At 37.3% G+C, this 144,179-nt stretch overlaps 1 pseudogene; it reads left to right on the plus strand.

Moving 5' to 3' along the window:
• The first annotated feature begins 25,540 nt into the window (after positions 1–25,540).
• On the plus strand, positions 25,541–108,540 carry LOC149259989 (cell division cycle 20.2, cofactor of APC complex-like; annotated as a pseudogene).
• Positions 108,541–144,179: the final 35,639 nt, after the last annotated feature.

Raw genomic sequence — 144,179 nt, forward strand, 5'->3', positions numbered from 1 at the left:
TGTGAAGAACCTCTATAAGCTAGATGTGGAAGACTATGCTGCATTAAGCACTAAGGCGAAGAAAGTGTAGGTCGTGATGTCGACGAACTTTGGCATAAAATACTTGGTCATTTGCATCATGGTACCTTGAATATTATACAACAAATAACCACTGGCCTCCCTAAAGGAGCACTTAAGAAGTAGGATGTATCCAAAGGATGTATGTTGCGGAAGTACATAAAATCCACATTCCATGATTGGGACAAAAAAGCACATGCAGTCCTAGAAAGGGTCCACTATGATGTTTACGGACCTTTCTCAACAACCTACACTATCAAACACAAATATTTTGTCATTTTTATTGATGACTTCTCATGGAAGTGTTAGATCTTCTTCATGTAGAAGAAAGATGAGACATTCTCCAAGTTCATAGAATTCAAGACACTAGTTGAAAAAGAAGCTAGCAAGAAGGTGAATGCTCTGTTGTGGCGGTTGCAACACCCTCCAAAATTTTGGCCCACACTTAAATTTTAGAGCCTACTATGGATATTTTGATCGATCGTTCCTTAGTCACTTATTGGTAAGTTGATGATCTCAAGCTCCCCTTTTCGATCTTAAGAGTTGTTCATGCTTTTATTTTTACATAGAATGTGTCATATTTGGGCATGTGGGTTATCGTTTGTCATGCAAAGGGAGGTTTGTTTTGATTCAAGGGAAATCTTTACGAGAATGGGTTTTCCTCAACACATAAACATGTTTCACACTCATTTCACGCACTCTTACACAAGTGTTTCCTTTATCCTCCCAAAGTTTATCATCGGAGCCGCACTTGCCATAAGATGCCACAAAGGTTGTTGCATTAAGTGAAGTATGTGTTATATGTTCTAGATGGTTTGTGTTTTATCGCTAAGTTTTCAAGTCTGTGATCGTAGTCAAGTCTTATCATTGTTCACATTAGTTCCACCAATCCCACACTTAGCCAAATTTTAGATTTTCCTTATCAACCTAGCCTCATCCAACTTTCCTGAACAACACACTTCACATATGTAACCCTAGAGTTTTTCCCTTACCTATTGGAACTGTGCAATGTGCAGAAATCCCAACCTCCATTAGCATTCAAAACTATGCAGTGGTTTCCTCCAATGTCCATCCCTCAGCCATAACCCAATGTCTCTAGAAACTATGTAGTTTTGTCCCTTGACTACCCAGTCTGCCTTGCATCCTTGAATTGCATAGATGTGTCCTCCCAGGTCCTCATCCCAAGAAGTGCCTTTCATCCAGTGAAAAATGTGTAAATATGTCCTCCCAAGGCCTCATCCCACAACAGTCACTGCTCGTTGAAACTACACAAATATGTCTCTCCGGGACCACGAAGAAAGATGACATGATAGATGAATCTCAAGGAGTTGAGGAGAAAAATAAGCAGACCAAGGAACCCAAAGTATAATAGAATATCAGGACTGCATAGCCCTTTGGAGGCCAGGTATGGAAAGCAAAGCGCATCTTTTGAAATACACCTCTTACTATAGCTTAAAAGTTTTCTTATCATTGTCATATCATTTTGTCTTCAATGACATGCATGGTTGCAATAACTGAAAATCATTCCATTTGTTTCCTCTACGTGTCTTGGTCCCTTTCACTTGTTTAGTACATAACTTAGAAGATGAAGAGGAATACCTCTTATTTATTTAAGCTATAGAGGTTGTGACCAACATGACCTTATGACTAACCAGACATGATGCAAGTCATCCTAAGTGGGTTGAAAGATGTTTGATGATATGTATATAGTTATTACACTCCTTTGCATTAATCCTTGCTTTTTATCTTGCTTGTACCCTCACTGCTTGTCATATTTGGCTACCTGCTACTAGTAGTCTCTTAGCTTTTTCTTGACAAAGCAGGGAAATGAATTTCATTCAACTTGATTTCTTCAAAGGCTCTTCATAGAAAGTATAGAGCTAAGAGAAGGAGATGTGGAATATCACTATAAAACTCTTGAAAATACATTTCATGTTCGAATCTATCCAAACGATTAATCTGCCACTCAACAACATTGTCAATCTTGGAAGACTCAAGAAATATCACATATCTAGATATTATAAACTTCTTATTCACTTCATCATAGAGATGGTATGATTTGGGGGTATGAGTACCCAAAAAAGATACATTTGTGACTCCTTGCAGTGAGTTTTTTATCTGTTCCTTAGGTATGAAGGCATAACAAGAGGAACCAAAAACCCTGAGATGCCTCACCAAAGGAATGTGGCTATACCACATTTCATAGGGAGCCTTGTTTCTAATAGCAAGAGATGGACACCTATTCTTTATATACACAACACATAGAGCCACATCAACCCATAACCTTATGAACTTAACATGTGAACTATGCCAAGTTCATAGTGAAAGTAATACATTCCAGTGAACTATGTGTTGAAAAATGTAGCAATAAATTCTCAATTTGATTTTTCCTTGATGAAATTGAAAAAATTCGAATTTCCACATCAACAAACAAATTGGACGATGGTATCTTGTGTGACATGGCTTGTGTCACCTATTTTCCTCAATAAATTCAAGTTGGAGGAGTTATATTTTAGTTCTGCATATGCGATTGCTAATTTGTAGCAATAAAGGTCAATTATCTCAGGTTGTTGTCAGTTAAACTAATTCTAACTTTTAGAGGAACTAGTGGAAGGTCATTTAAGCAGTGGGACTTCAGTCAAACTTAGCGATCATCCAGTTAATTGATCAATCAACCCAAAGTAGTTGGGGCATGCAGATAAGTCAAGCTCCCCAAGATTGGTGGAGATTCCAAGGCAGTTTTAATTTCTTATAGTTCACACAGTTGAAAGAACTTACTCTAACCATAGTGGAGGAGGTAGCTTGAGTAGGAGCTTCTTGTGAAATTTACTTTCAAGGAGTTAGCCACTAAAGTGACATCGAGACAAGTGCTTGGAAGAGGGCCAATTTTGAAACCAAGATACTGAGTGAGGTGACTCTCCACACAATGGTGAGTTTTGAAAAATAAAATATCAGATTTGTCGCCATTGATCAATGTCTGAGATGCTTGTTGGAAGTCCTCTAGAATAGATCCAATTTTTCTTGCTTCCCTTAGGGTTATCTTTCCAAACATCATGTTGTTGTCAACAAATTGCTGGTGAGTGATTGGAGGTGCTTCCGGAGAGATTTTTAGCCCTTCAAGGGATCGAGACTCCACCGCTTCCTTTATAATCTTGCTTAAGTCTTCTATTACGATGATGAAAAGGAAAGGGGAGATAGGGACCCCGTATCTCAGACCACGAGATCCTCTAAATGGGCATGAAGGAGCCCTGTTCATGATAATGGAGTAGAAAGGGGTTTCAATCATGGACTTAACCTAGTTAATATATGAGGAGGAGAATCCAAAAGCTTCCAGGATTGACAAAAGATAACTCCAATTCAGGAGATCATAAGTTTCTAATATATCTAATTTAATCAACATACTTGGGGATTTTGAAATGGATAAGGAGTGAACGGATTTGTGTGCAACCAGGATGTCAGCCATTATCTAATGACCCTCCAAAAAACCTAATTTCTCTAGCCCAATGATCTATTTCAGGAGAGGCTTTAGTCGCCAGACCTAAATACCTCAAATATTTGTTTATATCATGTTGCATAGGGCGATAGGATGGAACCTGCTAGGATCTAGGGCCATGCCTTTATTTGGGACCAATGTGAGAAATGTAGCATTAAGCCCCGACCAAAGATTTTGAGAGCGACATGAGTCATCTACCAACGCATGGATTTCCAGACTAAGGAAGTGCCAACCTGCTTTGAAGAACTCAGAAGTGAACCCATCTAGGCCTGGAGCCTTGTTCGAGGGGAGAGCTCGAACTACTTCCTCCACTTCAACATAGGAAACCTCTCACATGAGGGTGTCATTTTGATCCTCCGAGATTAATTTTGGGATGTATTGCTTGATGCAATCAATGGAATTTCTTCTATCTACAACCGACTCCGTAACCAAGTTTTGAAAATACCCAATCAATTCATATGACATCTCTTCGTGTTACACAAGTCTGCTTCCATCAGATCCATTTAGAGAAAAGATCTTGTTGAAATGTCTATGTTTTATCATATTTCTAAGAATGTAAACCATGTTAATAGTTATAAGATCTCGTTGAAATGTCTATGTTTTATCATAGTTCTAAGAATTCAACTTTGGAATGTAAACCATGTTAATAAAAAAAAATGATGATTGATGAAATGAGTATATGTATGCACTAATATGCTAAATGGATATTATGGGATATGTGATGTCTATTTATAATGTGAATAATAGATTTGGATGCAATGGTTTTATAATATTCATATGCATTTTAATCAATCTTTAAAGTGCATTTATGATGTTATTTTCATGACTATGAATAGGTATGTAATGGTTCACTTAAGCATGTGATTAATGGATTACTAGTCACAATTATTAATAGTGTTCATAGTCAATTCGTAGACGGGCAAAAAATTCTCTAAGTTTATTGAAGTGATCAAAGAGTCTTGTGGATGATATGGAATTTGAGACAAAAATATAAGCCTTGATCTCAGAAAATGATACTTAAGGGAAAGAGTATTCTTAGAACATTTGGCGGAAAGTATTAAAGATTTCACTAAAGAACTCTCGAGTTGGTAAAGTATACTAAAGAAACTAAAGGAAAGGCCTACAATATGGTAGTGAGATGGAGTGTGGATACATTCAAGGATAAAAGGGAAATTTGTAGTTTTAGAAGTCATTTTGGTAGACCCATGCCCTCTAAAAATATCTTCCATCTTTGGAGACAAATTGAGGAAATCCATTCTATATGGCTATTTACCTTGGAGAAATTTAGAGTTTGGTTCCCCTTTAGATTTTTGGACTATTTGGAAATTTGGTGTTTGGGGGTCCTAGCCTCAATGCTTGGTAATATGTCCAATAAGGGGGCTATGACCAAGAGCTATCCAAAACAGGTATTAAGAACCAAAGGACATAATATCATTTGTTAGGTATTGGGCTAATGACATAATGAATACCTCTATTACAAGCAAACTCCAACATAGTGTATCAATTGGCCGACATATAGTTTACCAAAGTATTTGGTATCAGAGATTAGGACATGGTATAACAAATACCAATGAGAATAACCTGATACTAATAGATCCCAATGATAACCATCGAATGTTAGGGACATTTCCATTATCTTTCTACGACATCATATCTCGACAACAAGTCATCATACTGATCCATCTCTTGTGAACCATGGCATTTATCACAATGGCATTTGGAACCATGGAGAGGTTTCCCATAGCTAATGCTATAATTTTTCCTAGTCTATTAAACTAAGGATTACAGCATCAGTGCTAGAGGAGTATCAAAATTTATGTGTGGAAGGAGGGCCTTGTTTTCCCCATTGCAATGGAGGGTTTGTCAAGAAAATGGAGAGACCAACACCAATGTTTGAGAGCCATGAGACGAGGGTTTGAGAGCTGCTTAGGGTTTGAGAGCCACGAGACGAGGGTTTCTCTAATGAGCATTCAGGGCAGCAGGCCCAATGGTTATACCCCTTACGAGCATTCAGGGCAGCAGAGCACATAATCCTTTATTGGTGGGTGGTGGGAGATAGATATTAAGAGACCCTAATTCATAGGAAAAGTGGGAGACAGGGGCACTGGTTGAGTGGGAAACAACAGGAAACAATGGGGTAGGCTAGCTAAAAATGGAAATAGGATGGCTTAAAATGGAAACAAGCCAGCTGAAACCACTGATTTTTTTTTGGTGTAGAGGCCGAAAACCATTTTGGTGCCAAATTGTTTTAGTTTTTATATGCTGGGGTTTTCATTGTGATTTTGCAAAGGCACTGGAAGCTGAGCTAGACATTTCAAGGAACACAACAAAGGGTTTATTTTCCAGAGGTATTTTCCTTTCAATTTGATGTATTTTCCTTGTATTTTCCAGAGGTATTTTCCTTGCATAGTTGAAGGCATTGGTATTGAGGTTTCCTATGAAGTGTTTGGCATTGGTATTGGTTTGGCTGGACAAGTGAATGCAGTCTTGTGTTTGTCTTCTAGTTTAATTTGAATTTGATAATAGCCTGATTTCATATCAAACTTTGAGAATATTTGACTATTATGAATCTTTTTCATAATGACTTCTTGCCTGGGTAATGGATAATTAAAATCTTTTGTGATAGCATTTAATGGCTTGTAATTTATCACCATTCTTACTTTTCCCCTTACCATTTCTACATGATTTCTAACCACAAATGTAGAACAACAATAATGAGATTTGGATTCAGATATCAAGTTTAGATCTATTAATTCTTTCACCTGATTTTTAATCTCCTATTCATATTGAGGTGTATAAGGTATGAGTTTTCCTTTAACTCCATTATCATGTAAAGTCTCGATTTCTTGTTGTGGGCTTGTCGTATCCCAAAATTCTTGAGGATTGTTTGAACATAATTTGTTTAATTCATTATATACTTCTTTTTATTCAACAGACCAGGATTCATCTTTTAAAGCTTTATTTCTATGACTGACTCTTTCTTCATATTTTTGTAAAACTTCTTTCCAATCTATGGAATCATTTTCAGTCTTTCTTGATGAACTCCTTTTGTTTTGATTTATTATTTTTCCCTTAATTTCAAAATATGCTAATGTTAGTATTTTTACACTAACAACTTTTTTCTTGATGTTGAAAATAATTCTATCTTCTGAAATTGTTGCTGGTAGTACATAAGAGATAAAAGGCATACCCAATAATAGACTGTTAGTTGAATCATAATGTTGAATTGCACTAATATTTATGATTTGTCTCCCCAACTTCATCTTGATATCATCAACATAATTTGTAAGAGTAATCTTTCCTCCAATAGTCTCAAAGGTGAGAATATTCCTTAATGGTTTCCATTGTTTTTTGAATAAGATGGGACGAGCCAAATTATTAGAACCACCTGTATCAATAAATTCATCCAACTGCAACCATTCTTTTCCAACTTAAATTTCAGTAGGTATCTATAGAATATTATTTGTTCTGACACTTTCCTTTAAGAAATTTGACTTTTCAACTTCATCAATTTAATTGGGAACAATAGTAGATGAAGATTCAATTTGTTTTGGCCTTGGACACAAACCAGGAGCTAGAGAAAAAATATCAGCTTTCTTTTCTATTGTTTTTCTTCTTCTGAGCTTTCTGTTGATTGAGATGCTATTTCAGTTTCTTTAGAACTTTCTTCTATTTCCTATGTAATTTCATATTCATTCTTCACATTCAGAAAAATTTGAATCATATTTGTTCATTTTTAAACTGTTATGCACTACAATTTCCTTTTCTTCTTCTTCCTTAATTTCTATTAACACACACACACACACACACACACACACATATATATATATATATATATATATCAAAAACTTCATATTTTGTCTCAACAACTGGCCAATTATCTACAAATTCATCTATTTTTGTACATTTTTCCGCAAAATGACCTTTTTATTTACATATGAAGTAACAACCTTCTTTTATAGCATTCTGGCTTCTATTTAATGTACATATATTTTTCAAATGGTATTCTAAGATTAGATATCTTCTTGATCTTATATTTGCCATATCTTTTCTTATGGTTTTTCTTCTTCATTGGCATCCATGGAAGCACTTTTCTACAAAATTCTTGAGAAGGATTTATAGCATTATCTTGAGCATTCTTTTGCCAAAAAATATATTTTAACTTTTCTTTGCATAAGTGGATTAAATCAACCCAATAAATTGAACTCAAGTTTTTGCCTTCTTTTTCTAGATCTTTCATAACCAGTTCACATATATTATGAGGTAGTTTATAACAAAATGTAACTCTGGTCATGAAATCATCTTGAATATTTTCTTTCATTACCACTCTAAAATATTCTTGGGAAAATCTTTCTAGTTTTCTAGAATCGCTGATTTCCATTCTGGACAAATCAGACATGGCTTGTTTCTTTGTATCATGTGGTTCAACACAAAATTGTGTATTGAGCAGTTTTTCTAATATATCTAACCCTATTGAGATGATTGCATCTCTTTGTTCTTGAGATGGAGACATCCACCAATCATATACTATTCCAGTCATTCTTTTTTCAGCTATCCAAAATATGGCATTGTTATCTAATTTAGTTGTATATTGCATTTTCCATAATGGACCGATCCATACCCTTATTGCATCTGTTGGATTATCTGTTTCATCTAAGTCTAAAATATAGCCATTATTGTTGGCTTCCATCAGACTTTCTTCAACTTTTGGGTATTTAGGAACATATTGAAAAATGTGGGCTTTGTTGAGACTGGGTCTTATAAAATCAAGACACAACTTTGCAGCTTTAGTCATACTCAACTGACTCTTTTTTAATTCTGGTTTAATTTCAAACTTAGTTCCTTTTTCTTTCTTTCTACTACTTTCCCCCTCTGAAAGTGAAAGGTATTTTTCTGGTTCTTTCTTTAAGAAACAAGTTGATTCACTATCATCTTCAGAGTCATATGTCATTCTTGTGAAAGATCTTAAGTTATCAAACTTTGATCTTTCTTGTTTATTCTTTTTCTTTTCTTCTTTGATTCTTCTTCGTTCTTCTTTTTCTATTTTGGCTTGAGTTTGTTCATCATGAATTAGCTTTAAATTCTACAATATTAAGTCTCCTTGTGATCCCAAATCATCTATTGCACTTTCGGCATGATGACACTAGTTGGCTATGTTATTGTTGATTTGATAAAGTTCATTAAGATCCTTTGGATCACTGCCATATTTTCTATCATTGGAGCACAATATACTCTTGTAGTTGTCTTTTTATAGTTTGTTGAACTTGTAGTACTATATTTTGTTTTGGGAGCCCAGTTTCCACGACGAGAAAATTTATGATTATTATAATTCCATTCTTATGATGTAGCTTTAGATGAATTTGGAATTCGGAAGGATTTTAATGGACAACTATCTTCTTTTAATGAACCAAGTAAAGATTTATAACGTTTTGGAACATTTGGTTCATCTGCAATTCGTATTGAGCTGATCCTGAAAGCCTTAGCCAAAAATGGTTTTTCATCTGGAACATATAGTCGCTTGTCTTCTGGAGTGGCATGATATCTATAAAGTTATTTACCATGCAAAATTTGTCTGTGATTTCTGTATATATTCACAACATTAAAGTCCTAGATCTCATCTTTTATATTTATAAAAATGCCTTGGTCTACATGGTGTACAACGAAATACCAAATCTCCTTCTTACTCCTCAAGATTGTCATTATATTCAACAACATTGGCCTTTCAATATGATTATTTAAGAAATAAATGCACCAACTTTATAGAAATGACATTTGACTTGTTTTAATATTATGATCCTAGTAAATTTCTGATGCTTCCAACCCAAAGTTTTTATGCTTCCAACTATGTTATATTAATCTTAATTTAAGTTACTAAAAACATTTAGCAACACCCATAATGTACTCTAGGATGTAATTATGTATTTTTCATATATTTTCATCCTAGCCTATTAATTCTTCTTGAAATCAAAGGTGCCTTGAAGAAGTATCTGCAGGGGACTCTGATTTTGATATCCAGATCTTATGTAGAATAGTGTTATAAACACTTGAATGCTACTCATTAAGATAGTATTATCTACACAGATTATCCTCCTCAGTATCTGGCATAATAAAGTACTTTAAATCCACACACAGTGGTACTCGTGATATATCATAAATGCTAAGGGATAGGTGTTACTCTGTCTTCAGGGCCTTTAGTATGCCCTCTTCTTTTGTAAATCTAGGGAGCATCTAGCCCTTGCCATCAAAGGAATATTCCCATTCATTGTTTAGGTGGATGCTAGAATATAGAACATGGAAACGGCTTTAACACCACCTTCATTGATCATTTGATAACTGAACTTCTTGTGCATCAAAGGGGTGTAGTGTACCTCTGCTAACACTTGCTAGATTTTTTAGGTTGTCTTTCTCATCAAATTCATGAAATAAATTGACAAAGGTCGAATTGTGACATACGAACTGCAATGCCTATCAAGAATCTTGATCACAACAAACTCCTTCAATTTTAGATAGTTGTTTGGGTAACATTAGGATTAGCATTTCCATGATCCTAGAGAACATGTCTTAGTTTGTATCTCTCCCATGATAGTACAAGTATCCTTCATACCTATCACAACTTTAGTTAGGGATGTGATTAAACTTCATCCCCAATAGTCTTCATTATTTTTTTCAATTTTGAAGCCCCTTTCCAAATCTGCAACATGTTCTTGTTCTCTGCCTACATCATAAAATGGGTGCTCATGAGAAAACACATAGCGGATTGTAGGTTTTAAACCCGTACAGAAATTACCTGCATACAAATTCTAAAACACAGAAAATAAAAAATGTAAGAGCATAACACATAAAACACATATACACAGAGATTTTCCTTTGGATCCCAAAACCGAGACTACCAACTTGATTTTTCATTATGTTCCTTTCAATGTTACAATACATATTTATACATGCCGAAGCATCCAATACCATGGACTGAAAACCATCGCATCCAAAACCATGGACCGAAAACCATAGGTAGGTCCGCCCAACCTAATATAGGGTCCAAAAAAAAATTCCCTGGGGCACTGCCTCGGACCCTGTAGAGGGGGGCTACCTGCCCCCCTCAAACCCCCCAGACAAGTGGGGCTACTGCCCACCGTATGACCCCCCCCGTTGCACAATCGCCACAACAAAGGGGCAGCTCCACCCCCCCTCTAACCCCCCAGTTCACTACGTGGGCTAGTCATGGAAAGAATATAACACAACCCAACATTCTCCCACTTGTTGTTTTCTTTCCACAGGGGGCCACAGGAGAGCTTAGTCATTTATCCAGCCCTGCAATGCCCATTGTTTCTCTACACCAAAAGAACTTCTCAGAGCTCACAGATTTTGTCAATGCATCTGTAGTATTCTTCAAAGTGTCCACCTTTACTAGCAACACCTTTTTGTCCTCTATCATATCCCTCACAAAGTGATATTGAACATCAATGTGCTTTGTCTTTGAATGATAAGTAGGGTTCTTTGCCAAGAAAATTGCACTTTGTCTATCACAGTCTATTCTTATAGCTCCCTGTACTAACCCCATACTTGAGCACAATCTCTGCAACCAAACTGCTTCCTTGCTTGCATGAGTGGCTATCATGTATTCCACCTCTATAGTTGATAGTGCCACTATAGATTGTTTTTACTCATCCAACTGACTACACCTCCAAATAGGTTAAAAAATATGCACTTGTAGATCTTGTTTGATCTAGATCTCCAGCCCAGTCTGCATCAACAAAGCCACAAATATCCAACACTCTGTCCAATCCTGGTCTTCCTTGGTAGCACAAACCATAATCACTAGTGCCACACAAATACCTGAAAACACACTTCACTGTTGTCCAGTGCTCCTTCCCTGGTTTTGACATAAACCTGCTCAATACTCCCACTGCATGTGCAATGTATCATCTAGTACAAACCATCGCATACATCAAGCTACTGACTGCACTTGCATATGGAACATGGGACATGTCGTCTTCCACTTCTTGTGTCTTGGGACACTATTCAGCAGATAACTTTACACCTACGGGAATAGGAACCTTCACTGGTTTACTATCCTGCATATTAAACCTCTACAATATTGTCTCAACATACTTCCTTTGGTTTAACTAGAGCTTCCTCTTTTCCCGATCTCTTTTAATTTCCATGCCCAAAATATAGTTTGCAGCACCAAGATCTTTCATGTCGAATTTGGAGGACAATTGGGTCTTCAAATCTTGGATAATTTCTTTCTCATTTCCAACCAGAAACATATCATCCACATATAAGACCAGATAAATAACATGGTCACCAACCAATTTGAAATACACGTAGTGATCTGCTTTGCTTCTGGTGAAGCCAAGTCCCCATATAAATGTATCAAATTTCTAATACCACATCCTTGGTTACTATTTTAACCCATACAAAGACTTCTTTAACTTTCATACCAATTCTTTCTTACCCTTCACCGCAAAGCCTTTAGGTTGCTTCATGTAGATCTCCTCTTCCAGATCCCCGTGAAGAAATGTTGTCTTCACATCCATCTGTTCTACCTCAAAATCAAAAGCAATCTAATAGAAGCTACATTGGCAACAGGAGAAAAAATATCACCAAAATCAATTCTTGGCACCTGGGAATAACCTTTTTCTACCAACCAAGCTTTTTACTTCTCCACCTTTCATTCTGCATTTGTCTTCTTCTTGAACACCCATTTGCTACCAATGGGTTTCCTTCCAGCCCGCAACTCCACCAGATCCCAAGCCTCATTTTTGTGCAAAGATTCCATTTCATCAACCATGGCCTCTTTCCAAAGTTTTCCATCTCTGCATCTACTGCTTCCTTCATAGTTCTGAGATCATCATCAGTAATAAATAAAGCAAAATTTGAATAGAAAGCAAATTGACTATCCCTTTCTGGCTTCCTTCTTTCTCGAACTGATCTTCTTACACTCAGAGTTTATGGATCTTCATCTTCTGATTCCTCCTCTGCTGTAGAGTCTGATTCTTCCTCCTTTAGCTCAAACTCTATCTTCTCAGGTTCCTTTGGTTGGACTTCATGTTTAATAACATCTTTCACCTCTCTGAACACCACATCTCAGCTGTACACAACCTTCCTTGTTGTTGGGTTCCAAAGCTTATAACCCTTTAAACCATCCTTATACCCAATAAAGATGCACTTTTCAGATTTACTATCCAACTTGGTTCGTTTCTCCTTTGGAACATGTACATATGCATCACATCCAAATACCCTCAGATGTGAAAGAGAGGGTTTCTTACCAATCCATACATCTTGTGGAGTCTTATCCTCCAACGCTAATGAATGTGATCTGTTGACCAGGTAACATGCTGTCTCCACTACCTCTGCCCAGAATTCATGTCCTAACCCGGCACCACTGAACATGCTTCTTGCCCTTTCCATCAATGTCTTGTTCATTCTTTCTACAACTCCATTTTGCTGAGGTGTATATGGAATAGTATTCTGCCATGCTATACCACACTTCTTACAGAATTCTTCAAATTCCTTACTGCAAAACTCTCCACTGTTATCTGTCCTCAGCACCTTTATCTTCTTCTCTGTCTGGTTTCCACTAGAGCCTTAAATTCTTTAAGCCTGTCAAAGACTTCAGATTTCTTCTTAAGGAAATATATCCATGTTTCCTTGAGAAGTCATCTATAAATGATACATAGTACACAAACTTACCCAGTGATGGAACCTTCATATGTCCAAACACATCATTGTGCACAAGCTCTAATATTTATTTCGCCCTCTTACCACCAGAGGGGAAACTCACCTGCTTTTGCTTCCCATATACACAATTTTCACAGAAATCAAAATCTAGAGAGCTATTATTCATACCTTCTACCATACCTTTACCATGAAGTATTCGAAGGTCGTTCTCTCCAATATGTCCAAGCCTTTGATGCCACAGCATGGTCTTCTCTCCATAGACCACTATATTTTCTGCTCCACTTTCAGGAACCACATAATTGTTGCACCCATCAACAACAGTGCTACCTTGCATCTTGTACAGAGTTCTAGTCTAAATTCCCCGCATCAATACCAGTGCTCCCCAAACCATCTTGCAAGTATCCTTCTCGGACACTGCTTTTACACATGCATCATCCGGCTTGCTTACAAAAATCAAATTTCTAGTTAATGCAGGAATGTGCAGAACACCTGGAAGTGTTCTAACCCTTCCACCTTGCAACTTCAACTTTACTTTTCCATGACTAATGATTCTAGCCTTCCTGTCATCCCCCAAGAAGACATCACCACGATTATGTTTCTCATACTCACAGAACCACTCTCTATGGGGAGTAAAGTGAAAGGATGCACCTGAGTCAATCAACCATGCCTCATGATCTACATGTGTACTTGAAGAAGCCAAGTACACATCCCCACCTTCATCTGAGGTGGTTTTTGCCTCTGCAGAAGGAGCATCATCAGATCCATTTCCTTTATCAAGAGCTTTAGATTTATAGTCCCTTTTGTAGTGCCCTTCCTTTCTACATTTCCAGCACACCACCTTTACAGGTTTTCTGGGAGATTTAGATCTCCCACTCGATGACTTATTTTTGTTTCTGTTCTGGGACTGTCCTCATACAGACAAGGCATCACCATTCTGGTTCTCCACATTTTTCCGTCTCATCTCCTCCGTCAGCAAGGAAGAGACTATTTCATCAAACTGCAAGGAAGTTGCATTGCTACCTATTGCAATAACCAAACTATCCCACGAATATGGTAGAGAACACAACAAACTAATGTACTTATCCTCATCTAAAATTTTGATATCAACAGATGATAATTGACTTACCATAGTATTAAACGCATTTAGATGCTCTGTCACTGAGTCTCCATCTTTCATCCTCAGGTTATATAGTTTTTTCATAGGAACAGTGTATTCACCAGAGACTTAGATTGGTACAAAGTCCCTAACTTGTCCCACAAAGCCTTCATCATAGTTTCCCATGATACATTCAGCAATATTGAATCTGAGACACATAACCGTATTATGCTCTTTGCCTTCTGATCCATCTTCTTCCATTCTTCATCGGTCACTCCCGTTGGTTTAGTACCCGGATCTACCATGATCCACTGATATTTATCCACCAACAGATCCTCCATCTTGATTTTCCACAACTCAAAAATCTGACCATTAAATTTCTCGATCTCTATCTTTCCACTACTCACCATCTTCTTTTACCACTAGAATCAATCTCACAAATCTCCCACTGAACAGGGTATACCTTAGGCCCGAGCGAAACCCCTTAGCGACAAAGGTCTCCCCTTGAAGCCAAAACAACTATGATACCAAATGTAGGTTTTAACCTCATATAGAAATTACCTGCATACGAATTCTAAAACACAGAAAATAAACAAGGCGAGAGCATAACACATAAAACACATATACAAAGAGATTTCCCCTGGATCCCAAAACCGAGACTACCAACTTGATTTTTCATTATGTTTCTTTCAATGTTACAATACATATTTATACATGCCGAAGCATCCAATACCATGGACCGAAAACCATCGCATCCAAAAGCATGGACCAAAAACCATCACGTCCAAAACCATGGACCTAAAACCATAGGTAGGTCTGCCCAAGCTAATATAGGGTCCAATTTTTTTTTCCTGAGGCACTACCCCTGACCCTGTAGAAGGGGGATACCTGCCCCCCTTAAACCCCCTAGATAGGGGGGGCTGCCACCCCCCTTGTGACTCCCCTGTTGCGTAATCAGCGCAACGAAGGGGGGGCTCCACCCCCCCTCTAACCCCCCAGTTCACTACGTGGGCTAGTTGTGGAAAGAATATAACACAACCCAACATGGACTTTCTATAAGTTGAATGGAATGAAGTCATCAATATTTCATTATCAAAGATCAATTGTCTGTAAAAATAAAAAATATGAGATGGTTCAGAATTTGATTTTTCACAATCATATTTTTCAAAGATCAATTGTTAGTAACAGTAAGTAGCCTGTGGGTACTTTTTCACTAAGATATATGAATATTAGGATATAAGAGTCTAGTCATTAAATATATTTAAATTTAATTAAAGGAATAGCTAAAGTCTAGTATTAGTCATATATTAGTTCATATTATTATAGAAACAAGACCTACTCCAGGTATAGATGAATACTTCAATGAAATGATATATTGCAGTTGCAAAATGTGCCAAAATAGGAAACTAAAGAGGCGAAGGCTTGTTGGTATCCATAGATTGGAGCATGGAGTTTATATAGAAGAGGTACATTATAATAAACAAATTGTTATTCTTATAATAAATAAATATGCACATTAGTTAATACATTATTATTGATCATTTCATTTGATTTTTTTATTTATGAAAAGCTGCTTCCGGTTCCCAATATTCTTGAAGAACCAATAGATTATATTGATAATAGCGACTCTCAAGATGAAGGACAAGACACATTTATGGATGAAGCCACTTCGCAGATAAATGAGGTTGGTGTCAATGAATTTATCGAAGACTTTTACACATCTTTTGAAGAAGTTGTTGATTCACCCCTAGCTCATTTGGCTAGGATACCTCTTTATGAAAATGTTGAATCTTCTATATTGGCGACACTTATGTTGTTGTTGAACTTGAAGGTTACACATGGATTGAAAAACACATGGTTTACTGATATATTCAAGTTGGATTGATATTCCTATAAATTAATTCTCTAGATGTATTAAAAGTTTTGAATATTGTGTATACTTATAAAAATAATTTGTTGCACTATGCAGACATTTGGCAGAAAAAATACTTCCAAAGGACAATAAGGTACTTCATTCTCATAGAGAAGTATCTTCAATAATGAAATACATTGGAATGGAGTACAAGACATATAATTCATGTCAAAATGACCATATATTGTACTATGGAAATAATGAAAATTTACAACAATGCCCAATGTGTCACACAAATAGGTATCATCAAGATCAAGTATCTAAGAAGGTTCCTTATAAAGTATTACGACACATTCCACTAAAGCCAAGGTTTGAGAGAATATTCAAATACAAGGAGTTGGAAAATTATATGGATCATCATGCACAAGGGAGGAGCCAAGATGGTGTCATGCGTATGGTTGCGGATAGTACATATTGGAAAGAGATTGAGCTAAAATGGCCACATTTAAGAAATGAGCCAAGGAATGCAAGAATTTCTCTAGCAATGGATGGCGTCAATCCTTTTGGAGATCTTAGAACAATATATTTTTTTTGGCGAGTGTTAATTATAAACAACAATCTTCGCCCTTGGATGGAAATGAAAAAGGAACATGAAATGTTAACTCTTATCATACCAGGTACTAGAACATATGAATGCAATTCTTTCTTGAAGATTATATAAAAATATTTCAATTCAGTTAATCTTAATAAAGAAATCTTTGTTCACTTAGGGAAATATCAGGTAAAGGATATGGATGTATACATGGAGCCCCTCATTGATGCGCTTCGTGAATTATGGGATGGTGTAAATATGTTTGATGTATCAAGACCTGTCAATGATAGAAACTTCATATTTCATGTGATTCTTATCTGCACAATTCATGATGCCTAGGGACTCTCTATTTGTTGTGGTAATATAATATAAATTACATTTATAATCATTGTGTTCATTTTAGAATTTACTAAATATGGTTTCCAATATTATTTTAGGACTACAACAAATGGGAAACATGGTTGTCCATCATGTGGGCCAAAATTGTTGCATAAGCAGTCAGGGGATCTCAATAAAATTGTCTATGATGAGTATAGATAATTCTTACCACAAAATAATCGCTATTGAGTGCGTGATAAACATAAGTTCAATGGAAAGGAAGTGGAAATGAGGAAGCCAATAAAGACGAACCCTGCTAGGTGGAAAGAGATGCATGACAAAAAAGAAGGGCCAGGTTTTCCCCTAGGAATGAAAAGACTCTCTATTTTCTACAAATTATAATATTATGAGAGCTTTCCAATAGCCCACCTATTTGATACTATGCACATCGGGAAAAATGTGGCAAAGTGCTTGTGGAAACATCTAAGTGGAAATAACATTGAAGCACAAATAAAGTTAAGAAAGGACCTTTGAGTTGCCAATATCATGCCGAACATGTGGTTGCACGAAGACAACTCATATGTTCATACTCCATGGACATTTACACCAAATGAGAAAGAAAACATCATTTCTACTATGAAAAGCATACAATTTCCTTCTGGATTTGGTGTGACATTAAAAAACTTATTCACAAGAGATGGATCAGAGTTCTCAGGTCTAAAAACAAATGATTGGCACAGTTAGATAAAGGTAACATTGTCACATGTTATATTTGTTGGAAACTTAATTAGAAAATTGAATATCCTAGTGCTAATATCAGTTTATGCATATTTGAACATGGTTATTTGTTAATAGTCATGTAGTATGTGTTTCCTGCAACAATACCAAGTACTTTTGACCATAATGTCACTCTGACTATTCACAAATTATGTAAATATCTGAGGTATTTTTCAATCCATCATGCATACTATTCCATTACTCTTATCATTTGAGGTACATCATTGGTTATGCCTTTATATGAGTTTCCACTTTTACTTTACAAGAAATAACAAGTATTTATTGTAATACTTGTAGGTGGGTCTCATCTAAAGAGATACATCAGGATGACTTGAAGTATTGGAAGAGGAATGTTTCACTTTTGACGTGTGATATTCAAATGTGCTCCCCTCCAAGCTTCTTTAATTCTCAAGAGCACTACCTTGTACACCTAGTAGAAGAGATTGAACAATGCGGTCCTATTCATATTCGCACAATGTGGCTCGTTGAGAGATATATGAAGGTCTTAAAACAATTTGTGAGGCAAAAGGCTCAACCAGAAGGGTTCATAGTTAAGGGGTACATGGTTTTCCAAGCCATGGTTCATTTGAGTGGGTACTTACCTCAATTTCATCTTGAAGCTCTGCGATTATGGAATTATAACCAATCTCAATCATTTGAAGGAGAAAAAATAGAGGGAGAAGGGACTTCAAATAAGATAAAGGGTATAAAAAAATGTTAGGAGATATTTTTATCTTAATTTTTATATTACATGGCTTTAAATAATTATTAATTCATTGAACACATACATTTTTCATTGTAGATGCTAAGGAGTGAGAGGCATTACATTTGTATGTTGCATACAATTCTGGCTTTATGTTGGAATGGATGGAGAAGTACGCTGAAAAAAAGAAATGAGAAGATGAAAATGCATGGGCTGATACATATAATAGACATGGTGAAAACACTACTCAAGGATTGCCTGCAAACCATAAAAGAAAGTGGCCAGAGAGATGCTTGTGGAATTGGCTAAAGACCAATATTGAACACGGCGCAAAAAAAGGGAATGATAGAGTAGCACAACAACAATTGAATTTCATTAAAGGATCTATAAATGGGGAGGTGATATATATATTAATATATTGCATATATTTAATAAAGTTTTTGTTATATTTCATATACTTGAATCTAATTAGTTGATATTTATACGAATTTAGGTAAGACATTCCAAATGAATGAGAAATTTTGGTCATCGTTTTCGCATTAGAAAAGTTGATGAAAAGAGGAAAACTTATGATTGTGGAGTTTCAACATCATTTGAGGTGGAATGTCGTTCACATGCAAATGATAGACAACCAATCACAAGAACACTTTGCTACTATGGAGTGTTGGAGGACATTATAGAGCTTGATTTTATGTCTTTCAAGAAAGTTATTTTTCGTGTTGAATGGTACAAGCTTATCGAAGTGGGAGAAGAAAAAACTATCTTGCTCCATAATAATGGATTCCATATGATCAATACATCTAGGTTTGAAGCCACTTCTGAACCTTATGTGTTTCCAAGTCAATGTGACCAAAATTTTCTCATTCCAAATTTAGAACAACCTGGTTGGTCATTTGTGATTGATTATGATCTAAGAGGACGAAGAGTAACATTTTTTCAAGATGTAGAGGACCATGATTTACTTGAAGATGCAGAAGTTCCCCCTGAAGACATAGATGGCCAAGATGGAGATGATGAAGAATTTATTGTCAATGATGCATATGACCAAGACGAAGACTAGGATGAGTTTACTGAAGTGTCTAAAGGATGTGAGCAACCACATGGGCATCAAATCCATGAAGATGATGAGTTCATTGATTTTAATTTACCTGTAGTTGAAGGTGATGAAGGCTATGAAAAGGATGGTATTAATTTATTTGTGGATTTAGGGTCTATTAATTATGGGGTATATATGCCATCAGATGAGTATATTTCATGCGAGGATGACATTTTTTTATCACTATGTTTACTTTAAGATAGTTTTAAGGATTCATTACAATATAATTTTTCTTTACAAGTTAAGCGTTGAGTTTTTAATTGTAATGAACATTATGTAATTTGAATGTTTAATGTTTTCCTTGTGAGGATGACATTTTTCGATTGCTATGTTTACTTTAAGATAGTTGTAAGGATTCACTACAATATAATTTTTCTTTACAAGTTAAGTAATGAGTTTTTACTGTAATGAACATCAAGTAATTTGAATGTTTAAGGTTTTACTTGAAAGACATATATATTTGGTGTTATGAATTCTATTTTCTTATCGGTTTTTTATCAAGGTTTTCTTATTTTTATGTTACTATGTGTTTTTTTAAGAAATTTCCCATGGGTGTTACCAATGCTAGTATGGGGGGTTCAATGATCTTAACTACTTTTATGGAAATGTTAAAAAATGCATGAGGGAAAGACGCTGTTATGATGATGCATGAGGTAAGCTTGAATATTGTCTTTTATAGTTTCAACTATCTTATGTTCCTTATTATATTATGCTAATTTATGTTTGTGGAATGAAGGCAATCTCTAATGTCGTTCCAACCCGTATAACACCTTTTAATACATCTAAGGCAATGCTAGTGGTAAAACTTGATCAATATTTTTGTGCATTTAATTAACTTATTTTACTATATCTATTTATTAATATTTGTTTTTTTTATAAGAGTGCATTTTGTTGGGATGCAAGATTCATTTATGCCCCTCAATACACCCAATGTTCGCATGTAGGGATCATTAATGCCCCCATATACATCCAATGTTATGAAAAATGTAAGATTCAACCATCTATTTGCTTGAGTTTGATTATGTTATTTTTTGAGAAATCAAGGGCATATATTTAATAAAGTTTTTTCACAATGACTCCATGATTTATGAGGTTACCAAGAGCTACATTGTCCTATGATGACTGCTACCAGTACATAGAATTTTACTTCAGCTATGAGCTCTTTCTCCAATTTGTATTCTTACCATGATGCCTTCTTACTTAGATGCATTCAATCATGGAAAATGTATTTCATCTTTTACTTTTTCCTTGCTATTCATCTATATTATGAATAGTGTCTAAGGGTTTGTATAGTTCCCTTCTTTCATCATGCCTTCCAATGGATCACCCCATCCATTTTTTACTTCTTGTACCTGCAATACTATTTTAGCAAGTAACCCTAGCAAGATTTGATGTTAAGATTATTGAGTGGAAAAATTACATCAGAAATATTCATATTCCCTGACTTGGTGAAATATCTTAAAGGGGTGAATATGTATCAGTGGATCACAATGGTTGCAATGGCCATGAAACATCAATTTTCACTATTTCTGGGAGAGTGATGGGGTCCATTGGAGAAGAAAGTTGTCTAGATATAAATGGAGGTCATGCTAATGTGAACGTTGAACTCATTTCCACCAGGAATGATCTCATTAATGATGTGTTTACATCGCAGGGAGGCAGTTACACATTTACAAATATTACTTCAAGGAAATATAGGTTGGTTTCTTCCCATCATGAATACATAAACTTCATCAATCCTCAAGCAGTATACAAATATCAGGTCATATCAAATCCCACAACATTTTTTCAAAAAGGAAAGGCCATGATATTTTTCTCTCTTTGCCTTTGTTTGATACGCAAAATTAGTTTAGAGATTCCTTAAGGATAAGAGTCCAGAGGACACAGTAGCCCTCCATGAAATCAAACATGAAGAAGTGGAAAGAGCAGGCTCTGTGAGCCAATTGTTAAATAGAGGAAGAAGATACAAGGTCATACCTAATGTCGATCCTAGCTAGGATGGCGCTACACATGAGGTACAATTATTGAGGTTTATAGAGTATATTTTATATAATATTCTCTTTCGAATACATGATTCTCATGTTCTCTTAACAATTGTCCAAAGAGGCTCTCCAGAGATGGAGTTGGGCTTTGGAAATCTGGTAGTAGATGACATCTTTTATGTCCCAAGTTATGATATGGATGGCTTAGTTGTTTCTCAGGGTAACCCTATTTTAGGTGTTCATGTATACCTTTATTCAGATGATGTCCATGAGGTGAAGTGCCCTCAAAGAAGCTCCTTGGCCAAATCAAGCGCTTTGTCATGCAATATCTGATGCATATGGGAATTTTTTTTTGAATTTTATTCCATGTGGAAAATAAAGGTTGTTGCCATTATACATGGGTGAGAATATAATATTTGATGCTTCAATTCCATGTATAGAGGTTCTTGTTGAGCACAGTAATGTTAATATATCTCATCCATTTCAGGTCATAGGTTTCTCAGCTAGAGGACTTGTGGTGACTTCTGAAGGAGTCTGTTTTGAAGGTGTAAAGATATTATTTGATAGACGAGAAAGAGCTACAACAAATGTCCAGGGATATTACAAACTTGATCATGCAACATCAACACGCTACACAATCAAGGCTGAGACAGATCACTTCGAGTTTAGAAATTTGGAGAATTTCATGGTTGTGCCAAACATGGATTCAATCCCAAAGATAGAAGCAACACATTATAATATTTTTGGTTCCCTAAAATTAATGACAAATGGCTATTATGGCAAGCATCAAGTTGGATTGACACATGGGCCAAACAATTTTAAGCCTCAACTAAAGAGGATTGATGATATGGGAAACTTCTAATTCGAGGTTCAACCATGTTAATATCGAATATCCACACAGACCACAACAGTAGAACGTGATTTTGGTGTTCAATTTTCACCATCACATATTGGTGTGACAGTAACTAGACCAATGTTTGGCATTGAATTTATAAAGGCCCTTGTTGATATCCATGGATCGGTGATATCCAAGGAAGGATGTGACTCTGCAATTTCTATATCACTTACTACTTTGGCTATTGAACTCTAGGTTCAGAGAAGCTTAACTCTTTAAGTTTAACAAATTAGAGCAGTGACTTCGTATTTGAGAAAGTCCTCCCTGGTGCATTGCGTCTTAAGGTAAAACATGGACCTTCATCTGATTTATTACATTGGGATGATGACTGGTGTTGGGAGAGAAAGATTATTGATGTCAATGTTGGTGTTTCTGATCATTCAGAGATAGTGTTTATCCAAAAAGCCTATTGGTTGCGTATTATGTCTAATCATCCTGTGGCTTCTTACATCGTACAACCAAACTAAGAACTAATGAATTTGTTGATTGAGAAAGGATGGTAGCAAATCTGCTTAGAAGGTTCTCGTGTGCACATGCTTCATTTCTTGAACTCGTGCATTTTCTTTGGAATGTCTTAATTAGAATTAAATGTATTGAACGATAAGCCTATATATTTGACTGGTGAAAAATATCTACTGAATGGTGAAATACATGTTGATTCAAGTTCTTAACCCAAAGCAGATGAGTTTTCTCGAAGCATTATTGTAGACATATGGAAAAAGGAGGGTGCATTTATAGATATGATCAATAATGTTAAACTTGTTTCAAGTGATAATGGACCAAGCAACATTGTTGTAAATTAGTACGCTGACTAGGTGTAAGGTCCCACCTTACCAACCATCAATATTATACTGAGGCTGACTCAAAATGCAATTTAAGTTTAAGTTTATAAGACGTAAAAGTTAATGCAAGATCATATATCTATATCTTTTTATTTTTATTTTTATTGGTATTATTTACACTACATATTAATTTCTACTAACTAACTAACCCATGGTAATATTAAACTTATCATTAAGCTACAGGGTCATTGTTCCTCAAGATCCAAAACTTACAACCATAAGTCTTAAAATCACATTTGAATGATAGAGTCTTTAGTGGGATAAATAATATCAATCTTTACAAACCACAATTTCCAATAAGCTAATTGTTCATTCTATTGCAATTAAGAGTGTTTAAGAGTGACTAATTTGATTTTTTTCTAGATAATATGCCTATGAATTCTTTGGTAAAACAAAGTGAAGAAAAACAAGATCAACTTCTAAAGGAGTGGTTTCCAATTATTATGAATTCATATGTGAGCTAACAATTACAACATTTCACCTAACCAATTTTCCTTCCATGGATTTTTAATTCAATGGAATCATCATGCTTATTCTTTGAGATATTTCCAGAAACACCTTGGTTGTAAATCCTAAATTTACTTAGTCATTTTTATAGACAATTCATAGATGTAATTAGTTACAACCATTGAAGCATTATGTCAAACAATTTGCAAGCATGAAATGTACAGCCATTGAGGAATTTTGTCAAACACTTAAAACCATAACCCTTAAGGCGATTTCACCAAAATTAACTAACATGAATCTAAGATTACATAATTTCTTTTTCTTTGTCAGTAATGCAAACAAGTGAACCTAATACATAAGTAGAACTGTCATCCATCTTGATTGCTGCATATACAAAAATTTAGGCACATAATGATTATAAATATATAAGAATTTTTACAAATAGCTCGCAGCGATGTAGGTACAACCAATAGGAATTTTGAAAAACAGTTAGCAGTCACAAAACAAGCTTCTAGCTATTAATAAGCAGTCACAAGTTTATTAAACTATCAATGTATTAACCATTCATACTTTAAAATAATATTTCCAAGTTTATATCACATATTGATTTCATAAAAAGAGATTACCAGGTAAATCACAACTACAAAAAAAACAGCAAGACAAACCACCAAGCAGCAGCAACAAATCTGTAAAATATAGAAGATTACAGAACTGGATTCTGAAACTCTATTTTTTGAAATCAAAGTTGGGGTGACATGGCCCTAAAGTACAAATGCCCCCTAAAGTTAAAATAAATCGAAATAGAAACACCCAGAAATGTGATTATTTAAAACCACAACCAAAAACAAATTCATACTATCTCATTTAGCCCTTTCGTCAAACATATACTGTGCAAACTTATCTACAGTTGTAAAAAGAGAAGGAAAAACCAAATTTATGCTATTAACATGTTTTCATAAGTCTCATGGCAGCTTGAATGCTTCAGCCATTAAGAAATGATGTAAATCAACTTGCAATGAAACTACACAAAAAAAGGTCAAAATCTGATATAACAATTCTGGGGTCTGACGGAAAAAAAAATGGCTCTGAGGAAGAACCCTAGCTCTGCCGCCTTCACGACCTCAGCTGCCATCGGATCTCTGTCTGTCCCTGCTGCGGACGGTCTCAAGAAATGCATGCACAAGTCCAGGGTTCTTTCCCTCTCTGCAAACAAGCAAGATGCTCATACCATGATGGCCGGAGCAGCAAACACGATTGCTCACGCTGTCCTCTCTGCAGAAAGATATGGGGTAGCACGGCCTCAGCCACCTGCTTCCTCAACGCGTTTATGGAGCCATCCCCAGATTGTAGGCGCAGCAGCCAAGGACGTTCACGCAAAACCCTTCACAGCTTCTCCTCGGATCTTTGCTGGCGGGATGGAAAAGCCTGCACCGTTTGAATGTAAGCCTCTTCAGCCGGGGAAGCCATTTCAGGAAACGATTCTCAACCATCGTGCAAGCAGCCTCTCTTCACAGATCTACAGGGGAAAGGGGAATACGGAAAGGCCTGCACCGTTTGATGGTAAGCCTCATCCGCACATGAGGCAAACCCAGGATACGGAAATCAATCTTGGCGCATGCTGCCTATCTTCACAGATTTGCAGGGGAAAGAGGCATACAGACATTTCTTCTTCATTTTAGATACAAAACAAGCTTATTACTGGCAAAACGATGCTTCAATGGGTAAGCCAGACGGATCTAGTGCAGAATCTCAAGCACACTCTGAGCATCAAACTTGGGATCCCCTCTGCTGCTCAATGGCTTCTTTATGAAGGTAAACAACTTGAGGATCCCTTTCCTATTAGTTTTTACGGCATTAAGACAGATGCATCCATTATTTTAACCCTTCGTTTGAGGGGAGGAGCTACTGGAGAGACATCCTCAGCTAAAGCATTCTCATATAAAGATGCAGTCCATGCTAAGAAGCCTGCAAAGTCAGATCCACAAGTACAGGCTCCACCCAAGCCTTTTCTGGTGGACAAATTGGAAGAGGTTCCCTCTGTTGAGATCTCTTACCCTGACCTGGCAGACGACTCCCAAAAATTCGCTGAAAGGGCCATCATCTGCAGATTCAATGGGCTCTGGCCACGCTCAAAGGATCTTCAGGACTGGATCAAAGACAACTGGACTCACCGCTGCAAGACTTATTTTTGTGCAAAGGGATATTTTATAGTTCTGTTCGACAATCTCGAGGACTACGAAGCGGCCTTAGAAGAAGGACCTTGGTTCATGGGTTCGGCAGGCCTCTTCTTAACTCCATGGTTCCCAGACTTTGATCTAGCTTCTGAAGTTATCACTAAAGCCCCTGTCTGGATCAGACTTCCAAATCTCCCAATTTACCTGTGGCGTACAGGAGTATACAGGCAAATAGGCAACGCTTTGGGTTGCTTCTTAATGGGAGATTACGAGAGGGAACAGCAGGGTCTCTACACATACGCGAGAATTTGTGTGGAGCTAGATTTAAGCAAAGGATTGCCAGAGCAAATCAATCTCAAGATCAAAGACACTGTTTGGACTCAGTTTCTAGACTATGAAAACACTGCCTTCCGGTGTCGCCATTGTCACCTAACAGGGCACCTTCAGAACTCCTGTCCATCACTGACAGCAAGATCGAAGAAAGGATCCTTCGCAAAAGCCAAGCCCAAGCGTTGGGCTCCCTGCCCTCCACCGCCTTCTGGGAGCTCCAGCACCCTAGATCCGGAGAAGGGGATAAGCGATTCAGAACCGAACCAGGTGCCTCAGCCGATGGATCCTCCCATGGATAATATGGGACGCACCCAGGACATTGCAATCTCCCAGAAACGCGCCCATGAGACCTCCTCTGAATCAGAAAAGGAATTCCCGTTGACAGAGAATTCCAATCTTCAAGTTGTCTTAGCTCATCCTCCCCATAATGGCTGGACAAAAGTTAACAAAAAGAAAGGGAAAAAACATTGTGTTGTAGTTTCTACCCCTATGGGGTAAAAGTCAGATAGTCAGTCTGGGATTTCTAGTCATCGGCTGTAGTTATGAGTCAATCTGTGATTTCATGTCATCAGCTGTAGCTATGAATCCTTTCTCCAGGACCGAGGTTGATGCTTCCATCATTTCCAGTCTGCCGGTCTCTTGCTTCTCCTGATTGTACCATATTTTTCTACTTAATAGATTTAGTCTTTATCCAGAAAAAAAAAAGAAACTACACAAAAAAAAACTTACATAAAATAAACTACAGTTATTGCAAAATTCCTTCAACATTTAGTGTGTAGCATTTGATATACATCTAAGTTTCAGTCAAAAACCAAATAAGAAAAACCATGTAATGAACTACAAAAAGAAACACAATATCATGTTGTCCACATACCTGGAAGTGAATTTATACAACTCTATAAATGGGAGTATCCTCCAGCTCCAATATCCTTACGAACTCATTGTGAACCACCTGGTTTTTCTCCCAACCATATCTAAGAAGAACTTCTCCCCCTGGAACCCTTGAGCTACGAAAGCTCACAAGCACTACCAAAAGACAACAATAGAGAGATTTGGAAGGCAAAGTAAGGAAGCAAATTTTTACTTCCTCTCAATACCACTCGTGGCCAACCTCAATAGCTAGAGATCTTAGGATTTTAACAATAATTTCAGATTTATTATGGAAGCAATTGACTCCTCTCCATATCTCTCCCTCTCACTATTTTGCTCAAGTCTCTTCCACTCTTCACCTCCTAATCCCCAAGTGAGAATACATGAGACTCATATATAGGAGGACCAACTAATTATTGTCATAAAAGAGGAGTAATGTGCATGCATTGGATTCCATTTAGAGGAGTGTAACTTATGCCATTAAGGAGAGTTATGCATGACTTAGTTAAGGAGAGTGCAAAATATGCATTAAAGAGAGCGTAAGAGGAATATTTTATGACATATTTTTAATGAGTGAAAAGGAATATGCCATTCTTTGATGAGTGCATAGAACAGAGTATAATGAATTATTTAAAAGAGAGAGAGAGAGAGAGAGAGAGAGAGAGAGAGAGAGCCATGAGAGTCGTGAAGGAGATGTGTGAATGATCGAGGTGGATGTTGGTGTTATAGACATTTTTGTGCCTTACAGCATTAGAGCATGAAATGTCCATAATCAAGGGATCCAAAGTCCCTAAACATGTTGTTCCTACCCCTAGAGGAACAAGGGTAGCAAACCATAGCAATTCACAGAAGTTCTCCACCTGAAACTGCTAAAAAACAAGCCAATTTTGGATCATGTCAACTGCTCCACTGAGCATCTGCGCTGAATGTCAACTACTCCACTGTCTACCTGCGTTGAATGTCAACTCCAACAAAGGCTACCTGCGCTGAGCGAGTTTGGACAAGTGGCAGGCTCATTCCTCAATGTGTCAATGCCCAGGAAGCTTCCAAAATGACACTTGTATCAGGGAATTCGACTGGTGATGAGTAAGAGGTTCCAAATCTCCAAGTGGAAGCAAGAACCTCCAAGTGGACTCAAGAACTGAGAGAGGGAGAGGACACTGGTCAGATCTCAAGCTGACTCATCCTCTCTCCAAAATAACTATATATAGATCTCTCCTCCATGAGATCTAGAGGCTGGAATTTTGTTATTGCAAAGAATTGTTGTTGGTTTGAGACTGGAATCATTGGGTGCTTAATGCTTTGAAGGGAGGTGAAGATAGGAATTCCATTCTGCTGGGAAGGAGATGCTGGATTGGAGCCCTCTGTGTTGTATCTCTTCCTGAACCTTGTTATTTATCAATAAAGCTATCTTGGTTTTCTCCTATATACTGATGTATCTTTGATGTATGATTGCATTAGTGTATTTGATTTATTTCTAATCCTGAATCATTTATGAATATGAATATCTGCCTTTGTGTTGTGTTCTTCTCTTGTCTCAAGTAGCTGTTCTCTTGTCGCAAGTAGCTGTTCTCTTGTGATCTTGCAGGAAGGCAAGTAGTTGTTCTCTTGTGGTTTTGCGAGGAGGCAAGTAGCTGTGAACATCCAAAGGAGAAGAGGATCTAGATCGAGGGACAAACGGAAGACACCGGTAAGTCCATTGATCTCTCTTCTTTCCCATTTCATAAAGGAAGAAACCAGAATAGCTATCTCTGTTTGTTGCTAAGGCATTGTCACACCTTAGGTGGATAGGATCGTCCTGCATAGGCATTTTTCCCCACAACAAATTGGCGACTCCACTGGGGAGATTTGTTTTAGTCATTTTATTTGTGTTTCTATCATTGTTCACCTCATAGACTCAACAGCAACAATTGAACTGCTCCTGCTATTCTCAGTTGCAAAGTAGACAGTTGTTGCCTTGATCCTTCACTGGATTTTGTCTATGATATGAACAATGGACTCACAAATGATTTGATGATCCTTTGTGATAGATCTTAGTACCCTCTCAAAGCATCCCTTTGATTATACCTTGCTTGTGTTTCTGATTTGGCCTGAAACTGTTGATTATTGAGCAATCTGTGACCCAGAACCTGTGGGAAACGAGAGTTTCTCCTTCAGCGCAACTGCTGTGAAGGCATTCTGCATTTCAACGCAGTTCCCGTGAAGGCTACCTGCGTTGAATGTCAAAACCACAGTGTTGAGGTTGCGCTGAACCAGTCTTGCCTTGTGTAGCTGGGGTTCTCTGCTCTCTGTTGCCCTGTTTTGATCTCTGTTTTTGCAGCCTGTAACCAGCATAGGTACCAGTCTGACAACTCCTTTTCTCTGCTTAAATTCCGCCTCCTTTTGTACAAAAAGATTGTGAGTGTTTTTATGTGTTTGTGGCATCATTTACAGTTTTCCTTTGCATGAGTGAAATAATCATCTTGTAGCCCTTGATTCAGATCTGTTGATTGTGATCTTAGGAGAGAGTTCATTGGCTGTTTACAGTTGATTATACATTTACTTTTGCTTATTGGTTTGAGTTTGTCTCTTTTAAGTGTCGAAACAAGCTGTTCATTTCGAAAATCGCAAAGTGTTGTAATCTCTTCTACCCTTGTTGATTTCGAAAAAGTAAACTTGTTTGTATTTGTCATTTAAAAGCAAATTCAAAGTTGTACAAAAAGCTTTCTTTGTAGGCATCAATACTAAGAAAGCGGAAAACAAACACCTGCATTGTGCATTTGCATTTTGATAAGTTTGCATGCTTGATTTAGGAACAGTGCATTAGAGTGTGCTGATTGCTCTTTGAGAAAAGATGGTGTCTTTCTTTTCCCTTAGTAGCTAGGATTTTCAAAGTTGAAAAGATATAAAGCTTGCTTATCATATTTAGACTGCATTTAGGAATTTGTATCATACATCTCGTGGTGAACCTTGAAAGGAAAACTTCTAAAAAGATCAACTTAAAATAAACTGAATGAACCTAACAACGCTTTGCAACATAACGCACAACATAGAGGTCTAGGCTAGAGACGTGTTCCGGCGTCGTTAAGCCTAGTGACTGTCGATCTCGTGGAAGGTGGGTGATTCCTCCTGAGGGACGATAGCGCTAGTACGGATTGTGCTCCCACGTACCGTCACGTATATATTGGGAGACCCCTATAGGCATATATCCTTTATCCTTAGGAAGCCGTGTCGGCCGCCCTACTGATCGCAATGCAGTGAACACAGCATTCACGAAGATCGACCGCCCGTACCCTAAAAAGTATTCTGCGGTTTTGCGAAAAGTTTGGCACACCCTCTACCTAGAACTCCAGAGTAGTTTCTTTTGGCTTTTTTTAGACTCTATAACAGAAAAAGTCCATCCGAGCATTTGTCACTTCGGGCTCGTCAAAACATCGAAGGAGACTAGAGTCATCTTTAGCTTTTTCTCGACTCTTTAAAAGTGAAAAAGCAAGTTGTGTCTAAAGCGTCGTTAACAATTTATTTTAAACGGAACAATCACCCATTATTCCCGCGTTGATCTTTAGGTTGAAAAGATGGAGCACACCAACCAAGGAATTCCCCTTGGTGGAAATCCTAGTCCCTTCTCCTCTTGGGGAGATGTTGGTGCACCCCACATGGCCACATTGTCGCTTCCAAGACTGACAATTGGCCTACCAGTCTGGCTCTTTTCAACCAATGTCGTTCAAAATACCACAATTCCTGAACAGTCGAGTCAACAGTTAGATCAGAAAAGAGTTGCCCACCAACCTTCCACTTCATCTTCCTCTCCTCCTTCCTCTTCGCTTGACGGAACTGGTCGAACAAAAAACCGGGTTCCTAAGGAGAAGAAGGAGAAGAAGAAGAAGGAGCCAAAGGTGACTGGGGGAAAACAAGTGTCATCTGACAAAAATCCACACACAGCACTCGCAAGGCCTAAATCGCCATGCGTCATATGCAAGGGAGACCACTTCCACTGAGATTGTCCCTGTATCCCCCGGATACTAAGAGACTGGTCCCCCCGTTTGCACAATTCGGTAGCATCGACCTCTGATAGCCATGTTGACTGCTCACCGTCAACTAGTGGGAGTGAAGCCCTAGGACAGAGCGGGAAAGCTAAATTTCCCTGCAGACTGTGTGAAGGCGATCACGCCATCCACCGTTGTCCCTTCTTAGACGAGGCAAAAAGAGTTCTGGAAGATCGCCCGATTTTACGAGCGCAACTTCCTCCTGGATATCAAAAACTCTTGCCAAGTCCCTCGCTAGTTGAGAACCCGGCTGACCCGCCCAGGTGGTCAGCCGAAGCACCTGTCATTGAAGACGAACCGTCTAAATCCATACCTGATGAAAGTCTAAAGGTTGAAACGGTAGTTGACCCGGTTTTGCCTTCAGAGGTTCTATCTTCGAATGACACCATCACAGAGGAGAATAAAGATGACACCGTCCAAATTCTCTTCATCAGCACTGACTCTGATGAACAAGGGGGCAATGCCACCATTCCTTTATCACAGGAAGGAAGTTCGTCAGGGCGATATCCAGCCGTATACTCGGTCCCACCACCAAGCAACCTGGTTGTGTCCTTTGACTGGAACCAACTAGGCAGACCCCGCTTGCCAGCTAGCATACCATTCAGAATTATCGTCCAAATATACAGAATGGTACTGGCTAGTACAGTTATTGATGAAGGGGCATCTGTGAGTATCCTTTCCTCTATTGCTTGGAAAGCACTTGGTTCGCCTGCGCTTTTGCCAATAATGAGAAATCTATCAGGCTTTGATAAGGGAACCAGTCGCCCTTTAGGGATCCTCCCCAATGTGCCCATAACATTGAAAGGGAAGACCATTCAAATGAACGTGATGGTCGTTCAAGGACCCTTGGATTATAACCTACTCCTTGGACGAGACTACATATATTGCATGGGAGCCATCGTCTCATCACTCTTTAGAGTAATGTGTTTTCCGCATGAAGGAAGAATGGTCAAGCTCGTGGACCAACTTTCATTCCCTGGATCACGCATCACAAGTAGTCATGAACCATCCCTAAATGGTCTATTCACGCAAGAAGTGTCTCAACCCACGGTCCGTCGTCCTGATGAGCGCGAGTAATCCGGGAGGATATGACTGGAACCCAGGGGGCATGCGTCCTGGTCTGCTTCGGCAGAGAACTTTGGGTATAGGGTAGGTTTCCGCGGGAGAATATGACTAGTCTGTACCCCGTCCGTAGAGGAAGAGGGGTTGTTCTAGAATAAGATTCTTTTGTCAAAGTTATGTGAGTGAAATAAACTATTTTTCACTCACCTTTGTCTATTTCGGTAGATATTGCCGAGGAAGTGTTTTGTTTAAACTACTAACGAGACAATCTTTGGGTAACCTGAAAGAGGTAAGCCTCTCTCGTTAAAACAAATGTTTTGACGGAAAAGAAGTAGAGGTAACTTTGAAATCGTACTTTATGCCTGGGGGCATGCAAACCTTTTGGAATGCAAGCAAGGGGTGGCTATTTATTTTTTAAATTTTTAGGTCCTCCCTTTAAACCTGTAGGTCTAACCCTTTAAACTCGTAGGATTAGTCGTTTCCGAACTTGCATAACGAAAGGATCCGGGGCAAAGCTTACGTGAGATGAAGCTCCATAAAAAATAGAATCTCAATGAGACGCTCTTATCATATGACTGGCATAAACAAGCAGTTTTAGCATAAAGTTCATGCTCGTTAAAAAATAAATGCAAGGTACGAGCAGTTTTAGCATAAAGTTCATGCTCGTTAAAAAATAAACGCAAGATCCGAGCAGTTTTAGCGCATAGTTCATGCTCGTTAAAAATAAACATAAGTTTGAGCAGTGTTTTGGCGCATTCAAGCTCGTTAAAAAATGAACCCATCCCGGTAAATAACCATTGTGTATGTAACCTTATCTGCCATAAAAGCCTTGGTCGTGTTTGCACCATCACCTCCACTTTTCATTTGGCCGATCGTTCACCTCCATCTGATTGTTTACCCATTTTGAGGAACAGCTGCGAAGAGTGATTTCACCTAGCCATCCTTGTGACACTGCCGTGATTGGAGAATTCCAACCTGTACTTGGAATCAGCTGCTAACCCTGTTTATCACCCGTTCCTCAAAAGACGAGTCTTCTTTAAGCTCTTTTCAACTGACTCGTAAAATATGAAAAGATTGCCGAGTTTTGGCCTTCCAGCTCGTTAAAGCGATCGGAAGAGCTATCCCTCCTCTAGATTTTAATCTTTTTGGACCTGAGGGATTATTGCACAAAAAGATCGAGCGCTTGTTTTGTTTGGCTCGTTAAAACTATCGAAAACTCATCCCTTCTGTATTGTTTTATAATTTTTCGGACTTAAGGGATTAGATGACGAAAAAGGAATTTTGGAGTTAACTTTACGTACCTTTTCAGACTCTCTAAAAATGAAAAGGGACCGAGTTGTCTTTGTCGTTAGACTCGTTAAAATCACTAAATAGCGACAAACTTGTCTTTAGACGAGAACGAGTTTCACTATCGCTAGGCTCGTTAAAACATAGCGATGGGCTTGCCCGAAGGGCAGGTTATAGAACAAGCATATGTTATCCTCCTCAAGCTTGACAAAAATAAAGAGGTACTGGTCAGCAATGACTGGGGAAAATTGGGAGAAAACTAAAGAGAACTTTGATGGTAGCAGGTCGCTCTTGAACATGACACTTTTCCTCCGTACCACAATCGGGTTGGGTTGTTTCATTCACCGGTCACATCACCATGGTCTCGCCATACCATCCATATTTGGGGTAATGCTACCGATCCATCGCATCAGTGTCGCCATATGTTCAAGAGAAGTCGTTCAGAAAGAGTCAATCGGGTCCCATCCACTGCCATACATTATCCTTCATCCATTCATGACCGCCACCCTGAATCATATGTCACAGATCGTTGTCACCTCCATTAAAATCATTAGCTCCGTTCCATGTCACTGATGTGGGATTCATTAAGGCCCTCCTTTGACAGATCGCTTCTTGTCGACATCAGCTCATTATCCAAGAAGTTGATCTAGGAACAACCCCTTCAGTACTTTGAAGCTTGCATGCCTTAATGGCAAGTTTCTCACTTCCGGCGACAGGTATACATCAATGACCTTCGACCAGAAGATTCTGCGTGGTGTTCGACGCCAAGTCCTTTATTCACACCACGTGAATTGTACTGCAGTACCTTGAGGGTCATTATCATTATCGGTGATTCCTCTCGCGCTTGTTAACGGTTTACATCATTGACCAGTAATCAAGCGATGTCTTTCCATGTTCGACTTCAGCGCAATTCTCACATGGATCGACTTGTACTTAGAGTAAAGATCGAACGAGTTTGAAGACCCTGGATCTAGTTTCATCCATCCGGGCTGCGATATATATTTAGGAAAAATAAAGACATTTGTCATGTACATGATTGCAGCAGATGATCATCCTACTCAAAGGATGATAATTTCACCAAAATTATCAGTCTACCATCAGACGATTGTCTGTGCTATGTACAAAAAATGAATTTATAAAGCTGAGCATGGGAATGCCCGCCTCAGCTAGATCATGAAAGCAGTATGAAAAATAATGTATTATATTGTATCTTATTACAGGTCTCCTCCCAGCAATTGGATGAACTTCGGACCCTCCTGGATAAAGCATTTCACCCGATAAACGGCCTCATACTTTAGGGGGCAACTGTTATAGACATTTTTATGCCTTACAGCATTAGAGCATGAAATGTCCATAATCAAGGGATCCAAAGTCCCTAAACATGTTGTTCCTACCCCTAGAGGAACAAGGGTAGCAAACCACAGCAATTCACAGAAGTTCTCCACCTGAAACTGCTAAAAAACAAGCCAATTTTGGATCATGTCAACTGCTCCACTGAGCATCTGCGCTGAATGTCAACTACTCCACTATCTACCTGCGTTGAATGTCAACTCCAACAAAGGCTACCTGCGCTGAGCGAGTTTGGACAAGTGGCAGGCTCATTCCTCAATGTGTCAATGCCCAGGAAGCTTCCAAAATGACACTTGTGTCAGGGAATTCGACTGGTGATGAGTAAGAGGTTCCAAATCTCCAAGTGGAAGCAAGAACCTCCAAGTGGACTCAAGAACTGAGAGAGGGAGAGAACACTAGTCAGATCTCAAGCTGACTCATCCTCTCTCCAAAATAACTATATATAGATCTCTCCTCCATGAGATCTAGAGGCTGGAATTTTGTTATTGCAAAGAATTGTTGTTGGTTTGAGACTGGAATCATTGGGTGCTTAATGCTTTGAAGGGAGGTGAAGATAGGAATTCCATTCTGCTGGGAAGGAGATGTTGGATTGGAGCCCTCTGTGTTGTATCTCTTCCTGAACCTTGTTATTTATCAATAAAGCTATCTTGGTTTTCTCCTATATACTGATGTATCTTTGATGTATGATTGCATTAGTGTGTTTGATTTATTTCTAATCCTGAATCATTTATGAATATGAATATCTGCCTTTGTGTTGTGTTCTTCTCTTGTCTCAAGTAGTTGTTCTCTTGTCGCAAGTAGCTTTTCTCTTGTGATCTTGCAGGAAGGCAAGTAGCTGTTCTCTTGTGGTTTTGCGAGGAGGCAAGTAGCTGTGAACATCCAAAGGAGAAGAGGATCTAGATCGAGGGACAAACAGAAGACACCGGTAAGTCCATTGATCTCTCTTCTTTCCCATTTCATAAAGGAAGAAACCAGAATAGCTGTCTCTGTTTGTTGCTAAGGCACTGTCACACCTTAGGTGGATAGGATCGTCCTGCATAGGCATTTTTCCCCACAATAGTTGGTGGCCACCCACCTATCTCATATAGACCCCCAAAACTGTCTCTTTTAGTTTTTCAGTTTCTTTAATTGTAGCATAATTTACTATTTTTAGCAGTTTTCGGGTCCTGAACTTCTGGAGCAACTTTTGAGGCCCTAAATGATGTTTTTTGGGAAATCTGGGAGAAACATGGGTCCATGGAGTGATGTTTCTCTTCTAAAAATTATAGTTCTCAGATAGATCTTTCTAATGAGCTATTGTACGTGTCAAAGGGAGATCGGGTGCCAAAGTTACAACCCCGGGAAATTGATGTACCAATTTACCCAAACGAGGCCCACAATTTGGTGTTTCATCTTCTAGGGTTAGGTTTTTGGATGTGAAGGGTTTTCCATTGTTTCTCAACAATAAATAGGCCTTCAAGCCTCATTGTAACACGGTTTAGAGGCATGTAGCCGCCACATATCTTCTTAGAGATAAGCTACCATCGCCCTAGCTAGTTTATTTCCATTACTGTTTGTAATCATATTTCAGTATTTTACATTAATGAAATGAAGTATTATTTCTGCTGCATATCTGTGTTTATGGTTATCTCTGTAACTTTTTGCGTTCCTGTTTAAATCCATATCAGTGGTATCTAAGCAGCTTGCTTTTTTCTTTGTTTTTATTTGCATGTCCCCAACGAGGTCAGGATATAAGGAGTTAGGGCTTGAACTTATTGAACCTTTGCAAAACTAGCCTTGCAAATCTCGACAACCTCCCATAGCAGATGAAAAGAAAGATGAGGAGGCAAGAGATCCTATCAAAATCTTACTCTAAGAAGCCCTCGAGTGGCAAAGCAATGCGATGATGGATAGCTTTGCGCAGATCCTTCAACGACTACCCAGAGGTAACGCATCGGCTTCCAACAACTACTCTAGAAACACCACACCATTTAAGGTACAAGTTAATTTTGAAATCCCCATCTTCAAGGGTCAAATAGACGCGGGTGTTGTAGATAAATGGTTAAATATGCTAGATGGGTATTTTTTTGTTCATGAATTTTCGAGTTGAGAAAAGATTGTTTTCACTCTTCTCAAAGCAGCCCCCCACGTCAAGGACTGGTGGGAAACCTACTGTGAGAAGAAGGATGAAAGCACATGCTCACTATTTTCAGCTGCACCCACTTGGGATTCATTTCGGGATGATATCAAGGAGGAGTAATACCCTATCAAAAGCTATGAGGAAAAATACATCAAATGGACCACACTGCGGCTGGGAAGGGACCAAGATGTGCTAGAGTTCACAAACATTTTTCATACCCTTCACACACAGTTGGGTATCAAGGACTCTGAGCTGCATTTGGTACTGAAATTCTGTGGCTGCCTACATAGATACATCCAGGAAGAGATGGAGTTCCTGAACATCTCCTCGCTCAGCACGGCGTATCGATAGGCTATCAAAATCGAGCAAAAGTTAAAACAGAAGAAGTGAGACTTTGGATCTGCAAATCTGAAGACCAAAGGACAATGCTAAGGCAGGGTGACCCAAGACAACCCGTCGAAGCTGCAAGAAAAGAACAACACCACAAAGTTGAACAAGGAGACAGAAAAGTGGTGTGAGTTCCACAAGAGCCCCACTCACAACACAAGTGAGTATCAGACCAAGCAGTCACTGGTGGCTAAGTTGAAGGCTTCAGAATCAGATGCATGTTCCAACCCTGAGTCAGAACATGACAACGATAATGGAAAAGGGAAGAAGATCATTGATGTGGAGCCTAGTGCCACTGTTGCCATCGCCAAGATCTAGAAGAATGAGCCTGAACATCTAGAGGAGGGGGAACGTCTTTTCCACTCACAGGTGTGGGTGAAGGGTTTGCCGCTGCAATTCATTGTTGATAGTGACAGCCAAAAGAACCTCGTTTCAGCAGAGGTCATGAAGCGGATGGGCCTACCAACTACATCACACCCGCAGCTGTATAGTATTAGGTGGCTTCATGAAGGACGAGATCTCAAATTTCACCAGCAGTGCCGCCTTCCCTACAACATCAAGCCCTTCACAGACGAGGTATTGTGTGATGTTACACCTCTGGATGTTTGTGATGTATTATTAGGCCAGCCATAGTTGTGGAGGCGACATGCTGTGTATGAGTCAAGGCCTCACGTTGTCATTATTTCTTTGAATAATTCATTATACAGGATACCAAAGGTAGCCCCACCTACCACCACTTCTTTGATCGCTGCTAAGAAAGGCAGCAAGCTCATCTAACAGACTAGGAAATTTATTTTCTATCTGGTTCGCTCCCAAAGTTATGGGAAGGTTGTCACCACATCCATGACCCCCATGAAGGGTCCCTCCACGCAGCAGAAGCAATAAAGGGATACAATCATGACATAACACATGAACAACTTCTCCTCACCCACAGCGGTACCACACAAGTTTAAGGTGGGCAACAAAGTCTGGTTACATCTGCAGAAAGAACGCCTTACAAGAGCCCATCAGAAGCTTTGACCACGTCGACATGGTCCCTACACTAGTACCAACGCTATGGGAAACAATGCTTTGGAGAAAATCTTTCCTCCATTCCTTTTCTTGCACCGAGTGTTCAATGTGGACCATCATTGACCATGCTTCCCACCATTACTGGACACATCAGAGATTGTAGAACAACTCACCAGAGACCCAGCTCAGCAAAAGCTTCCTCAACTCAAGGAGGAACTCAACGCAATGGGGACCATTGCTTCCCAAGGGGGGATGAATGATCCAGGTGGATGTTGGTGGCCACCCACCTATCCCATTTTGACCCCCACAACTATCTCTTTCAGTTTTTCAGTTTCCTTAATTGTAGCACAATTTACTATTTTTAGCAGTTTTTCGAGTCCTAAACTTCTGGAGCCATTTTGAGGCCATAAACGATGATTTTTGGGAAATCTGGGAGCAACATGGGTCCATGGATCGATGTTGCTCTTCCCAAAATTATAGTTCTCGGATAGATCTTTCTAACGAGCTATTGTATGTGTCAAATGGAGATCGGGTGCCAAAGTTACGACCCTGGGAAATTGATGTACCAATTTACCCAAACGGAGCCCACAATTTGGCGTTTCATCTTCTAGGGTTAGGTTTTGGGATGTGAAGGGTTTTCCATTGTTTCTAAACAATAAATAGGCCTTCGAGCCTCCTTGTAACACAGTTCAAAGGCATGTAGCCGCCACATCTCTTCTCAGAGATAAGCTACCATCGCCCTAGCTAGTTTATTTCCATTACTGTTTGTAAGCATATTTCAGTATTTTACATTAATGAAATAAAGTATTATTTCTACTGGATATATGTGTTTATGGTTATCTCTATAATTTGTTGCGTTCCTTTTTAAATCCGGATCAGTGAATTGATTGAGGAGATAAAATTGACTTGTAATTCCATTTTAATAATAATATCATAGTCTCATAAAAGATAATAATAATATTAATAATATTAAGGATTCAATCAAGATTGAACTATTAGGATTGATTAATGATAAGTTAATTCTTTTCTCTTCAACTCTGCTTGATTACCAATTTATGTAAAGTGATTTACTATTTTTGGAAAGTCGTGCTTGAGATGCCGGACATGACTTTCTTTTTTTAGAAATTCATTCCAAAATTGTGAGAATGAATTTTTATTTAAGGACATTCATCCGTGAGTGGTATTTTTATTCTAGAGAATAGGGATTCCACACCCCTATTTCATGCATCTCTGTGCCTTAGTAGATTACGGACTCCACGACCTGATCTACTCCAAAGATCCAAGATTCCACAACTTGATCTTTTTAAATATTTAGGAATCTGCACCGTAAATATACAAGACTCCACGTCTTTATCTTTCTTGGGTTTAGGACTGAACGCCCTAATTTCCATGCCCTCTCATCTACTGTGCTTTGAAACTTTGCATTTCTCCTTATGGTACTGATTGTGAGCTTTTACCCATCTGATGGTTCACTGGTAAGGCCTTTTTCAAAGACCTACACACATTAAAATCTCATAGATGAAAGGAATCAAATTAATTTCATAATGAGATTAACTTAATCACATTTTACACGGAATGGTGCATGGCTTCCACAGTCATTTTGGTTTTGAAGAAATGACTTCCACAGTCATTCATAATTAAACATCCTTGTTGGAAAATGACCAGGTACCATACCACATCCTGCTTAGTACAATATTAGACATATATAATCACACAAATCATGTATCATCCATAAATCATAATTAACCATCTATTCCACATAACCATGAGAATCCATGGGTATATGTGTCTCACTCCTGGATCACCATCCATGTCATACACTTGCTTCATAAATCAGATACAAACAAAAAAGCATATGTATAACATTTTACTTAACCAAAACCATCTAATACAGATAATCAATTATGCCACATATAAGAGGAAATATAACTATATAAAACATTGTTCCCCAATCCAGTGATCAATCTATCATACATAAACATAAAAGGAAATATAACTATGTATGTAAAACATTATTCCTCAATCAAGTGATCAACTTATCATATATATATATATATATATATATATATATATATATATATAAAACCCTTGATAGGAGTGACAAAACTATAATAGAAAAATAGGACACTACATACTCCCCCTCTTGGAGTAAACTTGGCCCGAATTTTAACTAAACAAAAAAGGAAACTCAAGATGCATAGAAGATGCATCTTCCCAAGTGGTAGAACTTGGACTGTACGGGTCCATTGGACCTTTACTTGGTCTAAAATGCGACACTTGAGCTATCGAGTGCAATCGTCCAAAATGCAAACTGTCTCTGCCTTAAGAGTTCCTTCGTCTATTACCTATAATTGATGCCAATCTAAAATGTGAGAAGGATCATGAACATACTTACGTAGTACCGAAATATCAAATATATCATGCATATGATGAAAAACGGCTAGTAAAGCAAGACGATATGCCACAGGTCCAACCCTTTCAATGATCTCAAAAGGTCCAACAAATAGAGGAGAGAGCTTAGATCCTTTCCAAAACCTAATAGAGATTTTCTGAGGTTTTACTCAACGAAAAACAAATCGCCCTTCTTTAGAACTACGATCCACTCTATTCATATCAACATAGCTCTTCTATCTATCCTGTGCCTTCTTTAATCTTTACCTTATACGAAACACTCATTCTTCCATTTCTTGAAGAATTTCAGGACCTACTGAGATTTTGTCCTCTAATCTATCCCAACTTAAAGGTGTTCTATATGGTCTTCCATACAATAAATCATAAGGTGCCATACCAAGGGAGCGGTGATAACTATTATTGTAAGAAAACTCCACTAGAGGAAGATAATCTTCCCACTTAGATTGTTCATCCATTACATACATTCTAAGCATGTCCTCTAACACTTGATTTACTCTTTCAGTTTAGCCATCAGTCTCCAAATGATAAGCCGTACTGAAATTTAATTGTGTTTGAAGGGCTCCTTGGAAACTAGTCCAAAAGCTTCCTGTAAATATAGATGCCCTATTTGATATGATTTTCTTAGGAAAGCCATGAAGTCTAACCACCTCCTTGATAAATACTTTAGTTATTTCAGATGCTTTGTAAGTATCTCTTACGGGTATAAAATGGGCACTCTTAGTAATTTTATCTACCACCACCAAAATGTTGTTATGCCTTTTGGTTGCTTAAGGTAATTCAACAATAAAGTCCATAGATATTTCTTCCCGTTTGGACTCAGGAATGTTATGTAGCTACAACAATCCTGCTGGATGACCATGTTTTGCTTTAAATAGCTGACATTCCAAACATTTTGCCACAAAATTTTCTACATCCTTCTTCATTCCTGCCCAAAAGAAAATTTGCTTTAAATAAGCATACATCTTCTAGACTCCTGAGTGAGCCATATATGTTGCATGGTGAGCTTCTTTCAAAATGAACTCACAAAGCCCATCTTGATTTGAAACTACAATCTTTTGCATGAATCTCACCATATCGTCGTCATCACAAGAATACCCTTCTACCTTGTTTTTCTTAGCCCCCTCCCCGGACAGAAGAAATTTAACTTCCTTGCACCATTCATCTACATCTTGTGCCCTCAATATGTGCTGTTGTAAATCAATCTTCAATGGAATTACTAAAAATATTTGTGATCTTCAAATGGGTGCATTGGCTACTTTGTTCAATGTACCCTTGATGTAAGTTATGTCAAAATCATATTCACTTAGGAGTTCTGACCACCTTCTTTGCCTAGCATTTAGATCAATTTCAGTAAATATATGTTGCAAACCTCTGTGATCTATTTTCAATTCAAATTTCTTTCGCACCAGATAATGTCATCAAAGTCGTAAGGCATTAACTATAGCTTCTAGTTCTAGATCATGGGTTGCATAGTTTTCCTCATGTGTCCTTAACTTCCTAGAGGCATATGAAATCACCCAACCATCTTGTGATAATACCATACCCAATCCATCTTTTGATGCATCAGTACATACTATGAATGGTCTATCCATATCTAGAACCTTAAGTATCAGAGTTGTAGTCAAACATTGTTTGAGCTTGGAAAATGCTTGCTCACACTCATTTGTCCAATTGAATCATACTCCATTCCTAAGCAATGAAGTGATAGGGATGGCTATTTTTGAAAACTCCTACACAATTCTCCGATAGCATCTTTCCATACCCATGAAGCTATGCACTTCATCCACATTAGAGGGTGTTGGCCATTCTAAAATTGCATCAACCTTTGTTGAGTCAACAACAATGCCTTCACTGGAGATAATGTGTCCAAGATAATGGATTTTTGATTGGAAAAAAGAAAACTTGGACATTTTTGCATAAACTTTATTTTCACTTAAGCATTGTAACACCAATCTCAGGTGTTGCTCATGCTCTTCTAGGGACTTTGAATAGATTAGGATGTCATCGAGGAACACTTGTACAAATTTGTCCAAGTAATTCCTAAATACACCATTCATCACACTCATAAACACTCCTGGGGAATTAGATAAGCCAAAAGGAGCAACCACGAACTCATAATGACCAAAACGAGTTCGAAAAGTAGTTTTGGAAATATCCTCTTCTTTAACTCTGAGCTGATGATATCCAGATCGAAGATTGATCTTAGAGAATATGGTGGTTCCCTTCATTTGATCAAATAGATAATCAATTTGAGGCAAAGGATATTGATTTCTAATAGTTGCTCGATTCAATTGCATGTAGTCAACACAAAGTCGAAGGGATCCATCCTTCTACTTTACAAATATCACAGGAGCTCCCCAAGGTGAAACAGTAGGTCTAATCATACCGCTGTCCAATAACTCTTGAAGTTGCACTTGCAACTCATGAAGTTCAACAATAGACATTTAGTAGGGAGCTTTGGATATACGTTTGGCCCCAGGCTTTAGCTCTATGGAGAAGTCAATCTCTCGCTTTGGAGGTAAACTAGGCAACTCATCTAGAAAGACATCGGAGGATTATAAAAGGAAATGATATTGTTCAAAGGATGACATCTCTCCCTCATTTAAAGTCATTACAGCATACATTTGACATCTTTTCCTAAGACTTCTCTTCATCTACAAGAATGAGATAAGTCTTAAAGAACCAGGTCTCCTTTCCCCATGGATAACCATAGATTGGCCCTCATCACTCAAAAAATGAAGGGTTTTTCTTTGACAAGTAAGCATAGCCCAGTGGGCTTCAAGTCAGTCCATCCCAATTACCACATCATATTGACCAAGTGGCGTCACATAAAGATTCACATTTGTGATACACACTCCCAAGTCTAAAGGGCACTCTTGCACTAAGCATTCAACCTTTTCAGATCGCCCTAAGGCCATCTGAACCTGATCAAAATCATTTTGCTCTCTCCCCACCAATTTACATTTCAATAAAGCATTAGGAGAAATAAAACTTTCCGTTGCACTAAGATCAATCAAAATAGTAACAACCATACCATTTAGCTTACCTAATGCTTAAAGCACTATAGACTAATGCTCGACCTGGTGATTTTGCACAACTGAATGAATCCTATGGGCTCTACCCATATCTCTAATAGTGGCTTGCTCCTGCTCTGATTGTGCTTTAGTATTCTTTTCAGGGCAATCTCGCTCATAATGAGGTCCTCCATAAGTCCAACATCCATTAGTGGAGCAGTTTTCATAAATTTGACCCTTTTATTAGGTGATTCTTGAGTGTGGGCATTACATTGTTGAAGATGTTTCCTTGGGTTATTTATTTGGTTCTTAAAAGTATGATTCTTTTGAAATCCCTGATGATGTGAACGACCTGACTTATGTCTTACATATTGGCCTCCCCTTCAAGGAGGTTTCCCATGGAATAGTAGATTTGGGGTTTTATCTCCACCTTTGTTCCTCAATAATTCTTCTTCAGCTATAATTGTTTGTTTCACTACCTCATGCAACGTAGTAGGTCTCAAAAATGTGCACCTTTTCCTTTATAATAGGATTCAATCCATACAAAATCTTGTTTACCTTGAGGGCTTCAGTATTTATATGGGTAGCATATCTAAGTAACTTCATGTGTCATGCTTCATATTCAAGGATTGTCTTAGTTCCTAGCTTAAGATCATGGATCTCATTCAATTTCTTCTCCAAGTATTCAGCAGGAAGGTACTTTGCTTGAAATTCCTCTTCAAATCGTTCCCATGTCAAGGTAGACATGGAGTATCCCAATTGGGATTCTAAGTTCCTCATCATAATAGTGCACTTTCCTTAAGTTGGTATATAGCCAATTTTTCCTTTTGGTTGCTAGAATAATTCTGCAACTCAAAACATAGGTGCATGTCTTCCAACCAAGCTTCTTCTACCTCCACTTTTGGGCTACCCTTAAAGATAGGAAGCTTAACTTTTTCCAACTCTCTATGTACATGTCCATTAGATGGTATTTCTTGCCTCTCTAATTGAGATGAAGAACCAGGCAGTGAAGGATTTCCCCCAACCCTACTAATCAAGACTTCAGTCATCTTTTGTAAAGATAACATCATATCCCTTACTTCCCTGATGGATATTTTCTTAGATTATTTATCTTGAGGAGATGGAGATGAGACTTCCTTCCTCCTCCTTGATGTTCTCTCCATGATTACTTAACCTAGCCAAGTAAAAATTTAGGTAAGTAAATAAATATTAGCAGGCAAGCCCTAGGTCCTAGAGTTTTAACTTGGCTTTGATACCATATGTAAGATCCCACCTTACCAACCATCAGTATTATACTAAGGCTAACTCAAAATGTGATTTATGTTTAATTTTTTAAGACGTAAAAGTTAATGCAAGGTCATATATCTATATTTTTTTATTTTTATTTTTATTGGTATTCTTTACACTACATATTAATTTCTACTAACTAACTAACCCATGTTAATATTAAACTTCTCATTAAGGCTACAAGGTCATGGTTCCTCAAGATCCAAAATTTACAACCATAAGTCTTAAAATCACATTTAAATGATAGAGTCTTTAGTGGGATAAATAATATCAATCTTTACAAACCACAATTTCCAATAAGCTAAATGTTCATTCTATTGCAATTAAGAGTGTTTAAGAGTGACTAATTTGATTTTGTTCTAGATAATATGCCTATGAATTCTTTGGTAAAACAAACGGAAGAAAAACAAGATAATTCAATTTCTAAAGGAGTGGTTTCCAATTATTATGAATTCATATGTGAGCTAACAATTACATCATTTCACCTAACCAATTTTCCTTCCATGGATTTTTAATTCAATGGAATCATCATGCTTATTCTTTCAGATATTTCCAGAAACACCTTGGTTGCAAATCCTAAATTTACTTAGTCATTTTTATAGACAATTCATAAATGTAATTAGCTACAACCATTGAAGCATTATGTCAAACACTTACAACCATAACCCTTAAGGCGATTTCACCAAAATTAACTAACATGAATCTAAGATTACATAATTTCTTTTTCTCTGACAGTAATGCCAGAAGTGAACCTAATACATAAGTAGAACTATCATCCATATTGATTGCTGCATATACAAAAATTTAGGCACATAATTCTTATAAATATTTAAGAATTTTTACAAATAGCTTGCAGCAATGTAGCTATAGCCAATGGGAATTTTGAACAATGGTTAGCAATCACAAAACAAGCTGCTAGCTATTAAACTATCAAACAAGGAGTCACAAGTTTATTAAAGTATCAATGTATTAATCATTGGTACTTTAAAATAAAAATTCCAAGTTTATATAATAGACTGATTTCCTAAAAAGAGATTACCAGGTAAATCACAACTACAAAAAAAATAGCAAGACAAACCACTAGGTAGTAGCAACAAACCTTTAAAATATAGAAGATTACAGAACCAGATTCTAAAACTCTATTTTTTGAAATCAATGTTGGGGCGACATGGCCTAAAGGTACAGATACCCCCTAAAATTAAAATAAATCGAAACATAAATGCCCAAAAATGCGATTATTTAAAACCACAACCAAAAACAAATTCATACTATCTCATTTATCCCTTTTGTCAAACATATACTATGCAAACTTATCTACAACTGTAGAAAGAGAAGGAAAAACCAAATTTATGCTATTAACATGTTTTCATAAGACTCATGCCATCCTGAATGCTTTAGCCATTAAGACATGATGTAAATCAACTTGCAATGAAACTACACAAAAAAAAAAATTACATAAAATAAACTACAATTATTTCAAAATTCCTTCAACAGTTAGTGTGTAGCATTTGATATATATCTAAGTTTCATTCAACAACCAAATAAGAAAAACCATGTAATGAACTACAAAATGAAACACAATATAATGTTGTCAACATACTTGGTAGTGAATCTATAAAACTAAAAAAATGGCAGTATGCTCCAGCTCCAATATCCTTATCAAATCATTGTGAACCACCCAGTTTTCCTCCCAACCATATCCAGGAAGAACTTCTCCCCCTAGAACCCTCGAGCTGCAAAATCTCACAAGCAGTACTAGAGGACAACAATAGAGAGATTTTCCAAGTAAGCTAAGGAAGCATATTTTCACTTCCTCTCAATATCACTCATGGCCAACCTCAATAGCTAGAGATCTTAGGATTTTAACAATAATTTCAGATTTGTTATGGAAGGAATTTGCTACTCTCCATATCTCTCCCTCTCACTATTTTCCTGAAGTCTATTCCACTCTTGGCCTCCTAATCCCTAAGTGAGAATACATGAGACTCATATGTAGGAGGGGAAACTAATTCTTGTCATAAAAGAGGAGTAATGTGCATGCATTGGATTCCATTTAGAGGAGTGTAACTTATGCCATTAAGGAGAGGTATGCATGCCTTAGTTAAGGAGAGTGTAACATATGCATTAAAGAGAGCGTAAGAGGAATATTTTATGACATATTTTTAATGAGTGAAAAGGAATATGCCATTCTTTGATGAGTGCATAAAATAGAGTGTAATGAATTATTTAAGAGAGAGATAGAGAGAGAGAGAGAGTTACATAGAGCCATGAGAGTCATGAAGGAGATGTGTGAATTGATTGAGGAGATAAAATTGACTTGTAATTCCTTTTTAATAATAATATCATAGTCTCGTAAAAGATAATAATAATATTAATAATATTGAGGATTCAATCAAGATTTAACTATTAGGATTGATTAATGATAAGTTACTTCATTTTTCTTCAACTCCTCTTGATTACCAATTTATGTAAAGTGATTTACTATTTTTGGAAAGTCATGCTTGAGATGCTAGACATGACTTTCTATTTTTAGAAAGTCATTTCAGAATTGTGAGAATGAAACTTAATTGAAGGAAATTCATCCATGAGTGGTATTTTTATTCCGGAGAGTAGGGATTCCACACCCCTATTTCATGCATCTCCGTGCCTTAGTAGATTGAGGACTTCGTGCCCTGATCTACTCCAAAGATCTAAGATTCCACAACTTGATCTTTTTAAATATTCAGGACTCCATGCCCTAAATATACAAGACTCCACGTCTTTATCTTTCTTGGATTTAGGACTCCACTCCCTAATTTCCATGCCCTCTCATCTACTATGCTTTGAAACTTTGTGTTTCTCCTTATGGTACTGATTGTGAGCTTTTACCCATCTGATGGTTCACTGGTAAGGCCTTGTTCAAAGACCTGCACACATTACAATCTCATAGATCAAAGGAATCAAATGAATTTCATAATGAAATTAACTTAATCACATTTTACCTAGAACGGTGCGTGGCTTGCATAGTTATTTTGGTTTTGAAGAAATAACTTCCATAGTCATTCATAATTGAACATCCTTGTTGGAAAATGACTAGGTACCCTACCACATCCTGCTTAGTACATTATTATACATATATAATCACGCAAATCATGTATCATCCATAAATCATAATTAACCATGTATTCCACATAACCATGAGAATCCATGTGTATATGTGTCTCAATCTTGGATCACCATCCATGTCATACCCCTGCTTCATAAAACAGATACAAATAGAAAAACATATGTATAACATTTTACTTAACCAAAACCATCTAATACAGATAATAAATGATGCCACCTATAAGAGGAAATATAACTATGTAAACATTGTTCCCCAATCCAGTGATCAATCTGTCATACACAAACATAAAAGGAAATATAACTATATATGTAAAACATTATTCCTCAATCAAGTGATCAACCTATCATAAATATACAACCCCTGATAGGAGTGACAAAACTATACTAGAAGAATAGGATACTAGATACTCCCCCTCTTGGATTAAACTTGGCCCGAAGTTTAACTAAACAAAAAAGGAAACTCAAGACGCATAGAAGATGCATCTTCCCAAGTGGTGGAACTAGGACTGTACGGGTCCCATTTGACCTTTACTTGGTCCACCATGCGACATCTGAGCTGTCAAGTGTGATGGTCCAAATTGAAAACTCGCTCTGCCTTAAGAGTTCCTTCGTCTGTTACCTGTAATGGATGCCAATCTAAAATGTGAGAAGGATCATGAACATACTTACATAGTACCGAAATATGAAATACATCATGCATACGATGAAAAACTGGTGGTAAAGCAAGACGATATGCCGCATTTCCAACCCTTTCTATGATCTCAAAAGTCCCAACAAATCAAGGAGAGAGCTTAGATCCTTTCCCAAACCTAATAGAGATTTTCTAAGGTTTTACTCAAAGAAAAAAAAATCCCCCTTCTTTAGAACTACGATCCACTCTATTCATATCAACATAGCTCTTTTGTCTATCCTGTGCCTGCTTTAATCTTTACCTTATAAGAAACACTCGTTCTTCCATTTCTTGAAGAATTTCAGGACCTACTGAGATTCTGTCCTCTAATCTATCCCAACTTAAAGGTGTTCTATATGGTCTTCCATACAATAAATCATAAGGTGCCATACTAAGGGAGCGGTGATAACTATTATTGTAAGAAAACTCCACTAGAGGAAGATAATCTTCCCACTTAGATTGTTCATCCATTACATACATTCTAAGAATTTCCTCTAACACTTGATTTACTCTTTCATTTTAGCCATTAGTCTCCAAATGATAAGCTGTACTGAAATTTAATTGTGTTTGAAGGGCTCCTTGGAAACTAGTCCAAAAGCTTCCTGTAAATATAGAGGCCCTATTTGATATGATTTTCTTAGGAAATCCATGAAGTTTAACCACCTCCTTGATAAATACTTTAGCTATTTCAGATGCTTTGTAAGTATCTCTTACGGGTATAAAATGGGCACTCTTAGTAATTTTATCTACCACCACCAAAATGGTGTTATGCCTTTTGGTTGCTTAAGTTAATTCAACAATAAATTCCATAGATATTTCTTCCCATTTGAACTCAGGAATGTTATGTGGCTGCAAAAATCCTACTAGATGACCATGTTCTACTTTAACTAGCTGACATTAAAAACATTTTACCACAAAATTTACTACATCCTTCTTCATGCCTACCCAAAAGTAAATTTGCTTTAAATCAACATACATATTTTGGACTCCCGGGTGAGCCATATATGTTGCATGGTGAGCTTCTTTCAAAATTAACTCACGAAGCCCATCTTGATCTGGAACTACAATCTTTTGCATGAATCTCACCATACCGTCGTCATCAGAAGAATACCCTTCTACCTTGTTTTTCTTAGCCCCCTCCCCAGAAAGAGAAACTTTAACTTCCTTGCACCATTCATCTACATCTTGTGCCCTTAAGATGCGCTCCAAAAAATCAATCTTCAATGGAATTACTGAAAATTTCGTGGTCTTCAATTGAGTGCATCGGCTACTTTGTTCAATGTACCCTTGATGTATGTTATGTCAAAATCATATTCACTTAAGAGTTCTGACCAACTTTTTTCCCTAGCATTTAGATCACTTTGAGTAAATATATGTTTCAAACCTCTGTGGTCTGTTTTCAATTCAAATTTCTTTCCCATCAGATAATGTTGCCAAGTCGTAAAGCATTAACTATAGCTTCTAGTTCTAGATCATGGGTTGCATAGCTTTCCTCATGCGTCCATAACTTCCTAGAGGCATATGCAATCACCCTACCATCTTTTGATAATACCGCAGCCAATCCATCTTTTGACTCATCGATACATACTATGAATGGTCTATACATATCTGGAACCTTAAGTATCGGAGTTGTAGAAACATTATTTGAGCTTGGAAAATGCTTTCTCACACTCATTTGTCCAATTGAATCACACTCCGTTCCTAAGCAATGAAGTGATAGGGCTAGCTATTTTTTGAAACCCCTCCACAAATCTTTGATAGTATCCTGCCATACCCATGAAGCTACGCACTTCATGCACATTAGAGGGTGTTGGCCATTCTGAAATTGCATCGATCTTTGCTGAGTCAACAACAATGCCTTCACTGGAGATAATGTGTCCAAGATGATGGATTTTTGATTGGAAAAAAGAACATTTGCAAATTTTTACAAAAAGTTTATTTTCTCTTAAGCATTGTAATACCAATTTCAGGTGTTTCTCATGCTCTTCTAGGGACTTTGAATAGATTAGGACATCATTGAGGAACACTTGTACAAATTTATCCAAGTAAAACCTAAATACACCATTCATCAAACTCATAAACACTCTTGGGGCATTAGATAACCCAAAAGGAACAACCACGAACTCATAATGACAAAAACATCGAAAAGCAGTTTTGGAAACATCTTCTTCTTTAACTCTGAGCTAATGATATCCAGATCTAAGATCGATCTTGGAGAATACGATGGCTCCCTTCATTTGATCAAATAGATCATCAATGCAAGGCAAAAGGATATTGATTTCTAATAGTTACTCAATTCAATTGTCAACACAAAGCCGAAGGGATCCATCCTTCTTCTTTACAAATATATTAGGAGCTCCCCAATGTGAAACACTAGGTCTAATCATACCCCTATCCAATAACTCTTGAATTTCCACCTACAACTCATGAAATTCAACAATAGACATTTAGTAGGGAGCTTTGGATATAGATTCCGTACCAAGCTTTAGCTCTATGGAGAAGTCAATCTCCCACTTTGGAGGTAAACCAGGCAACTCCTTAGGAAAGATATCAGAGAATTATGAAAGGAAAGGATATTGTTCAAAGGATGAAATCTCTCCCTCATTTAAAGTCAATACAGCATACATTTGACATCTTTTCCTAAGACTTCTCTTCATCTGTAAGAATAAGATAAGTCTTAAAGAAACAGGTCTCCTTTCCCCATGGATAACCATAGATAGGCCCTCATCACTAAAAAAATAAAGGGTTTTGCTTCGACAACTAAGCACAGCCCAGTGGGCTTCAAGCCAGTCCATTCCAATTGTCACATCATAGTGACCAAGTGGTGTCACATAAAGATTCACATTTGTCACACAGACTCCCAAGTCTAAAGGGCACTCTTGCACTAAGCATTCAACCTTTTCAGATTGCCCTGAGGCCATCTGAACCTGATCAAAATCATTTTTCTATATTGCCACAAATTTAGATTTCAATAAAGCATTAGGAGGAATAAAACTTTCAGATGCACCAGGATCAATCAAAATAGTAACAAGCATACCATTTAGCTTACCTAATGCTTCAAGCACTATAGACTGATGCTCAACCAGGCGATTTTGCACAACTGCATGAATCTTATGGGCTCTGCCCATATCTCTAACAGTGGCTTGCTCCTGCTCTGATTGTGCTCTAGTCCTCTTTTCAGGGTAATCTTGTTCATAATGAGGTCCTCCACGAGTCCAACATCCATTAGTCGGTGCAGTTTTCATAAATTTGACCCATTTATTAGGTGAGTCTTGAGTGTGAGCATTACTTTGTTGAAGATGTTGCCTTGGGTGATTTCTTTGGTTCTTAAAAGTATGATTCTTTTGAAATCCCTGATGATGTGAACCACTTGACTTATGTCTTACATATTGGCCTCCCCTTTGAGGAGGTTTCCCATGGAATGATAGATTTGGGGTTTTATCCCCCCCTTTGTTCCCCAATAATTCTTCCTCGGCTATAATTTCTTGTTGCACTACCTCATGCAACGTAGTAGGCCTCAAAATGCACACCTTTTACTTTATAATATGATTCAATACTTAAAAAACCTTGTTTACCTTGAGGGATTGAATATCTAGATGGGTAGCATATCTAAGTAACTCCATGAATTGTGCTTCATATTCAAGGATTGTCTTAGTTACTTGCTTAATATCATGGACCTCATTCAATTTCCTCTCCAAGTATTCAACATAAATGTGCTTTGCTTGAAATTCCTCATCAAATTGTCCCCATGTCAAGGTAGACATGGAGTATCCCAATTGGGATTCTAAGTTCCTCCATCATAATAGTGCACTCTCCTTAAGTTGGTAGATAGCCAACTTTTCCTTTTGGTTACTAGAATAATTCCGCAACTCAAAACATAGGTGCATGTTTTCCAACCAAGCTTCTTCTACCTCCCTTTTGTGGTACCCTTAAAGATAGGAAGCTTAAATTTTTCCAACTCTCTTTGTACATCTCCATCAGATGGTATTTCTTGCCTCTCTAATTGAGATGAATAACCAGGCAGTGAAGGTTTCCCCCAACCCTACTAATCAAGACTTCAGTCATCTTTTGGAAAGACAACATCATATCCCTTACTTCCCTGATGGATATTTTCTCAGATTCTTTATCTTGGGGAGGTGGAGATGAGACTTCCTTCCTCCTCCTTGATGTTCTCTCCATGATTGCTTAACCTGGCCAAGGAAAAATTTAGGTAGGTAAATAAATATTAGAAGACAAGCCCTAGGTCCTAGAGTTTTAACTTGGCTTTGATACCATATGTAAGGTACCACCTTACCAACCATCAGTATTATACCAAGGTTGACTCAAAATGCATTTTAAGTTTAAGTTTTTAAGATGTAAAAGTTAATGCAAGGTCATATATCTATATTTTTTTATTTATTTTTATTGGTATTCTTTACACTACATATTAATTTCTACTAACTAACTAACCCATGGTAATATTAAACTTCTTATTAAGGCTACAGGGTAATGGCTCCTCAAGATCCAAAACTTACAACCATAAGTCTTAAAATCACATTTAAATGATAAAGTCTTTAGTGGGATAAATATTATCAATCTTTAAATTACAAACCATAATTTCCAATAAGCTAATTGTTCATTCTATTGCAATTAAGAGTGACTAATTTGATTTTGTTCTAGATAATATGCCTATGAATTATTTGGCAAAACAAAGGGAAGAAAAACAAGATAATTCAAATTCTAAAGGAGTGTTTTCCAATTATTATGAATTCATATGTGAGCTAGCAATTACAACATTTCACATAACCAATTTTCCTTCCATGGATTTTTAATTCAATGGAATCATCATGTTTAATCTTTGAGATATTTCCAGAAACAACTTGGTTACAAATCCAAAATTTACTTAGTCATTTTTATAGACAATTCATAGATGTAATTAGCTACAACCATTGAAGCATTATGTCAAACAATTTGCAAGCATGAAATGTATAGCCATTGAGGCATTTTGTCAAACACTTACAACCATAACCCTTCATGCGATTTCACCAAAATTAACTAACATGAATCTAAGATTACATAATTTATTTTTCTTTGTCAGGAATGCCAAGAAGTGAACCTAATACATAAGTAGAATTTTCATCCATCTTGATTGCTTCATATACAAAAATTTAGCCACATAATGACTACAATTATTTAAGAATTTTTGCAAATAGATTGCAGCAATGTAGCTATAGCCAATGGGAATTTTGAAAAATGGTTAGCAATCACAAAATAAGATGCTAGCTATTAAACTATCAAATAAGCAGTCACAAGTTTATTAAACTTTCAATGTATTAACCATTGATAATTTAAAATAATAATTCCAAGTTGATATGATAGATTGATTTCATAGAAAGAGATTACCAGGTAAATCAAAGCTACAAAAAAAAAACAGCAAGACAAACCACTAGGCAGCAAGAGCAAATCTGCAAAATATAGAAGATTACAGAACCAGATTTTGACACTATTTTTTTAAATAAAGTTGCGGCAACATGTCCAATAGGTACAGATACCCCCTGAAGTTAAAATAAATCGAAACAGAAATGTCCAAAAATGCGATTATTTAAAACCACAACCAAAAACAAATTCATACTATCTCATTTATCCCTTTTGTCAAACATATACTATGCAAACTTATCTACAACTATAGAAAGAGAAGGAAAAACCTAATTTATTCTATTAACATGTTTTCATAAGACTCATGCCATCCTGAATGCTTCAGCCATTAAGACATGATGTAAATCAACTTGCAATGAAACTGTACAAAAAATAAACTTACATAAAATAAACTACAGTTATTGCAAAATTCCTTCAACATTTAGTGTGCAGCATTTGATATCCATATAAGTTTCATTCAACAACCAAATAAGAAAAACCATATAATGAACTACAAAAAGAAACACAATATAATGTTTTCAACATACCTGGCAGTGAATTTATACAACAAAAAAATGGGAGTATGCTCCAACTCCAATATCCTTACCAACTTATTCTGAACCACCCGATTTTCCTCCCAACCATATCCAGGAAGAACTTCTCCCCCTGGAACACCCAAGCTGCAAAAGCTCACAAATAGTACCAAAATACAATAGTAGAGAGATTTGCAAGGCAAACTAAGGAAGCAAATTTTCACTTCCTCTCAATACCACTCATGGCCAACCTAAATAGCTAGAGATCTTAGGATTTTAACAATAATTTCAGATTTATTATGGAAGCAATTGACTACTCTCCATATCCCTCCCTCTTTCTATTTTCCTCAAGTCTCTTCCACTTTTGGCCTCCAAATACCTAAGTCAGAATACATGAGACTCATATATAGGAGGAGCAACCAATTCTTGTCATAAAGGTGGAGTAATCTGCATGCATTGGATTCCATTTTGAGGAGTGTAACTTATGCCATTAAGGAGAGGTATGCATGCCTTAGTTAAGGAGAGTGTAACATATGCATTAAAGAGAGTGTAAGAGGAATATTTTATGACATATTTTTAATGAGTGAAAAGGAATATGCCATTATTTTATGAGTGCATAAAATAGAGTACAATGAATTATTTAAGAGAGAGAGAGAGAGAGAGAGAGAGAGAGAGAGAGAGAGAGAGAGAGAGAGAGAGAGACGTTACATAGAGCCATGAGAGTCATGAAGGAGATCTGTGAATTGATTGAGGAGATAAAATTGAATTGTAATTCCTTTTTTATAATAATATCATAGTCTCGTAAAAGATAATAATAATATTAAATATAGATGATTCAATCAATATTGAACTATTAGGATTGATTAATGATAAATTAATTCTTTTTTCTTCAACTCCACTTGATTATCAATTTATGTAAAGTGATTTATGATTTTTGGAAATTTGTGCTTGAGATGAAGGATATGACTTTCTATTTTTAGAAAGTCATTTTAGAATTGTGAGAATGAAATTTTATTTAACGAAATTCATCCATGAGTGGTATTTTTATTCTGGAGAATAGGGATTCCGCACCCTTATATCACACATCTCCGTGTCTTAGTAGATTGAGGACATTGCGCCCTCATCTACTCCACAGATCCAAGATTCCACAACTTGATTTTTTTAAATATTCAGGACTCTACGCCCTAAATATACAAGACTCCATGTCTTTATCTTTCATGTATTTAGGACTCCACGCCCTAATTTCCATGCTCTCTCATCTACTGTGCTTTGAAACTTTGTGTTTCTCCTTATGGTATTGATTGTGAGCTTTTACCCATCTGATGGTTTGTTGGTAAGGCCTTGTTCAAAGACCTGCACACATTACAAACTCATAGATCAAAGGAATCAAATGAATTTCATAATGAAATTAAATTAATCACATTTCACCCAGAATGGTGCATGGCTTCCACAATCATTTTGGTTGTGAAGAAATGATTTCCACAGTCATTCATAATTGAACATCCTTGTTGGAAAATGACTAGGTACCCTACCACATCTTGCTTCGTACAAAATTATACATATATAATCACACAAATCATGTATCATCCATAAATCATAATTAACCATCTATTCCACATAACCATGAGAATCCATGGGTATATGTGTCTTAATCTTGGATCACCATCCATGTCATACACCTGCTTCATAAATCAGATACAAACAGAAAAACATATGTATAAAATTTTACTTAACCAAAACCATCTAATACAGATAATTAATGATGCCACATATAAGAGGAAATATAATTGTATAAAACATTGTTGCCCAATCCAATGATCAATCTGCCATACATAAACATAAAAGGAAATATAACTATGTATGTAAAACATTATTGCTCAATCAAGTGATCAACCTATCATATATATAAAACCCTTCATAGGAGTGTGTTGTGACCACTAACAACCCCCCTCCTTCTTTAGTATTAGCAATAACACTAAAGAAGTGGGGACCCTTAGTAAAAAATTCAAAAAAATTTATAAAAATTTTTGTATTATACTCCTCAAAAAATACATCGCACGGAGAAGAGTGAAACATTTCTTTATGAGCACAATAAAAAAACTGCGAAGAAGCGATGCGAAATTCATCGCATCGCATACATTAAGAAGCGCCCATAAATGAAAATCTTAAGAAATCTCCGATGGCCGATATGCGACATCGCATATCGCAACATCGCATAAACAGCACACAATAACTTAACAAATTGCAACAAAATGCAATCTTGCGATAAATGCAATCTGCGATAAATGTGATCTGCGATCTTGCGATGCTGCAATCCTGCGATCTATGCAATTCTGCGCTAAAATGATCAGGAAACTCTGCGATGACACATCTTGATAATGCAATCCGCGATGATGCGATGCGAGTCGTAGAAATCACCCATCTCAAATTTTCCTCGGCTCAGCATTCAAGAAAAACTGTCCCTAAACCAAAAATTGGGTGCGCGCCTTAAAGGAAATTAATGAATGTACGCCGAAGTATTCATGAAGGATAGTTTTGTGTTTTTCGAAGAATCAGTTCACTGTGGGTGTCATGATTTTATACTTTCGTAGAGCTTAAAGCTTTCGTGTCAAAATTTATTATCACTACTCTTTTCCTTTGAGTGAACTGCAGGAATAAAAAATGGGAAACAACATGAAGCAATGTGCAGGAAACATCTAAGGAAAAAGGGAAAGCATCAATGCTCGGAGAACAGAGAAGAGATGCCCTCATAAACGGATACCGCATGCAACAGAAACGCAGATTTCAGAGTATTTTTGAACAGATGCTGATATCAATAGGCGATTCGACAGTCAAGGTCAAAATCTCACAAAAGCAGCATGTTTACAAAATTCTGAAGCTTATGTCCGGTAAAGAAAAAAGCGCTAAAGGCGGAAAACGCACCAGAAAGGCCCGGATCAAAGAACGGAGGTAGTTTTTGATGCGCGATTAGCGCCTATCGCTAATCGCGCATCGCTAAGAAAATTGTTCAGAAAGCAAAGTCCCTAACTTGCTTAGTCATCCACGAGTCCGGAAACCGAGATAGCAAAAGCAAGGGCAATTTAAGAGGAATTTGGGTTGTTACCAAGTATATACGTAGTAAATTCACCCAGCCAGAAGATGATTCCCAAAAATATCTTCTAGTTTACTAAAAAGTGGTGCCAGTGCTTGCCATTCCTATTTTCGTAGCCCAAGCAAAAGCAGAAGACAATCAGCCGACTCTTCCCAGGCAAATGTTGCATGCTCGCAACACTAAGGAGCAAATGCAGAAATAGTTAGAAATTAGATTCAGTTTTTAGAAATAAGTTTGCTTAGATAAAGGGCAGTCATTTAAACCGTATCCTAAATTTATGTAATTAAGTTATTTAGTTAGCAGTATTTAAACCCTTCTCAGGCATTTAGAGAAGGGTCCAGAAATTTGTCAAAAACTTGTCCTCAGAACATGCACTTTTGCACCCTCAGAGGAGGTTTTGATGAATGAATGGATCAAGGTTTATTAATGTTTGCATTTGATATCTGCTACTGATGTTGAACTTCTGTACTCTTGGTAGATATTAGAACAAGTAGAGATAAATCATTGTTGCTTGAAGCTTATGAGTAGGACCAGTCATAAATGGTACTTTTATCTCTTGGCCATTTCTGCTTATATTCTTAAAGTGATATACAGTTTTTAGTTGTTTATATGTTATTGCATGAATGTTTGAGTTACCATTTGGCACTTTTGTACGGTGGAGTCATTTATTTATGTTTGATATATGAATAACTTATTATGCGATATGTTGTTCACAACTGTTTTGCCTAACTTTTTATGCAAAGTGGTTCATCTTAATTGATTTCCATTCTTATGATAGCTGAATGATCTTTATTACCAGTTATTATTTGAAATCTCTTTAGATCGCATAATAGAAGAAATACATCCTGGGTTAGCATAGATTAGATGTGCTGTTTTCATTAGATTACAATAGCATAGAATTAGATTAAAGTAGCTTAGATTAGAACCCTTAGATCAGCATCATCCAACTCTGCACACACACACACCCTTAGATTGGGAAACTGGTCCCATTATCCCCAGTCAGACCCGCTACACCAAACGGATAAGGAGCTGCCAACCAAGGTCCAGACCGGGTGGGTATCCCCCTTGTTGTCGACCCGATTTTCGGGGCTTCAACATATTTGGTGCTAGAAGGAGGGCCTGAACTATGAATGGCACTTAAATCAAAATCTAAATACCATTCTGAGAGTAAATCGCCCTCATCATCTCCCCCAACTTCTCCAATATATTTGAATCCAAAATTAGAAGTCACTCGAGTATCAATCGCTGCTACACACCTTGATATTTCAGACCAGTCTACCATTAAACCTCCTGGTGTTGAATCTTTGATTCACAAACTTCAGGGATTTTCCATTTCTCCTCAGAGGTTTGATAAGGCAGTGTGACTTCGCAGTACAATCCTGCTCATCCCCTAACCAGGTTAAAGAGTGAAAAATTTGGCATCCAGCCAACTGAGTTGCCTCTTCCCACCAGGAAAAGAGCGAGGAAATCACCACAAGAGTCTGACAGTGAGACTCTTTTGTCTACATCGATCATTTCAACTACCTCACCGCGAAGTCAACCACCCACACCTCCATTCCAAACCATCATCCATCCGTCTACCGGGACTCCCACAACCCCTCTTCAATCATCTACGATCATAGTATCCTCATCTTCCCAGCCACAGAGATCATCTTCTGCACTTTTCTCTACTAGCAGCTCAACGATGGCCCAGTCTCCATGGAACAACCCTGGGGCAGTTTTAATGCCTGCGCCCTTGAGTCAAATACCGGCCCATCCTGAGAAATGGCTACCCAAATTCAATCCAGAAGTAGGCATGCTAGCAGAAGAACACATAAACAATTTCATGCTTTCTATCAATCTCAACGGAGTTACTAACAAAGATGTTGTTGTTCGGCTTTTTCCCTATACACTGCAAGGGACAGCTGGGTCATGGTATTTTTCATTACCCTCCGGGTCTATCACAAGTTGGGATATCTTCCAGAATCAATTCCTTATCAAGTTTGGTGATGACAGATCAACAGCAACATTAATCAATGACCTATCCAATCTTAAGGCCCAAGCTAAAGAACCTATCAAAGATTTCAATTTACGGTTCAATAAAATTCTCAACAAAATTCCCACTGCTTCCCAACCCAGCGAAGAAGTACGATGTGAATGGTATATTACTGCTTTACCATCAAACATAGCAATCTTCGTGGATAGAGCGAATAAAACAACCTTAGTTGAAAACATGACAGAGGCGATAGCAGTAGAGAAACGCATAATAGCCCTAGAAAGGAGATCCGCGATAGAGGAACGCAAGTCTAAAAAAGTCACCTTCAAGGAAGACTCCAAGAAGAAACAAACAAAAGACCCTTTTGATTTGGAAGGATTGCAGAAAGTATTAAAGACCATGTCTAATGAGATCGTTGACATAAAAAAAACAAGTAGCAGAAACTTCTTGAAAAAAGCCCTACAGAGCTTTTAAAAGAGGTCTTTCAACGGATGCAAAACCACCCAATGCCATCTCCAATGCTAAAACTGAGGAAGAGGAAGAAGAAGAAAGTGCCACTGAAGAGCAGACCGATGACGAAGAAGTTGTGGAATTACAAGGAATGTGGGATTTCATCCTCCCACAAGAAGAAGATCAAGAAGTATTTCCAGTTAGCACACGAAGCAAAAATCAGCTTGATCCTCCCCAAACTACCCCTAAGAAGAAGAGCGCAAGCCCTACAACAAAAGATAAAGTCGCAACAAAGAAAACAACTACTAAAGTGACTCAATCTAGCCCAGTCCGAGCAAATCAAACAACTCCATCAAAAACACTGATAGTGTCGGATGAAATGGAGTACAATATTATTGATGACATGAAAAAGACTAGGGCTAATATTACCCCTTATGAATTAAGCAAATTGAAGCATCAACAGAAGATAATGATGAAAGAATTACATGCTGTGCCTATTGTACCTTTGCCTACCTCTGTACTCTCTCAAGCTTCCAACAACATGGGAAGACCTCCAACTAACGCGATCAATAAGATTGATCCAAATGATATCGCCTTGATTGGAGGAAGATTGAGATCTCACACTCCCCCGTTTCTTCTCACTTACGAGATTTTCAACAAAAATGTGCACAATTGTTTGGTAGATTCTGGTGCTTCATCGAATATTTTACCCAGATCAATATGTGCTAAGTTAAATGTTCAACCACAAAAATCCGCAGTGCGCATAGTTCAGCTTGATCGATCTCAAGTCGAAGTGATTGGTGAAATTAATCAAGTAACCATAAGATTGTCATCTAACCCGAAGGTATGTCAGGTTATTGACATTCTAGTGGCTGATATCCCAGAATTCTATGGCTTAATTCTTAGCAGGGATTGGTCCGAGAAACTCCATGGATACTTTGCAACCGACTGGACGCACATGTGGTTACCCTACAATAGTAAACCGAATCAAATAAAGGTTGAACGAGAGTTACACCAGAAGTACATAGTAACGGAATTAGAGGGAGAAATGAAGCAGTATCATATAACAGCAGTATCATAGGCAATTACTCGGTAGATTCTTTTCTCGGTAATTTCAATGCTCACACATCACCTTACTTAGAAAATTCAGTTTTGTCCCAAGTCGAAAATTTTTCCCAAACTGATAGTTCAAAGTGTGTTAATTTTGTAGATGAACCTGTAAATACATATTTGTTTTGGAAATTATATTTCGATGGCTCTAAATCTAATGAAGGAGCAGGAGCAGGATGTGTTCTGATTAGTCCAGAAGGAAACAAGACCATGCTTATGTGTAGACTCGAATTCAATTGCACAAACAATACAGCAAAATATGAGGCCTTGGTGCAAGGCCTATACAAAGCAATCGGGTTAAATGTCAAGTATCTCCAAGTCTTCGGAGACTCTGAGATTATCGTCAAACAGGTACGTAATACTATACATTGCCTATCAGGTCATTTAAAACACTATCAATCTTTAGTACAAGATCTGACTGAGCATTTCATAGCATTTAATATTTCTTCAATCTCGAGACTCCAAAACGCAAGTGCAGACCTTTTGGCTAACGTAGCCTCTAGGCTTATTCCCTCTGAAGACTTTAGTCCAAATAGATTCTCAACAGAATTAATCTTTAGAACGTCCATCCCTGACAACATTACAAATTGGAGAGTATTCAATGACGATCCTGATATTGTAAATTTCCTCACTTCTGAAGGATCCTACTCCAATCAGATAATTGACCAAGACCATCACGATCGACAAATACAAAAAAATAGCACTGATAATGCTATACCTAAATCGGTGGTTAAGTTAGAAGACTTATACGATTTGAAAAACCGGTTTAAAAGGTCTACCAATTCAAAGCTCTACAGTCCAACTCTGAACTACGAATTAGTAAACCTAGGAATCGATGATAAACCACAAAACGTTAATCTAGGCATCGGCCTAGTCCTCAAAGAAAAACTAGCATTTATTCGTCTTTTGAGACAATATAAAAATGTTTTTGCCTGGAATTACGATGAGCTGAAGACGTACGACACTTCTATCATTCAGCATACTATTCCTATGATTGACAACGAAAAACCTGTCCAACAGAAACTGAGAAAGATCCACCCCAATTTAGAAAATCAGATAAAAGTTGAGCTAAATAAGTTATTAAAAGCCAGAATAATTTTCCCCGTCAGACATTCCAAATGGGTCTCCAATATGGTACCCATTAGAAAGAAAAACAGAGATATTAGAATCTGTATCGATTTTCGGAATCTTAACAAAGCCTGTCAAAAAGACAATTTTCCTCTTCCACCTATGGAATAGATATTATAGGCAGTAGCAGGCTCAGAACTGATGTCTTTCTTGGACGGATTTTCAGGATATAATCAAGTGCTAGTGCATCCCAATGATCAGTTGAAAACCACATTCAGAACTAAATGGGGCACATATGCATATCGGAAGATGCCATTTGGTTTGACTAATGTCGGCGCTACATTTCAAAGAGCCATGGACATCCCATTTAAGGGTTTAGTCAATAAATCTGTAGTGATTTATTTGGATGATATAATAGTGTACTCCAAGAAGCGAAGCAACCATCTCAAATATTTAAAACAAATTTTTCAACGATGTTTAAGGTATGGGATTTCACTTAACCCAAAGAAATCTTTTTTCGCATTAAGTGAAGGAAAACTTCTAGGATTCATAGTGTCAAAATCCGATATTCACATTGATCCTGACAGAATCAAAGAAATCTCTGAAATATCTCTACCTCATAATAAAAAAGCCATGCAATCTTTCCTTGGTCAAATCAATTTTGTAAAGAGATTTGTCCCAGATTTTTCACGAATTGTGTCTCCTTTGCAAACCATGATTAGAAAGAATTCAAATTTCAAATGGGGTCAAGATGAACATGAAGCATTCAACCTGATCAAACAAGCTATTATTAATGCTCCATCTTTAGCAAACCCGAATTTTTCAGAATCTTTTGTTTTATACACATTTGCCTCAGAGAAATCATATGCTGCGATTCTAACTCAAGCCAATCAAGAAAAAGCAGAAGCTCCAATTGCGTTTTTTAGCTCAAATTTACAAGGTGCTGAACTCAATTATTCAGATGTAGAAAAACAGGCCTATGCTGTTTTCAAAGCGATCAAATATTTCAGACCTTTCTTACTCAAAACCCACACTAAGATCATAGTACCGTTTCCAGTGGTAAGAAATCTTCTAGTACAGAAGTATATGGGCGAGAAAAGAGCAAATTGGATCACTGCTTTACAGGAATACGACCTTGAGATTAAACCAGCAAAAATTGTAAGAGGTCAAGGCTTCTGCAAAATGTTGGCTAGAGCATCGCAAATCTCTGAAATTTCATCCGAAGAGATACAAATGTATGAGGTAAGCCCAAACGATGCAGAATCATTGTATGCTGATATCATTTATTATCTTAAGAAAGGGTATGCTCCATCACACCTGGATCACACTAAGAAAAGAGCTCTGAGATTGAAAGCTAAACAATATCAGCTCATAAATGATATTCTTTTTAGAAAGAATTATGATTCTGTTCTTCTTAGATGTCTTGAAAAAACTGAAGCTGAAAAAGTTTTGCAGGAACTCCACGATGGACCAGCAGGCGGACATTATGCTGGAGATGCTACTGCACATAAAATTTTACGTGCAGGATATTACTGGCCTATGCTGTTCAAAGATTCACACAGTTACGTGAGGCAATGTCAAGTCTGCCAAACTACTGCTGGAAGAAAAAAGAAGCCATCCCTGCCACTACAACCGGTAAACATCGAGCAACCATTCAGCCAGTGGGGCTTGGACATAATAGGTGAGATCGTTCCTCACTCTTCTAAGCAGCATAGATACATCCTCACAGCAACAGATTATTTTACTAAATGGGTAGAGGCAGTTCCTCTCAAAACAGCTAATTCTGAAAATATTATCGAATTCATAGATCAATTTATAATCACTAGGTTTGGATTGCCAATAGCTTTAATGTTTGATAATGCATCATACTTTTATGGAAATGCAATGACTGAGTTCGCACTTAAAAGAGGGTTCAAACTAAAATATTCAGCCAATTACTATCCGCAAGGTAATGGGTTAGCTGAGTCAACAAATAAAAACCTAATCAGGATTATTAAAAGAACAGTTGACCAGAACCAAAAGAATTGGCATAAAGCTTTGGTAAATGCTTTATGGGCAGATAGAATAACAAAAAAAGCTTCGATCAACGCTTCCCCCTTTAATTTAGTTTATGGGAAAGAAGTGGTTCTTCCAACTCACTTAGTCATTCCCTCTTTGTCTTTAATACAATACATTGACGAAGTACCTACTTCCTCCATACAACTAAGACAAATGGAAATAATAAAATTTGAAGAGAAACGAGAACAAGCTAAGAAAACCCATGCTCATCATCAAGCGCTAATAAAATCCTCTTTTGATTCAAACATAATGACCAGAAATTTTTTTCAGATGGGAGATTTAGTTTTAAAATGGGATAAGGCTCATGAAGAAAAGGGCAAACATACAAAATTTCAAAAGATGTGGCTTGGTCCTTTTCAGATTGTTGAAGTCATAGGTCCATCAACGTTTGTCTTACAGGATCTAGCAGGTAGAAGGGATTCTTTGCCTGTTAATGGTCAAATCCTTAAAGTATATTTTCCATAGAAGATTATTCTTCTATTTTGTAGAATAGTTTTGTTTTTTTTCTTTTCTTTTTCATAATAAAACCAGTTGTTAATGGTTACTATCGGTATTCGCGAAAAGACACCAATTCTCTTTCAGATTTTGAGCTTTTCGCTTGTATAAATAGAAATTTTTTGAAAATCTGATCTTTATTATTGACAGATACAGTTAAAAAATTTAGCCTAGATATGATACTAGTTTCAACTTCAAAAAATTTGATGAAAGCAACCTTTAGCGAAGGAATTGTTTTATATCAGCACAATGAAAGGTATCAATAACAAAATAAAGATTCTCTGTAAAACTGCTGTTTTCAAACTCTATTATTGTTGTCTAGAGCTTTCTTAAGGAAAACAATGATTTCCTCCCTGTCAAAGAAAATCGCAGCATTCAGAGGGACAATCCGAGAAACACTATATCTCAAAGAATAAGAGGTCTCATCACGAGCCGGCTTATCATGATCATAGATATTATAACTTTGCTGACTTTGCCAAACACTGTCCATCAAAACAGGGCAATGACTCAAGATTATTGAAATCAAAAGACAAGGGGTCTCATCACGAGCCAGCTTGTTCAGCAAAAGTGTAAATCAAGTGAATGACTGTGTCATAATTTGGCTACCAAACCAAGACATTGTTCTTTAAGAATAAAAAAGGAAAAAGTGTCAATATGGATTTTTCTTTGAAGGTTGTAGATAACCTTAAATAGGATAAAGGATCATTGCTGGGTAACAGGTAACCCTGTCGAGGCTATGGATGCCCGCTGGCAGCAGAGGCTCTACCTACGGCAAATGAGCATATTTTAAGGCTAGCACACAGAGAAGACTTTATTTTATCTTTACAAGACCAAGTAATGGCTGATATAAATACAAGGACAAGCTTGAGGAAGCAAGCAATTAGATTAGAAAGAGGTTGAAACAAAATATCATTGATAGAATAAGGCATAATGTACTCTATCTGTCCATAAAAAAGTTTATATTTATGAATTTTTTTGTTTTGTTTTGGAAGTTTAAAAAATTCAATAGAAAAGCAGAGATAACTGGTTCTTCCAAGTGAATAGCCATTGTTATGACCACTAACAACCCCCATCCCTCTTTAGTATTAGCAATAACACTAAAGAAGTGGGGACCCTTAGTAAAAAATTCAAAAAATTTTATAAAAATTTTTGTATTATACTCCTCAAAAAATACATCACACGGAGAAGAGTGAAACATTTCTTTATGAGCACAATAAAAAATTGCGAAGAAGCGACGCGAAATTCATCGCATCGCATACATTAAGAAGCACCCATAAATGAAAATCTTAAGAAATCTCCGATGGCCGATATGCGACATCGCATAAACAGCACACAATAACTTAACAAATTGCAACAAAATGCAATCTTGCGATAAATGCGATCTACGATAAATGCGATCTGCGATCTTGCGATGCTGCGATGCTGCGATCTGCGCGATTCTGTGCTAAACTGATCAGGAAACTCTGCGATGACACATCTTGATAATGCGATCCGCGATGATGCGATGCGAGTCGCAAAAATCACCCATCTCAAATTTTCCTCAGCTCAGCATTCAAGAAAAACTGTCCCTAAACCAAAAATCTGGCGCGCGCCTTAAAGGAAATTAATGAATGTACGCCGAAGTATTCATGAAGGATAGTTTTGTGTTTTTCGAAGAATCAGTTCACTGTGGGTTTCATGATTTTATACATTCGTAGAGCTTAAAGCTTTCGTGTCAAAATTTATTATCACTACTCTTTTCCTTTGCGTGAACTAACGGGAAACAACATGAAGCAATGTGCAGGAAACATCTAAGGAAAAAGGGAAAGCGTCAATGCTCGGAGAACAGAGAAGAGATGCCCTCATAAACGGATACAGCATGCAACAGAAACGCAGATTTCAGAGTATTTCTGAACAAATGCTGATATCAATAGGCGATTCGACACTCAAGGTCAAAAGCTCACAAAAGCAGCATGTTTACAAAATTCTGAAGCTTATGTCCGGTAAAGAAAAAGCGCTAAAGGCGGAAAACGCACCAGAAAGGCCCGGATCAAAGAACGGAGGTAGTTTTTGATGCACGATTAGCGCCTAGCACTAATCGCGCATCGCTAAGAAAATTGTTCAGAAAGCAAAGTCCCTAACTTGCTTAGTCATCCACGAGTTCGGAAACCGAGATAGCAAAAGCAGAGGAAATTTAAGAGGAATTTGGGTTGTTACCAAGTATATACGCAGTAAATTCACCCAGCCAGAAGATGATTCCCAAGAATATCTTCTAGTTTACTAAAAAGTGGTGCCAGCGCTTGCCATTCCTATTTTCTTAGCCCAAGCAAAAGCAGAAGACAACCATCCAACTCTTCCCAGGCAAATGTTGCATGCTCGCAACACTAAGGAGCAAATGCAGAAATAGTTAGAAATTAGATTCAGTTTTTAGAAATAAGTTTGCTTAGATAAAGGGCAGTCATTTAAACCATATCCTAAATTTATGTAATTAAGTTATTTAGTTAGCAGTATTTAAACCCTTCTCAGGCATTTAGAGAAGGGTCCAGAAATTTGTCAAAAACTTGTCCTTAGAACATGCACTTTTGCACCCTTAGAGGAGGTTTTGATGAATGAATGGATCAAGGTTTATTAATGTTTTCATTTGATATCTGCTACTGATGTTGCACTTCTGTACTCTTGGTAGATATTAGAACAAGTAGAGATAAATCATTGTTGCTTGAAGCTTATGAGTAGGACCAGTCATAAATGGTACTTTTATCTCTTGGCCATTTATGCTTATATTCTTAAAGTGATATACAGTTTTTAGTTGTTTATATGTTATTGCATGAATGTTTGAGTTACCATTTGGCACTTTTGTACGGTGGAGTCATTTATTTATGTTTGATATATGAATAACTTATTATGCGATATGTTGTTCACAGCCATTTTGCCTAACTTTTTATGCAAAGTGGTTCATCTTAATTGATTTCCATTCTTATGATAGCTGAATGATCTTTATTACCAGTTATTATTTGAAATCTCTTTAGATCGCATAATAGAAGAAATACATCCCGGGTTAGCATAGATTAGATGTGCTGTTTTCATTAGATTACAATAGCATAGAATTAGATTAAAGTGGCTTAGATTAGAACCCTTAGATCAGCATCATCCAACTCTGCACACACACACACCCTTAGATTGGGAAACTGGTCCCATTATCCCCAGTCGGACCCGCTACACCAAATGGATAAGGAGTTTCCAACCAAGGTCCGGACCGGGTGGGTATCCCCCTTGTTGTCGACCCGATTTTCGGGGCTTCAACAGAGTGACAAAACTATACTAGAAAATATGAAATGGTCTTTATTTTTAGAGATAAAAGGAATGCTAGTGAGAAAAATAGTTTTGAAAAGGTCTTGTTTTATCCAAGAAGTCAGCATGTTGCTGTTAAAACTGATGGGTGTCAACTGGCTATTCCTTCTTTTGTGGGGTGCCTAGGAAAGTACATTCAGGGTCAGTGCTACCAGCAATCCCAGGTGTTGACATTAAAATAATTGCTCAAAATGATAGTAGCAATGGTCTTCTGAAAAAGGGTGACTTGGTTCTTCAAACTTCGACAGGATTAGATGGTCTATTTTTGGGTGGTCCTTTGTATGATGATACTGAGTACTATGTTGAATCTTCCAAGGGATATCATTTAAAAGAACTTGCATAGGACCCCTTTTGAATCTTAGTTGTATGCTCATTCAATTTGATCAGATGCCCCACTCGACTAGCCAAACCATAAAGAATATTTGATCGTCAGTATTTGACCTTCTATGCACTCCCTGCATTTGTGGTCCTCAGTAGAGGAATCACTTAATTTCCATCAAATAGCTGCTGGATATGGACGAAACCTATTCAATCACATTTCTTCAAAATACAGCCATGTAAGTCTGCTTTTTACTATTACTTTCAACGCTTTACAATGAAACCAGTGTAAATGCAGGTTGTATGTGGATAAAATATAAACCACTGTAAACACAGGTTGTCTTGTATGTGTATGCAGGAGCATACATGATAAAATATTTGAGAGTGAAGGGGATATTGTTTCAAGAGATTTCATACTCTATCTTGAGACTCAATATGCAACGTGGAAGTAATTTGACCTTACTGAAAAATGGACTCATATCCTGATAATGCATACAATTTCTTTGTGGACATATTGATTGAGATGATGGGGAGCTTTAAATCATTAAAGGAGTTGGTCATATGTGTTGTGCCTTTTCTTAAATAAATATGTGTCTTCTCAATTTGTTGTTCGAGAGGCTTCCTAATCTCTAATGTTTGTTAATGGGTGACAACTTTATCTTGGTAAAAGCAAAATTTCTACTTTTCTTTTACATGTGCAATGAATAACATGTTTCAATGTTTAAGAATGTTTGCATTTGCTACTTAGTTGTCAGGTATAGCATAAAACAAAAATTATACAAAGCATATATTGGTGTAACTTAGGTGGACTATTATGTTTTGGTTCATTATTATGTCTTGTTTGCAGACTCAGTATATCCAATAGATATGAAACAAAACCAAGTAACGACTTTCTTTCATATCTATTCCTTAATGAAAATCTACACCACCTAAATTAAAAAAGTCAACTTGCTATAAGATGTGAAATGACCATGAAATTATTCCATGGTTTTTTTCCATGATGTTCATGATGAATATTTATGTCTTTTACCTCATAAAAGAGTGTAGAGTTGGCTTATTCTGGTTTTGAAATGCAATGTAGGAAATTTCAAAATATCCCATACCTCGACGTCTCAGATCCCCACTCTCTCATCTCCGTATATATAGGTTTATGTAGACATAATTGATTTTTATGATAGGGAAATCAGTGTATTAGGTTGCTTTCTTCATAGCACCCCTACTCTAGAGATGATAGAACTTCGTTTAATTGATGACTTGAGTTATGACGATCCATGATATGTAATTTTTCTGGAGGAAGTGATGTATTTGAATACAATTTCAAAGAAAGCAAGGATATTGGTATGAGAATCTTCTTTTTAAATACACGCTTAAAAATCTTTAAACCATTGACCAGTAAAAAGGCTTTCAGTCTTCATTTTATTTTATTTTTTTCTTTATGGAAGGGTATGACCAATGCAGGTTGTATGTAGATACGAGGATGTGGACACCAGTGGAATGACCTGCTTAATCTTGGGCAACATCTAGTATGGAAGCGGATGGAAGTCTCATGGAGTGGGTATGAGACATTTTACCCCATTTTCATTTTGTTTATCATTCGTTGTTTGCGCTGGTTCTAATAGTCAGTTTTAATTAGTTATCTTTTTTCCATTTATATCATTAACATTCCATGCTTCCTAGGCAAGATAACATCTTCAGTTGGTTTAGATGAGTAGCTTGTAGGATTAGGATGTTCCCATTGAGTTTTTAACATTTGTCCAATATGTGTTGTCGATTTTGGATTGTCATTGTGGGTTATTGCTTTAATTGTTATTCGGTTTGACATTTGATTGACAACAAAATTCCATGCTTTTATAAATTATTTGTATGTTAATTTTTAAAATTATTTAAGAAATTTGTCTTCAGTAGCCACACTTCAAACAATGGATTTCACACTACTAGGTTTAAGGTTTGGGTTATGTATTTGTTTAAAATTTCCCAAGATTTATATCATATCTCAAGTGTCAGATTTGGGTTATTTATTTGGTCAAAATTTCCCAAGATTTATATCATATCTCAGACTTTTGAAATTCATGCATTCATGCCATTCGAATGTAACACATCACAACATAGATGAGCCCTATTAAGCTCACCAACTCTGTTACTATGCTTCATGAATCATAATTCAAATGGACTCTGAATTTGGTTCTTTTCCTTGACTAAACAGTATTAAGCAAAATCCTCTCATTCAAACTAAACCCCAGTTCATACTCAAAATTTTGACATGTGAATAACATTGGCTCAGCTGTAAGTTTGACACCCAAGTCCTTGCAAGTCAGACAAGATTGTCCATTTAAAAAAAATGATCATATCCTTAAATTGTTAGCCCTTCGACTCCTTCATTAAAGAAAATATCATTCTATGATCTTGATAATTGGTTTATCAAAATGTGTATGGGGAGAAACATGAGTTAAGGAGTAGAGAAAGAAATTTTCCTTGACAGTGCCTAAAATATTTTTAACTTTTGGGGGCACATCACGTGACATTACCATCACAACACCAACATTTTTGGTAAAGTTCCACTACAAGAGGCATCCACTGATTCATGTTCCTCAACCCATGTCCGTAAAGATGATTCTTCCTAAATATTTTTCGTAGATGATGATAATGATATATAGCCCTTATCATCATAAAGTATGGATTTTCTTTGTTCACCCATGCTCCACCTTCCCCTTCCCAAATGTATATAAGCATCAGTTTCTCTTGCATGCTTCCCTTTGATTGCAAAGTTATACCCATAGCTGAAATTCTCATCTTGATCTTGGTTCTTATGCTTCTCTTCTTCTTCTAAGCAAATAAATCGGAAAATAATTACCTCCCTACCACCACAAATAGATAAACCATTTTTCCTACACTATATTTCAAGCTCCACAAGAGGAATACTAAACAATTCTCGAGTTGTTGCTCCCTCTCCAATTACCATAGCAACATCTTGATTTGGACCAGATCCATCTGTTATGTCTGTAAGATTGGATTCAAAACTATCAAGGTCCTTCAATGGCGGGGCATCTCCACATATTAAATGAAATGGAAGGACACCTGAATTTCCAAACCAAAGAAAGGTAGCTCTCCATCCATTCACTTAAGCAAATGAAAGGAGAAATTAGTTTGACCAAACTTGGAGAACTTTCATCACTCTCTCTTGCGAGGACGCCATAATATAAATTTAAAAAAATTCACAAAAGGATCCATACAGTCATTACACTAATTATAATATTTTTTTTTTTACAAGTAAACATTACCAGCCGCCTTGTTAATTTATGACCAATAAGGGGCTTGATCCTAATACATGATCTATTTTCATCATTACTATCCTCAACATGTTCTATTATTTAGAGTGATATTTTGTGAATTGGCGGGCGTGTTTTTCACATTTCTATTTTTATATCCCACACAATTGGAATCCTACTACATTTGACCTTCTCTACTTCCCTAGGCTACATGTGTTAAAGAGGGTACAAAACACTAATGATATGTACTTTTGCCATAAGTTATTCTCATTTTTTGGATGAATTCTGTAGAAATTTTATTCATTCCAATTATGTGGTAGGAAATAATGTTCCATTATTCTTTTTTATCATCTCTTGTTTATGAGTTAGCATGCTTCTATTGTACTATTTCATTACGACTATGTCATGTAAAGATAAAATTGAGTTGGTTTTACATTTAATTTCCACTGTAGTCAATAATTAAATATATAATATTTCTGTTAGGTTGAATGACAGGACAACACACTTTGATTTCCACTAGTGGTCTCTTTTTCATATACTATCACAAGTGCACAAATACAAACTCACCTTTCTTTTTACCTAAATAAGAAAATGATGACGACTTTATATTTTGTAGTGACAAGGATAACTATGTATTGGAGCTAGACCTTGAGCCCTTAAATTCATCCTTTCCTTACCCAACATGACCATCTCCTATTGGTAACAGAGTTCAATTTCTGAACCAACATTTGTCTTCAATACTATTTCATGATAAAGAAAGAACACAACCATTGTTGGATTTCCTTCGAGCACACAATACCAAATCCATGTCATTTTTATTTCGTTGGCTAATATATTGAATCATTGTGTTTTATAGTTAATTAATTATTACTCTATGTCAATAAATCTCTATCAGATAGTAGAGAAGGATGACCTCGTTGTTTTAGAGATATGTACTATGAATTAATTAAAAATTCACACGATTATTTCGATTCTCATATTTCTATTTCACTTCTTTAGAGAAAGCTATATATTCAAATACCAACTCAACTCAAACCAAACTAAAATAGAGAATCCTATTTATGAATATGTTTCTCTCTCCATACCTTATAATGACATTAATTTTTTGAATTATACTTGAAGATCACTGATAATAACCTGGATTTGTATATTTCTTTTAGCACCAAATTGAAATCATGGTAAAAATATGAATATCCCATTAAATATGACCTAAGATGATTCAAAGAATATCACCTTTAGTCTAGGCATGTGGCAAAGTAATTTCTGAGGTGTGAAATTTTATTAGAGGCATTGTTTGTTTATTTGTTTGGTTAGAAAATGGTTCTCTTTCTTTTATGTGACTTTAAATTTACCATATCTAGCATGTTGAGAAACGGGAAAGAATAATGTGTGACATTTATCTTGCAGAAATTGATGTTGAATGAAAGGATAAAGAGTTTAACCAATCTACAATCTGCTTTGGTAAAGGTAGAGGGACATCTTAAAAAGTTACCTAAGAATACACCATATACATAGTTTGAACATAAGTAATATATGGCTTTTTCGTTTGCAAATATGTTCCTTTTTCTATCCAAGATATCACAACAAGACAAATATTGATATTGTAGAGATTGTTAGAGGACCTCATTGAGGTCAATTTTTCTAATGTTCTACTTGATTGATACATTCTCATGATAGGAAGGATTTAAATATGAATTAATATGTTACCAAAAAAAATTAGATTCAAAGTTTATACATATAAAGGATAAAAACAAATGTCAATTACTTCATTTGATTGTTACTTGACTCTGGTGTGGGCAGGTTACATGAAATGTGATTAGAAAAAGGATGGAAAGACAGTATAGATATCATGTCTTGGATATGATTCATTTGTTGTTGGAGATCCTTTAGGCACTTCAACCATCGACTTTCGAAATGTTTCTAGTAAGTATTCCTATGGTTTTTAATGTTGTGATTCTTTCACTGCATCGTTATTTTGGGCAAGCAAATGTTTTAAGAATGTGTGATAAGATATCGGTGGACAAGTAAACAATTTTTTTATAATTGCAAGTCCATTCCATGAAATCCTCTCTTTATTTTTTGATTGTATTTTGAACGTTTATTTCAATTTCCCTTTGTATTTTAACTATGAAATTGAAAGTACTTGGTATTATGTCTGTTTAAACAACAACCAAAGCTTGAAGCTAAAATTAATATTACACGATGTTGATTGAAATCCTTTTAACTGTTTTGTATTGAAAGATTTTCATCATTATTAGAAAAGTTTACTTTCATGTTGTTATTTGAGAACATGTTATTTACATACTTGACCAAGTTCATGCATTAGACAACAAATTGTTGTTGCGAATAAAATGACAAGGATTAGACATCACACCTCAGATTATTTGTTTTAACTAGTTATTTATAGCTTGCGCTTTTTAGCATGTAACTTAGTTGGCATGATTGCGCCTAAGCTTTCCCTGAAGGTTGAATACTAAGTTACTAAGGTGTTCTTTTCTATGGTGACTTTAATTTGTTTATACAGGTCATCTGGCCACATAGTGGCCACTATCACTCAACTGAAGAAAACTTGTTCAAGTTTCTTGCTCTTATGGGGAAGAATGGATTTAACATTGTTGATGTTGAGGTATATATAGTATAAATCCTTTATAGTCTACTTTCAATTATATCCTAGTGTTCATCATCTTTCATGTCTTACACTCTGCATTCTAGGTTCTTTTGTTTTTAGAAAAGGAACTCAGTATTTATGGTAAGCAATAGGATTTGAAGAAAGAGGAGAACACTAACACTGTAGAGACAAATGCAAAAAGATAGAGAAGAGAACCGGTCTAGTGGTACCCTTAAAGCCAATATCCCGCATAAGACACACACATAGAGACTGCTGTTCAAGTCTTCATAGTTGGTGAATTCACTTGCAATGACTTGACAACACAATGATAATGTTTTATAATGATGAAACGACATTTCATGTGTAAATTCTAGTCCAGCCAATGTTAATTTGGAAACTCATATTGTAATACTCGACATTTCATATAATATAATTTCTGTGGTTGAAATTATTTATAGTTGTTCTTGATATTGTTTAGTATTTTAACTAACATATGTAATTTTGAATTTTGATATTAGATGAACCAATTCACATTGTATGATGTTTTTTTGATTTAGTCCTAAAATCATATTAATTAATCTGTGTTGATTAATAATGAATACATAAAATCAATCTAAGACTACTAAATTAGTAGTTTATATTAATTAATGTTGAACACAAATAAAATGAATATACGACTAAATTAGTCGTTTATAATGATTATTAATGAAAATAAATGAAATGAATATAAACTACTAAATTAGTCGTTTATATAATGAATATGAAACTACCAAACAAATATACATGACTACTGCAAATGATTAATTTTTCATTACAAATGACAACTAAATTTTTCATATATACAACTATTAGTAGCTAATCTACAATATCTTATAACACTACAAAAAATAGTCATATTTCTTTGGTAATTAATTGGTTTCATATGACGACTAAAATTTCCATATATATCACTATTAGTAGCTAATTTACAGCATCTTATAACACAACCAACATTTTGGTCATATTTCTTTGGTCATTAATTGGTTTTCTCAGATGATCATATAGTAATATATTTCGTTATATATTTGGTCATTAATTATGGAAATTAATGATTAAATCAATAAGTAAAGTAATGACCAAATTTATGACTAAATATACTACTATATGATAAAATTGAGAAAATCAATTAATGACTAAGCTAAAAATGACTAAAGGTTGGTCGCGTTATAAGATATTGTAAATTAGCTACTACTGGTCACCGACTAAAAAATAGCCATTTATATGCAAATTTTAGTCGTTGTTTTAGTAACTAATTAGCCATTTTGTACTAGCGAATGTACATGTAAGGGCATCTTCTTCAATCCCCAACACTACAACAATATCATCAGTGACCACAAAAGGAATGCAAGAAGTTACAATCTTACTCACTTCAAAAGGAAATGTCTTGAAGGATGAAATGGGGTTGAAATTTTATCACTTTATTTTTCGTCGTGCAGAAAAATTATTTGGAAATACCATCCAAATGGATTGGAGGAAACAAACCAATGCCAAAAAAGAAAAACTATTTAAAGATGTATTAATAGCATTTGGTAATCTTGGATTTGATAAGGAACTTATTTTAGATATTGCAAGTAAATACATTCACTCAAAGAGGTCCAATTTAAGGTCAAAGTTGACAAAAAAATTGATGTATCCACGTCCATCTTGGATCACAGACCAAGTGAAGTGGGATGAACATATGAAAGATGCCAAGTTTAAGAGGAAAGTCCACAAAAATCCAAACTATATGCCATCTGTACAAGGAGGAGGTAAGAGACGCATTCGAGACACAAGAAAAGCAACCCAAGCTAGGGTGTCAAAAATTGGATCTCACAAATTAGGCTCTAGTGGATATAATAGTATTCGCGGTGGCATGGCAAGTGATATTTCCATCTATTATATTTTCTATTTTAGGAAAAATAACCATGGTCATGTTGAGTTAATCGTATCTTATTAGTTATTTTACCTTATAAATATGATTATAATTGTTAATCTAGGTTCACCAGTTTCAAAAGGAAGCTTCAGAGGAAGACTTAAAATATGCTTTATTACATGGTTCCCAAGGTCTTTGACAATACATGATAGATTGAGGGGAAAAATTAATTACTAGTTATGGATCCAAGGTTAGTTGTTTATAATATTTTATGAATAATGCAATAATTCAATTGGAGGTATAATGTTATTCTAACAAGTTTAAGTGTGTTGTGTATAGGAATCAGGTGAAACATATGGGAGTGACCATGGGGAGGAGACACACGCACATGATGATTTGTTTGTTGCACACAATCATTCAATTGTCATTCCTGAACCTTGGCATGAAACCATTTTTGAATTTCAATGAATGGGAGATAGAAATAATGCGGAGGGTGTTCAATGTGATGATTATTCCACACCCACAATTAATGTAGCGCCTCACAAAAAGAGGACAAAAATGATTGATATGTGTTAAATTTTAATAACTTGAATGTGCATTGCTCTAGCTTCTAAGGAGTGCACTAGTTTGTGAGGGCCCAAACGTAAACTAATTCTGTGCAAAAAAACAAATTTTGAAGATATTTTTTATGTGAGTCTCACAAAAAAACAATGCCTTGACTCTACATGATGAATTGAATATATTGTGACTTTGGGTTAGCAATAGTTGCCTTCAACTGAACTTCTACAACAATCCTCTGGACTATACGACTTTGTACACTTACGATAGTTCAAAATTGAATATTTTTTTGTCGAGAATTATATTTTAGATCAGATCTATTTTGAATTTAATGTTTGCTATTGTGTTTGTGTTTCCAAGAGGAAGCCCAACCATCATGTTAGGGAGGGATTCTAATTAAATTCTTACCGTTTCTATTTCCAAGAGAAAACCCAACTATCATGTTAGGGAGGGATTCATTTTGTTTATTATTTCATTTTTTTACTGTGTCTACAACCTTCATTAGCATTATTACTTATTAATGTGATTTTTGTGTTTCACTTGTACAAGACAAAAAGCCACAGGCATGCCCTTTTTTCTGAAACCTTTGCATACCTAGCATTTGTGGGGTCAATCGGTACACCTCATTGCAATCCTTATATTTTAAAGTAACACACTATTTGTTATTGTTTTTCTTTCTTTGTTGTAGTTATTTCTTCATTGTTTTTAGTAATATTCATTCCCTTACATGCTTTATATATCCATGGCTATAATTTGTATCTCCTTCTCTGGCTACTAGGGTTTTCTCTGTTTTTTTTTTTTTTCATTTTAGAGTTCAATGGATCCACCGAGCTTCTATCCTTTTGAGAAATTTTTGCATTCCTGATAACCCTTGGTTCATACAAATAATGCTAGCAATGTGGGATCCTCTAAGCAATCACCTTGATTTCTAAAGGGTAAAATATGAAGCACTTCAGGTAATTTTGAAGTATTCTCTGTTTTTTTTTAGGCTCTAGTAATTTATAGGATATCCATCTCATGAACAACTATGTAGAAGCAAGTCCATAGATTTCTTTGTCCATTAACATTCAAATTTCTCAACTTCCATTAGGCTTCAATTAAAACCCAATACCCAATCCTATAATTATATCACAATTATTATACTAAGCCTTTAAAATTAATTTATGACAATAAAATTCTAAGTGGTCATGACAATGCCTTAATCATCATTCTAGTAACAATTTAGCTTCAAAATGATGCCTATAAAAATTCCTTTTGTTAGGATTGGCAGATGAAGAGATGGGAGACCTCCAAACGCCGGAGCATAGGAAATTGGAGGAGTGGACATGGTGAACATTTGTGGTGAACATTGGTAAGGAAGAAAGTTGTTTAGGGTGTGTTCTTCCACATCCAAGTACTCTTCAATAGCATTTCATTTAAGTTGTTTTGCCCACATTACATTGTCTTGTTCCATGTCCTACATTACAAAATAAAAATGTTTCAGATTATCTTTGCTGTGAGTTATCATTTCTTAAAAACTATATGAGAAGAAACGTTATAGCTCATTATCAAAATTTTAGTGGGTTTAAGTAGTTGCAAGGTGTCTGCATTATGGCTTATAGATTTGCTTAACTTTAAAAAATTTGTACACTCACCAAAGGTAATTGTTCAGCACACAACATTTTATGATTATAGAGAATGGGAGCCTCATCAGAATTAGCTGTCATGTTCAGCTGATTTATTTCAGTTCAGGTCAATTGTGTCTGTGGTTACTATGTTCTGTATTTCTTATTCTGTTGCAACATATTCTGTCATGTATGATAGAAGCAAAGAAAGTGATTGAAAGAGAGGATATCCAACAAACAAAAGGTAGCTCTGGTCATGAAAGGAGTGGACCTGAACCATAAGATAGTGCAAATAAGTAGTGCTTTTCTGAGTCCGCTGTCAACTATAAACTACATAACCATAGCTCGCCCTCTTATTGGAAACATTTTCTATTTGAGAAATGCTTTTTTGGTAAACAGATGATTCACGACTCCACTTATTTGTGTTATGGAAAAGTGATGTTCTGAAAACTGTTTAATGTTGGCATTAGGAGAAATTATTGATTTTTAAGAAAAAACTATTCATTATTGATCTTTTTATTGACTTTTATAATTTATATGATAATGTGATGCACCCTTTAGGTGCTTTCTCTGGCAGTCAGTTTTGTCCTAATCTAAGTGGCACTTTAATCTTTAAATTATTTAATGTTGTCATGCCACACATAGATTACATATTGCCCATTCCAAACCTTCTTTTCCCATGTTGCCAAATGATTTTTCAGCGACTTTGTCAACACTTTGCTTTGTGCTCTTTTGATCATGAATCTGAACTATTCTCATAGGAACACTTTGCTCTTCCATTTCAATCGACAATATACTTCTGTTTATGACAATGTCTAACAAATCCATTATCTTAATCTCAAGTTTATACTCATAAACCCTTACCCTAGCAGTTATATAAACAACTATCCACTAACTTTGATTCTCAAAGTCACTTTGCAACATCTCCACTTCCAGAAATTTCGAATGACATGGCTCATTCAATGTATTTTGTCTTCACACAAAGATTTAAATCACCCTTATTTGAATAATAATCCACCTCTGAAAACCAAAGATCACTACTCTTTGTTAACTAACTGAGGTATCCTTCTCTAGGTAACGATTTCATACTAGATTGATCCTATGGTTAATTAGCATCCTTTCAACGAAACCTAAAAATATTTTTTCACCACCTACTTCAGCAAATCGAGCTTTAAGCCTGTATGCTTGCTGCCCTACGTGCCAAATCCTAAATCAATTATTCCTTTCCATACTCCCCATTTCATGATTGAATAGTATAATTGTGCTTTCTTCCTATGGCGTTACTCCACCATGCATAGTTACAAACCAATTCAACAATCAAATTGATTTTTCGCACATACAACCTCTAGGCACATGAGTTACCTCCACAACGAAGTCATTATCTTGTAGAGATCAATTTCTACCATTCTAATCGCCCAATACAAACGATCACTCGTACATTCAATCGATTGATGATCACATTTAGTTATATAGAGTTAAAGTCAAATCAAGAATTGGGATCAAGAATTCGTTAAATTCGATGAGGCCACTTTGTGCAACCTTATCCTGGTATTATGTCAGAAACCCTTATTTAATTAGGAATTTGATTGTTTGGTATTCTTTTAAAGCATGATTTAATTATGTTTTTGATGGGTTGTTACTTTATCAGAAAACTTCATTTTATTAAGGATTTGGTATGAAAATTATTAAGATTTCGGTCGTTCTGTAAGGATTCAGTGGCTTGATATCTCTCAAGAAACCCATTTAATTAGGGTTTCAAGTTTTCTCTATGTTTACCTTCTATATTTTCTCTTATGGACTTGTGGTTGGGGCTTTCTGGGATCGTTTCCAGGGTTTATGGATTGCTGGCCTGTTTGAGGGATTCTATCTTAGGGTTTTTGAAATCTTGGAATTGTTTAATAATCTTGAGCTTATTTTTAATGGATATTTTGGGGCATGCAATTTGATACTTTTATGAAATTTGGGGCATGCAATTTGAGAATTTTATGAAAATTTTCAAGGTTTCTTACAATCCATTTGCATAGATTTTTAAGAGGTGCCTTCTTTGAGTGATTGAATTAAAAGGTTTTTGAAGTTTTTCTTATTGATACTAGGTTCGAGTGTTTTTTTCATTGATATATTTCGTTCGCCCAATTTAGGGATTCTTTATTTTTGTTATTTGCTTAGTTTTGGGCCTAATTCCATCAAAAAATTATAGTTCTCTTATTCCATTTCTCATGTTTGAATTTCTGGTCTTTTGGATATTGTTGAAGGACATATTTGTAATGAAATATTTTGGGGTCTGGTTAAGGTTTCCATATCCGAGACAATATGCGAAATTGGATTGTATTTAAAGTTTTAAATTTCTCTTTTTCAAGTTTAATGGTTAATTTAATTATTTTCCTAGGTGCCCAGATTATATGGTTTTCTTTTAATTTAATTGTTGCTCTTTTGGGCACATTTGTAGTGCTACAGGTTTTTTTTCATTTTCTTCTTAGGTCTTTTGTAGGTTTTGACAGTTTAGTATTGCTAAAATGTTTCCCTGATGAATTTATCTTAAAGGTTTTACTATAAATATTTGGGTGCATACGGTCAAGGGTTTCTAATTTCGAGGGGTTATTAGAACTAATTTTTCAGATGCCCAATCGAAACTTATGTGGTTTTTGTGGGTTTAGTTTCCAGTTATATTTTGGGTGAGGGGACAATTAATGTTTTGAGGAATTTTGTTTTCTTGGTTAATTTGTGAGTTTAATTTCTAGGTTTTGTTTCAGGATTCCTGCTCTTATGAAGTCAAAAGGCTTGGAAAATGTATATGTATTTTTTGAGAGTGATTTTTTTGTGTATTCTTGAAGAGAAAAATCTGAGGATTCAGAGTGTCGATTATCATATGCTTTTGGTTGTATGGAAAACTAATGTTTTTATCATTTTCTATTTTGAGTGTTTACTAATTTTCCTAAATTGCCCCAACCTGCTTCAGAACCTAATTATCTAGATATTTTCTGGTTTCAATTGGTTATTAGAACTAATATTTCAGATCTCCAATTCTAGAGTTTTTAATTTTCCTTAGTAATTTTTGGGTTTAATTTCTAGGTTTTGTTTCATGATTTTGATTTTTATGCAATCAAAATTTTCAGACAATGTACATGCAATTTTCAAAATGTATTTCCTCCGTATTCTTGGAAAGAAAAATATGACGCTGCTAAGTGCAGATTATCATAGGCTTTTGGTTGTGTAGAAAACTAATTTTTTTCTTATTTGTTGTTTTGAGGGTCCAATCTACCTGAATTGCCCCCAACCAAATGGATTGGAACCTCTAAGTATAATTACCAATGGCTTCTCCAATAAATCAATGTTCCATCAACTAATTCTTTTTTTTTTAATTTATGTTCTTTTTTAAATGCTAGAAATCTTATGTGGAGGATTGTTTCCCATGTATTATGAGATCGTTCAGTTATCTCTGTTTCCCTGTAGTCTCATTCCATGTAATTGTTCTACAATAGCTTCGTCGCTTTGTTTAGTAATAGTTTAGTCCTAATTGATGATCACATTTAGGAAAATATATGATGTTTTTCTATTTCTCCCACAAACAATACATACCCTTTACTTATCCAAAGCAAACTTCTTCCAGCATTCGCACAAAACGTTTTACCATATGATTACTCTCATACTTTGTCTTGTGTATAGATTCCAAACATATACACACCGAATCACCCTTATTTATATCGATTGGGATTCATTTTCAAGCATGAACCAAAACCAATTACAATGCATAATCAATACAGTTAATTGCCTCAAAGTACCCACAATTTTATTATCAAATCATGTAAAAACTAAGAAATCGAAATATTGTAACAACATGTTACATAAACTCATTCAACACAAATCACTTACACAGTTTGTGGCATAAACTAATTGCCTTTGCTTCCATTAATAAGCTTTTGTACAAACAAGAATAAACTTCCTATCTCCATGATTTTCAGGCCTGGCTCAGAGCTTAGCCAGCCTCCTATTGAACCCCCTCCCCCTTTCTCCTGATTTTCTTTGCTACTTATACACAAAACCAATTTTTTGTCACTTCAACTAATTCCCTAACTTCTAGTAATTAACTTTCTAAATATAGAAACCATAACTATATCTTGAATGACTTACAATTTAAATCTTTTTAGTCTCAACCGAATGCTAACACCTAAATATCTGTAACTATTTCTCAAAATAGAATTTATCCTCATCCTGTCTAATGACTCAACAAACAACCTCCTACATTCTTGTAACCAACTCCTAAATCTCCTCAACCTACTCCAAGTCATTCCATCAATCTAGGTTTTTCTTTATGACTCATTGATTACATTGACACTTCATCATTAGACTAAATAACTTATTCTTGACTAACACCTATCACATTTAGAATCTTCTAAATCAACTATGATAATTACAATATTTTCATGATTAAAACTCCTCCTTGGAATAATTGTCAAGACCTTAGGTATGACCATCCTTTGAATTCCTTAGATGTCTAAGATACCCCTGCATCAAACTCCCCGAGAAAAAAAAATTATGACCTCCTGGTCACTGGCTTTGACACTTGAACCCTCCAGGATCCCATACTCTAGTTTGTTGTTGTCCATAAGCTACATTGTCTTCATCATTCTTCATCTGCAACCTTTCAGGCTTCCATACTTCGTGTTTTAATGATCCACTGTCTCTACCTTCTCTATTCTTCACTTTCCATTCATCTTCACAGTGGATTACCTTCTTCATTCTATTGTAGCTCTCCTTAGGTCTCTGCATTAGGTTCCATAGTTCATCTATGATTTCTTGTAATTCAGTCTGTTGCTGCAAACAACTTTTATTTTCTTCACTATGCCACTGTACTCTGCTACACTTTATCCATTCATCTCTAAACTACTGATTGTTTTCTTCAGCTTTCCTTGCTTCAATTTCTACTTTTGCTCTTAAAATTTCTCCAAATGTTGCTCCAGATATTGCTACCACCCATACTTCCTGAATATCCTTGAAGATATCTCCCTCTGCAATATCTAATTGATGTTTCTTACCTTCAAATTTACTTTCAAAAAGTAAATTGTCTTCCAATTCCCTGACTGCAGTAACATATTCACTCACACTTCTCTGCATACTAGCAAACATAACATAAGTTGGTAAGTTAGTATCTACTTTTTTCTCACCCAAAACTTGAGACACTTTCCTATTAATGACTGCAATCCCTTTCTCATACTTAGATTCTTCTAGTAACTCACTTTCTACTTGATTCCTCTCATATACATCACTATGATGTTCATCAATTCCATCATATCTTTCTTCCTCTTCCTTGACAGCATTCCATAGTCATCCTTCAATTTTTTGACCGATCCTAGTAATTAGTTCAACCTCCTTCAATTCTAAGATTGATTCCTATTTAGCACGAGACATGTCTGCATCACCTTTGTCCAATTTCAATTGTACAATCAAAATATTCATTCTTTGGTTTGCTAGTCTATTCTCCAAAATACTTAACGCATGCCACAAAGTTGCCATCTCACTTGGAATTTCTTCCAAAAACTCTATACAATCCTCACTATCTTCTTCTTTGTTACAAGTCCAATTTCTTGGTGACACTACTATTTCTTGGTGATCCACTTTATAATTAAGCTCTTGATACCTTAAAGAGGACCAAGAGTGAAGATGTGGCTGGTGCTTTAAACATGTATTTCAAGCAGATTCGTTAAGCATATTTTCCACTTCAGGAATGAGCACATGAGTATTATCTGCAGTATAATAATAATTTCTTTCATTCAAAATATTATAAATAAAGAAGATATTGTAAGCCTATCTTGTTTAACATAACTGTTTTTCCTTCTTTATACCAGTTCTCTAACCATTCATGAATTCATTTTTAGTGTATCAAGAGGTTTTTGATTTGTACATGGAGATGTATTTTTGGACATGTACAAGTCTGACATGGAAAGGGTAATATTCTTAGGTAAGAGTAGTGAATATACTCTGTACCTTAGTGATTTTGTTGTAGGAATAAATTCTTACATTCCTTGCAATTCAAATAGGCATGGACTTATGTTATATTGAAGATATTGTAAGTCTATCTTGCTTATCATATATGTTTTTCCTTTTTATTCCAGTTCTCTGACCATTCATGAATTCATTTATTTTATTTAGAGGTTTTTACAAAGGGGCATATTAAACAACCAAAAGCATGTTCATGTATTAGGTATAATAGTGAAGGATTGCATTGAAGAATTTGACCATTTTTTCTTTTCAGTTGAGTAAAGTACTACTTCTCAGGTAAGAAGAGTGAATGTGATGTTCTGAGAACTATTTAGTGTTGGATAAATCCTTTAGCCAACCCCAATTTACAGCTTTTTCTTTGTATATTGAACTTACAATGTTACGCTTCATGTTAGTTTCATGTTTTGTTTTTGGATTTTTGTCTCTTAATGCTTGTAATGGATACATTTTGATATTTGAGCAAATGGCCTAGGTTGGGATTGAGAATTGGACAAGTTACAAATCCTCCCTTGTCTCTAAATTGGTTTCTCTTGGGGTCAATATGATTGAGATCCACTGCTATATTTATCTCTATAGGGGTTCTGCCTTTTTGTCACCTAGATAATTTTTCTTTTAATAAATATTGCTTATAGAAAAGATGTTGCCCTAGGATGTATCTATGTCATCAATCACTTACGACTTGCAACTAGCCTCAGCCGTGGAACACTGGTCTCCGCCTTAATTCAAGCCCAAGCCCTGAGTACCTCACCACTTGCCCCAGGACCACACTCATTTGGGATGTTAGGATGTTACTTGGATAGTTAAAAATTGACAATTGTTGATTTTAACATTTGTTTTTTATTTTTAACTTTCATATCCTTATTTACAGTCTGCGTAGAGAACTTTGGATGCCCCTAAGCTTGTGGATGATTATTACTTGAATATGTTGGACTGGAGTGCCAATAAAATTTTATCGATATCCCTCAGCAATACGTTGTATTTATGGGATGCCTCCAAGAGAACAACTTCTGAGCTCCTGACAGTCAATGATGATGTTGGTCAAATAACCAGTGTTAAATGGGCACCTGATGGAAGACATATCGGTCTTGGATTGACTAATTATGTTGTATATTTATGGGATTTTGCATCTAATAGACAGGTAGATTAAATTAATTTTTGTTCTCATATTTTCAGTTTCATTATTTGTTTCTAGATGGAATCTCATTCACTTGGTAATGTTTTTCAATGAACATAGTTGCTGGCTTGAGGGGGCTTGACCTAGGTTTAGCATTAGTTAGCCAAACAAATCCATACACTACTAGCCCTTTCAGCATCAGCCTGCAGAGTGAGGATAGAAGTCTCACGCGAAGTAGTATGGGGGGATGCTGGAACCAAGTTTTTGCACCCTTGAGATCGTAGTGATGTCGGTTTATTCCAACTATACCTACCTCCACGCAGGTTGATTCACGCTCTGTTCCACCCCTGAATACCTTCGTGAAGTGTTACTATCGGCTTCCACACAGCCCTAAACAGGGGTTGAGATTCTTTCGCGCCGTTAGGGCAGCGAACTGTGATATTTCCCCAAACTACGCTAAGTATCTTACTTATCTTATTAACATATCTTAGTTAGCTTTGCATAAACATATGTTCTTAATTCCATTCACTTAACCAATACAATTATACACATTTGCACATCATATAAACATTAGAAGTGAAATTCATACCCAATATAGCAGATGCATAAACAAGAAATAAATACGTAGAAATGATAGAAACTCGACCCGCCTTGTGGACGCAGCTGCAAGGGTCCGCGCACTCAGCTGCAAAGCCTCTACCTATGCTACGACCCAAAACTTAGACTTACACCGCAAAGCTATCTCACATACATCTTCATTACTTCGACATTGTCTTGTTCCTTCGATGCCTTAACTACTTAGAGCTTCACTCTATTTATACAATGATCTTCTACAACTGACATTACATTATCAAAATAAGGGCGGACAACCCTATGACTCTTTAACAACTACGCACTCTGTGCCCACAAAATGCAGAGTCTTTACATTGGAATTACAAAATTGACCAAAATCTAAGCTCTAAGCCCCAAAACTACCCTTGGGGGATCCCGCGCCCAATAGGCCCCCAAAAAAAGCATAGTGACTCACCCTCAAGTCACTCTGCAGGTGCATAGATCTTAGCACGAAGATCCCCCAGCACTGTTTGGATCACTGCAAGTTCGGCAGTGCACTGAGCTGCTGCCTGCTAGACTTCCTCCATGTGTTGTTTGGCAATTGTTGCTGTTGAGCTACTTCCCTGATTCCTCTCCTGAGTTGCTTGTAGTTGCACTAGCTTTGCTTCAATGGAGGCGATAATTGTATAAGCCTAGTTGATCCATGGCTGTAAGCGCACTTTCAAGACCACTTCTTTGTGCCGAGGGGCATCCACCTGTTAACGTAAGGGGGCCTGACCCAAGTTCAATGTTAGTTAGCCAAAAAAATCCCTACACTACTGGTCCTTTCGGCATCAACCCATAGAGCGCCAACTGAAGTCTCACCCGAAGCAGTATGGGGAGACGTTGGAACCAAGTTTCTACACCCTTGAGATGGTAGTGATGTCGGTTTATTCCAACTATACCTACCTCTATGTAGGTCACTTCGTGCTCTATTCCACCCTTCAGTACCTTTGCAAAGTGTTAATATTGGCTTCCACACAGCCCTAACCAGGGGCTGAGATGCTTTTGCACTATTAGGGCATCGAACTGTGATATTTCCCCAAAATACGCTAAGTATCTTACTTATCTTATTAACAGATCTTAACTAGCTTCGCGTAAATAGATGTTCTTATTTGTGTTCACTTAAATAATACAATTATACACATTCACGTATCATATAAGCATTAGAAGTGAAATTAATACTTGATATTACAAATGCATAAACAGGAAATAAATACACATAAATGATAGAAAACTTCTCTTTATTAATACTTCCAGATGATTACAGACTCGACTCGCCCTGCACACTCAGCTGCAGGGGTCCATGCACTTAGTTGTGGACTACTAGGCCTCTGTGCAGTCAGCTATAGAGCCTCTACCTTCACTACGACCCAAAACTTAGACTTACACTTCAGAGCTATCTAACATACATCTTCATTACTTCGACATTGTCTTGTTCCTTCGATGCCTTAACGACTTATATCTTCACTCTATTTATATAATCCCATGGTCCGCGGACCATAGTAGATCTTCTATAGATGACATTACATTATGAAAATAAAGGCAGAAAACCCTATGACTCTTTAAGAACTACGCACTTTGGGTCCACAAAATGCGGAGTCTTTACATTGGAATTACAAAATTGGACCAAAATCTGGGCTCTAAGCCCCAAAACTACCCTTGGGGGATCCCACACCCAACAGGCCCCCAACACAAACATCGTGACTCACCCTCGAGTCACTCTGTAGGTGCGGAGATCTTAGCACAAAGACCTCCCAACTCTATTTGGATCACTACCAAGTTCGGCAGCACACTGAGCGGCTACCTACTGGACTTCCTCCATGCGCTATTTGGTGACCGCTACTATTGAGCTGCTGCCCTGAATCCTCTCCTAAGTTGCTTGCAGTTGCATGAGATTTGCTTCAATGGAGGCTGTAATTGTATAAGCCTCATCGATCCATGGCTGTAGGCGCACTTTCAAGACCACTTCTTTGTGCCGAGCAGCATCCACCTATTCCTTAAGCGCCTTTGCATGTTGCATCCATGCAAGCCTTTGTGTAAGGGCAACCATTTGCACGGTCCCTTTTATATCATCATATTTCTATTACAGTTCACGTGGCTCTATCTCTAGGTGCTCCACATTGGGGTCCTCCTGCAGGGTGGTTAGGACCTCAAATGACTGTTCAAACAGCTTCATGCAATCTGTCACTACACTGTCAACTGTTGTGATCACTGTCGTAACCATGGTGGTACATTTTTCCTTAACCTTTAGCAGTGTTGAAGGCTGATCCTTCAATTGGAGTTTTGTGATCTGTAGGTTAAGCTCTAGCTGAACCCTGGCCATTTCTGCTCTTACATCACGCACCCCTGTGGCTAACTTATGGACGCATGCCTCCACCGGTTCCTCTGCTTGAATGGCCAACTCTAGGACCATTTGGCAGGCTTCCTCCACAACTTGCAATATCTGTTTGTTCTGCTCCATGGCCTCATTGCGTCGTACGCTCAACTGATTAATGTTGATGCACTACTCGCTCATTACCTATAGAGCGCGACTCTACCTAGCCCAAAGTTCTGTGGTGATTCCCTCCTGTAAGAGGTAGAGTGTCTCCCGAGGGAGCATATCCATGTTCAACCCTACCTCTCTCAAACTGCTCACCATGGGTTTGTCGGCTTCCTTTTCTATAATAAGTGCCCCATCTGGTAGCACCATTGTATTGGTCACCCTCGCGCGCAACATTTCCTCGGCATCTAAAGTGCCGACTGCGAGGCTGGTGGACACTGTGCCAGCCATTGGAGTCTGCACCTGCAACTCCTATATTTGTGTCTGGAGAGCCCCCAATACCAATTGGTGTTGTTCCTCAAACTACTGGTGGGCCTCCGTGGTGACATCCCTCACCATTTCTCTGATATCATGCAAATCCCCTTCAATTAGGGTGATAGGGTCAAAATATGTCTTTGAGGCCTTTGTTTTCTTTCGCGGCCCTACCTGCTCTCGTGGTCACGGATGTTTGAGTTGGGTGGATGTCGTCTATGGGTCCGCGCCACTTTTTTCTGTGTCTATCTCTGGTTTGGGTGAGGGTGACTTATGTCCTTCACACTCTTCATCTGCTTATTTCTGTTGCTCCGCCAACTTCGCAACGTCGCACGCTGCCTGGGCCTTAGCCATTACTTCTTCTTTCCTACACTTTTCCACTAACTACACCGTCTAAAGTTTTGTCTCTTCCTTCTTTCGTTGTGCAATGGAATTCTCTGCTTCCACCGCGGAGTCAGTTGGAGCGCGCCACTCTGGTGGCCAAGACTCAAGGACTACGAAAATTACATCATCGGTCGCCAAGTATGGTAAATCATGCCACGTATTCATAGTGTCCTTCCGTGCCCTAATGAAGGCATGGTGGTAGTCTGCTTTGAACTCTGCAAAGCACTACAAACTGTTGTAGACTATGGGTGATAACCGTGGCTTGCGATTGATCCCCATACAGATGTTAATTTCCATTAGCACCCAAAATATCATGCTTTCTCTAATCTATTGTGCATCCCTGGTCACCCACAGCAAAGCGTGCTTCGCTGTCTCTGGAAGGTCTGCCGAGACCAAAGAGAACTGGCTATGTTCAAGTAGTTCCCATGCCACCAGTACGATCGATAACAAGAGCCATGTGTAATGAAATGTTTTGCCCTGCTCCTGTGCCTCGCGGAAATTCACAAGGAACTCACCGCATAGATAGTTCACCCAGTTGAACTGGACCCCTTCTGCGCATTGCGCCGCTAGTGCAACCACTGGTGCGGGCACCTCATCCGCGCGGCACTTCCGCATCACCTTCCCTGCCAATATTTGTGTCGTGACCTTGACTACAGGGTTGTTGATGCTGGAGATGGCATACCCTCGCTTCTTCTTCTCCAACTTAAACTTCTTTTTCATTGCCTCCGCACGAGCCAACTTGTCACCTTTTCCCTCTGAAATGTTTGTTGGGTCCTCACCTGAGCAAGGTAGCTGTGTAAGCCAGTGAATCAGATGGTCTGTGATGGGGATGGGTTCCTCCAGTGATAAGCACCAGTATCACCAAGATGTGCACCAGTATCATGGCTTGCTTATCCTTCTTAGGTCTCAGTGTTCGTGGTGATTTAGGTACCTCAACGATTATTTCGATGCTCTCTAGGGTTTCCACTTCCGCAATTTCCTGCGGCGCTTCCTCGGCTATCACTACTCTTATTTCCATGGCTTCTTCAGGTGCTGACATAGTTCTATTCCACAATTCTTTCAGTGTCTCTGGTAACTACTCAAACAACGAAATTGCTTTTAAAGTCTCGAATAAGTCTTGGTTTATGAATACTTGAGTGCGCAACAACTCAGTTCTCAAAATGCCAAGTGTTGTTTGCTGGACAACCACTTGTAATTTATAGTGCCTTTTGAATTTGAATTTGACTGTTCCCCCCCACATTCAGTCCATTAACGCTAGATTGGCAGCATATTTCCAAGAATATAACGCATAAAGTTCGCCTTAAATGCCTTCCTCCTGCTCCATTTGGCCTCAACCCAAGCATCAAATCGTGAATAGTGACTTTAATGGTCACTTTCTCGCAGACCTATGCACCAGTGCAGCTATCATTGGGTTGTCATCGACACTATGACACTTTGCTACTGCATGTAGTCCTGACATCACGCAATTCCCAGGAAATGTAGTTTACAGTCCCATGCCTCCTTTCAGAGCTACCTGGAGTGCTAAGACTCTGCCACTTTCATATAGTCACATCACTGGATCGACGGTGTATGGCTTCAATTGGCTGCCATTCACCTTTCCTAGTAAGGGTTCTCCATTTAACTTTACTAGCTATACTGCACCTCCATCGGTAATCTCCTCAATAATATACAAACCTAACCAGTGCATTTGGAACTTGCTGGGGAATTTATCAAACTTACTATCATACAACAAAACCAAATTGTTTACCTTGAATGTGTGCAGCTTAATATGTCGATCATGCCATGCTTTTTTGTGCTACTTTTGGACCTGCTGGTGAAATCCAGCCAAAAATCATTCTTCTTTGAGCTCATCTAGCTATGCGAGCATCTCCTCCAGGGCTCCGTGATCCATCATATATGTGACACTACTATGCGCAAACTAGGCATGATGTATTCCATAGGAATTATGGCTTCCACTCCATAAACCAGCCTAAAGGGTGTCTGTCTCGTCAACTTCTTACATGTCGTCCGATAGGACCATAAGACTGCACGTATGCGTAGGTCTGAATCACTTCATTGAGAATTTCATACCTTGGTCAACGCAGCCTCTAGTACTTTGTTGAATGCTTCTATTGTCCTGTTAGCCTATGGATGATAAGGTGTGCTCTTTTGATGATCTACCCGAAATTATTTTGTCAGTGTGCTAATTGTTTCGTTCAGGAAGTGGGTACCGCAATCGCTCATCAAGATCTTCAGACATCCAAATTGTGTTAGTACATGTTCAAATAGAAACTTCGTGGTAGTCGCACCTATGCAATCCTTTACCAATTTCACTTCTGACCAACGAGTCAAGTACTTCGTTGCAGTGATAATATACCTCGCACCTATCTTTCCTTGAGGTTTGATAGGTCCTACAAAATCTATTGCCCATATCTCGAAAGGTTGCAACGTCATTTGTGGATTCAAACAAATTTCATCCCTCGGCGATGGCCTGCCTATTATTTGACATACATCACATGCCTTGCAATATGATTTTGAATCCTGATGAAGGGTTGGCCACCACAACCCTGCACGTAGAATCTTTTGTGTGGTTGCTCTTCTTTCATAATGTCCTCCCGTGGCACCTCCATGAGCGTCTGCAAGGGTGCTGCTTCATTAAAATTCAGATACATACCTTCACAGTATTTTATCATTCCCCATCTTTTATAGATGCCCGATAATGATAGAGAAATTTGTTGCATGCACCCCTAATTCCTTCTTTTGCTAGAAAGAGTATCCTTCCGGCCCAGTTCCAATTGTTATAAAGTGTATTATATCTTTGAAATGTCCATCCACTATGCACACAGCAAAGAGTTGAGCGTCAAGTAATCCTTCCTCCAAACTAGCAAGTTCCTCCCCTGTCTCCATGCGCGACAGGTGATCTGGTCTTGCGTTCAATCGTCCATGCTTCACAACAACTTCAAAATCGTATTCTTGGAATAATAAAATCCATCTGCAGAGGCACCCCCCCAACACAGGCTTATTTACTAGGTACTTTAGCACGGAGTGATCCATATACATCTTAAAGTGGCCTCCTAGCAAGTAGTGTCGATACTTCTAAAGCGCATACACCATAGCCAGTCCCTCACGTTCAGTGGTGGAATAATTCTTCTCTGCTTTGGATAATCTGCGACTTGGTAACATGATAGGGTGGTCCAAGCCTTCTCCGCCATCCTATGTTAATATTTCTCCCAATTCTATACATGACACATCAACATGATTCATTCTTCCAGTCTGGGAAGACTCAAATCGACATGGTAACCATGTTTTCTTTCAATATATCCCAGCTTTTCTTGCAGTCCTCATTCCAGCAAAACAAGACATCCTTCTTTAATAATTTTTCCATCGGCATGGTGATTTGGGCATAGCCTTTGATAAACTTGCTGTAATATCATGTATGTCCAAGGCAGCTATTTCACACTTCTCGGCGCTTCCAAGTTCAGAATCACCACAATCTTTGTGGGGTCTACCATCAGCCCTTGTCTGTAAACCACGTGCCCTAATAGGTTACCAAAAGGAACGAGAAAAAGACACTTGTTGAGGTTGAGCGTGATTTGGTATCTTTGACAGGTATCCAGCATCAAGGGCAAGCTCACTACATGGCGCTTAACCAGCCCAAATATAGTCCAGTCATCAAAATAAACCTCCAAGAACTTATGAATATATTCCTTAAATGCTGCAACAACCACGCACGAAAAGATGGCCAGCACATTCTTCAATCCAAATGGCATGGCAATATATTGAAAGCAACCCCACTCAGTCACAAAGGTTGTCTTGCTCCTATCCTCCAGCGTGATTTTGATCTGGTGGTACCCCGACAACCCATCAGTGAAGGAATATTCTTCCTGACCACCTACATTTTCCAACACTTCATCCGTGAATGGAGTTGGGAATGGATCATGTACACAAGCGTCATTCATATTTCTTAGATCCACACATATCTTTATCTCGTCCTTCTGCTTCTTTTCTTGCACCACCATTGGGATTACCCAATTGGATTCTTCCACAGGCTCAATGATTCCTGATGTGAGCATTTTGTCTAGTTCTACGCAGACCTTCTCCTTGTATTTCGGATTTAAGTGGTACAACCTCTTGTTATCGGGAAAACTAGTGTCCATTCAGAGCTGCTAGTCCCACTAAGATGGGTATCTATCTTAGAAACAAACAAAATAAAGTTACTTGTGTTTTCCTTTATGAGAGATAGATGAGAGAGAAGCAGAGAGTACCAACCCCAATCTTTCGTTAGTCTCCTTGCTTGTTCCCTCTCTCCTTTGATAGAGCTTTCACCACTCCTTTCTCACTTGTCCCACTTCAATGAACACCTATAGATTCAAGGCAACAAAATACCATCAAAGCATAGAGATCCATAACCATAAACAATGTAGAATCAGATGTACATTAACCATACAAATGCATATACAAATACAAGATTCAGAGATATACAAGCATATGGAGGAAAACTCAAATAGCTTTATTGATAGAAGTAGTAGAAGAGAGGATTACAACCAAGCTGTTTGATCCAGCATCATCCTCCCAGCATGAAAGCCCTATTCACCTCATACAAAGCAAGATCACCCAACAATACAATGTCTTCAAAGAGAAACCAACAACACTTCCTTACAAATTGCAAAATTCCAGCCTTTGGATCTCTAGGATGAGGGATCCATATATAGATGTTTGCAGGAGAGTGAGTCAGCTTCTGGGATTTTGATTAGTGTCATTTCACTGATATTTCTTGGTTCCACTTGGAGCTTTCATGATCTCTTACTCATCCCTAGGTGAATTCAAAGAGGCAAGTGTGATATGAGTAGTTTCTAGAAGATTCTTTGAGTTTCCACCTAGAAAATTGCTTCTTCCATTTGTCTGCTCTCACTCATCGCACCCTACAGAAGGGATTTTCAGTATGCATCGCACCCCCCATGTGTAACAGGTGACATGCATCACACCCTCAGCATGGAGCAGTCTGTATGGTCCAGTTTTGACCAGTTCTTCTTTTCAAGGAGAACTTTTGGGAAATGTTGTAATCACCTGACCTTGTTCCTTTAGGGTATGAAACAACACTTTTAGGGGTTTAGAAGCCCTTGGTTTATGGACATATGTGATTGGGTTTGTAGTTCCCAAATATGTCTATAACAGTTGCCCCCTAAAGCATGAGGTCGTAAATCTTCTGATGTCAGGTGAAATGCTTTATTATGAGGATCCGAGGTTTTTCGAACTGGAAGGTGACCTGTAATAAGATACAATACAATACATTATCTTCATAATATTTTCATGATCTAGCTGAGGTGGGCATTCCCATGCTCAGCTTTATAAATTCATTTTCATGTACATAAGACAGACAATCGTCTGTGTGGCAGACTGATGATTTTGGTAGAGCCATCATCCCTTAGTTTGGATGATTATCTGTGTAGCTGTGATGTACATTTGATGTCTTTATTTTCCTGAATATATCGTAGCCCGAATGGATGAAACTAGATCCAGGGTCTTCAAACTTGTTCAATCTTAGCCTGAAGTACAAGTCGATCCATGTGAAAAGATGTTGTGATGTCGAACATGGAAAGACATCGCTTGATTACTAGCCAATGATGTAAGTTGTTAACAGGCACAAGAGGAATCATCGATAATGATAATGACCCTCAAGGTACTGCAGTACAATTCACGTGGTGTGAATACATGAGTCGATGTTGAACACCATGCAAAATCTTTCAGTCGAAGGCCATTTATGTAAACTTGTCACCAAAAGTGAGAAACTTTCCATTGAGGCATGCAAGCTTCAAAGTACTGAAAGGGTTGTTCCTAAGTCAAATTCTTGGATAATGAGCTGATGTCGACAAGAAGTTACCCGTCATAGGAGGGCCTTAATGAATCCCACATCTACAACACAGAACGGAGCAAATGATTTTGTGGAGGTGAAAACGATCTGATGATACAAGGTTCAGGGTGGCGGTCATGAAAAATGGAGCGTTAAGGTATTGCAGCGAATGAGGCGTTAGCTATGTTGGTGAATTCTCTGAACAACTTCTCTTGAACATATCGGCGACATTGAAATGTATTGGTAGCGTTAACCCCAAAATGGATGGTACAGTGGACCAATGGTGATATGACCGGTGAATGGAATAACCCAATCCGACTCAATCATGGTGATGGAGTGAAAGTGTCATGTTCAAGAGCGACCTGCTACCAATGAAGTTATTCAAGTTTTCTTCCCTTTTTCCCTAGTCATTGCTGACCAGTACCTCTTTATTTTTGTCAAGCTTAAGGAGGATAACATATGCTTGTTCTATAATTTTCCGTTCAGGCAAACCTGTCACTATGTTTTAACGAGCCTAGCGACAGTGAAACTTGCTCTTGTCTGCATGGACAAGTTTGTCGCTATTGTTTTAACGAGTTTAATGACAAAGATAACTCGGTCTTTTTCAATTTTAGAGAGTCTAAAAAGAGACGGAAAGGAAACTCTAGTAGTCCTTTTTCATAATATAGTCCCTTAAGTTCGAAAAAGTATAAAATAATACAAAAGGGATGAATTTTCGATAGTTTTAATGAGCCGAACAAGACAAGCACTCAATCTTTTTGTGTAATGATCCCTCAGGGCCAAAAAGATTAAAATCTAGAGAAGGGATGGCACTTCTGATCACTTTAACGAGCTGGAGAGGCCAATTTCTCGGCAATATTTTCATATTTTACGAGTCAGATGAAAAGAGCTTAAACGAGACTCGTTTTTTGAGGAATGAGTGATGTTTTTGGATAGCAATTTGTTCCAGGTAAGGTTTGGAACATTTCAATCACGACAGTGTAAAGAAGGTGGCTAATAGAATCACTCGTCGCAGTTGTTCCTCAAAAGGGTAAACAATCAAATGGAGGCGTATTATCGGCTAAAAAAGAGTGGAGGTGATGGTAAGAACACGACCAGGGTTCAAAAGCTGATAATTATGCGATCGCAATAGTTATTTACCGAAGGTGGGTTCATTTTTTAATGAGCTTGAACTCTGGGGGAACATTTGCTCATTGCTAGGATTATTTTTTAACGAGCTTGAACTTTGCATATAACTGCTTGTACCAGTCATATAATAAGGATGTCTCATTGATAGGTTCATTTTTTAGGGAGCTTGCCCCATTCGAAACTTTGCTTTGGAGGTTTTCGTATGCAAGCTAGGAATGACCAACTATGAGTTTAAAGGGCTAAGAAGCTACAAACTAAGAAAACAAAGGGTCATTTTTCACTTGCATGCAAAAAGGTTTGCATGCCCCCAGGTATAACGAAGTAGAGTTTCCAAGTTACCATACAGAAGTTCTTGCATTAGCAAGATTGTTCCAACTGTGTAGTAGACAAAACACTTATTTGGCTTTGTCCATCGAAATGGACAAAGGTGATTGTTGTCAGTGCCAATCACATAACCTTTGACGGGGGAATCCTTTTTCAGTCTACTTCCATTTTCCTAAACGGACAGGGGAGTCAGACTAGTCATATTCCTACACAGAAACCTACTTTATATTTGGGGTTTTCCTGCCGAAGCAGACCAGGGTGCATGCCCCCTAGGTTTCAGTCACAATCACTGAATCACTCACTCTCATCAGGGGGACAAACTGGAGATTGATGAGACATTCCTTGTACAGAAAGACTAGTTAGGGATGGCATTTGACTAATAGTTATGTTTGAACCAAGGAATGGAAGCTGATAAACTAGGTGGACCACTCTGCCTTCATGCAGAAAACACATCACTTGAAAGAGTGAGGAAACAATAGCTCCCATGCTATAAATGTAGTCACGCCCAAGGAGTAGATTGTAATCTAGAGGCCCTTGGACTACCATCACATTTAGATGAATGATTTTCCTTCTCAAAGTTATAGGCAAATTTGGAAGGATCCCTAACGGTCGACTGGTTCATTTGTTGAAGCCTGCCAGATTTCGAATCTCAGGCAGAAGGGATGGTGAACCAAGCACTTTCCAAGTAGTTGAGGAAAGGATACTCACATAAGCCCCTTCATCTATGATAGTAGCAACCATGATCATTTTGTAAGCTTGTATTATGATTCAGAATGGTACATAGATGGTAGGCGGGGTCTCCCTAGTAGATTCCAATCGAAGGAAACAACTAGATTGCTTGGAGGAGGGACCAAATAAACGGTCGGATAAATCTCTAATGAACTTCCTTCCTGCGGTAAAGGAATGGGTAGATTTCCCCCATGTTCATCGGATTCTATGTTAATGAAAATAATTTGAACAGTGTCGTTCTCATTCTCTTTGGTGACAGTATCATCTGAAGGTGGACCTTTTGAAGACAAGATTGGGTCGACTGCCATCTTGACCTGTTGACTTTGGTCCAGTGTGGACTCAGAGGGTTTATCTCCAATGATAGGTTCTTCGATCGACAACAACGGTGTGTTAGTCGGATTTTCAACTAGCAATGGACTCGGCAAGAATTTCTTGTATCTAGGAGGAAGTCGCTGCGGTGAAGCAGGACGGTTATCCAAGACCATTTTAGCTTCGTCCAGGAAAGGACAACGGTGGAGGGAATGATCACCTTCACATAGTCTACAAGGAAATTTAGATCTTCCTTTCTTTCCATTGGCTTCGTTTTCACTAGTTGATGGTGTGCTCTCAACATGATCATCAGAGGTTGAAGACACTGGAATGTGCAAGCGGGGAGACCAGTCCTTCAAGATCCGTGGGATGCAAGGAAAATCTCAATGATAGTGGTCTCCCTTGAAAATGACACATGGAGATTTAGGTTTGGAAGGTCCAATGTGTGGATTTTCATTAGACGATGCATGGTTGCGCCCTTTCACCATTGGCTTCTTCTTCTTCTTCTCCTTCCCTTTCTTCTTCTTCTTAGTTACTTGGTTTTTAGAGTTACTAGCTTCACCATGCGAAGAGGAAGAAGGAGAGGGAGAAACAAATGAAGTAGAAGTTGGGGAGAAACTTCAGTATCATCTGGTTGCTAATTTGATTGCTGAGGAATTGCGGTGTTTTGAATGACAGAGGTCAAGAAAAGCCATACTGACAGGCCAACTATGAGTCTCGGAAGGGACAATGTAGCCATGTGTGGAGCACCAACATCCCCCAAAAAGGAGAAAGGACTAGGATCTCCCCCAAGGGGAAATCGTTGATTGGTAGACTCCATTTTCTCAACCTAAGACCAGCGAGGGAACAGTGACGTTATTTCAATTAAAATAAATTTTATGACTCTTTGACACAACTTGCTTTTTAAATTTTTAAGAATCGACAAAAAGCTAAAGATGACTCTAGTCACCTTCAATTTTTAATGAGCCTGAAGTGACAAGTGCTTAGATGGACCTTTTCTTTTAAGGAGTCTAAAAAGGAATGAAAGTTACTTCTCTGGAAATCTAGATAGAGGGATTACCAAACAAATCGCAAAAATACATAATACTTTTTACGGTATGGCAGTCAATCTTCCCAAATGCTGTGTTCAATGCATTATGATCGATAGGGCGACATACACAGCTTCCTAAGGATAAAGGATGTAGCCTATTGTGGTCTCCCAATATATACTCGACAGTACGTGGGAGCACAAGTCTATACTAGCACTTGTTGTCTCAAAGAGGAGGAATCACCCAACCTACGATGAAAGTGATAGTTACCAAGCTTTACGATGTCGGAATACATCTCTAGCCTAGACTTCTAGATGTTGTGCATTAGGTTCCAAAGAGTTTTTATGTTCATTGAGGTTTATTTTACAGGTGATCTTTCTTAAGAAGTTTTCCTTTAAGGTTCACTGCGTGATGTAGATATACAATTCCTAAATATGCAATCTAAGATGATAAACATTCGTTTACTTTCCTTTTTCAATGAAAATCCTAGCTAGTAAGGAAAGAGAAATGAAATTCTTTCAACATAGAGCAGAGAGCACACACTAGATGCACTTTTCCTAAATCAATTTCAGCATGTAGTCTAAATGCAAATGCACATGCATGTATTGTTTTTCAGTTTCCTTAATGTGAGAATGACAAAAGAAAACTAAGTACAGATCTGAACTATCTTCTTTCAAAGAGACAATACTAACAATTTTCTCTTCAAAAAAAGAAAGGAAGGCTAAGACAACACTTTGCGATTACGAATTCAAAAAAACAAAAGGAAGACTAAGAGGACACTTTGTGATTTTGAATCCAAAAAAAACGAAAGGAAGACTAAGATTACACTTTGTGATTTCGAATTTAAAATTTCTTTCGACACTTGAAATACTATTAATTCAAATCAAATACAATGGCAAAAGTGTAATCAACTATCTAAAAGAGGAATGTTTTATGACACTCTTTTTCTTGACTAAAAATGACACTTGCGACACTTTCAAATCAAAAGACGACAATTCGATTAAGCTACTATTTGCAAAGGAGAACTGTAAATTATGAAGAATACATAAAAAAACATTCACAATTCCTTATCAGTGGAGGCTGAATAATGCAAAGGAAGATGGTTTCGATGGTGATATATTGATCATAGACAGCAAAACTATTGAATAAAGCTGAAGACAATGAATAAAAAACCAAAATCTGGTGGCAGAAACAATCTTACTCGATCATCGCACCTGTAACATAGGGAAACAGGGATGCATCTCACCTGCAACACATGGGAGGTGCGATGCATCCAGATTTCTAATGAGAGACAGTGCGATGGTCCAGGGATGAGATTGAGCTTGGTTTTCACTCACAGTTTGCAGCTAAGTTCAGGGGGTTTAGGTTGAGCTAATGATAGTCAGTAAACACAAAGTATATGGGTTGATCTAATGAGGTTATTTGAGCTATCGCCAGGGCACTTAGGATGTTTCCAAGTTAGATGTTCAGTTCATAAACCAACCTAGAGATTGACTAAAGCAGCGTTGATCTACTTTGCAGTTGCATAGCAAAAGCAGTTCGAAGGCTAGCTGGCTTAACTTCAGGCTCCGTCTGTGGTTTATAAAGTAAACAACAGTAACAAAACAAACAAACTATTCGCTCCCTAGTGGAGTCGCCATTTTGTTATCAGGAAAACTAGTGTCCATTCAGAGCTGCTAGTCCCACTAAGATGGGTAGCTATCTTAGAAACAAACAAACTAAAGTTACTTGTGTTTTCCTTTATGAGAGATAGATGATAGAGAAGTAGAGAGTACCAACTTCAGTCTTTCGTTAGTCTCCTTGCTTGTTCCCTCTCTCCTTTGATAGAGCTTTCGCCACTCCTTTCTCACTTGTCTTGCTTCAAAGAACACCTATAGAGTCAAGGCAACAAAATACCATCAAAGAATAGAGATCTATAACCATAAACAATGTAGGATCAGATGTAGATTAACCATACAAATGCATATACAAATACAAGATTCAGAGATATACAAGCATATGGAGGAAAACTCAAATAGCTTTATTGATAGAAGTAGTAGAAGAGAGGATTACAACCAAGCTGTCTGATCCAGCATCATCCTCCCAACATGAAAGCCCTCTTCACCTCATACAAATCAAAATCACCCAACAATACAATGTCTTCAAAGAGAAACCAACAGGACCTCCTTACAAATTGCAAAATTCCAGCCTTTGGATCTCTAGGATGAGGGATCCATATATAGATGTTTGCAGGAGAGTGAGTCAGCTTCTGGGATTTTTATTAGTGTCATTTCACTAATAGTTCTTGGTTCCACTTGGAGATTTCATGATCTCTTACTCATCCCTGGGCAAATTCAGAGAGGCAAGTGTCATATGAGCAGTTTCTAGAAGATTCTTTGAGTTTCCACCTAGCAAACTGCTTCTGCCATTTGTCTGCTCTTACTCATCGCACCCTATAGAAGGGATTTTTAGTATGCATCGCACCCCCTGTGTGTAACAAGTGAGATGCATCACACCCTCAGCATGGAGCAGTCTGTATGGTCCAATTTTGACTAGTTTTGAGTAGTTTTTCAGGGAGAACTTCTGGGAAATGATGTAATCAGCTGACCTTGTTCCTTTAGGGTATGAAAAAACACTTTTAGGGGTTTAGAAGCCCTTGGTTTATGGACATATGTGATTGGGGTTACAGTGCCCAAATATGTCTATAACACCTCTGCTTAACTGGCTTCGCATCAGATTTTAACGTGATCTTCATTACTCCTAAATCTCTGATTATTCCTTTCAAATCCGTAAACTTGGTCGAGAATAAGTCATGATATTCATGGAGTAACTCAATGACCTTATCCACCATTTTGTCATCCCAGTATTCTATGATATTTGCAAATTTGGGTTCTTCCTCCATACCAATGTTCACCTGCTTGATTTTCACCGGTGCGGTTATATCAAGGTTCTCAATCTGTGGTCCTTGAACCTGGCGGTGGCCTTCTGTTTCTGGAATGTTAATATTCCATAGATCCTCATCCTCCTCTTCAGTAGTTACATTATAACATTCTAGTGCGTGACTAAGCTAAGTAGCCCATTTATGCTGAATTAGCTCTAAAGGCTCCTGTGGTATCCTAAAGATGGTTGCTTTTACCTCTTGTAGCGCTTCATCAATACTATCCCACCCATCCTCAAAACTGAAGGTCATCATGAATCCTTTGCACAAGATATCCCATTCACTTGTCCCATGGCAGAGCTCTGTTTCTATATACCAGTTCATTGGTATAATATATAGGGTATGATAGAATAGGTGCACCCACTCAAGCTGTGGCTTTTCTCCATAAGCCTACGTCCACTTGGCCAGATGCACGTGCAGATCATCCTGTCCATCATACTTGTCTGCCAGTTGCATCTTAGGCTTCCTGAATCATACTCGCATCATTCTCCTACATTTGTGCCAATCTTCAAAGCTTCATTTATGCGTACTCCACCATATCGTGGGTGTAGCATGCAGTACGCAGTCGAAGGCCTGGAAGCGTTGCTTTTCTGGAATCTACCTTTCAAACACATCCAAGAAGACATCGATGTCATTCAGTCCATCATAAATAGGCAAATTTCTTACCTCTGATGACACGCAGTGTAGCAACCTACTCGTCATATTGCAATTCAACGTAGTTACTTCATGTAACCTATTTTGCCATCATTCTATTTCTTTGTTGGAATCCGAAATGCAAGAGCTCTTGTGCTCCCATGTAATCTGCCCATCCACGGTGGGATTCGCCCAGTCTTGGTATTGTGTTGTTATCTTATAGATATAGTCCAGATCATCACCACTCTCATAGTTGCAGATCGATTCTGTATAGTGTGATCCTTCGGCAGGGTCTAGGGGTATAATTATGCGTAGTGATTTCTTCTCAAAGATCATCTTCCACTTCTTCAGATTGATTACCCTGTTCATATTAGTAGTCCAGTCAATTCCGAGGAGCGTAGGGTAGGGATTGTTGTCATCAATAATCTCTATTACTTCAAAATCTGCTAAGCATGCTCGCTCCCTCAATATCCACGGTTATTCCCTGCAAACGCCCCATCGATATGATTTTCTACTGATTCGCCACCCTTAGCTAAATTTGAGACCATTGCAGCGCAGGTCTGCCCATTTGCTAGCATGTCTGTTTTGGTAGAACATTCGCATCTGATCCCAAATCCAGAATGACTTGATCCATCTCGTATTCTCCGATCTGCGTGGTGAGTCTCATTCACACCCTGTTCTTGTCTTATGGTTTCCGATATTGCGGACTACACGTGGTTCACCTAGCGAGGTCCCAACACATCTATTGATAAGTTCATGTAACCCTTTCACAGCCCTACTATCATGTAGTAACTTCATGCAGGGTTCCAGGAAAGTCGTGAGTATAGAGGGGTCCATCTCTGGCTCAGGCTTATCTTTGCTTCCTGAAGTGGAGGCCTCAACGAAGCTCTTCTTAGCTTCCATGAAGGTTTCCTGAGCGCATTTGAAATCAAACTCAACTTCTTTCACCAGGGCATTGTGAACCCAAGTACTGTCTTCTAGCTATTTCCCCTTGTCATCTCCCGTCATGATTACACTTCGGAGCACTATATTTACATTCAGATCTTCCTCGCGCGGCTCAAAACTTATCATCTATAGATTCTGAGTTAGGGGAGGTGGTAGCACCCCTTTGTCACATATCCTAGCTATCAGTGTAGGACAATATTCTGTCTCATGATCAAACAATGTGCAATACTTACATGACAGGCGTGTTGGATTAGTGCAATCGTGCGCATAGTGTCTCGGTCCTCCGAAATTGTAGCAAATCAACTGTCTGCGACCTTTACTAGGTCCTCCTCTGCCTCGGCCTCGTCCGCGCCCCTGAAATCATGTCTGCGCCATTCCTGCATTCTGGTCAAGGGGCCACGTTTTGGCCTAAACATTGTAGGCATGCATTCTATCCATCATCAATTCATAGCTTTTACAAGTATGCTTGTCATGTCCCACCAACCTATAAAAGTTGCAGAACAACTATGGCAAAGTTTGTATATACTTCTGTAACAAGTGGCAGTTATCCGTGTCATGTTTTCCTGTTATTTGACAGATAGTGCACCACAAAGCAAGTGTTGCACTAGGTCCTACTTGAGCTTCTGGCCTTAAAGGCATCGGTCCCCCTCTTGCAAGGTAATTTGTAAAGACCGGGTAGTGGTCTTTGTCATGACCCTGACTCTTGCATTTTACACACCACACTTCTTTGTGTACCTCTGGTTGAACCATCCTATCTTGCTTTAAGATTTGCAACTCAAGGAAAAGATTCTTCAACTACACATGGATCTACTGAACTCCTAGGTTAGGATCTTCCATTAGGGTCTCATGTACCCTCAGAGAAATCTCTAAGGCCTCTTCCTAAGTTGTTATCTTCTGCTCCGATAGCACACTCCTTAAATGTGGTACTAGCGAAGCTACAAACCACTCATGATGCTATCCATATGTCAAATTCATATTCACTTCACGAATCATACATTTCAGCCTCTAATCTAGCTCCCAAGGAGTCTTGCATGGTAGCATCATGATCTCTTTGAATCCCACAATTGACTGCGCTTCAAATTTATGCCTGCTAAATTCTCTATTTAGTGTTGTTTGGATATCCGCGACTCTTGCATTCAGGTTATTGTTGGAGTACTTAATATACCAGGTCAGTGCATGGTCCTATAGAGCGCTAACTAGTGTCACTTTCTTTATATCATCATTCGTAACACCTTGCGCTTCCCACACAACCCTTACAATGAACCAGAATTTGTCTGGATCTTCATTTCCTAAACCTTTGAACATAGCTAACTTCACTGTGTTTTCCGTACTGAATCGTGGTGGTGGTGGAGTTGGTACGGGTGAAGTTGGAGGCGATGGCGATGAATCCGGTGGTGGTGTGGGTGAAGGTGGGATTCATGGAATTCTTTTCCTTATCAAATGAATAGCACTTCGCGGGGAGACCTTTGTGAGCCCTTCCTCATCCCCTCGCGGAGGTGAAATCAAGGGGCTATTTTCTGGACCCTTATTTCCTTCGTTCATATAAACCTTTCCGCTTCACGTAGCCCCAAACATCAAGGTAACTACATAACCCACTTTTCACACAACAACATTTTAATCCAAGTATTCAAATATTTTACGTACTTCCCTCACAGTCCTTTGAGAAAGAGTTGTTCAGCCTTGTTATAGCTGACTGAGGTGTCGACCGTGAACTCAGTAACAAATCCTCCTATAATGCAATCGAGCCAATGATCGACGGTGCATGCGATCTTATCCTTCGATGCTTCCAAACTTCACACTAGCTCTAGGATCCACACAATAGGACTGTCAAGTTTCCACCTTCCTTCGCTAGCTACTAGCTTCGTGATCCACTCGTATAGCTCAGTAGGGAAGGACGTGAAAATGATTTCATGGATCTCCATATACAGGTAGTTGTCTAGCCATTGTTCTTTAGATAGTCACGGATTTCTGTTCTCCTACACCATGAACTCATGAATTCTTCTATCCAACCAGCCCTCTATTTCTTTCTTAGTTGGATTCTATGATATGACATCACACATCTCTTATCTAGATTCCAATCCCAGCAATGGAACCATTTGTTGGCTTGAGGGGGCCTAACCCAGGTTCAACATTAGTTAGCCAAACAAATCCCTACACTACTGGCCCTTTCGGCATCAGCTCGTGAATCGCGGACTAAAGTCTCACCCAAAGCAGTATGGGGGGATGATGGAACCAAGTTTCCGCACCCTTGAGATGGTACTGATGTCGGTTTATTCCAAGTATACCTGGCTCTGCACAGGTTGGTTCGAGCTCTGTTCCACCCTTCAATACCTTCGAAAAGTGTTACTATCTGCTTCTGCGTAACCCTAACCAGGGGCTGAGATGCTTTCATGCCACTAGGGAAGTGAACTGTGATATTTACCCAAACTACGCTAAGTATCTTACTTATCTTATTAATAGATCTTATTTAGCTTCACGTAAACATATGTTCCTACTTTCATTCACTTAACCAATACAATTATACACATTCGCACATCATATAAGCATGTGAAATTCACACCTGATATAACAGAGGCATAAAAAGGAAATAAAGATGCAGAAATGATAGAAAACTTCACTTTATTAATACTTCCAGATGATTACAGACTCAACTTGCCCTACGTACTTAGCTGCAGGGGTCCATGCACTCAGTTGCGGACTACTAGGCATATGCGCACTCAGCTGCAAAGCCTCTACCTATGCTACGACCCAAAACTTAGACTTACACTTCAGAGCTATCTCACATACATCTTCATTACTTCGACATTGTCTTGTTCCTTCGATGCCTTAAATACTTAGAGCTTCACTCTATTTATACAATCCCACGGTTTGCGGACCATGGGTAGATCTTCTATAGCCGACATTACATTATCAAAATAAGGGCAGACAACCCTAAGACTCTTTAACAACTACGCACTCTACACCCATAAAATGTGGAGTATTTACATTGGAATTACAAAATTGGACCAAAACCTGGGCTCTAAACCCTAAAAATGCCCTTGGGGGATCCTGTGCCAAATAGGCCCCCAAAAAAAACATCGTGACTTTCCCTTGAGTAACTCTGCAGGTGCGAAGATCTTAGCGTGAATACCTCCCAGCTCTGTTTGGATCACTGCAAGTTCGATAGCGTACTGAGCGGTTTCTTGCTGGACTTCCTCCACGTGTTGTCCGGTGATCGCTCCTATTGAGCCGCTTCCAGAATCCTCTCGTGAGTTGCTTGTAGTTGCGTGAGCTTTGCTTCCATGGAGGTTGTAATTCTATAAGCCTCATTGATCCATGGCTGTAGGCGCACTTTCAAGACCGCTTCTTTGTGCCGAGTGGCATCCACCTGTTAGCCTGAGGGGGCCTGACCCAGGTTCAGTGTTAGTTAGCCAAACAAACCCCTACACTACTGGCCCTTTCGGCATCAGCCCGTGGAGTGAGGACTGAAGTCTCACTCGAAGCAGTATGGGGGGATGTTGGAACCAAGTTTCTGCACCCTTGAGATTGTAGTCATGTCGGTTTATTCCAACTATACCTGCCTTCGTGCAGGTCGCTTCACACTATGTTGCACCCTTTAGTACATCTGCGAAGTGTTACTATCTGCTTCTGCGTAGCCCTAACCAAGGGCTAATATGCTTTTGCGCTACTAGGGCAGTGAATTATGACATTTCCCCAAACTATCCTAAGTATCTTACTTATCTTATTAATAGATCTTAGTTAGCTTCACGTAAACAGATGTTCTTACTTGCATTCACTTAACCAATACAATTATAAACATTCGCGCATCATATAAGAATTAGAAGTGAAATTCATACCCGATATAAGAGATTGATAAATAGGAAATAAATACGCATAAATGATAGAAAACTTCTCTTTATTAATACTTCTAGATTATTACAGACTCGACTCGCCCTACACACTTAGTTGCAAGGGTCCGCGCACTCAGTTGCGGACTACTAGAGCTCTGTGCACTCAGCTGCAAAGCCTCTACCTACACTACAACCCAAAAAATAGACTTACACTTCAGAGCTATCTCACGTACATCTTCATTACTTCGACATTGTCTTGTTCTTTGGATGACTTAACTACATAGAGCTTCGCTATAGTTATACAATCCCATGGTCCGCGGACCATGGGTAGATCTTCTACAGCTGAAATTACATTATCAAAATAAGGGATGACAACCCTATGACTCTTTAACAACTACACACTTTGCGCCCACAAAATGTGGAGTCTTTACATTGGAATTACAAAATTGGACCAAAATCTTGGCTCTAAGCCCCAAAACTACCCTTGGGAGATCCCATGCCCAACAATAGCCGAGAGCCTTGAAAGGTCACCAATCCTGTGTAGGTGCACTTTCTTGGAATGGTTATATTCTTACAACTGGTGGCCTTGATGGTTTAATATTTAATCACAACGTCCACATCCATGATTCCATTGTTCAAACATACAAAGGACATTTGCAAGAAGTGTGTGGTTTGAAATGATCTATATCTGTCCAACAAATTACAAGTGGGGAGAATGACAATTTACTTCATGTATGGGACAAGAGCATGTCATCCTCTAATTCTACAACCCAATATCTTCACCGGCTTGATGAGCATTTTGTTGCAGTAAAAGCCTTGGTATGGTGCCCTTTCCAGAGCAATCTTTTGGCATCTGGTGGAGGTAGTGATGACCACTGCATTAAATTTTGGAATACTCATACATGAGCTTGCCTAAATACTGTTGACACTCACTCTCAAGTTTGCTCATTATTATGGAATAAGCATGAGCGTGAGCTATTGAGTTCACATGGATTTAGCCAGAACCAAGTAACCTTATGGAAATATCCATCTATGGTTAAGATAGAAGAGCTTGCTGGTCACATGTCTAGAGTATTACATCTGGCAGAGTTATTCATTCTATTGATCTATCGCTAAATGGGTTTGTGTTGACAGTCTTTCCAGCTTTGTTTAGTATTTTCAGAGTCCAGATGGGTACACTATTGCATCAGCTGCAGGAGATGAGACTTAGGTTTTGGAAAGTATTTGGAGATCCTGATACCTTAAAGTGGACCAAGAGTAAAGATGCGGCTGGTGCTCTTAACATGTATCTCACGCATATCCATTAAGTAGATTTTCCTCCTTTAGGAATGAGCACAAGGGTATTATCTGCTCACATGGACTTAGCCTGAACCAACTGACCTTATAGAAATATCCATATATGGTTAAGATAAGAGAGCTTTACATGTCACACGTATAGAATGTTGCATCTGGTAGAGGTATTCATTCTATTGATCTATCATTAAATGGATTTTGTGTTGAAAGTTTTTGTTTTTGTGCTGACATTCTTTCCTTTGTTTTTGTGTTGACACAATGACAGTCTTTCCTTTGTATTTGGTAAGTCTTTGGAGCTCTTGATACCTTAAAGAGGACCAAGAGTAAAGATGCGGTTGGCGCTTTAAACATGTATTTCAAGCAGTTTCGTTAAGCATATTTTCCGCTTCAGGAATGAGCACATGGGTATTATCTATGGTATAATAATAATTTCTTGCATTCAAAATATTATAAATAAAGAAGATACTGTAAACCTATCTTGTTTAACATAACTGTTTTTCCTTCTTTATACCAGTTCTCTAACCATTCATGAATTCATTTTTAGTGTATCAAGAGGTTTGTGATTTATACATGGAGATGTCGTTCTGGACATGTACAAGTTTGACATGGAAAGGGTAATCTTCTCAGGTAAGAGTAGCGAATATACTCTGTACCATAGTGATTTTGTTGTAGGAATAAATTGTTACATTCCTTGCAATTCAAATAGGCATGGACTTATGTTATATTGAAGATACTATAAGTCTATCTTGCTTATCATATATGTTTTTCCTTTTTATTCCAGTTCTCTGACCATTCATGAATTCATTTAGTTTATTTAGAGGTTTTTACAAAGGGGCATATTAAATAACCAAAAGCATGTTCATGTATTAGGTATAGTAGTGAAGGATTGCATTGAAGAAATTGACCATTTTTTATTTTCAGTTGAGTAAAGGACTACTTCTCAGGTAAGAAGAGTGAATGTGATGTTCTGAAAACTATTCAGTGTTGGCTGAGCAATTTTTACTGCAGATATCTATTTCCACGGGATTTGTAATTGGCTCTAACTGGAACATATAGCCTAGCCCATATGCATGGGAATGTTGAACATGTATTTCGGAAATTTAAATCTTAATGAGGGATAGCAACAACCCGAGTATAAAAAATTTTCAACCTACTCAAATAGCCAACAATTAAGGGTGTTCAAAAATTTCTACCGTTCTTTTGGCGAGCTTCCAAATCATTATGAGAGTCATTTTTCTCTCTGTTGTCTCTATAATTTCTCTTTATTCATCTTTTTTCTCTTTTCCCAGAAGAAAACCATGAAATTTCTAAGTATCCACAAGTTGTTCCAGAAGGTCCTTGTCCCAGTTTATCTTTAAAAAATTTGATCAAAAGATAGATATTCTGATCCCGAGAAGGGCCATTTTAATTTTTCTCTCACAGTAAAGCAATGTGTAAGTCACTATAAGAAATCTCTGGGTATTGAGTGCTCTCTTTTTATTTAGCTTTGATTGGGTTTGAAGATTATGATTGTGTACTTCATTGCTTAATGTTCATTTGTTTATGGGACAAGAGATCCACTTTGATACATTGATTTGACTGCCAAAATGTTAAAGTATTACATATATATTTTTTAATTTTTATCTTATTCTATTTTTTTAATTTCCTTTTCTTGATAAGAGAAAAAAGATGTTCTTAACAATTAAACCCAATCAATAAGCTAACACCATACATATTTATACCATTTATAGTGAGCAAATGATCATTACTAATAGTATAAAGAAACATTACAAGTACCACAAAAAAGAACATTATCAAATGGAGATGATATTATGAGGTTGTGCAATGTTATCCCAATGACAACGAGTCTACTCGTCATGGCTGTGTGAATGACAATATCCTATGAGAACTTGATTCAAGGTTTGAAACTTACCTTGTATTTTCACTAGTATTCATGACATTTATGGGCTTTTAATGGGAATAATCAGTGCTACCAACCAAAAATAGAGATGATATCATCATTAAAAATTATGTTTATATCAAAGAGTAGATTGATTTTGTTTTTGAGCCATTTTTATATTGAGAGTCTAATAAGTTTTTAGAATTTTAATTTTATTTCAATTATTAATTATTATAAATATGGTAAGGTTTTATTAAAAAAGAAAGTAAAATGACTCTACTATTTCATTTGTAGGTGCTCTGGGGAATCAAACAAGCCAAGGCAAGTGATGATGAAAAAATACTAAGAGTGCACACATTTCTATTTCAAGTACGCACTACATTTATTTTATTTTATTTCAATAAGTAGCTCTCTTGGAAATGGTTGAGCAATGGTATAAAACTTACCTTACATGAATTTATTATTTTATGCTTAACAGGAAGAAGGATCGGTGGTTTGGTGTGCCTTCAAGAAACGATTAACTACCCAAAAAAAATCTAGTGATGGAGACTTCTCTACAACTTTAGCTTGCTATGAAGTTCATCATAATAGTTCATTACCTAAATTAGATTCATTGGATATGAAGCTTCCTCAGGAACTAGATCACCACCAATTTGGATACCAATTGCAGTAATTATCTATCTGCAAACAAGAGATGGATCCAACTTGAATTGTGAAAGCCAGTAGTGGAGAAGATAATTTTGTAGGTTCCCAATAGATTGAGAATTGGCCTATATCATGTTGCCAAGACTTGTGTCAATTTTCCATCTTTTGTAAAACCTTCATGAAGACAGAATTTCCAATCAATTGTAGATTCAAATGCATATAAATTATTACAATTCTTTGTTATCAAGGAATCCAATTCCAATTATACAAGGGTCTTGAAATTTTGGTTTAACAGCTCGATGTGAATTTAATTTCCACCATTTAATGTGATTGAAGCTTTGAATTTATATGTTAGAGAGTAAACCCTCTTGTAGGATGGAGAAATCTAGAACATTTTTCTTTTGCCTCATAATATGTCTTAAAATGAAGTTCCAACTGAGGATCCTGCATGTTCAAATGACATGAATGTATTTTCAGAAAATATAAGTGTGTTGCCTTATTATTTTCAATGTTGCTTTCGATAATCGTTTTTTATTTAAATTTAAAATGACCTTGTTGTTAGATTTAAAAATAATGGATTTATTTATTTTTTATTCTGTTGGTATCCATAAACAACAAAGATTTAAGGTAATTAAAATCACTATTTGGGAACTTTGAATGTTGAAACCACCTTAAAAGAACATTTAAAATGATTTTATTTATTTATTTTTAAATATTTTTTGATATTGTCTCTAGAAAGACAATAGTTTGAATTATGGACATATAGTCTCTAGAGAGACAATATGCTTTTAATCTCAGTGATTGTCTCTGAAAAGACAAAAACGTAATTGTCTCTAAAGAGACAAAAATTAAAGTGTCTCTACAAAGACAAATGAAATTGTCTCTAGAGAGACAAATGAAATTGTGACAATAATTCTTGTCTTTATAGAGACAATAATAATATGTGTTCTATATTGCCTTTATAGAGACAATTTTTAAGACAATAATTATGAGACATTAAATTTTGAGACACCCAATTAAAGACAATATTTAAAACAATACACAAGTTTCTTTTTGTCGTTAAGACAATTGACTCAAATATTATCCTAAATATTGTCTTAAAACCCTCACATGTAATAGTGATTATATCCGTACACACCAATTGAATTCATAGAAACACTAAGCCACAAAATATGCAATGGTCAATAGGAATTATGGTTCCTTTTGCGTTCGACACGCTTGGAGGTCAACGTCAATTTACACTGCATCAGCCGAGCACAATTTGCAACTTCTGACATTAAAATGTGATTTAGAGTTCCTCATGTCTTTGACAGTGCTGGAGTTGAACGTCGATTAATGTTGCATCACTCGAGAACATCTGCGATTTCTGACTTCATTCTTTGACACCATGTTAATCGTACATCCAACCAAACGCCGCGACTAAAATTTAGATTTTTTATAGTTAATCCTTTGTTTATCAAATTGGTGGCATGATCTTTGGCTTAACTTCACTTACCTATGCCTTGATGGAGTGCACTATGAATGCAAAAGTGTATCAATGAATTGGCCTTCTCACTTCTAGCCACACAAGCTCACATCCTGTGTTGTGAAACATAAGAAGGAATAAAAAATCAAGACAAGAGGTTATAAATTTATGCATAAAATTGGAACTTTAGTGAATGTTTTTTCAAAGTATCGTCACGTTGTTGTTGGGAAGAAAATTTTCATCTAAGAAGATTTTGGAAATTTTAGTTTTAAATTACCAAAACAAAATATAATAAAAATAAATAATATATTTATACAAAAAAATATTAAAAGACAATTTATACAAATATATATGACTTTGGGTTTTTAATTATATTATAATTTATATTTAAAATAAAATTTTGTTTTAAAAGGTACTTTATAACTTAGTATGGGGTAGATATTGTTATCGTAAATCAATTTAAAAATTAATTTAGATTCTAAATGTCAAGAGGATTCAAATCTATTGCAATGTAGAAAATGTTTGCATTTTTGGAGATTTGATCTTTCTTATAGCTTAATATATTTGGCGTTCTAGTGATTTGATCTTTCTCTTAACTTAATAAATCTAGGGTTAAGATAGATTTATTTTAGTTGTATATATGTGTGTGTATCATATATCAACTCTGTGATAAGTATCGAAGGAATTACACATCATTTTGATCCACAAACTAATAAATATTATTATTACTATTTTTTTGTGAGTTCAGCATTAGTGAGGCTACAATCATGGTCATGTCCAAGAATAACACTCGAGTAGGGCTAGAGTGCCTTAACAAATCACCCAATCATCGTCTATCCTGTGGACAAACTAATAAATATTTTAACCATAAAAATTTTTCAGTTTTCAAATAAATATTATGTTTCTTGAGAGTTCTTAGCTCTCTTAATTATTTGTGCCTTAACAACTCACCCAATCATCATTTATCCTGCGAACAAACTAATAAATATTTTAACCATAAAGAGGTTTTAGTTTTCAAATAAATATTATGTTGCTTGATAGTTCATAGCTCTCTTAATTATTTTTTAGCTTGTTTAAGTATTTATTTTTTACTTTTTCCTGGATCCTTGATTTACGTGTAGGCCATTAACCCCTTATTTTATGGTTGACCTTGATTCATTAGTCTTTCGTATTTTGATTTTATTTATTATATCTTCAAAAAAAAATATTAATTAATTTATTTATTATTAAAGTCTTGACTCCATTTTATTGATGATGATGATGATAGTGGTTAACGTCCACTGAGACCAAATTGGTCTATCAGACTTATAATTTTCTTATTTTTTAATTGTCTGGCTCCTCATCTTTCTTGGCGAGACTGGTGTTGTAGCTTTCTTTTCTTCTCTACGGTCTTCCAGCTTCCTTTATCTTGCATCTCCTTCATCTCTTCTGGTTCTTGGGGCATTGGTGTCTTAGCTTCGAGATCTATTGTGTTCGTCCTTTTTAAGATAGTCAGAGAAGAATTTTGGTCTAGGAGATCTATTTTGCTGTTAAATGAAGATTTACTTTGTGTGGTATTCGAATCTTCATAACTGTTGATGCTTGAGGGGTTGTCCAGTTCACTTTTTTGTTGTTGGGCGGGGCTTTCTCCCTGCTTGTCTTGAGATTTGTTTCTTTCTTGCCCAATTTCTTGTGATTCAGAGTTTTCTCTAGAGTATTATTCTTTGATGACAGTGTAGTGTTCATTTTGTGCTCCTTCCCACCATGTAGATCTGTGGTGATTTTTTCTAGCAGAATTTTTCTGGGAGGCTTTTGGGCATTTTTTGGCTAGATGGCCTATCTCAAAGTAGGATCGACATCGAAAGAGGACACTTTCATAATCGAGTTTCTGGTTCCACACATAGTCTTTACTTGTTAGGTTTATTTCATCTAGGAATCCGGCACTGAAGTCCATTTCCACACAGATGCGTGCATAGGTGGTTCTGGCATATTCCTCTATTTCTGGGCACCTACCGTAAAATTTCCCAATTGCATTTCCAATGGCTTTTAGCGAGGAGAGATTCCAGAGATGCAAGGGTAGGTTGAGCAATCTCACCCAAATTAGTGCTGAGGTTATGACTGTTGTTGGGGGATTGAATGATGGGGTCCATGGCTTCATGAATAGGCCTGATTTTTCCCAAAACCAAGGGCCAGAATCTAGAATACATTGTCTGCTTTCAAGATTTTCAAAATATACTATAAATAAACCCCTAGCACAGGGGTAGATATTAATTTCATTAGAAATGACAAGCTTCCATACCTCTGAGATCCAATTGTGGAGAGCTTTCAGCCGCGGCCAAAAACCATTGAACCAGTAGATTAGGGCACTTTCAGAAAACTTCAAAGCCTCATCGGGTGAGGCCTTGACCACTTGGACAGTGGGAGCTAGGGATTCACTGATGATATGGGTAAGAGCTTGCCCTCTAGAAGCGGACAGAACTGAGCCAACAACTATTTTTGTGAAGCTAGGAGCCATATTTTACTTACCTGTAGAACCCAGCCATAGAGAAATAAGTCAGAAGATTAGATCTAGATCTAGCCGCAGAAGATTGAACAGAAGATTAGATCTAGAACCCAGCCACAGAGAAATAAGGCAAAAGATTAGATCTAGATCTAGTCGCAGAAGATTAGATCTAGAGGCAGCCGCAGAGAAATAAGGCAGAAGATTAGATCTAGATCTAGTCACAGAAGATTGAACAGGTAGTTCATCTATGAAGTTGGTTGTTACCTTTGATAACCCCACAGCGTGAGATAGTGGAGAGTGCCGAAACACAGCGTGGGAGCTGAGACCCAACCGCAGAGAAATAAGGCAGAAGATTAGATCTAGATCTAGCTACAGAAGATTAGATCTAGAACCCAGCCGCAGAGAAATAAGGCAGAAGATCAATAAAAAGATATCCACAATTTCCCAATAACCTGTTTGCCATTCTAAAGCAGGTCGTCCAAGCCATGCAATGCTGCGTCGAGGACAGCGATCGCAGACCCCACTGCAAGTGAGTGGAAGATGATCTCCTTATACCCCGTGAGCAGGAGCACCGGGGTTGTGAGCATACCCAACCAGGCTAGCGCCGGCCAGTTGAAGATCTGGGGTAGATGTTTGTACCAAAAGACGACCAACGCCAGCAGCAAGAGCAACGAGATGAGATCCTGGGAGAAGCTGCAGATCGCGAGGAACAGCAGACCCGGGAGAAGCTGCAGATCGCAAAGAACAACAGACCGCGAGAGAAGTACTTGACTCCTTTCGTCATTTTTGGTTGCATTTACTTGGTTCTCATCGATTCTTCCTTGTCTTTTTTCATTTCAACCCTTAATCTATTTCTTATAATCCTAATAATTAATGTTACAAATTAAATAATATTATTTATAAAATAGTCGTTTATTATGGTTGTTATTTTTGACTTTGCTCATTGTCTAAGATTTGACTTTGAATGTTTGATTTTTTTATTCTTTATATTTCAAACCTTTACCTGTTTCTTGATTTTGTTTAATATAATTGGTTTCTTCAATTAATGCTATAAATTAAATAATAATATTCTTGAACTAGTAGTTTATTATAGCAATTATTATAGGGTCTCTACATCGATATATATTTAAGATGGTGCCATGACCTGCCTCTTCATCTTGTCCTGACAATAAATAATAGTATTCTTGAACTAGTCATTTATTATATTCGTTATATGGACTAAGGGTCTCTACATCAATATATATTTAAGCTGGTGCCATGACCTGCCTCTTCATCTCAATGGTTCAAAACACGTTTAATTCAATATGGATCACAAAAGCCTGAATTGAAACAAAAAACATTTCAACGTAAATAATGTGGGCCATAAATAAAATATTTCAATGCCCATGTTGAGTAAAATATTTCAATTTCAACTATGTATATGCCATCCTAGATCCATCTTAACTCGGATCTATCAAGTTCTGAGAGGGATCCAATCTCTCGAGGTGGAAACCTCTTTTTTGAGTGAAAAAAATAAGGAAAGGTTTACACCTTGAGAGATTTGATCCCTCTCGGTGCTTCATAGATCTAGGTTAAGATGGATTTAGGCTAGTTATATAATATATATAATATCTATATTTGTATCTATGTGTCTCTTTATTACTCCCTCTCTCTATCTCATCCCCCAAACATACACGCTCTCTCCCCATATATATTGCTCTCTCCCTCCCTCTTCCTCTCTGCTTCTCTCTTTTCCCCTCCTCTCTCTCTCTCTCTTCCGCTTCTCTCCTTCTCTCTCTCCCCTCCACTCTCCTCTTTCCCTCACTCTCTTTCCATCACTCCCTTGTCACTCCCTCTCTCTCTCTCTACCTTTATCCCTCTATGTCTTTCTTCTTCCTTCCCTCTCTCTCCCCATCCAACTCCATCTATCTCTTGAGTCCTATCTCTCCATTTCTCTCCCACCTCCCTCTGTCTCTCCCCCCCCATCACTCTCTCTCTCTCTTTCTTGCTCGCTCTTCTCTCCAACTCTATAAATATCTCCCTCCCTCTCTCATTCTATCTCTCCCCTCTCTTTCTTTCCTTTCTCTACCTATCTCTCTCCCCTCCTCTTCTATCTCTTCCCTCCTCTCCTCTCTCCCTTACTCTCTCTCTTCTCCCCCCTCTCCACCTCTATCTCTCTATATCTTTGTTCTTTCTTCCCTCTCTCTCTCCCTTCAACTCCATCTCTCTCTCTCCCTCTCTACTTCTCTCTATCCCCTCCTCTATCTTTCTCTCTCTCTAGCTTTGTCACTATATCCCTCTGTCTCTCCCCCTCCCCCTCTCTTGCATTCATCCTTAGTTAAGACAGATATATGTTGGTTCTTACTAATACTATTTTCATTATATAAATTTCACATCTTCAGATATAAAAATATTCTCATTTTTTATTTTATTAAATCTTAATTTAATTTCTATGGGAATATTTTTAGTAGTTATGAGGAGAAAGGGTTTAGATATATCTCAAAATTAATGGTAAGCTTTTTTCTTTTAGCTTCGAGTAGAAAAATGTTATAAAATTAAATTGAAATAAAATATTGATAAGCCATGTTATTGGCCCATGGTATTGTAACAATGTCTATTTACAAGTTAATAATATCCATGGTAAAGTGAGGGTGAATATCCATGGTTAAAAATCTTGTCATACTATTATAAAATATATTGATTATGAAATAGATTATGATTTTTTTGTATGTAGTATTGTTAAGCCATGGTATTAGCTCATGCTATTGTAACAAAGCCTATTCACAAGTTCATAAGATCAATGGCAAAGTGGGGGTCAATATCCATGATTAAGAATCTTATCATACAGTTACAAAATATTTTGATTGTGAAATAAGTTATCTTTTTTGGGCATGCGGTATTGATAAACCATGGTATTTGCCCATGGTATTGTAACAAACCCTATTTACAAGCTAATAATATCCATGGTAAAGTGGAGATGAATATACATGGTTAAGAAATTTTCGTATTGTTATAAAATATTTTGATTGTGAAATAAGTTATTGTTTTTTGGACATGTGGTATTGTAACAAAGCCTAATTTTTACAAGTTAATAATATCCACCATAAAGTGGGGGTGAATATCCATGGTTAAGAATCTTGTCATATTGTTATAAAATATTTTGGTTCTCAAATAAGTTATGGTTTTTTGGAATGCAGTATTGATGAGTCATGGGATTGACACATGGTATTATAACAAATCATATTAACAAGTTAATATCAAAATCAAAATATAACAAATTGAATTTTATTATTTTTATTCGTTTAACTTTTTATGATTAATTGATCCAACATTTAAATGTTTTCACTCATCCCCGATCACTTTTAACTTTTTTATTTTTTTATTTTTTAATTAAGTATACATTTAGAATTGTTTACATACTTACATTACACCTACACATCTACTCTATACTAGGCAACGCAATTATATCATGTATTTGAAAATAAAATATTTATTAGTATGTTGCTCACGGTGAAGGAGATGCATCATTCTTTGAGGGCTCAATATGGAGTTGATACATGCTACACACACATATAATAAATGTAGGTCCATCTTAATCATGCACCTATCAAGGGTGTCAAATCTCTCTAGCTACAAACTTTTTTCAAGTTTTTCACTCTAAAAAAGGTTTGCACTTCTAAAGATTTGATCCCTCTCAATTTGATAAATCCAAATAATCTCAATACACACATATATGAATAAACTATTTCAATTAGCATACTATATATATATATATATATATATATATATATATATATATATATATATATATATATATATATATATATATATGTTTAAAAATTTATTAATAACCAACGAACATTTTAATATTCATCATAAATAAAATTATTTCAATAACTATATTTCACAAAATAATATGTCAGTAATGTATATCTTACATAAAACAATTGAAAATTAAAAACCCTTTATGGTTAAAATATTTATTAGTTTATTGTACAAAATTATGTGTAATTCCTTCCATACTTACCATGTAGTTGATATATGATATACATCCACATATATATAAAACTAGAGTAAATTCATCCATATTATAACAAAGAATATTAACAGGTTAATAACAAAATCAAAATATAACAAATTGAATTTTATTATTTTTATTACTTTAACTTTTTATGATTAATAACATTTAAATGTTTTCACTCATCCTGATCACTTTTAACTTTTTTATTTTTTATTTTTTACATAAGCCTACATTTAGAATTATTTACATACTTACATTACACCTACACATCTACTCTATAATGGGTTGTAGAGCGCCTCTCACCGCAATTATATCAAGTATTTGGAATTTAGGTTAAAATATTTCTTAGTATGTTGCTCATGGTGAAGGAGATGTATCATTCTTTGGCTCAATATGGAGTTTATACATGGTACACACACATATATAATCAATGTAGATCCATCTTAATCATGTACCTATCAAGGGTGGCTTGAGATCAAATCTCTCTAGTTACAAACTTTTTTCAATTTTAGCACTCTAAAAAAGGTTTGCACTTCTAGAGATTTGATCCCTCTCAATTTGATAAATCCAAATTATTTCAATTCACACATATATAAATAAAATATTTCAATTATAATATATATATAAAAGAGAAGAATACATATGTTTAAAAATATATTAATAACCAAAAAAATATTTTAATATTCATCATAAATACATTATTTCAATAATGTATATCTTATATAAAACAATTGAAAATTAAAAACCCTTTATGGTTAAAATATTTATTAGTTTATTTTACAAAATTATGTGTAATTCCTTCCATACTTAGCATGTAGGTGATATATGATATACATGCATATATATATATATATATATATAAAACTAGAGTAAATCCATCTTGACTCCAAATCTATTAAGGTACGAGAAAAACTAAATACCTAGAAATGTAATTTTTTTTACAATACAAAACTTAAAGAAAAAATTTACACATATATAAGTTTGGATCTTCTTGAATTTAGAAATTTAAATTAAATTACAATTACTATATCTACCCTATATTAAGTTAGAAAATACTATATATATATATATATATATATATATATATATATATATATATATATATATATAATTCACATCCCAAAACCATATCTTGATATTAAATCTATTATGTATATGTTTTTTCTAATATATAATTTTTAATATTTATTTTCGTGCTATGTTTTTATTAATTTTCCATAAATATAAATATAAGAATATTTTTTAAGCTCATTTAAAAACACAATTTCCATATTATTTTGAGAGTGACAATTTCCCTTTTTTTTGTTATTAACATGACAATACTTTAAAAAGAACATTCACTATAGTTCCAATTTTATACATAAATTTATAACCTATGGCCTTGATTTTTTCTTCCTTCTTATGTTTCAACATGAAGTCTGTGAGATTACATGGCTGGAGATGAGAAGGCCAATTCAATGATACACTTGCATTCATAGATAGTTAATATTTTTCCACATACTCTTGCTTGTTGTGGTGGCCAGTATTGGATGTTGAACTTTAGGAGATTGTTGATTCTTGAACATAACTTGATTGTTGATTTTAGATGTTTTCATGACGTAAATCTACTTTACATTTCATCTGTGGTAAAATCCATGTTCTATGGGGTTGGTATTTTTGCAACTCTTGTTTGTAGCAGTGTTTTAAAACTCCGACTCCGGTTCGGAAACAATCAAGGGCCGGCTCTGACACCGATTCTGACTCAGTATTGACTCGGATGGTTTGATTTCAATGACTCGATTGTTGTAAAAAATATATTAAATATTTATTTATTTATAAAATGACATAATTTTAAAGATTTTCATTCATGTTTCCAAACACAAAGCTTTAGAATATAGAGAGAAGACAACATATGATCAAAGTAGGCTCATGAATATATCCATTATATCAAAATATCACACAGTGCACTGTCCAATACATACATGATATAGAGATCAAAACAAAACACATAACCAAGGAGGCTGTAAACTGTAAAACATAACTAGTCACCAGTACTACTGGCTACTACTAGAGAACCCAATATCATCTGGCTCAGACTCTGAATCAGATTTCGATAGGGAAACCCATGGCTCCTCATCATCATCATTTCCAACTGCAAATGTAGAAATGGTAGCACTAGCATGTTGTGCAGCAGTTGCACGCTAAGATAGGCGAGATATGTGCTTCCATCATGGATGAGCAGAGGAAGCGCCTACAACTGGAGGACTTAGGGCTAAGCCTGAGGCTGGTACAAGTGGATCTGCATTCAACTGAGAAAATTGTTCAAGTGATGCCTCCATCTGTAAATCCAAATTAATATCATCATCAGAATCAAACTCTATTGGATGACCCCCCACTACCCAATCTGATGTTGGATCAATATCTTCCAACACAATGGGATCTGAATCAGGTCTTTTGTTCAATAATTGGTTGCATATGAGCTGGAGGTTGTCTTGGACATAGACTAGATCATTTAACCGTTTTTTATCCAAAGGGTTTCTCTTCTTCATGTGAATCCTCTCAAATACAAAACCAATTGCACTCACAGCCAGTAGCACTGCAAGTTTGACTCAAAATACGAATTGAAAACTTATGCAATTGAGGATAATGGCTACCAAAAGCCTCCCACCATTGTGCTACAAAAAAAATAGTAATGTAATAAGTTAGCTCAAAAAATTATATCCAACAATCAACTTTCAAATTATAAACAATTTAACAAAAAAAGAATTTGAAAAATGAAATTTTTGTTTACCTGGCTCATCTACTTCCCTTGCAATCTTTGCTAGGTTCTTGCCAAAGGTACCTATGGCTTTGCTGAAATAAGTGACATGTCAGTGTATCTCAAGCTGATCACTCTCCAACGGTATCACGCGATCAATCTAGTCAATCAATCCATATCTAACCTCCCCACTCAAAGCTCCTGCCTCCAGAGCTTTATAATGATACCTTGGGTTCAAAAATACCCAACTGCATGTATAGGGCCAAATGGGACCATACTTAGCCACTCTATCCTTGTATGTTTTTTTATTTTCTCACTTTATTGATCCATAGCCTCATAAATGAAGCCCATAGCCAATATTTCCCCATCCACCAACCGCAACACCTTAACTAATGGCTCAGCAACCTTCACAATCTTTGCTGCCTGTTTCCAAAATATTTCTTCATTAACTTTCTTTTTCAAATATTTTCCATCCTGTTTGTGATACCAGTGGCTTTGATTCCATTCATCAATGGAAAACATTTTTTGCAAGTTTCTATGTTGGGAAAGAATAGATTTCAATGTCAAAAAATGAGTTACAAATCTAGTGATGGCAGGGATAATAATATCTCTACCCCCTGTGTGTCTCCTCATCTGGGTCGAAATCAATGAATGATTGTAGATACATTTTGTTATGCTTTTGTCATGATCTACAATGTTCTTGACCCAATCTAATTTTCCAATATCCTCAAGCATGAGGACTATGCAATGTACAGCACATGGGGTCTAAAAGATGGTTTTGTGTTTTTACTCTAATAGTTTACCAGAAAGAACATAGTTAGAGGCATTATTTGTGATGATTTGAATAACATTAGCCACCCCCACCTCCTCAACAACCTCATCTGATATCTGAAACAACAATTGTCCATGTTTCACCATATCAGATGCATCAACTGATTTTAGAAACATGGTTCCCTGTGGGCAAAAGATAAGAAAGTTTATGATGGTACAGTTCCTTTGATCAGTCCATCCATCTGACATGATGGTACACCCTATTTTTTCCCATGAGTTTGTGAAATCTTTCAAATACTCATCAATGGAGGAAATTTCTTTATGCAAACGAGAGCCTCTTAACTCATGCATAGTAGGGCCTTTGAAGCCCTTTCCAGCAGCAAATACGGCATCAAACGTAGGCTCATAATATGGTGAAGGGGAAGTATTGAAGGGGATATAAGCATCATACCACCATCTAGCTATGTAATCACAAGCAATCTCCCTCAATTTTTCTTCCAATGGTCATATAAAGTGAGTTGCATATGACTTCCACTAGCTTGAGGACCATGTGGATCTGATGGAGAGGAGGATGTGACAGTGAAATAACTTTTGATATTCATATCACCCTTCTTTTTCATTTTACCCTTACCCTTTTTTCTTCCAAGGAATCCAAAGAGGGAGGAGCATAGTGGAATGGGTTGGACGTATTAGTACAAGGGATAGATGAAGATCCCAAAAAATCAAAATGGGGGCTGGTAGCCATCATTTGTTGTATACTCCCATTCCTCCCAATTTGAGCCTCTATTTATTTTTTCCTAACTTTTTCTTCCTGAAAATTTTCAAGCTATTTAACAAATCCTTCCTAATATCTCTAATTTTTGGTGATTTACATCGAGTAATTTGGCCTCTAATACCTTCCAAGTGTTGTTTCAACCTATGAATGCCCCCAGGACCCTCCTTTATTTTTCGATGGCAAAATTTGCATGCATTTGATTATCAACCATTTCAGCATATGACCAAGAAACATATTTCACTTTAAGAGCCATTTTTTGACTTGGAAATGAAAACAAAAAGAATAGCATTGCTTCAATGTTCATTTAGTTTACAGAAAACACTTTTCAATTTCCAGATTTTCACAAAAAAATAAATAAGCAGAAACAGATTTTAGAAGTGAAAAAAAAATACCTCTAGGCACAAACTGCCTCCTCAATGGTTCTCCAACAAACCAACTCCTCAATGCAACTCCGATGGCTTCCCAAGAATATCCTCATTGTTTCTACAATGCTTGCTCAAGACTCCTCACTATTGCTCCAAAAACAAACTCCACAACTCTTCACAAACTCCTCACAAATTCTCACACAAATGCAATGAGATAGCTGTGAGAAAATGAGAGGGGTTGGGTAGCTTTTATAGGGTTGGGAGAGGTAAATGGAACTCAAAATAACCCTAAGCCAAATTATAACTGGTTGTGGGGTCCATTTTCCCCTCCAAAAAATTCGCAGGCCATCAATTCGTGACGGTGACTGAGCAAGCCGAGTTAACTCGGGCTCGGTCAAGCAGAGTGGGTTGTTACCGAGCCAGCCAAGTCAGTCAGTGGCTCGATCAACTCGGTAACAATCTGGCCAGCCAAACCATTTTGGCCACTGAGCTGACCCGATCAGGCAATGGCTCTGTCTGGCTTGACCGATTCGGAGTTAGCTCGGCCTTTTTTTAAAACAGTGGTTTGTAGTGATGGCCAATTGCAGGATGTTGAATTATTTCAAGAATATTTGGAAATTGAATGGGTGAGTTTATGTGAGTGTTAGCTTAATTGGTTGGGTGGTTGGGTAGTTGTTATTAAAGTACTTTTTATATTGAGAAATTAAGAGTTCGATAGGATGTGATCTCTTTGGGTAAATCTGCCTAGATGATACATAGGAAAATTTTAGAATATTAGTCACAATGTGGAACGTTGGTGGGGTAATTCTGGCCATCAATTTAGATTTGGAGGATTGTTCGAATGTGAAAGAACCATCAGATATTTATGTACTTGGGTATGACATGAATGTTACCTTATATCTAAATAATCCATGAAATGGTTGTTCTTGCTGGAGTTTGGTAATATAATTTCGAGTACTAAGATTTGGTAATAAACTAATAGATTCTTCTAAATATTTACTAGGGGAAATACCCTAGAAAAAATCCCATTGGTTAGACTATGCACTTCATAATTGTTGATTTCAAGTGAGTTAATATTTTTCTCCTCATTTGGCTGTAGGTTTCAAGGAAACATTTCTCTGAAAGCAGGAAATGTATTCATCTCAGAAGCCAAAGGTCTCGCCAAGAAATCGGATACTTTAGTCTGCAAAACTCTAAACAAATCCCACCTTGAAGTGAGGTTACTTTGATGCACTGTAGCACTCCTTCGTCTCCTGCAATGCCCACATTATTTCATTTGTGAAGAGAAAAATATTCTTTTTCTGCATCCAAAATGAAAAGATCAAACGTCTGGTGCTTAATATTTCTTTTTTTCTTGTAGATTGTTGTTGACAAATGAATTTCTCGATGATGAGGTAGAGGTAGAGCAAGTGTTGGAAGTAATTCTTACATGTGTTGTTGTGATTTGTCACTATGAGTTCCCAAGCGTCAATCTAGAAGTTTTTGATTCCTAACTTATGAGTTGGAGTGGTGACATGTCTGAGTAATAATTTGTCGAAGTCAGTGATTTGTCTTCTATATGTAATTTCTTTATGTGATTAATAAACAACAAGTGTGTATTTTGTGTTTGTAATCTCTCTTGTCTCTCAATTTCTAACATTTTATCATAGCCTGTTCTGGCATGATTCCCTTACAGGAAGGCCAAGAAAATGCGAGAGAGCCTTGAGTTTATTTACACATGTAAATAGATTAGGGTAAGAGAATTTTTTGTGTGGAGATTTTTGTGAGAGTTCATTTATGTTGTAATTTTATTTCTATGTTTAGATCTGTGTGCATGTTGGGCATGGAATCCTCCCAAGGCATGTGTTGGGGCTTAAAGCCCAAGTTTTGATCGAATCTTGTTGTAAAGCTCTGCAAATTGCAAGTGCGGGGCATGAAAGTATGATAGAGTCATAGAGTTGTCAGCCCTAGTTTTGTAATGTAATGTTGGTTGGATAGACCTACCCATGGTCTCCGGACCATGGGATTGTATAAATAGAGAGAGGATCTAAGTGTAAAAGAAGAAAAACGAATAATGAAGGAAGAATAAGAAGTCTAAGTGGTGGAGTGAAAGTGTAGAGTGTGTCTGTGGGTCGTAGAGTAGGAGAAGGCTCTGCAGCTGAGTGCGCAAAGGCCTAGTAGTCCGCAGCTGAGTGCGCGGACCCCTGCAGCTGAGTGCGCAGGGCGAGTCGAGTCTGTAACTGGGGAAAGAATCAATAAAGAGAAGTTTTGCTATAATTCTATGTATCTGTTCTTGGGTTAATGCATGATTGATATAATTTGCAAATATATTGTTTATTTACTACGCGCACCTGTATGAAGGTCCTATGTTGTTAAGTATAACTTAAAGCACTCAAGTAGGCAAAGATAATTAACTAATATTGGAATAAGCAAATATTTGGGTAATAACGCAGAGCATGGCGCACAACCCCTGGGTAGGGCTACGCGAAGGCAATATATTAGGTTGCAAGGACCGGGAAAGTGCGCGAAGCAACCTGCACACAAGGACAAACCACAGACCAGGAAAACTCATCAGACATCTCCAGGGTGTGGAAACCTGGTTCTAGCACCCTGCCATACTACTTCGGGTGAGACCTCAGCCTGTGCTCCGCGGACTGTTGCCGAAAGGGCTAGTAGTACTGGGCTTTGTTTAGCTAATTAACTCTAAACCTAGATCAGGCCCCAACAAGCCAAGAAATGATTCCGTTACCAAGACCAGGATCTGCATAAAGATGTCTGATGTCATATCACTAGAATCCGACAAAGAAAGGAATTGAAGAGTGGTTGGATAGAAAGATTCACGAGTTCGTAGCTCAGGAAAATAGGAATATGTGATTATCGAAGGAAGAGTGGTTAGATTGTTACTTATATACGGAAATCAATGAAATTTTCTTTGCATCCTTCCATACTGATTTGTACGAGTGGATCGCGAAGCTAGCAGATAGCCAGGGAAGGTGTAAACTTAACCAACCTATTGTGTGGACTCTAGAATTGGTGCGCAGACTGGAAGCATCAGAAGATAAGATCGCGCATGTTGTTGATCACGGGCTAGATTGAATCATAGGAGGATTCATCACTAAATTCGTGGTAGTTACTTCAGTCAGCTATAGTGAGGCAGAATAGTGCTTCCTCAAGGGACCGCGAGGTAAGTATGTTAAATCTTGGAACACTTGGATTAAAATGCTACTGTGTGAAAAGTGAGTTATGCGAATAAATTGATGTTTGGGGCTACACGGAGTGGCAAAATCTACAGAAATGAAGGTAGCATAGAACTAGAAACTAGCCCCTTGATATCACCTCCGCGAAGGGGCGAAGAAGAGCTCGCGAATGTTTCGCCAAGAAGTGTGATCAACCTGATAAGGCAGAGAATTCCATGTATACCACCCCCCCCCCACACCACCACCAGTTCCACCAACTTCACCCCCGACTTCATCCATGCCACCTCCGCCACCACCGCGAAGCAGTATGGCCAGCGCGATAAAGCTACCAGTGTTCAAGGGAGTAGGGAATGAAGATCTTGAGCAATTTTTGTTCATGATAAAAGCTATATGGGAAGCACAAGGTGTAACAGATGACAATATAAGGAAGGCAATATTGGTTAGCACTATGTAGGATCACACGCTGACATGGTACATTAAGCATTCCAATGACAATCCGAATGCGGGGATAGCGGATATCCAGACTGCGCTAAACAAAGAATTTAGCAGGCCAAAGTCGAAGGCATAGTCGATCATTAGATTTAAGTAAATCTCAATGCTACCAAGCGAAACCCCGTGGGAGTTGGATCAAAGACTGAAGTTCAAAATTCGCAAAGTGAACGTGACCTTAATAGATGGGCGACACCACGAATGGTTTGTAGCCTCGTTAACACCGCATCTACAGAACACGTTGTCGCAACAAATGCTAACCACTCAGGTTGAGGCTTTGGAGGTCACGATGAGATTGTACAAGACTCTGATACAAGATCCTAACTTGGGAGTCCAGCAGATTCATGCGCAGTTGAAAAACTTGTGCCTTGAGATGCAGAGTTTGAAATAAGACAAGACGTCTCATCTAGAGGTGTGCAACAAGGTATGGTGCGTGAAGTGCAAGGGCTAGGGCCACGACAAGGACCGCTGCCTGGTGTTCGCAAATTACCTTGCGGGAGGAGGACCAATGCCATTGAGACCGGAGGCACAAGTAGGACCACGCGTGGCACCTACATTATGGTGCAGGATTTGTCAGATAGGAGGAAACACCGCTACAGATAACTGCCATCTATTACAGAAGTATACACAGAATTCACAGCAGTTGTTCTATAATTTCTATAGATCAGTAGGCCATGATGAGCGCACTTGTAGAAGTTATGAGCTAATGATGGATCAGACTCCTACCTGCAGAGTTTAGGCCGAAACATGGCCCCTTTACCAAAATGCAGGGATGGCGCAAATTGGATTTTAGGGGTGCGGATGAGGTCGAGGTGTAATAGGACCAGGAAGAGGTTGCGGATAGCTGATATGTTACAACTGCAGAGGGCCAAGGCATTATGCTCGCGATTGTATAAATCCAACGAGACCATCATTCTTATATTGCACACAGTTTGATCATGAGAAGGAGGATTGTCCCACACTGATAGCGAGGTTGCATGATAAAGGAGCACTCCAGCCTCCCCCAACTTAGAACTTGTAAATGATGAGGTCTAAGCCACAGGAGGAAGACCCCAATGTAAATATCATGATCCGAAGTGGTATTACGATAGGGGAGGACAAAGGCAAGAAACCCGAAGAAAGTACCTAGGTTCACAAGGCTCCAACAAAGGAACCAGAATTTGACTTGGAGCATGCTAAGGAGACATTCATGGAAGCTAAGAGGAGCTTTGAGGATGCCTCCACTTCAGGAAGTAAAGGAAGACTTGAGCCAGAAATGGACCCATCGATGCTCACTACATTCTTGGAGACATGCATGAAGTTGCTGCGTGACAACAAGGCTGTAAATGGGCTGCAAGAACTTATAACTAGATGCGTTGGGACCGCACCAAGAGAACGGCACGTAGTCCAGATGCTCGAGAAGTACATGACGTGAAAACGAAGGGAGATGAGATTGACCACATAGATCAGGGAATATGAGATGGATCAAGTGATTCTAGATCTAGGATTGGACGCGAACATCCTGCCAAAGCAGACATGGGAACACATGGGCAAGTCTGCGCTGCAATGGTCTCCTATCCAACTGCGGATGGTGAACCAGCAAAAGATCTTACCTATGGGGAGATTGCAGGGAATCACAATAGACATCGAAGGAGTGAGTGCGCTAGTAGATTTCAAAGTGATAGAGATTGTGGATGACAGCAATCCCTATCCCGCGTTATTGGGAATAGATTGGGCCACTGACATGAATGGAGTAATAAATCTAAAGAAGCACAAGATGATCTTTGAGAAAAAGTCACTGCGCGTAGTATTACCTTTAGACCCTACAGAAGGATCGTTCTACACAGAGCCAGCGTGCTACAACGACAACAACGACGATCTGGACTGCACCTACAAGATAACTGTGCGGGAGAAATATTGGGTAAATCCAACCGCGGATGGCCTAATCTATTGGGAATGTGAAAGCTCCTGCACCTCAGATTTTGACGAGGAGATAGAACGATGGCAGAACCAGTTACACAAGGTAACCATGCTCAACTGTAACATGGTGACAAGGTCAATGCACTATGTAGCAATAGAGGTAAGAGACCTACCTATGTTTGACGGGTTGGGTGAGGTGGATGATTTCCTGAACAACTTTGAAAAGGAAGTGTTGGAACAATAAAGTTTAGGTGCTCTAAAATGGGTACTGCGCGTTACGCTCACAAGGTGGTGGGGTACGCACCAGAAGAGTTTTAAGGACTCACACAACTATCGAAGGATTATGCGCCTATGATTTAGGAAGCCTCATATGTGGTTAAAAGACAAGTATGATGAATGAAATGGCCCGTGCGCCCACCTTTCCAAGTGGGTACAAGCATATGGTACAAAACTTGCAGGTATGCAAACAGTACTCACGGTAGGAGACATGATCAAGACGCAGGTGTGGGCAAGACAATGGCATGAACAACCCCTCCGTTTGGGACCAAGAAGTATGGTAAGACCAAGCACACAGAATCATATTCATGAATAATCTTTTGATAAAGTACGTGAAGCACTGAACACGGTCCACCAGGTGAAGCAGGCTGACTGGGACTTGTGCATACCAGCTGTTCTCTGGGCATATAGGACCATGTGCAAAACCCTGACCGCGCAGGCACTGCTAAGGCTGGAGTATGAAGCAACTGAAGTAAGACCTATAGTACATGGAGAACTTAGACCACGCATGATCACACCAATAGCTATGATAGTTCGTGGAACCACGAAAGCAAAAATCCAACAGGGAAATTTTAGGCTCCAAGAACTTGAAAAAGAAAGGGTGCGATTAAGGAAGAAAAGTGCTTTGATAGAAGCGGAAGTCAAGAAGTTGGAAGACGAGATAAGGGATGATTTTCTCAATAAGAAGACCATGGTGATAAAATAGGGTGTGCACGATCATGCTGACAAGTTTGAGCACTATCGACGTGAATTGATCAGTCTGATGCCTTGGCTTGGACCGCATATTACTAAGAGAATTAACCAAGGTGATGCGCTGCAAATGACAAGGTGCATGACGCTGCCAGTAAAAGTAAAAGGTAGGTATTTCCCAGAAATAATGTTGGATGACTAGAAGAAACCACACATAGGTGGCGCGGCCACCTAACTAGCTGAGGGAGGAATAGTCTTAGCGCTCAAGGAAGTTGAAAGGGAGCACAGGACTATAAAATATTCTGCCCAGGAACTGCACAATGTTGGAGCTGCGCACAGAAGCAAAGAGTCACAAGGTCCAAAATCAAGCACAAGGGGTTGCGCTGCCACACGGGTTGACCAGAAAGTGACCATTGAAGTCACTATTCATGATGGGATGCTCGAATTGAAGCTAAAGGGAGCGGGCGGCAGGCATTTAAGACGCTATTTATGGGCAAGGTTTGGGGAAATCTGCTGCCAAGGGAGCATTAATGAACCAGATTTGAGGGGAACGGTCAAATTCAAATTCAAAAAGCACTATAAATTACAAAGGTTTTCCCAACAAACAACACTTGGTCATTTATGAATTGAGCTATTGAGCAGAGCCCTAATTGTTGAGTGTCGAGCATTGATTGAGCCCCTGAGATCGCGAGTGATAGATTCCTACATAGATACAATGGCAACAGCTAAGGATGTTATGAAGATAATATAAATAACCCCCTAGGAGGCTGTGCAGGCCTTGACTATGGGGGATGTTTCGGAAGGCGCCGAGATTGTGGTAGAAATCATGGTGCACAACAAGACCCAAGAAGGAAAAACAAGCAATGGTTCCCGTACATGTGTCCCAGCGGAACCTACTGCGCACCAAGATGTCAATGGAGGAGAAGGGGAAAGCTGTCACCATAGAGACCGATGAAGAAGAAGAAGATCTGGAGGCTCTTATCATTGCAGAGGAGGAGGATGAAGGCATGGAAGAGGACACTCAGCTCGCGCACCCTACGACAAAATTTCCTGCCTATGTCCCCCCGCAAAAAGGGAAGGCTAAAGTGCCCAAGGACCAAGACTAGACCAAGAGCTCGCTCCAGACCCCGCTCCTCCTAGACAAAATTATGTTTGAAGGAAGGAACCTGGAATGTGTGCCAAGCATGAAATTCGAAGATTTGGACCTCGCTGACCATGATAATTTCCCTCACCTTGAGACCAAGAACCTCATGAAGCCCAAGCAAAACAATGCAACGGGTCTCACAGAGCTAGAGCTATGAAAGTGGTTGCGCGAAGTGGAAAAGGCTGGGCTACTAAATCTACTCTGGGTGTCGCACTTCCACCGCGCACCAATAACCATTTTCGTCATCAGGCAGCTACTCTGCCTGGTGCATGATGGGTGTTTGTGGCTGGAGGAGCCCATCCCCATCACGGCAGACTTGATTCACTGCATCTCCTGACTTCCATGTAAAGGAGAGGACCTCGCGGACATATCGGAAGGGAAGGGCAGTGACTTGGCCATCGCGGAGGCCATGAAGAAAAAGTACAAGTTAGAAAAGAAGAAGAGGGGCTATGCCATCTCCAACATCAAGGAGAAAGAAGTGCACGTGGTGACTCAAATCCTCATAGGAAAGGTCATGCACCAGTACCGCGTGAACGAAGTACCCGCGCCGGTGATAGCATTGGTTGAGCAATGCACGGAGGGGGTCTAGTTTAACTAGTCTGAGTTCCTCTGCAAGTAGATTTTAGAAAATTTCCGCCAAGCTCAGGAACAGGGCAAAACGTTCCACTATGCATGGCTTCTGCTGTCCATAGTGCTCATGGCAGGGGAATTACCAGAGGATAGTCAATTCCCCATAATTGATAGGGACCTGCCAGAGGCCGCGAAGTACACTTCACTCTGGGCCACAAAGGATGCTAAGAGGATCCGCGACAGTAAAATCTTCTAGGTGTTCATGGAAATGAACCTCAGAATGGGGATCAACCGCAAGCCATGGTTGTCACCCACTGTCTACAACAGTCTGCAAAGTTTTGCAGAATTCAAAGTGGACATGCATAACATTTATATCAGAGCACACAAGGACCCGACCAAGCAGTGGGTAAAGCTACCCTTTGTAGCCACCGACGATGTCATTTTTAATGTACTGGAGGCATGGCCACTGGAGTGGTGTGCCCCAGACATCGCAGAGATCGAGCAGTCAACGACTTAAAGAAAGAAAGATGAGGCCAAGTTGTGCATCGCACAATTGGCCAAAAATTGAAGGAAGGAAGCAGTGGCAACAGAAGTGCGAGTAGCGCGGGACGTGACATAGAAAGCAGGTGAGCAGGAAAAGGCCACAGCAGCAGCACAGGAAGTAGCCACGAAGGAGGGCGACCTTCACAGGGGCAGGAAGCAGAGACAAAAGAGGGAGGCGTGGACCCATGAACCGCGTCGATACAGCTAAAGCGCCAGCACCCAACAGAGTGGATAGGGTCGCGTAAGAAAGTCAAGGCATCCAAGTTGTTTATTGACCCAATCACCCTAACTGAGGGTGATCTGCATGACATCAACGAGACAGTGTGCGATGTCACTAATGAGGCTCTCTAAGATTTCATGCAGGAGAACCAGATTGTGTTGGGGCGCTTTACAGCACAGTTGCAGGAATTACAAGCACACCCTCCTCAGGTTGGTACCATTTCGACCAACCCTACAGTCAGCTCCATGGTAGCAGAGCAGATGTTGCATGCGCAGATGACGAACACCATAGTGCTACCGAAAGGGGCACTAGTCATAACAAATGAGACCGACAGGCCTTCGGTCAACATGCTAAAAGGTCTCGGTATCAATATAGCTGCACTCTTGCGTGAGACCTTATATGTGTTGCAGGATGGGATAACTGCAGAGCTGCGAGCTAGGGAGAGCCACGTGCTCCAAGTCCTCAGTGAGCAGAAAATAAATATGGAACAACTAAGCTTACAACACAACGAAGTGGTGTCATAGGATCAACAACTGGTACAGGTGATAAACGATGCTTGCCAAAGTATCCTAGAGCTGGCCATCCCAATAGACATGCCAGCAGAGGCGCGGATCCACAGGTTAGTGGCAGGGGGCCGCGAGGCAAGGGAAGAAATGACAAAGGTTTGATAAGAAATGCAGAAGACAGAAGTTTAGACAAACACACGGAAGCTCACAGGTGCAGACCACCAGGAGCTCCCTCCAGCAAATGCATCCGCTTCCATATTATTCATTAATCATCAGAAATTAAATAGATACATAGGCATAAAACAGATTCCTAATTAATAGGAACTGAATGTCAACTAAGGAGCAAATCATAACTACTAACCTATTTTTTTTTTATTTTTATTTTTAATTTCTAACAAGGTTCAGCTGGAGCTGAACCTTCAGATTGTCGAGCTACGGTTGAAGGCGCAGTCGTCCACCCCCCGGAATTTAGAGAACAGCGTGCTAGTGCTATCACAGCAGGACTAGAGGAGATTAGCGTTGTAGTGTGAGAGTGCACCAGTATGTTGGAAGTATCACTTGAGGTCTTCACAAATCTGCAGGAGGACCCCAACATCCAGTGCTTAGAGACAGAGGTGTGAGAACTCTAATAGCAGTATGATAGTGTCCGAGGAACTGCACAGACGGTGGCCCTCACTCAGAGGCTTGCACGGATGTAGCAGGCTAAAGCGGTGAAGGACCAGGTGGACGCGACACGACATAAGGAAGCAGTCCTGAAGGTGCACGTTTAGCCTTGGATTGATGAGTCCTTCACCATCACAGCAGAAATCGAAGGCAAGATCACACACATGCAGGGGATGCACGTCCTGATGTAGAGAAGCACTCCTGACATGGAGGTCTTGGAACAGCGTATGCATCAGATCTAACAAGCAACAGCTTAGTGTGCTATTGACCTTGCTGCAGTCCGAGAACAGTTGGAAGGACTTTGCGCAAAGATCGTCGTGCCGACAAAGTGACTCAAGGGTGAGTCACGATGTTTGTGTTGGGGGCGTTTTGGGCATGGAATCCCCCCAAGGTGGGCATGGAATCCCCCCAAGGCATGTTTTAGGGCTTAAAGCCAAAGTTTTGACCGAATCTCGTTGTAAAGATCTGCGAATTGCAAGCGCTGGGCACAAAAGTATGATAGAGTCACAGGGTTGTCCACCCTATTTTTGTAATGTAATGTCGGCTGGATAGACCTACCCATGGTCCACGGACCATGGGATTGTGTAAATAGAGTGAAGCTCTAAGTGTAAAAGAAGAAAAATGAATAATGAAAGAAGAATAAGAAGTCTAAGTGGTGAAGTCAATGTGTAGAGTGTGTCTGTGAGTCGTAGAGTATGAGAAGGCTCTGCAACCAAGTGCGCAGAGACTTAGTAGTCTATAGCTGAGTGTGTGGACCTTTGCATCTTAGTGCGCAGGACGAGTCGAGTCTGTAACCAGGGATAGAATCAATAAAGAGAAGTTTGGCTATAATTTTGTGTATCTATTCTTGGGTTAATGCATGATTGATATAATTTGCAAATATACTATTTATTTATTGCACGCACCTGTATGAAGGTCCTATGTTGTTAAGTATAACTTAAAGCACTCAAGTAGGCAAAGATAATTAACTAATATTGGAATATAAGCAAGGTTTTGGGTAATAATGCAGAGCACAGTGCATAGCCCCTGGGTAGGGCTACGCGAAGGCAGTATATCAAGCCGCGAGGACCGAGAAAGTGCACGAAGCAACCTGCATGCAGGGACAAATCGTGGACCAGGCAAACTCATCAAACATTTCCAGGGTGCGGAAACCTAGTTCTAGCACCCTCCCATACTACTTCAGGTGAGACCTCAGTCCACGCTCTACGGACTGTTTCTGAAAGGGCCAGTAGTACCGAGATTTGTTTGGCTAATTAACTCCGAACCTGGGTCAGGCCCCAATAAGTCAACAGTGCATGTGAGCTATGTAAATAAGAAGTTGGGATTTTTTTTTCAAAAGGAAGAGTACCACCACGTTATCATTGTTGCAATAGGAGAAAAATCATTTTGGAAAAGGGTGCATGTGCGTCACAGTTGGTGAAACAACGAATGAAATTCTCGACACAGTAGACATGAAGCCCTAGAAATTTTAGAGAAATCATGGAACATGGAAGAGATCCGACATTATCGATGGAAAAAGAATCGAAGTAATATGGGATTCAGATCTCTTTAAAAATGATAATAAATGAAAAACATGCAGCCGAATACCCTTCTCAATATTATGAAATAGTTAAATAATATTACATGGACACATCAATAATAAATGACTACAATGAGACTGAACTACAATTGAATGAGCTTGACTGAACTCAACTAACTATGACACTTGGATGGATGGTTATGAAACCTAGAAGGTGGTTGGAATTAGATTCTCTAACACCCCTCTTAATTACAACCACATAAAATTTAATTAAGATGCCTGCAAGTTTAAGTCTCAACTAGGTTTACAATTTTCTTTTCTTTTTCCTTTCTTCCAAATCATGTAGCCTGTAAATAGTTTCAGTGTTTTCTTTTCTTTGTAGACTTCAAAGTTTAGATTCTTCATTTGTTGTTGGAACTCTTCCATTGTTCCAGGTTGTTTAAGTATGCCCTGGACATCTTCAAAAATCGCATTGTATGTGGACTACTACCACATGTTATCTTTTGTAGTGTGATATTCATAATTGGTTTTTTGAACATCAATTTGTTGCAACATCAGATGAGAATAAATTTTTATCTCTTGAGGACTCCAATACCTAAAACTTTCATTGATGTTTTCGTCATCCAAGTCGTGTTCAATATTCATTTATGCAACTTCTATGCAAATTTTATCAAGGCATGGTGTTGCAAGCCATGCCTCAAGGGACTTCAACTCTTCTTCATAGTCATCATGTTTCCCTGCACATTGAAAATAAAAGGTAAGTGTAAAAACATTTGTAGAACCACATTGGTTTTGTTCCTTTTGCTCTATAATGAGAGATTTCTCTTGTTGTGCTTCCTTCTCTACTTTTCTCTTTGTCTTTGTCTCTTCCAGTTATTTACTAACCTATGTTGTTGTAGACAGTTTATCTTCCACTTGGTTTTTAGACTCAAGCAAGTTTCTCTCACATTATAACATCATGTTGGTATGATGTTTTTGTTGCATCATCTGCAATCATTCATCATGAGATAACAAGTCTTCATCAAATTTAACATCAGCAAATTGAATTGTTGGATTGACCATAACATTGGCTCCTTCAATGGTAGCTTCATTGCCATCAGCAAGCTCTTTTGTTGGATTCACCAAATCTTCATCCACTTGTGGTTGTGCATAGTGGGGTTCACGAGCATCTATGTGCTCCTTCTCTACTGCTTCTGCAAATTATTCACAATCATCATCTACTTGTGGCTGAGCACAGTGGGAGTCATCAAACTCTTCATATTCAACTTCATTACTCCCCTTTACACCAAAATTCCTCTCAAGGGTGTCCTAGGCCTCCTTGGTTGTCTTTGCATCTACAATGAGGGGAAGAATGCTATCATCTACACATTCTTTTATGAATTTCAATGTAAAGGTATTATTTTTCCTTTTCATTTCCAAATCTTTCAAAAAAGCCTCATACATCCCTTGTTGTTTCTTTGACTTTCTTAGCCTCTTAGCTTTTCCCATAAGAAGCGAGTGTATGATTCACATGTAGGTTGAACAATGTTGGTGGCTTCCACACTTCCTTTTTCTTTAAAGCAAATTTTGCTTTTGTGTTGCACATCTTCAAACAAATTTGACTGTCAACTCTGGCTCTAACAACGATGGTTGTGGCTGTAGCTCATGGTCCCCATATGAACCAATGATGGCTCAAGATTCCTCCATACTTATATTGTGCACTAAAACTTTTTTATGTGTCCTTTCTAGAAAAGACTTTCAACCAAATCCTTAATAGGGTAGAGAAAACTTCAAAAAAAAACAATACTTTTTACATGAGTCCTTTTAAAAGGATACCAAGCTACATATTTATGATTAATGGGCTCTTTTATAACCATATGAACCGCTTTCAAAAAACACCACCTTTTTTTAATTAAAAGAAAACCACTTTTTAAGACAACAACACTTTAATATGATATGAGGGAAGCCTTTTTTTCAAACAAATGAAGAAACCCCCTTTTAAAAGTCATGTAATATAATCCCTTTTGAAACTCACATTATCCCTCTTAAAATTTTTGAAACAAATCTCTTCATCAAAAGACCATTTTTAGTAAAATACGAAGCCCAAAATTAAACTTTCAAACAAAAATGAGGGACCTTCAAATAACTCGTAAACGTGAGGTATTTTGATGAGTGTGCTCCATTTTACGGCAACTCTAATGAACTTTCCTTTGACTTTTCAAGGGATTTGTGGCTTTTTTTCCATTCGTGGTGCGTTGTGAGCCTTTATGATGACACTTTTGGAGATTTCATGTCCCCCGACGTTCAAATTTGAATCTCGCGTTCATTTTTACTCAAGTTGTCAGTGCACTTCACGATGTTGAATGTCAGCATTGATTTTCCTATTTCCACAATTTCGTAAGCATGTATTGATGAATTCACTTAAGTAGAGACAAGTGCGTTAGTCACTCATTTTTTTTTAATCTGGCTAGCTTGCAACGAATTCTCTTTGACTTTATTTTTTTAAATCTGGCTAGCTTGCAACGAATTCTCTATGACCTTATTTTTTTTAAATCTGCATAGCTTGTAGCGACTTCCCTTTGAGTTTGATATCCTCTTGAATTATTTTCCTTGACTCTTTGTCTTTGATCTCCTCTCGAATTTTGTATTAAAAAAAAAAATCAAACGATGTTCTCTTTGGATTCTTATACAACTTGGGGCTTTGATATCATGACAAAGAATGAAAAATAATGTGAAGCAAAGAATTTTATTTAGGGAATGAAAAAAGTGGAGCCAAATTCCATTCTCAATATTATGAAACAATTAAATAAAATTATATTGGAGACATCAATGATAAATGACTTTAGTAAGATTGAATTACAATTCAACTGAACTAAAATGAGCTCAACTATAATTATGACACCTAACAAATAGTTAGAATTAGATTCTCCAGCAAACATGAAATATTAGGAGGCTATGAAGCTGACGCTATGAATGAACGCCACTCAAAATGCAAATGATCCCATCTCAGTTAGCTACATCAACACCAATCCACAAGTTATCCACCTATACCACCTGCCTTTGCTCCGTCCTGCTCTTCAAAATGATGAAATCGCTTTAGAGCTGCGTGGGAGACTGCCATTTGCCTCCCTGCGTGAGTGAATATTTAATCGTTTCGGGATCGATTCATAGCGTTACGAGCAAGCTGTGTGAGGAAATTGTTGTAATTATATTTTTGTTGTCCCATACTTGACCGAGCCTACGCATAAAAACAATGTGCGTGTGTAAAACGAAGTCATATTGTTTCATTTTCTAGATTCAAAGCAGATTTTATCTCTTTGTTTGATGTTAAGGAGCTTCGAAGGTAGCTTGTGTATAATTTGAACCCGACATGGAAAAATTGGAAAATGGTTCAGATTAGGTGAAATGATGTAAAAAAGAAAAAGTGAGAGATTGTGTTGGTTTTTGTGTTCTTATTGGTTATAAAAAGGGTTGGTGGTTCTTAAAATGGAATCCTTGGTGTTCAAAAAATCAATTCTTGTGTGTTAGTAAGGTCAAGTTGCCTGATTAACTTTTCAAACCATTCGGTATCTATACCTCCATCTTAGAAATTGATGGAATCCTTGGTGTTCAAAAAATCAATTCTTGTGTGTTAGTAAGGTCAAGTTGCCTGATTAACTTTTCAAACCATTCGGTATCTATACCTCCATCTTAGAAATTGATGGATAACCGAAAGCGAAATATCAGATAGATGGTGGTTGGTCCATAGGATAGTTCATTACTTGACAATTCTTATTGAGGAATCTAGAAAAGTCGAGGTGTCAATATTGTTGATCTTGCAATGTTCATCAACAATAGTCAGAGCCAATTACATTTTAAATAAAGGTCAAGTGACAACTTGAATGTGTGGTGGTGAAAGAGCGATGTTTGTGAGATTTCAGAATGGATGTGAATGCTGATGAAGACTAGTTTATGGGCCTCCAAATTAGACATAAATTAAGGCCCATTTGACCATCCTTCAGCACATTAAACCTCTCTTTTTGCATTAGATAATTCATTTTTAACTTTAATATCTTCATTAGGAAGGTTTATGGATAATTTCATATTTGTGCCTAATATTATTTATTTTTGTGGAATATTGCGAAAATATTGGGCAGATTATGAGGCCTATTTTATTGGAGAAAGGAGCTTAAAAGACATATTTTATTGATGAAATGATGTTAAAAAAAAGTCATAAATCGTGTTAGTTTTTGTGTTTTTATTGGTTATAAAAATGGTTGGTGGTTTTTAAACTAGAAGCCTTGGTGTTCAAAAAATCAATTATTGTGTGTTAGTAAGGTCAAGTTGTTTGATCAACTTTTGAAAACATTTGGTATCTATACCTCCATCTTAGAAAATAATGGATAACCAAAAGCGAAATATTGGATAGATGGTGGTTGGTCCATATGATGGTTCATTACTTAACGGTTCTTATCGCGGAACCTCGAAGAGTTTAGGTGTCAATATTGTTGATCTTGCAATGTTTATCAACAATGGTCAAAGGCAGTTACATTTTAAATAGAGGTCAAGTGACAACTCGAATGTGTGGTGGTGAAAGAGCGATGTTTGTGAGATTCCAGAATGGATGTATATAAATCAAGGCCCATCTGACCATCCTTCAGCACATTAAACCTCTATTTTTGCATGAGATAATGTATTTTTATCTTTAATATCTTTATTAGGAAGGTGTATGGACAATTTTATATTTGTGCCTAATATTATTTATTTTTATGGAATATTGTGAGAATATTGGGTAGATTATGAAGGTTTGGAGGAGGAGATAATCTACGGACTTGCTCCCTACTACAGGAGGATCGATATTGAATAATAAATCAACAATATATCATTAAATCGTGCACAAATTCTGGAGCTCCAATGATTGAAAAAATCTATTAGGAATGTGTTCCCTATCATTTAATGTAGATTCATAGTGTTAGGAACTAGATCCACTATTTGAAGGAATTTGGAGGAGAAAGATTCTTCTTTTCATGGGGAATGCTTCCTAGACATTTTATATAAGTACCAAGTAGAATTTGCCTCGAGGGGTTGATTTTTGTTAGTCTTCTTGTGTAGAGAACTTGTATTTTTGCAACTCCACTTTCATTTCTTGTAGGGATGTAATTGTATTGATGGGGATAATGAATATTGGTGCCATGTTTAGCTTCTAAATATTGGTCTCCTTTATCGGAATCTGATTTTCGTTGAGCTTGGCTATCCCAGTAGCCTCATAGCCGTTTTGTATCATTTACTTTTCTTCCTTTCACTTTTTATTCACATGCATCTCTTGTTCTTGTTTTTTATTTATATTTCTGTATTTAGTATTGATGGTTTCTTATTGTAAGATTGGGTTAAATGGTTGAAGAAATTTATTTTGAAGGATAAAAAACATGATTTAATCCTTTGAATAGCTTTGGAAGGTCATAGTAATCATTGAGATACTTGAATTAGTTTGCTTATTCCCAAATGTAAATTTCTTGAAGTCCCTTGTGGAAAATAATAGTAAATTTTTGCTATTTTTTAGAACATGCTAACAAGCTTGAATCGATTTGATTCCAATTGCGTTAGATTAAAAAAAATTCTAGTTAATAAAAAAATTTATCCCATTATATTTTCATTTGATTAGGTTATAAATTTGATAGATCAACTAGCTCACTAGTTCTCGAATTTCTAGATTTTAGACTAGTAATTATCTGCTATTTTTTAACATGTCTTAACAAGGGTATTTTTGAGTGATTCCACTTGGAATGGAGATCTAAGACATCCTAGTTAATAAAAAAGTTTGTCCCATCTAATTTTTATTTGATTTTCTTGGTCATTCGGTGACTTATATTTTCCTATAGAAAACTTGTTTCTTGTAGAAGATTCTTGTAGCATTCTTCCAGCATGTATATACTTGCCTAGATTTTCTCAAAATGTTGGTTTTTGTCCTTTAGGGTTGAATCATGACTTGTAGTCTCTAAATAAATGGTTGAGGAGGAATAAACACGATTTATGACTTGCCTTTTTTCCCATGCAAAACATCTCAGCAAATTGGGTTAATAGGCAAATTTATAAATTGGATAATACATTAATGATTTTCTTGATTGCCACATCTAATGAACTCTGTCAATGGATCTAAACTCTTTGAAATGTAATGATTGATATTTATTTAATGATCTTTACTTTATGAAATTATAATAGTTTTTCCTTCTTTGTATTTTCTTTCTTTCAATAAGTTAAGGTTTCCATTCCTACAACTAATTAGGAATTGATTTCATTATATGCACTCCATTACATTATTAAAACAAATGAATGACACATTTTATGATGCACATATAGTGTTGATACTTCTTAAGTTTGTACAAACCCCGAGTTGATAATTAAAGTTGGTAGCCTTGGGAGTTGTAGCATTCTTGTTGCAATATTGAGGCTCATCAACAGTGAGAAAGAGATTACCATTGTTGTAATATTTGTTTTCAATATTTTCCATGTAAGCATTAAGGGAGGGTGTTGGAAGTAATGCTTCCATGTGTTGTTGTGAGTTGCCATTGTGATTTTCCAAGCATCAGTCTAGAAGATGTTGATTCCTAAGTTATGGGTTGGATTTGTGTCATGTATGAGTCATAATTTGTCAAAGTCAGTGATCTACGTCTTAGATATGTAATTGGTTTATGTGATCAATAAATAGCAAGTGAGTGTAGTCTCTCTCGTCTCTCAATTTCTAACAAAAAGAACCCCATCATAGGCCTGACTTCCCAAAAAAAAATCCATCCCCATATTTTCACCATCATAATATGGGGAATTTTTCACCATCTTAATATGTCTTTCCCCATATTGTTTGGAACTATTTGAGAATAATATTGTTTCTCCATTTACTATTTTGTACCTAAGGTCCATTCCATTATTGTGGTGTCACATGACTTCCACTGCAATGTTCGTGTAGTTAATTTCTCCAAATATTGATGAACCTTTATAATACCTTGGAGTAGCAATAAATCCCAATAATGAAAAAAGGGGGTTTGATCTAGAACAACCTCATGTTCCCACACATCATCCCAAAATAGGAGTGGCCAACCATCTTAAATTTTCCAGAAGGAGTGATGTTGAAAAAATATTGCATTTCTGCATAAAAAAGCTATGTAACATTTTAACCTTTTAAAATTATTTTATTGTCGACTTTAAACAAATTATTTAAATATGCACATAAAATATTTTGGTCACTTTTTATAAAGAGTGATGTGTAATTCGTTTTTTAATATAGAATAGAAAAAACATGTTAAAAAATATTTCAATGTGGATTATGAATAAAATATTTTAACATGTACATTAAGTTGAAATGAAATACTTCAATATCAATTACATAGATAGATAGAATGAAAAATAGCATACATATATATTTGAACATGAAAATTAAGTTAAATACTTTAATTAGAGAAATAGCTCTCTCTCATAATCTCTCTCAGACACACAATATTAAGTATTAAAATGAAAAACCTATTAAGGTTAAAATATGTATTAGTATGTTTCTCATGGTGAAGGAGATGCATTACTCCTAGGTTGTATGTGGAGTCAATACATGGTACACACGCACACACGTATAACCAATATAGATCCATCTTAATCATATATGTATAAGTGTGGTTTGGGATCAAATCTCTTTAGGTGCAAACTTTTTTTTGGAGATTTTGCACTCTAAAAAATTTGCACTTCTAAAGATTTATTTATCCCTCTCAGTTTAATAAATCCATGGTTAAAATAATAATTTTAAATGTATGTTAATACAAAAAATAAATAAAATATTTCAATATACATCCATATATAAATAAAATATTTCAATTACAATATTTCAATATTATATAGAGAGAGATCCAAAAACATAAAATTTTTAAATGTATGTTAATACAAAACATAAATTAAATATTTCAATTAGAATACTTCAATATTATATAGAAAGAGACATAAAAACAGACAAAAAGAAAGAAAGATATTGTAAAGAATAAATATGTTTAAAAATATATTAATAACCAAAAAGCCATTTTAATGTTCACTATAAATAAAGTATTTCAATGTATTACATAAGTAATGTATATTTAATATAAAATAATTGAAAATTAATTTTTTCTTATGGTTAATTATTTATTAGTTTGTTGCTCAAAATGATATGTAATTCCTTCCATATGTAGTATGGATTTGATATATGATATACACGCGCGTGCGCACACACACATATATATATAAAGCAACAATAAACCTATCCTAATCCGAGATCTAAAATCTGATAAGCTAAAAAGATAAATCTTTTAAAAATGCAAACATTTTTTTATAACGCAAAACACAAATGCATAGATTTCTATCTTCTGGATTTTCTGAGTTTAAATTTCCAATAACAAAAGATAAACCATAATAATAATTTATTTTAAATATAAATGATCTATTTATATTTATATAAAAGTAAATGTAAAATATATTAGGTATAAGTTTTTTAATTTGAAACCACAATTTCCAAAATCTTGTGAGAGTGACAATTTCCTTTCAAACAAAAAAAACATGACAATACTCCAAAAAGGCATTTACAGTACCAATTTTATACAGAAATTTATAATCTATGGTCTCGATTTTTTCTTCCTTCTTCATGGCCATTGGTTGGATGTACGATTAACATGGTGTCAGAGAACGACGTTACGAAAACTTTGATAGCGTTTTGAAGTCAGAAATCACAGATGTGCTTCGCTGATGCAACGCTAATCGACATTGAACTCCAGACACTAGGAACTCTAAATGGCATTTTGATGTCAGAATTTGCAGATTTTCTAAGCTGATGCAGCGTAAATTGATGTTTCTCTCCAGGTGTGTCGAAGACACA

This window comes from Pinus tabuliformis, chromosome 6 (genome assembly GCF_031772625.1).
Source record: "Pinus tabuliformis cultivar Carrire ecotype Pingquan chromosome 6, CPIR1, whole genome shotgun sequence".
NCBI lineage: Eukaryota > Viridiplantae > Streptophyta > Pinopsida > Pinales > Pinaceae > Pinus > Pinus tabuliformis.